The sequence below is a fragment of the Mytilus galloprovincialis genome, chromosome 14 (assembly GCF_965363235.1).
Source record: "Mytilus galloprovincialis chromosome 14, xbMytGall1.hap1.1, whole genome shotgun sequence".
In the NCBI taxonomy this organism is placed as follows: Eukaryota; Metazoa; Mollusca; class Bivalvia; order Mytilida; family Mytilidae; genus Mytilus; species Mytilus galloprovincialis.
This window is the reverse complement of record NC_134851.1, coordinates 29,310,784-29,454,962: the sequence shown is the minus strand read 5'-3', so window position 1 is coordinate 29,454,962 and position 144,179 is coordinate 29,310,784. Positions and strand designations below refer to the sequence as shown.

Sequence of the window (144,179 nt, the reverse complement as noted above, 5' to 3'; positions counted from 1 at the left end):
TCTAATATATGTTATGATGGTATGATACTAAACCCCTAACGGGAAGGATCGTGCCTGATGTACATATGATGAAATCATAATCTTTCAGTCAGTTTAATTGAAGTCTGGAGCTGGCATGTCAGTTAACTGATAGTAGTCTGTTGTTATTTATGTATTATTGTCATTTTGTTTATTTTCTTTGGTTACATCTTCTGACATCAGACTCGGACTTCTCTTGAACTGAATTTTAATGTATGTATTGCAATTCGTTTACTTATCTACATTGGCTAGAGGTATAGGGGGAGGGTTGCGATCTCACAAACATGTTTAACCCCGCCGCATTTTTGCGCCTGTCCCAAGTCAGGAGCCTCTGGCCTTTGTTAGTCTTGTATTATTTTAATTTTAGTTTCTTGTGTACAATTTGGAAATTAGTATGGCGTTCATTATCACTGAACTAGTATATATTTGTTTAGGGGCCAGCTCAAGGACGCCTCCTGGTGCGGGAATTTCTCGCTACATTGAAGACCTGTTGGTGACCTTCTGCTGTTGTTTTTTCTATGGTCGGGTTGTTGTCTCTTTGACACATTCCCCATTTCCATTCTCAATTTTACATAAGTTGGCGCTTTAAACATATTTGAAGGCACCAATCCTCTCCCTACGTGAAACATTCGAACATTGGACGTAAACAGAATAGAAATTAAAATTATTAATGAAAACAATAACAATCACATATAGTAAACAAAAACACTGCACAATGAACATGATAAAAGTAAGGCGCAAAAGAGTAGCATGGTTTGTTTAAAGCAGAAGACGCTTATCAAATCGACGCATACGCTCTCTCTTCTTTTGACTTTGTAAGTTAAAACCGTATAAGTTAAATGATATTAGTACATATATAACAGCAAAATAAAACGGGAAGGCTTAAGTACTCGTCAATTTTATTTTACAACCCAATCTACCAAGTCGCATATCAAAAGGTTTCCATTTTTTTTTTAATTATTTGAGTAGACTGAATTATCGAATGAAGCCATTGAACGCAAACAAAAGTACATACCCCAATCATAGCTGAACAGGAAGGTTTCGGATAAACAAGTTCGAATGTTACTTTCAAGGATACATCATTTCTAGTTATGACTGGTTTAACAGGTAGTTGTTCTTTTGGACGAACTGTTATGTCATAATAAAAATAAATATACAAGAAATGAAAATCGGTTTAAAAAAAATTGCAAAATCAATAACCTATATATGTAGATTTGAAAAGAACATGCACAATTAAAGAAAACGCAAAAACACGGATAATTCATAGCAGGAAAGGTTGAATTGTCAGCGCATCAAGATTTGCTTCTTTTGGGCATTGTGTTTACTCTGGTTTTATTCGTTATAATGATTTGTGTACTTAATTGAGTTGTGAGATTTGCATGTTTTAGTTTCGGAGAAAATACGTACTTTATCCAGTTCATTATTTTTATATTAAATATCATGATAACTGGGGAATATACCATTGCCAAGACAAAATATGGATATATTTCCGAGATGTTATCAAATTTAGGCTTTAATTATAATTGTATCGTTTTCAAGATGTTAGACGAAATACTGATCTAACATATATGGAAAAGATACATACTTATATTAGTCTTAACTAACAAATTGAGAGACATACACGACTACATGTTTTGATAACTGCAATTTCGAATAAGCGTAGAGAAAATTCAAATCAAACCTGTCAAGTACACATGTTCCTAAAAGTGAAAAGAAATAACATTTTTTTTCAGTACCAGACATGTATTCATTATACCAGTTGGTATACCTTATATACCAATACTTAAGAAATAATTTAAAGACGGTTGACGGATGTTTTGAAGACACATGGAAACCAATATTCATTGTTGCTCTATTTCATGTATATCAATTGCTACTGACATTGACCTGGCGACCTCTATATCAACACCAAATTGACTTTGCATCATAGGACATTATCAATCAAAATTATCTAAAAAAAGATATGTTTTAAACACATTGTCCGGTAACCGACATTTAGATAGTGTTAATACTAAAGTACTGTGTAGTGTCGCAGATACATATAAAATGTTCTCTGGATAAAACACTTGAACCAGACATACCGTGACACTTACATTCATATTCATCATCATTCATCATCAATGTTGCTCCGTATTTCATAAATCCATAAACACATTCATACGGTTTATTAACGTCATCAATACTAAGCGACTTAATTGTTAAAATGGACGTGCGACTAGTTTCGTCTAGTTCCTCAGTGTACTTTGTTTCATTCACTGATTTATCGTTCATTACTGTCAAAGTATTTTTCAAACCTACATTCCATTTTCTATTATACTCCCGACAACAAGATATGCCGTGCGGTACTGAACACACTAACTGAACGTCTTTTCCAAATATTGCTTGTGTTTCCTTTAGTTTCCACACAACTGCACCTTAAAAGAAACATAGCAATAATGTATTAACGTTCTGTTTTGTCTATTTTTTTTTTAGAATAACATTACATCAATACATCATTGTATAACACTATCTTAATGATTATTTTGTAACAAATGTAACTCAACGTTCCCTTTCAGTCTTGTAAACACATATTCTAGACACAAAGGTTTGTACAGTGTTGTTTCGATTATGTTTACCCTTGTAATCATATTTATTTATTTTTTACAAGAAAATTCATTTTATATACTGTACGCCATGTCGAGGAACGACAAACACTTTGTGTTGACGTGTCGATGTCGAATTTACTATCTACTGCACCTTGATTGTTGGCCTCTTTGTTAGATTATTTTGTATGTATGTCTGTATCTGTAAGTCTTTTATATTGTATATTTGTGTGATGTATGTTCAAACAGTTTCGGCGGCTCGGTCCAAATTACTGTCACACTCATCTCTTATATCCGTTTTTGGTTGCTTAACCAATATTGAATATGTAACGGAACTTTACAAAAATGTCAAATGAGAAATGTGCCTAGCTTTAATAAAGGCAACAGTAGTTTACCACTGTTCAAATGTCATAAATCGATAAAACCGGGTATATCCTATAATTTTCAACAGAAAATTCCTGTGGCAATTCAGGATTATGACAGTTGTAATTCACATTTTCCGTCGATTGCTAATGTTTGAATAAGTCGGGTTTTTTTTGGACTTCACCTTTTTTAATTTGCCCTAGAGTATATAAACCATCTTTAAATGCTTATTGATTAGTTATTTACTATTGTTTTAAAATAAACAATATATCAAAAAAATCATATAATGATGACTGTTAAATTACAAAAAAAGGTAGATTGTGAAGCAGGTTAAACCATTGTACATGTTCGGCTTCTTATCCACTATACTACCAATTAGGCTTGTCCTTACCACTGCCCAAGAAGAACGCAGTATTTCGGGAATAAATGAACCTTTACATGTATTACAAATGTTTCAATAAATCTTTACTTTTCCTCAAAGCTAAGCATTGATCGATCAGATTCTTACCCGGAAAAGCAAGTTGATCAACACCAACAGATAGTGTCAGATTATGCTATATACCAAATAGACACAATTTTAGATGTTTAAAGGATGGCAATATTATCCCAGTTTTAGCTATGTTATCCTTGTTTTTAATAACATTAAAGCTAAGGAACCTGCTATAGAACTCCGTATATATCGACTATTCTGAAAAATATGTTCTAAATTTGAGAATTGTATTTACCGATCTTATAACTTATAGCTATGTAGTTGATCTGCTACGTCAGTTTTTAAAGCACCATGAACAAATCCGGTTCATTTTGCAACAGTCGAACGTTATCTTGAAATACATGTATAACCAGGAGATAAACTTCTATGAATTAAAGTGTCACCTTTGTCTTTGTCTGATTTCATTTAATAAAACCTTTAATAAGTTATAAAAACTTCAACTTACCAGTTGCAATTTCACCAATGAGGACAAAGAGCACAATCAATTTAACCATCACACACACTCATGAGTTTTTATTCTCTAAAAAAAATTAACAAATATTCCTGTAACTGAATAAACAAATATTCCTGTAACTGAATAAACACACATTCCTGTACCTGAAGGAATATGGTTGCTGGCGACGTCGTCAGGGTAACGTCGATTAGCGACCTTATTATCTAGTCCTGTACGTCATAATACAGTACGTCTGAGTCAGTGACAACTCTACAACAGATGTATCAATCGGATCACCAGCAATGATGATGATACATGACTGTGTACATTATGTATATACAACTCGTCTAAACATCAACCCAACAATGTTAGATCTGTAAATTTGCTTTCGACATAAAATTTGCGAATTGTTGGGTTAATGTCTAGACGAGTTGTATATGATATATATATCATGCCTTATATATCATGTACTGTAGTACGCCGCTAGATTAAAACTGACGTGGAAAGGTAACACATGGCCAGCGAAAGCTCTTTTTTTGAGAGCCCAGGTGGTCGTGTGGTCTATCGGGACGGCTGCAGTGCAGGCGATTTGGTTTCACGATATCACAATAGCATGGGTTCGAATCCCGACGAGGGAAGAACCAAAAATTTGCGAAAGCAAATTTACAGATCTAACATTGTTGGGTTGATGTTTAGACGAGTTGTATATATATATATATATATATATATATATATATATATATATATATATATATATCAATTATTGGCGTAAAAGTCAGCATTTCGTGCGTAAAAATGACCACCAAAGTAGGCACGGGGTTTAACTATGCATTTCCCTGCATACTTAAACTGTAGCGATATATTTCTCTATGAAAAACTTATTTGTTCATTGAATTATGGTATTATTTTTAAAGGCTTTTACATTATCTTCCACATGCACCAAAAATTAGCTCAATTGCGTTTATTTTCGTGAAATGCCGACACTTCGAAATTTCAAGACGTATATATGATGACCTATGCGCTTGCTTCAAACATATAACTTAAGAGTGCACGGTCTTTAATCATATATTTCTCATTTAAACTGATATATATATTGCTTTTTATTTATGAAATAGATAAAGTGTAAAATACCTTAATTTTTGGTTAAATTATATAAAGCCAACTTTCTTAGTTAAAAAGATATATTTAATAAACCGATATATACGCCTCGTTAAAAGGGTTTTCTTTTCTAGCAATGAATCTCACGTGATTAAATACGTCACATGTTATGTGAAGGACATTTGATATCATGTACAGTCTGTAGAAAATGGAAGTTATATATTTTGAGATTTACACTATATTACGAGTTTATCAAGGTATGGAAATTCCAAATAGGATTTTATTTGTATTATTTGTTTATTGTCAGTATAATAGATATAATAGATAGGTATTAAATGCATTTAGTTGTTATTTTTGGCTAGATGAGCTCTTGACCTACTTAACGTAATAAATAACAATAGCTTATTTACATTTAAATTTATCACAGACCCTGGTGGATCTAGAAATTTTCATAAAGTAGGGGCCCTCTCTAGTCAACTTTCAATGATTCCACAGTGGCGGATTCAAAAGCGGTAAGATTTTGTGTTCCCTATATAATCCCCCCTTTTTTGTCCTGGGTTGGGAACCCCTTTTAAAAATGGTTTGATCCGCCTGTGTTCTCTTAATATTTAACCACTTTTCAGAAATAGAACCCTGCGCCCCCTTAAATCTACCTCTGGGCTCTGGGTTATATCTCCAATTGAGGTCATATTAGAGAGATCAGGTGTACAAACACCAAAGTAGGCACGGGGTTTAAGTATGCATTTCCCTCTATACATAAACTGTAACGACATATTTTTATATATGTATTGCTTTTTATTTATGAAATAGATAAAGTGTAAGACACCTTAATGTTTTGTTTAAATTAAGTAAAACCAACTTTCTTAGTTTAAAAAGATATATTTAATAAACCGATATACGCCTCGTTAAAAGGTTTTTTTTATAGCAATGAATCTCACGTGATTAAATACGTTATTACAATGATTTTTATAGTTACAATAATGAAACAATAATGACACAACTCATAAACATGAATTTAACTATTTCTTAGATGTTAATCTACAACCAGATCAGAGCCATATACATAAAAAGGCAAAACAATATATTTATTAGCTAGATGAGCTGTTGACCTACTTAACGTAATAAATAACAATAGCTTATTTAGATTTAAATTTATCACAGACCCTGGCGGATCTAGAAATTTTCATAAAGTAGGGGCCCTCTCTAGTCATTATTCAGTGATTCCACAGTGGCGGATTCAAAAGCGGTAAGATTGTGTGTTCCCTATATAATCCCCCCTTTTTTGTCCTGGGTTAGGAACCCCTTTTTAAAATGGCTTGATCCGCCTGTGTTCTCTTTATATTCAACCAATTTTTCAGAAATAGTTCCCTGCACCCCCTTAAATCTACCTCTGGGCTCTGGGTTATATCTCCAATTGAGGTCATATTAGAGAAATCAGGTGTACAAACACCAAAGTAGGCACGGGGTTTAAGTATGCATTTCCCCTCTATACATAAACTGTAACGATATATTTTTATATATGTATTGCTTTTTATTTATGAAATAGATAAAGTGTAAGATACCTTAATGTTTTGTTTAAATTAAGTAAAACCAACTTTCTTAGTTTAAAAAGATATATTTAATAAACCGATATACGCCTCGTTAAAAGGTTTTTTTATACGCCCGTCAAAATTTTGACGGGACGTATTATGGTATACAAATGTCTGGTGTCCGTCCGTCTGTTCGTCCGTCTGTCCGTCTGTCCGGCGTAAACATGTCGCACCGTAACTTGAGAACGACTTATCCAAATTTCATGAAACTTCATATAGTTGTTTCTTATGATGGTCAAATGATCTGTATACTTTTTGGTAAAAATAAGATTTAAACTTTTTGAGTTACGGCACTTTGTAACTAAAACAGGGGTGTGCTTTTTTTCACATGTCGCACCGTATCTCAAAAACGTTTCTTGATTATTGCTTAAAACTTTACACACTTCTTAGTTATATTAATCTTAATATCTGTATATTTTTTGGTGATGATTCAAAATTTCCTTTTTGAGTTTTTGAGTATTTTGTTAAAAGGGGGAGGGTTTTTTTACATGTCGCGCCGTATCTCAAAAACGATTTATGATTATTGCTTAAAACTTTACACACTTCTTTTTTATATTAATCTAAAGATCTGTATACTTTTTGGTGATGACTCAAAATTTTATTTTTGAGTTATTGAGTATTTTGTTAAAAAGGGGAGGGTTTTTTTTACATGTCGCGCCGTAGCTCAAAAACAATTTATGATTATTGCTTGAAACTGTACACACTTCTTTGTTATACTAATTTAAAGATCTGTATACTTTTTGGTTTGATTCAAAATTTTATTTTAGTGATATTTGTAAAATAAAACAGGGTGGGAAGGGGGGGTTCACATGTCCCGCCGTGTCTCAAAAACAATAAATGGTTATTGCTTAAAACTTCCTCAGAAACTATTTATGATTATTGCATAAAACTTCCACACAAGACGTCGGGCGTAAGCTGTTTTTTTTTATAGCAATGAATCTCACGTGCTTAAATACGTTATTACAATGATTTTTATAATTGTTACAATAATGAAACAATAATGACACAAATCATAAACATGAATTTAACTATTTCTTAGATGTTAATCTACAACGAGCCATATACATAAAAGGCACAACAATATATTTATTAGCTAGATGAGCTGTTGACCTACTTAATGTAATAAATAACAATAGCTTATTTAGATTTAAATTTATCACAGACCCGGTTGGATCTAGAAATTTTCATAAAGTAGGGGCCCTCTCTAGTCATTCTTCAGTGATTCCACAGTGGCGGATTCAAAAGCGGTAAGATTTTGTGTTCCCTATATAATCCCCCCTTTTTGTCCCGGGTTAGGAACCCCTTTTTAAAATGGGTTGATCCGTCTGTGTTCCCTTTATTTTCCACCAATTATTCAGAAATAACACCCTGCTCCCCTTAAATCCACCTCTGGGCTCTGGGTTATATCTCAAATTGAGGTCATATTAATGCAGTTTTCATCACTTATTTTTCAAGATTCATCATAACACAAGTTCTTTATCTAATAATGTATATGGCTGAATCCATCTGTAGAAATTATCTTTCTGAAACACAAAATGCATTTAACTTTTACACATTTAGTGTATGACAGATCTTAAAACTTTTCCAACTGAAGCCAAAAGCCAGAAAACTTTTTATTCTCATAGTGGTGTGAACATGATTGTTGTTCCCATAATACTTGTTCCCCCTGGAACAAGTCTTTGAATGGTAATAAGTTCTTTGGAACAAACATAACATAATTTTATTTCCACCTTCTTAAGATATATTCCTGGAACTAAAATGTTATATGGTTTCATAATATCTGTTCTTTTAGAGAGAGTGACATTTGATTTTTTATACTTGATCACACCTTAGTTGATATTCACCTCACATTTCATTTACCTGGACATGAAGTACATACAAAGAACATGAAGAGTGGGCAAGAAAAGGGGAACGTGAACCCTGGAACACATTTTTTTTTTTAAATCTCCGGACTGACTTTAAATTTAGTCCCTGTTTATTTTTTAATAGACTGTGAGAGAAATCAGGTGTACAAACAAGAAACACGAGGCCGGGATAAGGTATCGGTACTTCATGTATCTCTAACAAATGTAAAATTCAAAAAAAATATTATAACACTAAAAAAAATTTATAAAAAGAGATACTGAAATGTTTTATTTAGTGTATAAAGTGTTTTTTCAAAACTAATATATTTTCTCGTTTCAGCTGAAAGTACCTCTCTAATAACTGTTTATGTGCTGCTTAAAAATATATTGCAGCACTTCACAGTTGCTTGAAAGGTTGAAAATGTCATCATGCAGAAATTAGAGCAGATTCCTCAGATTAAAATCATTGAAAATGGATAGATGCACTGGTCCTGGTGGTATACATCGATACAATTAATCTTAATTACATTTGGAATGAAAATTGTCTTCTTTTTTTGGTTTTTTGCACGATAAAACCAATATTTAAAGTGAGTCACTCGTTAAAAGTAATGTTTATCCCATTCTTAAACCAATGCATGTATATCATCAACTTAGTCTTCTGTGCATTTCTAATGCAAAATAAGGCAAAATGTTTGGTCCGATTTGATTCTGTTATTACAAACTTTTTAAACAAATTACTTCCCTTTGTTAATCTGAGACTGGTTCCATACCGGACAATTTGGCTTTTGTTAATGCAAAGTATGATGGATTGAAAATGATGTATCGGCGGTTAAACTAATTTTGTATGAAAAATAATTTCTGATGTCGTAAGTATTTATCTAAACAACAAGAGGGACGAAAGATACCAAAGGGACAGTCAAACTCATAAATCTAAAACAAACTGACAACGCCATGGCTAAAAATGAAAAAGACAAACAGAAAAACAATAGTACACATGACACAACATAGAAAACTAAAGAATAAACAACACGAACCCCACCAAAAACTAGGGGTGATCTCAGGTGCTCCGGAAGGGTAAGCAGATCCTGCTCCACATGTGGCACCCGTTGTGTTGCTTATGTGATTACAAATCCGGTAAATAGTCTAATTCGGTAGGTCACATTCATGAAAGGGTTATTCCATAACGGTCAACCAACTCGTGATGGCGTCCGTAAAATTTACGAAGGGGTGATTTCAACTTCACCATTTGGAACTCTTGGTTTAATAGCTTCCTTGTGAGCAGTAACCCTCTATCAAGAAAATCATGATAGGAAATGCAAGCACGGGAATATCGTTTCAATTGGGAGATATATACCCCGTATGCAGGTGCTGCTGGAATGTTGCTACTTAGAAATGGAAAGTTCACAATTGGAAAGCTGAAATCATCTCTTTTGTCGTAAAGTTTTGTTTTCAACCGACCCTCATTGTCAATTTCTAGATGTAAGTCAAGATATGAAGCCGACTTAACTGTATCTGTAGTATCCTTTATCTCCAATTTGATGGGATAGATGCGTTCCACATAGTCACCAAATTTTGAATTGTTTAGTGAAAGAACGTCATCTATATAGCGGAAAGTAGAGTTAAAGGATATTGCTAACTTCTTATCTTTCTTCCTAAGAAGTTCCTGCATGAAGTCAGCTTCATAATAATAAAGAAACAAGTCGGCAAGTAGAGGGACACAGTTTGTTCCCATTGGGATGCCGACAGTCTGTTGAAAAACACGTCCTCCAAACGTTACAAATATGTTGTCAATCAAGAAATCAAGCATCTTGATAATATCGGTTTCAGAGAATTTTTTGTCTGAATCAGAGTGATTCTTTACAAAGTATGATTTATCCCTCCCTAAGACAAGATACTTGTATCTACGTTGGCCATTCTTTTTTATGAAGCAAAGTAATACCAACTCTTTCGTCTTTTAGTTTGGAATGTGGAATACTTGTGTAAAGAGTAGAAAAGTCAAATGTTTTAACACTGTTACAATATGAAAGAGAGTTAGATTGTATGTACTCTAAAAGATCTTTGGAATTTTTAAGTATCCACATCTGATTCACGCCACCTCTAGAATAGGCAGTTTCACAATAACTTTGAAGCCCATCTTTGATTGCTGATAAAGTAGATGTTAATAATTTAGAAAGAGGTTTCGTTGAGCACTTGGAAGTTTTTAACAATAATTTCTGATGTCGTAAGTATGTATCTAAACAACAAATTAATGTAATTAAAAGATTTCAAAATCTAAGATTACGCACAGGTAAATTTGCTGTTCCTGCTAGCTCTCCATTGTAATAAAAAAAAAATGAATGTCCCTCATAATGGAGACAACTAAAAAAAAAGGTATCTAATTACAGGGTCGGGAATTGGCAAATAGACTATAATAATGCTTTTTTCTGCTTATCATGTTTGTGGCTTTGATCTTGTTGTACGTGCTTTAACATGATGATGATGGAAGTGTTTAACGACATTGACTGGATATACATCCCGCGGGCAATTGGTGAGCTTTAGATATTTTCTACAGACTTACTATACAAATCCTTGGTAATCAGCAACAGGTTGAAGGCCGCTATTTTGGTGCGCGGCCATCTTGGTTATGCTGAGTTATTTTTGGTTTGTTTACTCTTTTGATGTTTCTTTTGTACTTCACAACGGCTACTTTCAGGCCCAGGTTGGTTAGCTTGATAGCCCGCTAACAACGATGATGGCGTACTAGTCTACGAGTTTCTGACGTAGTAATAACGATGACAGGTAGCATAATCAGTACCAAAGTCGTGAGACAGTTAAATGAATGTCCATTATTCAACACCTCGGTTACAGCTCTCGAGCGTTTGTCGTCATAACACTCCCCCATCAAAAATGAATTTTGGAGTGTATGCTGACGCGGGTTGGTTTCTGTCATCGAAAGAAGTTAGTCGTTAATACATCTAATAATAAAAATTCCTAATTTTGAAGCAAGAATAAAACTAAAATTTTCATCGCACGAAATTGAAATAAAATATAGTGTACGAAAATCCATACAAATAAAATATTAAATAACGATATGTTTTGTTTCTATTAAGTTAATGAAATTAAATGAATAGACAACTTTCGAGTTCGATGCATTTCCGTCAAAAACTCTAGTTTTAGTGAACGTCATTTGTGCGTTTAGGGGCGTCGTCACTTCCATTCCAATATTGAACGAGTGGTTGGAAAACTATACTTCTATATTTTACGAATTATTCGGCAAATTGAATTCTCAAAATTGACAATCAGCACTACTGTCATTCGGAATTGTCATTAAGTACCTATATAACAAGCATTATTTCTAGTTTATCCTGCATAATGACGATCACTAAGACGCTTGATGAACGTTAATAGTGCAGGGATACAGGCGATCCCCTCTATCTGGTAAATGACGTCATAAAGGCGCGTATAATTGACGAGTTTTTTTCCGGTGACGGATGAACTCGAAAGTGGTCTATTGAATTAAAATTTCCAAACTATATATGTAGATTTCTCATATTTCTCGACTGTCTTCAATTATTACAAACAAAAAGAAAAATGTTTATTTAGCGGGTTTTTTCTAAAACAATATATCTTCATTGTTTTCTGATATTTCAAAAGACATCTTATTTTGTTTGTTTGCCAAGCTTACTTGTATGCGGTTAGTACCATCACTAATAACTCCTAACTATTAAAGACCAAATGACCTAATAAACAACAACAAATGGAAGTTTTTAACGACCTTGACTGGCTAGGCAAAATAAACCTGATAATTGGTATTCAATATATATAATCCTAGGTCATGCCTGACATATTTCACAAAAACGGCCGATGAAAACTTCGATAACTCCTTAAATGTTAAAATGTTAAAATGATTTTATCAAAACAAAAATTATTAGATGAAGAGTTATATTATCTATCGAATGCATACCTTCACAACACACTAAAACATATATTTCATGTCCTGAGTGCAGTTTGTATGTCCTGCGTGCACTCATGACGTCCTGAGCGGTGTTTAGACGTACCGGTGTCTTTTGTTTAAGTGTTTCATTTTTTTACATTGTCATTTTGGTGTCTTTCTTAGCTGACTATGCGTTATGGGCTTTGCTAATTGTTGAAGGCCGTACGGTGACCTAAAGTTGTTAATTTCAGTGTCATTTTGGTTTCTTGTGGAGAGTTGTCTCATTGCATGGCAATCATACTACATTTTCTTTTTTATGTTTGTAAAAGTTAACGCACGACAAATGATGAGAATTATTCACCTAGCCCTGGGGTCAGGTGAGCTAAAACATTTGCATTCAAGTATGACTACATATTTTGGAATCAAAACCAGGACACTATTGACTATTGGGCGCGGTTTTTATATAATTATCCTTAAAAGTGTTTTGTGTATGTTCAGTGGAAAATATTACAGAGTAATGAAATGGAGTTTTGAAAACGATCTGTAAAATGTCGAAACATATACAAGAAAAACATACAATCTTCACGCTATACAATAATTTCTACGGAATTGGCTTGTACAATTTCTTTCGACAGGCTTGTAAAATTCTTCTTTACCAGTCAACAGAATTATAATATACAGTGTTAATTTCCATTGTTTAACGCAAGCGTACATTGTAGATAAATAAATTAAATTGTAGTGACCTGGGGTCGTGTCATCGAAGGTGTCTTAGGACTAAGACATGTCCCAAGACCATCGTAGGAGATTTTTTTGCTCTTAGCCATGTTATTGAAACGATCTTATTTTAAGAGATGTCCTAATGGTGGTCCCAACTTTAGGAGTACTACTAAGGTCTTAAGGACATTTTCACTTTAAGGATAACTTTATGAAGTCTTAGCATATAAAATTAAAGAACCTTGTTGAGCACGCTCACATACCCCACGTCCCCACATTGTCACTGGAGAAATTGAATAAGTGTAAGAAAAAAAAATTGTATAAGAAAAAATAATGACTAATAATTTCCTGTCAATATGCACATCTACATACAGTGAAACCTGGGTAAACTGAACCCTGATAAAACCGAATTTCAGTTTAAACCGAACAATTTTCAAAATCCCACACAATTTCCCTATTAATTAACGTTAATCTAACCTGAAAAAACCGAACCCTGTCAACACCGAATTCCGAACGCTTTTTGAAGGCTCGTTAGTAAATTTGTATCTAAAAATTACCTGTCAAAATCGATCAATACCAATCAAAACAATAAAATATAATTAATTATTTGCATGATTTAATTAAACAAACACAGGGTGGCAGAGTATCCCCGAAGGTATTTGAGGTTTAATGAACTTGTGAGTTGTTATTACAAACTAATTAGCATGTCTGTGTGCATGTATAAAGTGATTTTTTCGTAAAGAAACGTTAAACTGGTCAGTTACCCCCATCGCCGATAATGACAAGAAAGGAACTTTCCCTCAGATCAATTAAATGAACCTTACTCAAATAATTACGGCCACAAAATCGAAACTGCCATTCTGTAGCTAAACTGTTTAATTAAATAATAGTTTGAAAGCCTTTCACCGGATTAAGAAGTCGTGCAACACAACAAGGTCAATGGATTTCGATTGCTGGGTTCCCATTAGAGGCCCTATATATTTGATTCGAATGCTCCCGAAGACTTCCGTTAGTTATTTAGCAACGATAAAGTCCGAGAATAAACTGGACCCCTGCTGTTGTTTCACTGTTATCGTGTGCCGAAGTATCAATCAGCGGGTGACCAGTTTAGTCCGATAACTCGTGTGTACAATGACATTCCCGATTCAACTACGGAATCGTCATATGACAGTGACTGTGAATCTGAATTGGTCAGTGAATTAACGGATGAGAAAATAATTATAAAAAGCAAAATCGCTCCACGTCGGACATCTCCCAACGACGAGCGTGATTGACGGAGTGGCGTTTGTTTATCAACAAAAATGTAGCAATAGTTATCAAAGGTACCAGGATTATAATTTTGTACGCCAGACGCGCGTTTCGTCTACATAAGACTCATCAGTGACGCTCATATCAAAATATTATATAGCAAAACGTCTATCTTTTATCTTCTTTTATTTTCACATTTACATCTAAATCAACACAAAAATAAACTGTCGGCTGTTGTGTCACAATGTAGTATGTCCTTATTATCTACAAAATTTCATGAAATACTGTTGTGTGGTTTCAGAGGAGTTGAGATGACAAACTGTTGCAGAAGTACATTGAAGCAAATAAGTTCAAAGGGGCCTAACTCCTAGAAAAAAAATGAATCGTAATTTCCTGTCAATATGCACATCTACGTAGTATGTCCTTATTATCTACAAAGTTTCATGAAATTTTGTTGTGTGGTTTCAGAGGAGTTGAGATAACAAATTGTTGAAGTAGTAACTTAAAGCAAAAAAATTCAAAGAGGCCTAACTCCTATAAAAAAAATTGAATCACAATTTCCTGTCGATATGCACATCTACATAGTATGTACTTATTATCTAAAAAGGTTTCATGAAATTCTGTTGTGTAGTTTCAGAGGAATTGCGATGACAAACTGTTGCAGTAGTACATTTAAGTAAATAAGTTCAAAGGGGCGTAACTCCTAGAAAAAAAATTGAATCGTAATTTCCTGACGATATGCACATCTTATAGTATGTACTTATTATCTAAAAAGGTTTCATGAAATTCTGTTGTGTAGTTTCAGAGGAATTGCGATGACAAACTGTTGCAGTAGTACATTTAAGTAAATAAGTTCAAAGGGGCGTAACTCCTAGAAAAAAAATTGAATCGTAATTTCCTGACGATATGCACATCTAATAGTATGTCCTTATTATCTAAAAAGGTTTCATGAAATTCTGTAGTGTAGTTTTAAAGGAGTTGCGATGACAAACTGTTGCAGTAGTACATTGAAGCAAATAAGTTCAAAGGGGCGTAACTCCTAGAAAAAAGTTGAATCGTAATTTCCTGACGATATGCACAACTACATAATATGCCCTTTTCATCTAAAAAGGTTTCATGACATTCTGTTGTTTGGTTTGAGAGGAGTTGCGATGACAAGAAACAGGACTGACGGACGGACGGACGGGTCAAAAACATTATACCATCCGCAACTTCGTTGCGTGGGGTATAAAAATGAATCCTGCAATTAGCCAACTATTGTATAAATAACAGGTACATACAAATAAATGTTTGCTTTTTTGTACTTGTCCTGTTACCCCAATTCCACGTTGTGCAAGCAGTAATATGAACATTTCTGTTTCCAAACCAGTTCATTTTGGGGTCCTCTTCGCGGTCCGTTTTTCAACGATGTCGATTTTGTGAAATTAGAGACAATGATTTTGATTTTATAACTAAAGTTTTAAGTGTTGGGAGTAATTTCAGGATTCCTCTTATATGCGTTGCGGACTATATCGACTGTATACCTTTTGTTCCTCTGTTAAAAAGCTTTCGAATGAGATATAGGGTATATCTATAATTTGAGCTAAAAGGTCGCAGCAGTTCATTCCATTTTTCAAATTATTCATTTCATTATTCAAAATTTCTTAATTTTCACGCGTATTTTGGCATTTAGGTCCTCCTTAACCCCTCTAATAGTCAATGCTGCACATATCGTTTATACTCAGTTTATTCCATTACCAATAAGCTCTCATTTGGTGTATCAATTTTGTCTTGATTAGGGGCAAACGGCTTGCAACAATCCATTCCGTTATTCAAAATAAGCTATTTCTTAATGTTCAAACGTATTTCGATGTTTTGTTCCTTCTGTACTCCTCTAATATGCGTTGCAGAACATATCGTTTATCCTCAGTTTATTCCTCTATCAATAAGCTTTAATTTGTATACAGTTTGCCTTGATTAAAGGCCTAGGCCTTGCATCAGTCCATGTCATTATTTAAAATAAGCTATTTCTTAATGTTCGAGCGTATTTCGATGTTTAGATCCTTCATTATTCCTCTAATATGTGTTGCTGAACATATCGACTATTTATCTTGTTTTCCTCTCTTAATAAGCTTTCAAATGAGGTATAAGGTATATCAATAATTAGGGGCTAAATGGTGGCAGCAGTCCATTCCATAAATCAAGTGTATTTCGATGTTTAGGTCCTTCGTTACTCTTCTAAAATGCGTTGCGGAACTTATCAACTATATATATTTTGTTTCTCTCTTAATAAGCTTTCGAATGAGGTTGAAGGTATATCTATAATTAGGGGCTAAAGTCTCGCAACAGTCCATTCCATTATTCAAAATATTCATTTTATTATTCAAAATTGGCTATTTCTAAATTTTCACGCGTATTTTGGCATTTAGGTACTCCGTAACCCCTTAATGTCAATACGGCACATATCGTTTCAACTAAAATTATTCATCTATCAATAAGCTTTAATTTAGTGTATTAGTTTTGCCTACATTAGGGACTAACGGCTTGCAGCAGTTCATTCCGTTATTCAAAATAAGCTATTTCTTAATGTTCAAGCGTATTTCGATGTTTAATTCCTTCGTTACTCCTCTAATATGCGTTACTGAACATATCGACTATATATTTTTTTTCATCTCTTCATAAGCTTTTGAATGAAGTATAATGTATATCTATAATAAGGGACTAAAGGGTTGCACCAGTCCATTCCATTATTCAAAATATCCATTTCGTTAATCAAGATTGGCTATATCTTAATTTTCACGCGTATTTTTGAAATTAGGTCCTCCGTAACCTTTCTAATGGTCATTACAGCACATATTGTTTAAACTAAATTTATTCCTCTATCAATAAGCTTTAATTTGGTGTATTAACTTTGCCTTGATAAGGGGCTAACGGCTTGCAGCAGTGCATTCCATTATTCAAAATAAGCTATTTCTTAATGTTCAAACGTATTTTGCCGTTTTAAGGTTCTTCGTTATTCCTCTTATATACGTTGCAGAACATATCCACTATATATTTTTTTTCCTCTCTTAATAAGCTTTCGAATCAGAAATAAGGTATATCTATCATAAGGTACTAAATGGTCGCAGCAGTGTATTTCATTATTTAAAATATCCATTCATTATACAAAATTCGCTAATTCTTAGTTTTCAAGCATATTTTGGCATTTAGGTCCTCCATAACCCCTGTAATGGTCATTGCTGCACATATCATTTAACCTCAGTTTATTCAATTATCAATTATCTTTAATTTGGGGTATTTTTTTTTTTTTTGCCTTGACTAGGCTCTGACTGCTTATAGCAATCTATTCCGTTATTCTAAATAAGCTATTTCTCAATGTTCAAGCGTATTTCGAGGTAAAGTTCCTTCTTTATTCCTCGAATATGCGATACGGAATATATCGACTGTATACCTTTTGTTCCTCTGCTAAAAAGCTTTCGAATGAGATATAATGTATATCTATAATTAGAGCTAAAAGATCGCACCAGTCCGTTCCATTATTGCAATCATTCATTTTGTTATTTAAAATTTCTTATTTGTCTTAATTTTCAGGCGTATTTTAGCATTTAGGTCCCCCACAACCCCTTTAATAGTCAATGCTGCACATATAGTTTATACTCAGTTTATTTCATTACCAATAAGTTCTCATTTGGTGTATTTGTTTTGCCTTGATTATAGGCTAACGGCTTGCAACAGTCCATTCCGTTATTCAAAAAAAGCTAATTTTTTTTATGTTCAAGCGTATTTCGATGTTTAGGTCCTTCGTTACTCTTCTAATATGCGTTGCGGAACTCATCAACTGTATATATTTTGTTTCTCTCTTTATAAGCTTTCGAAAGTGGTTAAAGGTATTTCTATAATTAGGGACTAAAGTCTTGCAACAGTCCATTCCATAATTCAAGATATCCATTTCATTATTCAAATTGGCGATTTCTACATTTTCACGCGTATTTTGTCATTTAGGTACTCCGTAACCACTCTAATTGTCAGTACGGCACATACAGTTTAAACTAAATTAATTCCTCTATCAATAAGCTTTAATTCCGTGTATCAATTTTGCCGAAATTAGGGGCAAACGGCTTTCAGCAGTCCATTCCGTTATTCAAAATGAGCTATTTTTTAATGTTCAAGCGTATTTCGCTGTTTAATTCCTTCGTTACTCCTCTAATATGCGTTGCTGAAAATATCGACTATATACCTTTTGTTCATCTCTTAATAGGTTTTCGAATGGAGTATAATGTATATCTATGATTAGGGACCAAAGTCTCGCAACAGTCCATTCCATTATTCAAAATATCCATTTCATAATTCAAGATTGCCTATTTCTTAATTTTCACGCGTATTTTGGACATTAGGTCCTCCGTAACCCCTCTAATGGTCATTACGGCACATATCATTGATACTCATGTTATTCCTCTATCAAAAAGCTTTAATTTGTTGCATTAATTTTTCCTTGATAAGGGGCTAACGGCTTGCAGCAGTCCATTCCGTTATTCAAAATAAGCTATTTCTTCATGTTCAAGCGTATTCCGATGTTTAGTTCCTTCGTTACTCCTCTAATATGCGTTGCAGAACATATCGTTTATAATCAGTTAATTGTTTTATCAATAAGCTTTAATTTGGTGTATACTTGCTGCATTGATAACAGTCTGAGGGCTTGCAGCAATCCATTTCATTATTCAAAATAATCTATTTCTTAATGTTCAAGCGTATTTCGATGTTGAGATCCTTCGTTACACCTCTAATATGTGTTGCAGAACATATCGACTATATATCTTTCTTTCCTCTCTTAATAAGCTTTCGAATGAGGTATAAGGTATATCTATACTTCAGGCTAATTGGTGGCAGCAGTCCATCCCATAAAGCAATATCCATTTCATATTCAAGATTGGCTATTTCTTGATTTTCTTATGGCCATTGTCGCACATATCGTTTATACTCCGCTTATTCTTCTACCAATAAGCTTAAATTTGGTGTATAAATTTTGCCTTGATTAAGGGCTAATGACTTGCAGCAGTCCTTTCCATTATATCAAAATAAACTAATTTTTTTATGTTCAAGCGTACTTCGATGTTTAGGTCCTTCGTTACTCTTCTAATATGCGTTGCGGAACTTATCAACTATATATATTTTGTTTCTCTCTTAATAAGCTTTCGATTGTGGTTGAAGGTATTTCTATAATTAGGGGCTAAAGTCTCGCAACAGTCCATTCTATTATTCAAAATATCCATTTCATTATTCAAAATTGGCGGTTTCTACATTTTCACGACTATTTTGGCATTTAGGTACTCCGTAACCACTCTGCTGGTCAGTACGGCACATATTATTTAAACTAAATTTATTCCTCTATCAATAGGCTTCAATTCCGTGTATTAATTTTGCCAAAATAAGGGGCTAACGGCTTACAGCAGTCCATTCCGTTATTCAAAATAAGCTATTTCTTAATGTTCAAACGTATTTTGATGTTTAATTCCTTCGTTACTCCTCTAATATGCGTTGCTGAACATATCGACTATATACCTTTTGTTCATCTCTAAATAAGCTTTCGAATATATTATAATGTATATTTATGATTAGGGACAAAAGTCTCGCAAAGTCCGTTCCATTATTCAAAATATCCATTTCATAATTCAAGATTGGCAATTTCCTAATTTGCACGCGTATTTTTGACATTAGGTCCTCCGTAACTCCTCTAATGGTCATTACGGCACATATCATTAATACTCATTTTATTCCTCTATCAATAAGCTTTAATTTGTTGTATTAATTATTCCTTGATAAGGGGCTAACGGCTTGCAACATTCCATTCCGTTATTCAAAATAAGCTATTTCTTAATGTTCAAGCGTATTCCGATGTTTAGTTCCTTCGTTACTCCTCTAATATGCGTTGCTGAAAACATCGACTATATACCTTTTGTTCATCTCTTAATAAGCTTTCGAATGAAGTATAATGTATATCTATAAGTAGGGACTAAACGGTCGCACCAGTCCATTCCATTATTCAAAATATCCATTTCCTTATTCAAGATTAGCTATTTCTTAATTTTCACGCGTATTTTGGACATTAGGTCCTCCGTTACCCCTCTCATGGTCATTACGACACATATCATTAATGCCTGATATTCATATGATGAAAACATAATTTTTTTATCAGTTTAATTGAGATCCGGAGCTGGCATGTCAGTTAACTGCTAGTCGTCTGCTGTTATTTATGTATTATTGTCATTTTATTTATTTTCTTTTGTTTCATCTTCTGACATCGGACTCGGACTTCTCTTGAACTGAATTTTAATGTGCGTATTTTTATGCGTTTACTTTTCTACATTGGCTAGAGGTATAGGGGGAGGGTTGAGATCTCATAAACATGTTTAACCCCGCCGCAATTTTGCGCCTGTCTCAAGTCAGGAGCCTCTTGCCTTTGTTAGTCTTGTATGATTTTTTATTTTAGTTTCTTGTGTATAATTCGGAGTTTAGTATGACGCCCATTATCACTGTCCCAGTATACATATGTTTTAAGGGGCCAGCTGAAGGACGCCTACGGGTACGGGAGTTTCTCGCTCCAATGAAGACCCATTGGTGGATTTCGGCTGTTGTCTGCTCTATGGTCGGGTTGTTGTCGCTTTGACACATTCCCCATTTCCTTTCTTAATTTTATCAATTGATTCCTCTATCAATAAGCTTTAATTTCGTGTATTAATTTTGCCTTGATAAGGGGCTAAAGGCTTGCAGCAGTCAATTCCTTTATCTAAAATAAGCTATTTCTTAATGTTCAAACGTATTTCGATGTTTAGTTCCTTCGTTACTACTCTAATATGCGTTGCAGAACATACCGTTTATACTCAGTTAATTATTCTATCAATAAGCTTTAATTTGGTGTATACTTGTTGCATTGATTACAGACTGAGGGCTTGCAGCTATCCATTTCATTATTCAAAATAAGCTATTTCTTAATGTTCAAGCGTATTTCGATGTTGAGATCCTTCGTTACTCCTCTAATATGTGTTGCAAAACATATCGACTATATATTTTTCTTTCCTCTCTTAATAAGCTTTCGAATGAGGTATAAGGTATATCTATAATTAAGGGCTAAAGGGTGGCAGCAGTCCATTGCATAAATCAATATCCATTTCGTATTCAAAATTGGCTATTTCTTGATTTTTTTATGGCCATTGTCGCACATATCGTTTATACTCCGTTTATTCCTCTACCAATAAGCTTTAATTTGGTGTATAAATTTTGACTTGATTAAGGGCTAATGGCTTGCAGCAGTCCTTTCCATTTTTCAAAATAAACTATTTTTTCATGTTCAAGCGTATTTCGATGTTTAGGTCCTTCGTTACTCTTCTAATATGTGTTGCGGAACTTATCAACTATATATATTTTGTTTCTCTCTTAATACGCTTTCGATTGTGGTTGAAGGTATTTCTATAATTAGGGGCTAAAGTCTCGCAACAGTCCATTTCATTATTCAAAAAATCCATTTCATTTTTCAAAATTGGCGATTTCTACATTTTCACGCGTATTTTGGCATTTAGGTACTCCGAAACCACTCTAATTGTCAGTACGGAACATATATTTTAAACTAAATTAATTCCACTATCAATAAGTTTTAATTCCGTGTATTAATTTTGCCAAGATTAGGGGCTAACGGTTTTCAGCAGTCTATACCGTTATTCAAAATAAGCTATTTCTTCATGTTCAAGCGTATTCCGATGTTTAGTCCCTTCGTTACTCCTCTAATATGCGTTGCTGAAAATATCGACTATATACCTTTTGTTCATCTCTTAATAAGCTTTCGAATGAAGTATAATGTATATCTATAAGTAGGGACTAAATGGTCGCACCAGTCCATTCCATTATTCAAAATATCCATTTCATTATTCAAGATTGGCTATTTCTTAATTTTCACGCGTATTTTGGACATTAGGTCCTCCGTAACCCCTCTAATGGTCATTACGACACATATCATTAATGCCTGATATTTATATGATGAAAGTATAATCTTTTTATCAGTTTAATTGAGGTGCGGAGCTGGCATGTCAGTTAACTGCTAGTAGTCTGCTGTTATTTATGTATTATTGTCATTTTATTTATTTTCTTTTGTTTCATCTTCTGACATCGGACTCGGACTTCTCTTGAACTGAATTTTAATGTGCGTATTTTTATGAGTTAACTTTTCTACATTGGCTAGAGGTATAGGGGAAGGGTTGAGATCTCATAAACATGTTTAACCCCGCCGCAATTTTGCGCCTGTCTCAAGTCATGAGCCTCTGGCCTTTGTTAGTCTTGTATGATTTTTTATTTTAGTTTCTTGTGTATAATTCGGAGTTTTGTATGACGTCCATTATCACTGTACTAGTATACATATGTTTAAAAGGGCCAGCTGGAGGATGCCTACGGGTACGGGAATTTCTCGCTCCAATGAAGACCCATTGGTGGATTCCGGCTGTTGTCTGCTCTATGGTCGGGTTGTTGTCGCTTTGACACATTTCCCGTTTCCCTTCTAAATTTTATCAATTGATTCCTCTGTCAATAAGCTTTAATTTCGTGTATTAATTTTGCCTTGATCAAGGGCTAATGACTTGCAGCAGTCCTTTCCATTATTCAAAATAAACTATTTTTTTATGTTCAAGCGTATTTCGATGTTTAGGTCCTTCGTTACTCTTCTAATATGCGTTGCGGAACTTATCAACTATATATATTTTGTTTCTCTCTTAATAAGCTTTCGATTGTGGTTGAAGGTATTTCTATAATTAGGGGCTAAAGTCTTGCAACAGTCCATTCATTCCATTATTCAAAATATCCATTTCATTATTCAAAATTGGCGATTTCTACATTTTCACGCGTATTTTGGCATTTAGGTACTCCGTAACCACTCTAATGGTCAGTACGGCACATATCGTTTAAACTAAATTAATTCCTCTATCAATAAGTTTTAATTCCGTGTATTAATTTTGCCAAGATTAGGGGCTAACGGTTTTCAGCAGTCCATACCGTTATTCAAAATAAGCTATTTCTTAATGTTCAAGCGTATTTCGATGTTTAGTTCCTTCGTTACTCCTCTAATATGCGTTGCTTAAAATATCGACTATATACCTTTTGTTCATCTCTTAATAAGCTTTCGAATGAAGTATAATGTATATCTATAAGAAGGGACTAAATGGTCGCACCAGTCCATTCCATTATTCAAAATATCCATTTCATTATTCAAGATTGGCTATTTCTTAATTTTCACGCGTATTTTGGACATTAGGTCCTCCGTAACCCCTCTAATGGTCATTACGACACATATCATTATTGCCTAATATTTATATGATGAAAACATAATCTTTTTATCAGTTTAATTGAGGTGCGGAGCTGGCATGTCAGTTAACTGCTAGTAGTCTGCTGTTATTTATGTATTATTGTCATTTTATTTATTTTCTTTTGTTTCATCTTCTGACATCGGACTCGGACTTCTCTTGAACTGAATTTTAATGTGCGTATTTTTATGCGTTAACTTTTCTACATTGGCTAGAGGTATAGGGGGAGGGTTGAGATCTCATAAACATGTTTAACCCCGCCGCAATTTTGCTCCTGTCTCAAGTCAGGAGCCTCTGGCCTTTGTTAGTCTTGTATGATTTTTGTTTTAGTTTCTTGTGTATAATTCGGAGTTTTGTATGACGTCCATTATCACTGTACTAGTATACATATGTTTAAAGGGACTAGCTGGAGGACGCCTACGGGTAAGGGAGTTTCTCGCTCCAATGAAGACCCATTGGTGGATTTTGGCTGTTGTCTGCTCTATGGTCGGGTTGTTGTCGCTTTGACACATTTCCCATTTCCCTTCTAAATTTTATCAATTGATTCCTCTATCAATAAGCTTTAATTTCGTGTATTAATTTTGCCTTGATTAAGGGCTAATGACTTGCAGCAGTCCTTTCCATTATTCAAAATAAACTATTTTTTTTATGTTCAAGCGTATTTCGATGTTTAGGTCCTTCGTTACTCTTCTAATATGCGTTGCGGAACTTATCAACTATATATATTTTGTTTCTCTCTTAATAAGCTTTCGATTGTGGTTGAAGGTATTTCTATCATAAAGGGCTAAAGTCTCGCAACAGTCCATTCCATTATTCAAAATATCCATTTCATTATTCAAAATTGGCGATTTCTACATTTTCACGCGTATTTTGGCATTTAGGTACTCCGTAACCACTCTAATGGTCAGTACGGCACATATCGTTATATATATACAAGTCTATATATATATTCTTTTATATGTTATCTCATCCGAAATTTTGAATTTTATGCATTTTTAATGCATTTTTTCTTTTTATGTATACTATTTTTTTAACTTCTCTGTAACCTTTGTACTTGCATGGTTTTATGAGAATAAACTATCTATCTATCTATCTTTAAACTAAATTAATTCCTCTATCAATAAGCTTTAATTCCGTGTATTAATTTTGCCAAGATTAGGGGCTAACGGCTTTCAGCAGTCCATACCGTTATTCAAAATAAGCTATTTCTTAATGTTCAAGCGTATTCCGATGTTTAGTTCCTTCGTTACTCCTCTAATATGCGTTGCTGAAAATATCGACTATATACCTTTTGTTCATCTCTTAATAAGCTTTCGAATGAAGTATAATGTATATCTATAAGAAGGGACTAAATGGTCGCACCAGTCCATTCCATTATTCAAAATATCCATTTCATTATTCAAGATTGGCTATTTCTTAATTTTCACGAGTATTTTGGACATTAGGTCCTCCGTAACCCCTCTAATGGTCATTACGACACATATCATTAATGCCTGATATTTATATGATGAAAACATAATCTTTTTATCAGTTTAATTGAGGTGCGGAGCTGGCATGTCAGTTAACTGCTAGTAGTCTGCTGTTATTTATGTATTATTGTCATTTTATTTATTTTCTTTTGTTTCATCTTCTGACATCGGACTCGGACTTCTCTTGAACTGAATTTTAATGTGCGTATTTTTATGCGTTGACTTTTCTACATTGGCTAGAGGTATAGGGGGAGGGTTGAGATCTCATAAACATGTTTAACCCCGCCGCAAATTTGCGCCCGTCTCAAGTCAGGAGCCTCTGGCCTTTGTTAGTCTTGTATGATTTTTTATTTTAGTTTCTTGTGTATAATTCGGAGTTTTGTATGACGTCCATTATCACTGTACTAGTATACATATGTTTAAAGGGGCCAGCTGGAGGACGCCTACGGGTAAGGGAGTTTCTCACTCCAATGAAGACCCATTGGTGGATTTCGGCTGTTGTCTGCTCTATGGTCGGGTTGTTGTCGCTTTGACACATTTCCCATTTCCCTTCTAAATTTTATCAATTTATTCCTCTATCAATAAGCTTTAATTTCGTGTATTAATTTTGCCTTGATTAAGGGCTAATGACTTGCAGCAGTCCTTTCCATTATTCAAAATAAACTATTTTTTTATGTTCAAGCGTACTTCGATGTTTAGGTACTTCGTTACTCTTCTAATATGCGTTGCGGAACTTATCAACTATATATATTTTGTTTCTCTCTTAATAAGCTTTCAATTGTGGTTGAAGGTATTTCTATAATTAGGGGCTAAAGTCTCGCAACAGTCCATTCCATTATTCAAACTATCCATTTCATTATTCAAAATTGGCGATTTCTACATTTTCACGCGTATTTTGGCATTTAGGTACTCCGTACCACTCTAATGGTCAGTACGGCACATATCGTTTAAACTAAATTTATTCCTCTATCTATAGGCTTCAATTCCGTGTATTAATTTTGCCAAAATAAGGTGCTAACGGCTTACAGCAGTCCATTCCGTTATTCAAAATAAGCTAAATGTATTTCTTAATGTTCAAGCGTATTTTGATGTTTAATTCCTTCGTTACTCCTCTTATATGCGTTGCTGAACATATCGACTAGATACCTTTTGTTCATCTCTAAATAAGCTTTTGAATGTAGTATAATAATGTATATTTATGATTAAGGACTAAAGTCTCGTAAAGTCCATTCCATTATTCAAAATATCCATTTCATAATTCAAGATTGGCTATTTCCTAATTTGCACGCGTATTTTGGACATTAGGTCCTCCGTAACTCCTCTAATGGTCATTACGGCACATATCATTAATACTCATTTTATTCCTCTATCAATAAGCTTTAATTTGTTGTATTAATTTTTCCTTGAAAAGGGGCTAACGGCTTGCAGCAGTCCATTCCGTTATTCAAAATAAGCTATTTCTTAATGTTCAAGCGTATTCCGATGTTTAGTTCCTTCGTTACTCCTCTAATATGCGTTGCTGAAAATATCGACTATATACCTTTTGTTCATCTCTTCATTAGCTTTTGAATGAAGTATAATGTATATCTATAATTAAGGATTAAAGGGTCGCACCAGTCCATTCCATTTTTCAAAATATCCATTTCATTATTCAAGATTGGCTATTTCTTAATTTTCACGCGTATTTTGGACATTAGGTCCTCCGTAACCCCTCTAATGGTCATTACGGCACATATCATTAATGCCTGATATTCATATGATGAAAACATAATCTTTTAATCAGTTTGATTGAGGTCCGGAGCTGGCATGTCAGTTAACTGCTAGTAATCTGCTGTTATTTATGTATCATAATTGTCATTTTATCTATTTTCTTTTGTTTCATGTTCTGACATTGGACTCGGACTTCTCTTGAACTGAATTTTAATGTGCGTATTGTTATGCGTTAACTTTTTTACATTGGCTAGAGGTATAGGGGGAGGGTTGAGATCTCACAAACATGTTTAATCCCGCATCAATTTTGCGCCTGTCTCAAGTCAGGAGTATCTGGCCTTTATTTGTCTTGTATATGCTTTTTAATTTTAGTTTCTTGTGTATAATTCGGAGTTTAGTTTGACGTCCATTATCACTGTACTAGTATACATATTTTTAAGGGGCCAGCTGAAGGACGCCTACGGGTACGGGAGTTTCTCGCTACATTGAAAATTCATTGGTGGACTTCGGCTGTTGTCTGCTCTATGGTCGGGTTGTTGTCGCTTTGACACATTCCCCATTTCCTTTCTAAATTTTATGAATTTATTCCTCTATCAATAAGCTTTAACGTCGTGTATTAATTTTGCCTTGATTAGGGACTAAAGGCTTGCAGCAGTCCATTCCTTTATTCAAAATAACTATTTCTTAATGTTCAAGCGTATTTCGATGTTTAGTTCCTATGTCATCCCTTAATATGCGTTGCGGATCAAATTGACTTGATAACTTTAGTTCCTCTCTTAATAAGCTTTCGAATGAGGTATAAGGTATATTAATAATTAGAGACTAAAGGGTCACAGCAGTCCATTTTATTATTCAAAATATCCATTTCATTATTCAAAATTGGCTATTTCTTAATTTTCACGGATTTTTCAGGCCCGGGCCCCCACTCTTATCGAGATATATATATATAGTGAAGCGCCGTAAACACACACAGAGTTGAGTTTTTCAAATGCAAATAATGAAGTTTAAAGATCTTATATATGTGGTATTTTACTTTATTTCTTTAAAGACTGCCAGGTATATTACTGTAAATTCTTAAATTATTGCGAGGTTTTTAATTATTGCGAAAATTGCGACAGAGTTGTAAACGCAATAATAAGATTCGTAAAAGTTAAAAATCGCATTTAAGTCTAAAATGACAAAATCGCAATTATAATAAATGCACGCAATGATTTCTGAATCTACAGTAAGTAGTTATATAAAATCCATAGTCCAAGTTTAAACCATTTTCACTCATCACACCATTTGTTAATAAACAAATAGTTAAAACCCAAAAGTTTTGTGTTGTTAGATTGCTGTCTCGTCGATGTATACTCAAACCACCTATTATTCAGATCTCTAAAAGATATAAATATGCTAAAAGGTCATGTGTGTTAGAAGTCACCTTAAAACAAATGTCTAAATATTAAAAGAAATAAGAAATGCATGCATCTATTTGTTTTAATTATATTATAATTGTGCAGATCAGAAGATCTTTCTATATAATGATATTTCAAAGTCTTTTATTAAAACCATATATTTAACACCAAAACGAAATTGTTCTCCAAATTAATACTCAGATACATGTACAAACACTTTGGTTTGTTTTGAGACTAAGAAGGAGCGGGAAATGTAACTGTAAGCTATACATTATAAATCAGCATGTGTTAACCCAACTAACATGTTTATTTAGATAGTGTCCAAAATTGTTAAATGATGATAGGGCGAATGAAGCGGGAAATATAACTGTAAGCTATTATACATAACATGCTGATTACGCATTTCTCACGGATATTTGATACAGGGAAGGTCGTTGTTTTATCATCTCTACCACAAGTACACATTCCATCCTCTAGTTTCCGCTGCAATTTATAATTAATCTGACAGTGCTCGACATCATTCTAAAGTATTTTGCTTCACCGATAAAGGATTAGATATAAAAAAGAATCAAAAAATTATTAATATGATACTTTAAATTGCAACAGTCTTTTTTTTTTTTAACTATTTTTAAACATCGACCATCTTTTCATTTATAAAAGGAACCATGTATATTGAAAAAAGGGAATATGTTAGTTTGTTCCAGGGCGTTTTATCCTTCGATTTGGAAAACAAATGTTTGTTCCGAGCAAATATAACTATACCCCCTTGAAAAAATGAATGTTGGGGCTAAACAAATATTTGGTTTTCATTTGGAAAAAAAAATAATTATGAAGTTCATTTCATGATTCAAAATAAGCTATTTTATAATTTTTACCCGTATTTCGATTTTTAGGTACTTCATTACTCCTCTAATATGCGTTGCGGAACATATTTATTGATCATCTTTTAATAGGCTTTCGAATGAGGTAAAAGGTATATTTGTATTTGGGGGCTGAAGTGTTGCAGCAATCTAATCCATTATTCAAAATATCCATTCCATTGTTCAAAATTGGCTATTTCTTAATTTTTACGCGTATTTTGGTATTTTGGTCCTATGTAACCGTCTTGAACGTAATTGTGGGTTTTCTATCAATAGCTTTCACATGGTGTATTTAAAGTTTTTCTTATTTAGGGACTGAGTTACTGCCTCTAAATAAAGTTTTATTACTGACGAGTCACAGCAATTCATTCTTTTCTTAAAAAGAACTATGTCTTAATTTTTATATAAAAAAGAAGATGTGGTATGATTTCTAATGAGACAACGGTCCATAAGAGTTTTAAATGACACATAATATGCATTATGTATTTTTCGACATGTTAGATCCTCCGTTTCTCCTCTAATATGCGTTGCGGAACATACTAACTACATATATTTTGTTCTTCTATTGATAGGCTTTCGAATGAGGTATCTTGTAAATATGTAAGTATGGGTTGAAGGGTCGCAGCAATCCCTTGCATCATTCAAAATTGGCTATTTCTTAATCTTCACGGTTATTTTGGCATTTATGTCCTCCGTAATCTCGAGCTCTCTAATGGTCATTGCGGCACATATTATTTATAACCTAAACCATTTTGTTTCTCGATCAATGAACTTTCAAATGGTTATAACGTTTTCCTTAATTAGGGGCCGACAGTCTCAGCAGTCCATTTCATTATTTAAAAAAAGCTACATTTGTACTTCTTAATGTTCACATGTATTTCAATTTTTAGGTACTTCGTTACTCATCCGCGTTGCGGAACATATTAGCAATATACATATTATATACCTTTTGTTCCTCTATGATTAAGCTTTCGAATGAGCTTGAAGTTATTTCTGTAATTATAGGGCTGAAGGGTCACAGTAGTTCATGTCATTATTTCAAAATATTCATTCAATTATTCAAAATTGGCAATTTCTTTCTTTTCACGCATTTAAGTCCTCCGTTACCTCTTTTATGGTCATTGAGGGACGTATTATTGATAAATTTTGTTTCTCTATCAATGAGCTTTCACGTGGTGTATAAAGTTGTCCTTCATAAGGGGCTGACAGGTCGCATCAGTCCATTCCATTATTCAAAGTAAGCTTTTCCATAATGTCCACCCCCATTTCGATTTTTAAGTCCTTCGTTACTCCTCAGATTTGCATTGCAGAACATATTGACTATATATCTTTTGTTCCTCTATTAATAGGCTTTCGAATGAGATATAAGGTTCATATGTAATTAGGGGCTGAAGGTTCACAGCAGGCCATTGCATTATACAAAATATCCATTCCAATTTTCAAAATTGTCTATTTCTTAATTTTCACGCGTATTTTGGTATTTAGGTCCTCCGTAACCCTTCTAATTGTCATTGGGGCACATATTATCAATAAAAATTTTGTTCCTTTTTCATAACCTTGCAAATGGTGTATAAAGTTTTCCTTAATTATAGGGCTTATGGGTTGCAGAAGTTCATTTCATGATTCAAAATAAGCTATTTTATAATGTTCACCCGTATTTCGATTTTTTGGTACTTCATTTCTCCTCCAATATGCGTTGTGGAACATATTAACTATATACATTTTGTTCCTCTTTTAATAGGCTTTCGAATGAGGTAATTTGTTTATTTGTAATTAGGATCTGAATTATCGAAGCAATCAATTCCATTATCTAAAATTGGCTATTTTTATTTTATTTTCACGCGTATTTTGGCATTTTGGTCAACTGTAACCCTATTAAACGTCATTGTGGTTTCTCTATCAATAAGCTTTCACTTTGTCTATAAAGTTTTCGCTAATTAGGGCCTGAGTTACTGCCTCTAAATAACGATATTGTTACTGACGAGTCGCAGCAGTCCATTATATTATTAAAAAAGCTATATTTCATAATGTTTATGCATATTTTGACATTAAGATCCTTCGTTACTCCTATAATATGCGTTGCGGAACATATTAACTACATACATTTTGTTCTGCTATTTATAGGCTTTCTAATGAGGTATTATGTATATCTGTAATTAGGGGTTGAAGGGTCACAGCAATCCATACCATCATTCAAAATTGGCTATTTTTAAATCTTCACTGTTATCTTGGCATTTATGTCCTCAACCTCTTTAATGGTCGTTGCTGCACATATTATTTATAATCTAAACCATTTTTGTTTCTCTATCAATGAACTTTCAAATGGTTACAACGTTTTCCTTAATTATGGGCTGATGGGGCGCATTCATCCATTTCATTATTTAAAATAAGCTACAATTGTATTTCTTAATGCTCACATGTATTTCGATTTTTTGTCTTTCGTTACTCCCCGCATTACATTTTAGCTATATACTTTTAGTTCCTCTATAAATAAGCTTTCGAATGAGGTTAAAGGTATTTCTGAAATTAGGGGATGAAGGGTCACAACAGATCATGTCATTATTCAAAATATCCATGCTATCATTCAAAATTCTTTCTTTTCACGCGTATTTTTGTCATTTAGATCCTCCGTAATCCTTCTAATGGTCATTGCGACAGCAATGAACTCTCAAATGGTACATAAAGTTTTCCTGAATTAAGGGATGAAATGTCGCAGCAGTTCATTTCATCATTTAAAATAAGCTATTTCTTAATGTTCACGCGTATTTCGATATGTAGGTATTGTTACTCCTCTAATATGCGTTGCGGAACACATTAACTATGTACCTTTTGTTCCTCAATAAATAAACTTTCGAATAAGGTATAAAGTATATCTGTAATTAGTGACTGAAGGGTCGTTGTAGTCCATTCCATTACTTAAAATATCCATTCCATTACTTGAAATATCCATTCCATTACTTAAAATATCCATTCCATTATAATCAAAATTGGGCATTTCTTCCTTGTCTTGCGTGTTTTTGGTATTTAAGTCCTCCGTAACCAATGTAGTAATCATTGTGGCTCAATCGACATGTTTTATAATCAGGGGATAAATAACAGCAAATACATAAATAAAAATAACCTTAATTATATGGGCACAGGACGTTTGCGCTTTTTCACCTGTAAAACGATACGACATTTGCGCTTCAAATACTATGGACATTTGCGCTTTAAATTTTGATTCACCAGTATTAAATTGACCGGACATTTGCGCTTTTGCATCTATTGTCGTCTATCTGTAATTTTAAAGAGAAGTAATTATTGCGTAAATAAATTTAACTTATATTTGGCATTAGTACGACAAATGGTCCAGAATAATTCCCTGTACATTATAATGAACAGTTCTACTCGACTCATCCTGATATTTTTTATCTTTTTAAAGAGCATCATTGAACAACAGTATGTCAATCACATTAGATTCGTTATATTGATGAACAGGCACCCCTGTCAAGAATTGGGAAAGAGAATATTGAATATATATTTGAAATGTATGCGAAATGCCAGTCTGGACAGATAAACAGAGCTAAATTTGTCCAATCCTTGGTCTTCATATATCAAGCGAAAACTGACCTGTGATGACTGTACGTGTTTTTAGGTCTTTAGAATGTTTACCTTTAGCTCAGTGTATATAGACTTTTAAACACATATCAATGTGCTATGAAATGAATGTGCTATGAAATGTGCTATTAAATGATTTTTTTAAACCTTTAACCATAAAGAAAAAATATTATTCTGCCAGTATTAAAGAGGAAGATATGATAGTCATAAAAATCAAATATTGCAAAAGGGCAAATGTCCTATGTTAACAGCGCAAATGTCCTTTTTTAAAAAGCGCAAATGTCCTATGATTTGAAGCGCAAGTGTCCAAAAAAATAAGCGCAAATGTCCTATGAAAAAGCGCAAACGTCCCGCGCCGAATCATATATATGTCTTGGTTTTCAGGTTGTCCATACATTGAACCTTCACTTTTTATCTTGAAAACAGAAATACAAACTATATATCATTATTCAATATACATCACTTAACATTGAATTTTGACTACTGAAAAATTAATAATGGACATACAATATTTGTTTTTATGACTTCCTTCCTCTTTTATACTGGCTTGGGACCGACAAGTCATATTTTTTTAAATGTTTAAAAGTTTATATAGAGCTAAAAGTTAACATTTTAAAACACATAAAACACGAACAGTCATCACAGTTCATGTTTCGCTTAATATCTGAAGCCTAAAGAGTCAAAATAAGTAGCTCTTGTTATCTATTCTGACTGGTATTTTGTCCACATTTCAAATACAAAAATCAAGTTTTTCTTTCACAGTTCTTGACTGGAATGCCTGATCATCAATATAATGAATCTAAATGTAATTCACTGAGTGTTGTTCAATGATACTCTTCAACAAGATAAACATAGCAGGATGAGTCAAGTAAATCGTGATTCAATTGTCACATAATTTTTGCAGATAGTCTGCAAATTTGGAACATCCAAGTTCACTTATACAAAGGTAAAAAGCGCAAATGTCCAATCAATTTAATACAGGTGAATCAAAACATAAAGCGCAAATGTCCATAGTATTTGAAGCGCAAATGTCCTATCGTTTTACAGATAAAAAAAGCGCAAACGTCCCGTGCCCATACCATAAGGTCAATATTAATCATCGATGTAATTTGCTCTATTGGATGTTTGAAATTTCAACGGAGGCAATTTCTTGGCATGACAAGCCAGCCTCTTAGCGATAAAAGAATATTTTTGAAAGAACTTAGCATTTTGCTACCTTTTTATTCTTCAGTTCGTTTTTAAAACCTCTTTGTTTCTCCAATTTGAAAAATTCAAATAAAACGAAAACTGAATTTTCTTTCATTAGTGAATTCGAAAAATACTGCTTCATTACTTATTTCAGAGTTTGAACACTTGGTGCTTAGTTTCACTTCATTCGTAGTTGACAAGGATGGACAGATTCCATGTCGAAGGTCAGTGTCTCTCTCCAGGCTTCCCAGTTTTTCTCTACATGCCATGAAATAGCGAATAATGATAAAAGTGGCGTTAAAGACCAACAATGAACACACCAATCATTATATATCCTTCACGTTTCACAAACAGATCATAGTTTTGTTAAACATAAATATTATTATTTGAAATTGAATTTGACAATAGAAATTTCGCCGAATCGTTTAATAGTGAATCCGGATTACACTGTAATATGTGCCGCTGGATATGAAAAAGCTCAAACTCTAATAATTTTGAACAACTAGTGGAATAGATAATTTTAAAGCAAAACTATCTTAATATTGTGTCAGCTACCTTAAGGGAAAACAATAAGTAATGAGAAGATATATAACATTTCCAAGGATAAGGTTACATTCCTTACTTAAAGTCGACACCTAATAATGTAGAATATCTATTTCCAATAGAAAAGAGTAATTCTGAGAATAAAGAGAGCAGTCGCTATTCAAAAGGAGCATGTTTGGAGGGTTGAGATCTCTAAAAACATGTTTAACCCCGCCGCAATTTGCCCCTGTCCCAAGTCAGGGACCTCTGGCCTCTGTTAGTCTTTTATGATTTTTAGTATTAGTTTATTGTGTATAATTCGGATTTTAGTATGACGTCCATTATCACTGAACTAGTATACATCTTGTTAAGGGACCGGCTAAATGACACCTCCGTGTGTGGAAGTTTCTCGCTACATTGAAGACCCATTGGTGGCCTTCGACTGTTGTCCGCTCTATGGTCGGGTTGTTGTCGCTTTGACACATTCTCCATTTCCATTCTCAATTTTATGTCTTTGACAAGCAATGCTTTAAACCACTGACAGTCTCTTTAACGATCCCATGCACAAAAATGACAAAACTAAATAACAAAGTATATTGTCCCAGCTAACCTGAATAGTGTAGGTTTCAGCTCGAGAGTTCCCACTAAAGGCATTTCGTTTTTTTTTAGATAAAAAGATTTGAGATACCCAGTCTACAAAATTAAACAAAAGTTCAAAATCTGACTCTCGTCTGTACTAATTGTTTCATTGGCAATTTTACTACATTTTCTCATTATTATGTTGCTTCATAAATGTCTTTAAAGATGAAACTTCTGTTGGTGGTTACGGTTCGGAGATGGGCTGTTCTGTCCTTGTCAGATTTCTCATACATGTTTTTCTATATTAATACTCTAGTTAGAAGAAAATAGCTTGCAGTTATCCGCTATCTCAAGAAGTTTAGACATTTGCTTTAAATAACATGCGATGAAATAAACACTTGAAATGAGTGAAATTCTAAAGATGTCGTAGACATATTGATTTATTAATTGATTAGGATAAGATATCTTGGTTTTCAGTTGATTGCATCCGTTTCGTTCTCTCACAAGTACAAATGAAGATCTCGATCATTGATTATACTGTTCTGTTAATTTCTGTGTCATTTTGTCTCTTGTGGAGAGTTGTCTCATCGGTAATCGTACCACATCTTCGTTTTACAAGTACAGAAAATTTTGGAAAGCTCATTTTTAATTATTATTTTTTTTTTAATCGAATATTCCAATCGTTACACCATTTTCCAAGGTCATGAATGCTTGGCGCCTTTAACATGATTTAACCCTGTCACATTATGTATATAAATATAAATATATATGCCTGTTCCTACTTAGGAGCCTGTAAACCAGAGGTTGTCATTTGTTGCTGTATATCATATTTGTTTTCCGTTCATTGTTTTAGTACATATTTCATTTTTTTCATTTGTCATTTTGAAGCCTTTTATGGTTGACTATACGGTATGGGTTTTACTCATTCTTGAAGCCCGTGCGCACGTGGCGACCTAATGTATATCTGTAAATTTCTGTGTCATTTGGTCTCTTGTAGAGAGTTGTCTCATTGGCAATCATACCATGTATTCATTTTTATATTGATACCAGTTTATAGGTATTCAATTGCACCAAAAAAAACTTAATATGGGAAACCTTTAACCTATTTTCAATACAATTCAGAAAGGGAGCTTCCCGTTTTGATAAGATCTGTATTAGATATTTTTTTAATTATTTGTTATTGACTTTGAACTAACTGTTAGTAACTGCGAGTAACGTTATGTGTCTGTTGTTGTTGTGGGGTTGAATAAATCCCTGGCACGTCCAGGATGTGTTCTGTTAGTTGTTTTGTGCTTTCGATCAATCTGATGAGTTAAGCCCTTTTCAATGATTTTTTTTTATAGTTTGTTCTTATGTTCTATGTACTAGTTCACCATGCACTGTCCCAGGTTATCAGGGAGTTCTTGAGGCAGCAAACTAGTTTAAATCCGCGTCATTCTAAATGTGCATGTAGCAAGTTAGTAGCCTGTATAAATCTGTATGCTTGCATTTATTGCTATATATCATAATATTTTTCCGCTGTTGTTGTACATAAGTCAGGCCGTTAGTTGTTTTATATTTGTCATTTGAGGCCTTTCATAGCTTGCTATATGTGGTTTGGGTTTTGCTCATTTTTGAAGACCGTACGTTAACTAATAGTTGTATAATTCTTGTGCATTTGTTCTCTGACCATGTGGAGATTTGTCTCATTGGCAATCATACCAAATCTTCCTATATTTATATATATAAATATACTAGTTAAGCATTTTTTGTAAGGGAAACCCCGAAAGATTACACGATTAAATAACTGGTGAAAAACTTCATTGATTGTAGAGTAAAATTATCTCAGTGAATTGAGATATGTCGATGTTAATCCAATTGCGTACCATATATCATTAATATAAGGGACCTATAATCATGATAATCATAAATTAAATCGTGCCAGTACCATAGAAGAAAAGTTCCAGTCGGTGAACAGTCCATTATGCGGACTGTGGCGACTTGGCAGGCGCGGATCCAGAGGGGGGTTCCGGGGGTTGGAACCCCCCTTTTTTTGGACGATCAATGCATTTGAATGGGGACATGTAATTGGAACCCCCCCCCTTTTGTCCTGGGTTAGGAACCCCCCCTTTTTAAAATGGTTGGATCCGCCCCTGCTGGGCCATGTACTATGCGGCAAAGAAATGAGATGTTCTAATATTATTACACCTGCATACCAAATATTAAGACTGAGCAGCTTTATATGGGTCCATCTTTGATTGACAGACATTCCATCACAAACTTCAACATAGAAAGTATATATAATATATAAGCAAAAGTTTCAAAGTCGACCATGCATTCATATAATATTCATAATATAGCTCATGCCAGTGGAGTGCATGCATATAGTGTTTATGCCTGTTTTATTTTGCTTTTATTTTTTGTGTAACTATATGATTTGTGCAATCTTATTATTAACTTGTGCTATGTTTTAAGTGTACTATATGCTTTTAACTTATATATGTCATTTATGGTATCTTACTATGCATTATATGTTTAAAATTGTGTTGTTTTTCATGACTTTTGTATGTGTGTATTGTATTGTGTATGTGTGTATTGTATTTTGTTATTAAGTCTAGAGCTTGTGTTATGTAGTTTATTGAATATCGACTCTAAATAAAACTTTGAATCTTGAATCTTGAATCACGGATATGAGTTTTGCTAATGCTAATACAACTGAGTGTTTTTGTTAATTAGTATCGTCCTGAATATCATGAAATATTGTCCATTGGACGTGAAGCAAACAACTTATATCCATACATTGTTTTTGATGTTTGGTCTATTATATCATAACGCAGGAAAACGAAACCATCCAAATTCATGTTTTCGGTATAAATCTTAACGTCATTCTTGTGTTGGTTACAGTTTGACATTATTACATTGAAAAAAACAAAACAACAAAAATTAATTAAGTTAATTAATTAATTAAGTCTCATTATAGGTTATTAGAAAAAAATGAGTATGGCTAGATTATTAAATGCATGTAACCCTAATATTATATGTAAAACTGAAGTTTCTTTTCAATTTCCTTCATTCTTTTTAATGCATTAAATGTATGTTTATAGATAATCTGTCAAAGTTGTCCCATTTTTAGAACATGTACTATATTTTTCTATCTTTGAGTGGTTATTAGAAAATCCCAAAACCTTAGAACTTGTTGTTTTAGCATGTTATTATCTGCATGCCATAACAGATTAATAGCTTTATTTTGCCTTTTTATAACTGAGAAAAAAATCTCCACGGCTTAGATCATGCAGGACTGTATCCTACTGATGTAAAGTTTAAAAAAAATACAAATCATAATACTAAATTACATCTTTTCGCGCCTTTTGATAAAACTGTTGCATATAAATGTTTCACTCAATTGATGTATTTACTTTGGCGTTGCTAATGATATAAGTGCGAGAACTATTAGACGGTGCATCATTGAACTGAATTGACCTGCGTAGGCGTAGGTGCAATAAAGTTGTCATTTCACTTATCAAGCTTTTAACCACATAACGGTAACCAACTCATCATGCATGCTGATTTTGAGCACGCGTCTAATCGTTTCAGTCCCTTTAACAAATACCGCTGTTATGAAAGACCTTTAATAGATACTTTCAGCTTCCTTTTTTTAATCATTAATTAAAATATTAATTCTTCCGACTTGGGTATCTTGTTATTTAAAAAGATGCCTTTGGTCTTTGTTTTAGATTGCATTTCTGTAATAAATAGGATTTTACCGAAAAGCACTAAACTTAAATATTTTGATATACGTAATTCCAGAAACATCTCTTATTATCATATATATGGGATGTGATATGACTGTTGTTTCTCTACTATCTGATACTATCTAATATTTGAGACCATTCAGGTAAATGGTATTTTTTTCAATCAGATTATTAATCGGTTTTGTCTAAAACTACTACATATAAATTCAACATATAAAAATACAAATCATAATACTAAATTGCATCCTCAAGATTGCATCTTTTCGCACCGTTTGATAAAACTGTTGCATATAAATGTTTCACTCAATTGATGTATTTACTTTGGCGTTGCTAATGATATAAGTGCGAGAACTATTAGACGGTGCATCATTGAACTGAATTGACCTGCGTAGGCGTAGGTGCAATAAAGTTGTCATTTCACTTATCAAGCTTTTAACCACATAACGGTAACCAACTCATCATGCATGCTGATTTTGAGCACGCGTCTAATCGTTTCAGTCCCTTTAACAAATACCGCTGTTATGAAAGACCTTAAATAGATACTTTCAGCTTCCTTTTTTTAATCATTAATTAAAATATTAATTCTTCCGACTTGGGTATCTTGTTATTTAAATAGATGCCTTTGGTTTTTGTTTTAGATTGCATTTCTGTAATAAATAGGATTTTACCGAAAAGCACTAAACTTAAATATTTTGATATACGTAATTCCAGAAACATCTCTTATTATCATATATATGGGATGTGATATGACTGTTGTTTCTCTACTATCTGATACTATCTAATATTTGAGACCATTCAGGTAAATGATATCAATTTACACTAGTACAAAAACTGTCTTTAATAATAATAAAAAAAAAAAAAAAAAAAAAAAAAAAAACAACCTCTATATCTAAATAATCGAGGTCCCGAATTTAAAGAAATTTAATTCCCGACATCCCGAAATTAGAAAAAAATAAATCTTGGATCCCGAAAGGGTCAATCCCGAAATCAGGCCCGAGCTTAAAAACACCCGATCCCGACGTCCCGAAAAAGTCCTGCCCCTCCCTCTGCCATGTAGTTATCAAAATTTTCGTGCTTATGCTGCATACATCAGATTTTTTTTTCTTTCTCGATACTCAATCAAACAACTCAGACTAAATGATCTTATTAAACATATTGCGGATAGCCATTTAATAAAAAAAAGTATAGAAACAAACTAACTAATTTTATTCAGTATAAAACCCAGCACAAAAGGATCATCGCTGAAAAACATGAGCACATATCATACAAAAAATTATCAGTTTCCCTTTATGAGGGGGGATAGGAGGGGTCTTGATCCCGAAATCCCGGACTTGAAAAAAATCCCGAGGTCCCGAATTTAAATAAAGCAAATCCCGACATCCCGAAATCCGAAAAAAAGGATTCCCGGATCCCGAAAGGGTCAATCCCGAAATCCCGAGTTTAAAAACACCCGATCCCGGAGTCCCGATAAAGGTCCTATTCCCCCTCCTTTATGATCCTGTATGTATCCATACCAAAATTGTAAAAAAACAAAACACAATTCTTTGATTTGCAAAGAACGACAATAAATTCTAGGTTATCATTATTTGAACTGAAGAAGGTTATAAAAAAAAACCAAAAAAAAAAACAAAACACTGTAAGTCAGAAAAATAGTCGTGAAACATTTTCTGATTAGCTGAAGGGTGGTTTGCATTCGACAATCCTCGGTAGAATCCGATACTCTAGCTCCTTCCTAGATGAGGGTACGGAATCGGCCGAGTTGAGACGAAGACAAGTTTTTAAGTTTTAGATCTAAGTAAATAAAAACATGACAATTGGCTTTACATATACAGTGCGTGCCTAGATCGTAAACGTCACACAAAGTGCTAATATATAGATACGATGAAATCTTAAAAACCTTTTAATTAGATGTTATGATGTAAAACGACAAATTCTATGCGTGGATTAAGTATGTAGACACTATGAACGTTTTATTCGATTTTAGTTAATGAAAACAGAGTCTCTGATGAAAAGAAGACAAAGTGTTTTAGCTTTTAGATCCTTAGTCTATATTGTGAAAAGCGAACTATTTTTAGATTTAAATGCTGCAAGCTTGTTATTCTTTTTACCCGTGTGAATGTGAGTGAAGTAATTTATTTTACAACATTTATCTTTTACTATTTTACTACGTAAACATATATAACCCATAGGCGGATCCAGGGGGGCCTGGGGGCCCGCCCGCCTTTTGTGTGGGAAAAATTGGTTGCTTATATAAGGAATCACTGACGCATGACTGGAGCCCCCCTTAGGTCAGTCAACGGGCCCCCTTATGAAAAGTTCTGGATCCGCCACTGTAATCCCCCCTGTATATATGTCCGGTAACTAGCCTAACAATTTTTAACGCAACTAAGAATCACGGCATACTACAAGCTATGTGACCTACCGAATTAGACTATTTACTGGATTTGTTATCTCATACGCAACACGACGGGTGCCAAATGTGGAGCAGAATCTGCTTACCCTTCCGGAGCACCTGAGATCACCCCTAGTTTTTGGTGGGGTTCGTGTTGTTTTTTCTTTAGTTTTCTATGTTGTGTCATGTATACTTTTGTTTGTCTGTTAGTATTTTTCATTTTTAGCCATGGCGTTGTCAGTTTGTTTTAGATTTATGAGTTAGACTGTCCCTTTGGTATCTTTCGTCCCTCTTCTATACGTCCTCAATCCTCAATCTTATGGCCTGTTGGCACGAATTGTCCCAATGTGCAGTTTTCCTCTCTGGTGCGTTTTCCTCGACGTATTTTCTCAAGTTCTCTGTGCTTTAAATTTGGTATGCGCTGGTTAAGATTGGGATTGAGGAACAGCAGTATTAAATCTGCCCGTTCTGTGCAACTAGAAAGTGATCCTGTATATATTAGTGGAGGATATCATTATTCAATATATAGTGTACATATTATATTCCTACATTCATGGTGGTGGGTTTTGTTCTACACGCCGTAACGGTGTGGTTGTCCTACAAAGGATGTGAAAATTTGGAAGAAGAAGACGGTCCTACTAAAAAGCGCCCGGGAGCGCCCGGGAAAAGAAAAAGCGCCCGGGGAAAAGAAAAAGCGCCCGGAGAAGGAAAATTAGCGCCCGGAGAAGAAAATTAGCGCCCGGGAGAAGAGAATAATAATATTTTATAACAATTTTTTTTTCCCCTTAAAAAATAACTAATCATTGCTTGTTTTGTCCTTAATATAAATGGGGATATATGTACGATGCTACATCTAAAGTGTTGTTGCATTTTTACATTTTAGATTTCAAAATTGTATATAAGTAAGTAAATAAATATAAATAAGAGTATATAGAAGAATCATGAAAGACATGGTCCTCGATCAAAATGTATATTTTGTTATTTAAAAATAATCGGTGCCTGAGGTCTAATATTTTCGCAACTGCATGGTGAACACTCTTTTATACAGATGCTGAGATAGATTTATTATATCATTTTATAAAACTAAAACTGCTTCAACATGTTCAATGGCTATGCTTATCAGGGTTTTAATGCTTAGACTTAAATTTTATAAATCTTCTGCATAAACTGTGATCCATTGTTATCAATCTTTCGAAAAGTATTCATATATTATTGTTAAAATTGAAATATTCATACTTGTTTTTGTGCTTTATTACAAATGTCTATTATCTGAATTTGCAAATTAATTGTCTAAAAAAAAAAATCAATTTTCATATCTTAACAAATTTGTCTCATGCCAATAAAATATCTATATATTTTCCCCGGGCGCTTTTTCTGTTCCCCGGGCGCTATATTTTCTTCTCCGGGCGCTTTTTCTTTTCCCCGGGCGCTTTTTCTTCACCCGGGCGCTCCCGGGCGCATTTTAGTAGGACCCGAAGAAGAAGAAGTTTACCTTATCTCCCTTTAGAACTATTTATAGATGGCGCTGTATACAACATGGATGCTGTCTGTAACATTATCAATTTATGTTTTATGTTTACATCTTCATGGCACACATTTAGTAGAGTTGTTTGATTGCCAGGGGGATGTTACATCACATTTCAAAAGGTTAGGACTGAAATGTGGACAGAGACGAGATTTTACAGCCGAAATTCTGTCGGAAGGCAATTTATAATGGGTACAACTTCAAGTCAAATCGGCACCTGTTCAAATCGGCACCTTGTTAAATCGGAACTAGTCAAATCAGCACCTATTTAAAGTCAATTCGGCATCCTATAATATTTGATAAAATAAATATAAATAATTCTAAAAATGTATAAATTCATGATCTATTATGGGGGTTGGATTTCTTCTTCTCTTCTTTTGTTACAGAAAACCATCAACGTACAGACTACAGATGTTTACTTTCCGGCGCATGCCTGGTAAATGTTTTTTAATAAATTTATGTTGATAATTTTTGTCAAAATATAAATTAACAAAATATTTCTTATTCAAAGTTGTTTTTGGTCATATATTTTCATATTTTCAATTTTTACAATTTTTCTTTGTTTTTAATTTATACAATAGACCACTTGCACATTAAATGGCGTTTCGCTTTCAAATCTTCAAAATATATCGACCGGAAATAGGTGGGGCAAAAGACGTCACAGTTTTTGCTTGTTTACCATAGCGATTGCCCAACACAACTTGTTTCATTCTGCTATAATACTACTATAACGATGTTATCATTTAAATCTTTGACAATTCCAAAGATTCAGTTGTATTTGAGAGATAGAGGTATAGTGGCAAATGGTTACAAACAGAAAGATTTGGCCAGTTTAGCTGAGGCGGTGGAAAAATTGAACATTCCGTATGACCCCAATTTTCTAGCAGACGACGTAGACTCTACCATACAAGATCGCCTGAGAAGAGCCGGTTGTAGTTTTTCTGACTCGTTTACCATATGAGGGTAATTTAGATAATTTTTCATTCATTTCTATGACTTTTACGCCCCTCTGCATACTTCTTTAAACCGGCTTTTTCACCTTTTCTTACTAGGGGGTCCCAACGAGGGGCTATCAACGTAGAATATGTATGTCCTTAATACACTTGTCCTAAAATTAACCAAAATTCGTACCTTTACCTGACTAAGATTTTTTATTATATCCTTTATCGTTTGAATGAGTTATACTGACAAAATAAGTCAGAAAATAATATTTTCGGCTTTCTTTTAATTGAAGAGCCCCCAACCTATATAAAAATGTACCCAACTAACCCATATTCCTACCTTGACAGTATCCCTAAATATTAAACCTTACTTTAAACTAGAAAATCATATACAGTCGATTCCACTTAATTGCATACCGCTTAATAGCATAATTCGGTTAATTGCATACTTTTCTCCTGCACAAAACCATTTCCCATTCATCTAATGTTAAATTGTACGGTTATATGCATAGCCCCACAAGTGGCATTTCGGTTAATTGCATAGAAAATAATTGCCAGCTAGATATGCTTAGTTAAAACTGACGAGATTTTTGACCGGAAACAGCAATTTGTAAGTATATTTTTCTTGAATGCATCATAATTTTTGATATTATTTCACATTTACTTATGTGTTATTTGAATAAAGTTTTAAAACAGTTTCTTTCGTGTTTATATGATTATAAAAAAGCCTCGATGTGTACACAGGTAAAGTTTCCCATATTCTATTTTAAGCCTCGAGGTCATAAAAATGTCAATCAGCTGATTGTTGTAAAAACACAATCATTCTATGATCTTCTATCTCAAAAGGTGTTAATTATTGATTGCATTTCAAACATTGTTCATAGATTACATTTTGGGTGTATTTTAAAAACATTAACGCCTGCTAATTATCGATCATTATCCAATGTGCAATCTCGTAATTTGTCTAGGGGTGATCTACATTTATGTTAAATATTACAGGGCATTTATATATGGTTGAAGAATTTCATACATCAATCTTTCACTTTTAATATTTTTTGAAAAGAACATTAACTAAAAATTATTATATTTTCTCACTTTCAACACTCGTGTACAGCAAATAACCCGTGTAGGGCCCCATTACCTGCTGCTTTGCATATATACGAAACTAACGAGGTTAAAGTAACAGTGTTACATCACTGTGCAATCAGTAAATACTGCATATTAAAGGCAGTTCATTACACATTTATTGTATCAAATGATTATAAACTGTGTAACATTGTTCAACAGTTTGTTTTAATCAAAGCGTAACAATATAATTTGTACATCCGGGTCATAGAAACAAATCTATTTTTAGAACAATTTTATTTTCGTATCTCAGGTAAAGGAAAAGTCGGTACATAAATAAACTAAAACTAAATGTGTTCATAAACTTTATTGAAAGAATAAACAATGAAATAAAATGCATGACACTAGACAAATAACTTTTATTAGAATAAATAATCATTCATGTTGTAAGTGGATTATGGACGTTCATCTTTCTTCAGGATTTCCTTTACTGATCTGCACTATCGATGTTATTTAAAGTGTCTCCGTATTTTGGCATTTCGGATATAAGCATACTCCGCTTTATTGCATAATTTCATCTGACAAATAGGCTATGCAAATAACCGGAATGTACTGTAATATGCTAACAATACAAACCATAAATGAACCCTAAACCTTACTGTATTTTTTAAATTTGCCTAACCCATAAAGGCATGACCTGAAGTAAACACTATTCCCTAGAATCTAACCATTTGAACTTAGATCCAATCCTTCTCACAATTTAAAAGTACCTGAAAATATGTTAACTTACACAATACTTTCATATGTAGGGTCATACCCTAGTCCAAATAATAATGACATCTGGCAAAGCTATTTTAATTTTTTTTTTGGCAGTCCAAATTATTATGATGTCTGGTAAGGCTGTTCTAATTTTTTTTTGGACTGTCCAAGAAAACCATTTAAAAAGCGTTGCCAGAAGTCACAATTATTTGGACTAGGCCATACCCCAACCATATACAGCATAGTGCTCACCAGTCTTCTACTCCAATCTTAAAACCCTCACTCTTACATTAATAGTACCCAACTGTACATATTGCATGTTAGTCCATTAACTTGAAAACCTACAGTTATATCCCTAACCATAATCAAACCATAACCCTCAAGTAATGGGATTCCTAAAGTAAAAGGAGTCAAAATGAGGGTCATGCTTCTTTTTCTTTGTGTCTGAAGCAAATTACTAAAATATATTTTTCTATCTAGCAGTAAGGCAGCAACCATTTGATTTTCGGGGGGGGGGGGGGCTATGGATTTTTTTGGAAAAAAAGTTTGTTTCCAGTCTATGGAGAAAAAAAAATTGTTTTTGACCCTGAGAAAAAAAATTGTGTGTTTCACCCTCAACTGCCACTTAATGTAATGCTAAAATTGAAAGAAAAAAATTGTTTTCGCCTTGTTGCCAAAAAAATAAATTGTCTTTGGCCGAAGATGAAAAAAAAAACCATAGCCCCCCCCCTCCCGAAAATGAAATGGTTGCTGCCTATTAATGAAATTATTTCTAAAACTCATATTATGGCACCTTTTTAAAAATATGATTATTCCTGTCAATCTGAAACAATACTATAAAGGGAGATCCCATTTGACAAGACAATGGTGAAATTTAAAAAAAGGCATTCAAGACAGTATGGATAAAAATGATTTATAAATAAAAGAAAAGGGGGGGGGGGTTGAGACACTTTGCCAAAAAACTCAACTCATGGAACAAAAATGTACGGATAAACAAATTTCACGGTCCACTGAACAAAGAAAATGAAAGTGGGAGTTTCAGGTTAAACTTAGTACACATGTTCCCTATGGTATGATTTTCTAATTTAAATGGCAAATTTAGATTTTTTACCCCATTTCATGGTCCATTGAACATGGAAAATGATAGTGCGAGTGGGGCATCCGTGTACTTAGGACATATTCTTGTTTTACTAGAAAAATCCATTAATTTCTTACCAGCAATGCATTATGTAGTGTTGATTTGTTAAACTTTTATTTTTTTCAGATATGATGAAGATTTTTCTGGTATACCTGACTTTTCCTTGTACGACATCTTCAATTATTTGTTGTTGCAACGTTCAGATTATGATAAGAGGAAATTGAAAGCTTATAAGAGTGCAGAGGACTACCGCTTGTTTTATGATGGACATGTCCAGGAACTGAAAGTCAACTATCTTAAGGTTAACAGCTCAGTTTGTGTTTTTATTGGAAAGGTGAGACCAACACTGAGGGCAAAGACTTTGACTGGGAAGATGACCTACCAGTGCTGGTTTGTTGTAGACAAGACTCTAGGTGATGTTAAAGCAGCTTACTGTGAATGTCCAGGAGGGTAAATATAAAATTATTATATTTGTCAAATTCTTGACCCACTGTATTTTCTATTGTTATATGAAAATAAGAAGATGTGGTATGATTGCCATTGATAAAACTCTCCACAAGTGACAAATTGACAGCAAAATCATCATCTTACTATAGATACAATCTTCAACATCTAGAAAAAAACTAAGGGAAGTCAGCTATAAATTTTTTGATATGACAAATGTAAAACAATCCATAGAATACAGCTCATGGTCTGATTTATTTTAAAAAAAATGAAGGAAAACCAAATATGAAATATTTCAACAAACAATGACCATTTTATTAAATATTCCTGACTTGGGACATGCACAGAAACCAAGTGGTGGGGTTAAACTATTTTGTAAGAACATTTGTATAACAGCCTTAAGTATAGGTGGATTTAAAGTCAAAACTCAAGGTTGGTTTTCAAGCTTCTGTGTCTTGTATTAGGCAGTTGGAATTTAAAAATTCTGCTGATGTAATTTGATGACTTTCAATAAAAAATGCCAATGTTTAGTTAACCTTAAAAAATCTATAATGATTATAATATATGTATGCATGTGCTAACTTTCTTTAATACAATTTAATTGCAGTGCTGATGGAGCTTGTCGTCATGTTGCAGCATGCTTATATGAGTTGGAGGCATTTGAGAAGAAGTCTGTTACTGATGGTCCTTGCCAGTGGAAGAAACGAAAGAGGGAACACGATGAGCCAGTAGAAGTGGAACGAATGAAAATTATCAAACCAAGGTTTTTAACTTAATCATGTTCATCTTTAGCACTGGTAAAATTCAAACATTAATAAAAAAATATTCTAGATTTCACTCATATATTACAGTATTAGTATATGTATATACATGTATTTATAGAATAACTAACCAAAGAATTCAAATGGAGAAAAATATTCAACAAGTGACCGAACAACACATTAATTCATGAATGCGCACAACGAGTTGAATATTTTTTTATATTTGATGTCTTTAATTAGTTATTCTTTTCATTACATTGGCAAATGGCATTTTTTTACAGAAATTAATGCAAAACATGTTAAGAACTATATTTTTTTCTACGCATTCACAATTTGTGTTCATCGCCTATTGTTGTATGACGTCAGAGAGTGAAATAATAACAACTGTTATTTCACATGTGAAATTTTTCGGTTTTTATTTAACTGAGAAATCAATGTAATTCATTGCAACCAATGTAATAAATATATATGTTACACAAGGATCCAGACTGGCCTCTAATCTAAAAATAACCATTTTAATTCATTTTTTTTATTATATTTATTAGGAATAAGTTATTTTAATAACAATAATAATTAAGAACTTTGTTTTCATTTTTCTTCTCTGAAAATAGACTCCTCATTAAATATTCATCTTGTCGCTTCTGGAAGTTTCTTGTTGCTACTGAAAAACTTGGAAATCCTAAATACCGGGCACATACAATGCCAATATTTAATGCCTGTCCAATAAATACATTTAAATGTTTAATATTCCAAATTAGGAGGATGGAAGCATGTGTATCATCAGCAGACCATGTGGTTTCCAGTTTTGATCCTAGACAGATGGTTGACAGAGCTGCAGAAGACGAGAAGATAAAACAGTTTGCAAGTAAATTAGCACAGGTATAACAACAATTCTTATGCATTGAAATTTAATTATGAACTTGTTTTGCCTTAGAGTAGCGATAACTGTATTGTAATTGAAGCTTTGCGGCATCCATAGGTACTTTTACTGTCTCAAATACCCATTTACCTGTCTCTGCTATGCATCGCCAGGTAAACTAAATTTGCTACAGTAAAACTACCGATGGACGTCCTGAAAGCTTCAAATACAAAACAGTTATTTCTTAAATAATTTAACAACACGCCCACCGGTTTTATTGGTGGATACACTATACTTCAAGTACAGCGCCCTCTAGCGACTCCTCTTGAGGTTTGAAATCATATTGTACAGATATCTTTTTCCTATGTAATTTTAAAACCTCAAAATGAAGTCTTGAGCAGAACTCGTGTCCATTGAAAATAGGTATCAAGGTGCTTACACTTGGTGCATAGTTATAACATACATCAACCATTCTTGAAAAGTTTAAGGATTGATAAAATTGGACAGTAACAATTACATTTTCAAAAATATAAAAAGCAAAAAAAATATCAAAATAATTACTTTTGTGCAAGACCTTTTTTAAAGTCATAAGAAACGAGTGACTGGTGAAAAATAATGTTTATCCAATTCTTGAACCAATGCATGTATATATCATAAACTTAGTCCTCTGTGCACGATTTTATCATTTTTTACGCAAATATATCGTATAATCGTCAATTTTTTTTTCCTCTGTCTGTTATGATTTAACAAATATGGCTACTCATTAAATGCCGTGTTTTGAAGCCGAAGTTTACCGATTGTCACCTTATAGTAAATAATCAACAAAAAGCATGGGTTTTAGCACGTGTTTAACATATACAATCAGGTAATTGTTTATTTTAATGACAGATTCATGCGTATTGCTACCACCGGATTTTTACGAGGAGGGTCACGCTTAGGTCACTATGCATACGGAAAATATGTCGGCGAATTGCTTCCTGGCAGCAAGCAATTAAAAATAAGTAAACTTCTTCTAAATGTGGGCAAATTAAAGAATTTTCCTCAGAAAAAAGTATATGTACATAAGTTGTATAATGAAAACTATCCATTTAGTTTTAAAAAACATATGCATATTTTTTTTTAATTTGAGGTTTCATATGACTTTAAACAATAAACCATACTTTAATACTTAAATATTACTCCTATTATAATTTTTTTTTTGTTAACAATGAAAGCTTAAATTTATTTATTATGGCATTAGTGTTCTTTCTTAAATGTTCAATGCAATATCAATTATTATTTTAAATTTTTGCACTTCAGTCTGCAGCATATATATTATATATATGCACCAAGTGTCACCTTTTTAATTTATGAATTTAAACAACATTAATTCTTATTTAAAAAAAAAATACTACAGAAAATGGTGACAATTTACCTTGTGAAATTTATGCTTTGAATTTTGTTCAAGTATATAATCATTAATAGGATTTTGCAATCATTTCATTAATTTCAAAACTAATATAAATGTTTTTTAAGAAAGTTACTGAGTTCATATATAAAAAAAATAAGTTCTGCTCCTGGCTTTAACAAAACACCACAAAGCCAGTAAAGGTAAAAGTAAAAATTGTAAACAAAAACAAAAATATATCAACAAATACCAACCCTGAAAAAAACCCTTATTAAAACCTTGTGTAATTTTTTCATACTTAATTTTCTTTTTCAAATTTTCACAATTTACTTTTAAGAAAATGCATCATATAGTGAACACAAATATTGAAGTCATTAAAATGCCAAATTCACATAATTAAAAAAATATACTTAATATCTTTTTCCATTGTCCATATATATACAGTTAATATTTTTCTTCAAATTCTTAAATTCAAAATTGATATTTTTTCTTGAAAAACATATAATTAATACTTTTGTTTATAATTCAACTTGGTTTTTGAATAGATAAATCCAGAGGCTAGAGCACTAGAATTTCTACCCCATGAACCAGTAGATGTGGCAAAGATGGACTATTCAGAGGCAATACAGGACTTAACAATTCCTACTAAGGCTAAGTATTTTAAAGATAAGTATGTATGTTTAATTGATAATGAAGAGGACATAATTGATAAATTTATGGCTAGCCTATCATTCAGTTCAGATGATGTTAAGCTGATATCAAGAGCAACTCAGGGCCAGAGTAGCAACAACTTATGGTTCACTATGAGGAAAGGTTTAATTACTGCTTCTAACTTTCAGGCTATAATGAATAATGAGGACCCAGATCATATTTGCAGCCGAATTATAGGTAGTGAATCACTTTCTGTAAAGAATAAATTCCAAGAATTGGCCTTAGACTGGGGTAGACGCAAGGAATCAAAAGCCAGGAACCTATACCAAACAGCTCATGGTTTGAAAAGGAATAAATGTATAACTGAAACTGGTTTGGTGGTAAATCCGAAGTATCCATGTATAGGTTGTAGTCCAGATGGAGTGATCACATGTAAATGCCATGAGAGTAAAGTTATTGAAATTAAGTGTCCGTTTTCACTAAGAAATAAATCTGCTAAATCTGTATTACACATGAAAACTAATTCTGATGGTTATATTGATTTTTCTTCACAGTATTATTGTCAAGTGCAAGGACAAATGGGAATTATGGAGATGAAAAAGTGTGATTTGGTATTCTACACCAAACATGGAATAGAACATGTAGAAGTCAATTTTGATGAAGAATTTTTTAACAGAATGCTGGTGAAACTGCAAAACTTCTTTACAGATTATATTGCACCATTTCTTCTAGAAATAGTGAGTAAAGAGAACTTATAAAAATAAGACCGTTAATTTCCCTTTTTGAATGGTTTTACACTAGTAATTTTGGGGCACTTTATAGCTTGTTGTTCGGTGTGAGCCAATGCTCTGTGTTGAAGACCGTACCTTGACCTATAATGGTTTACTTTTATAACTTGTTATTTGGATGGAGAGTTGTCTCATTGGCCCGCATACCAAATCTTCCTATATCTAATAAAAATAAATTTACTAAAAATTGGTCCATGGGTACTTTAAATATTTTACTAAATATTAATTTGATATCTATAAAATTTTTCAATCCAAAATACTATGCAACTCAAAATAATGGTTCTTGGTACTTAAACGATTAATTTAAAGCAAAAGATTAATTTTTCTTCTGGGTGGTGGGTTTACTTAGGTACATTGTAGATGCATGAATTTATGTATTATAATATTAATATATTTTTTAACAATTTTCAATAGATTTCTTCAAAATTATTAAAAGCACTGACCAGATCTCACACTATGTATAATTTCGACCTAGCCTACTTAAGAGTAATTCCTGCGTCAAGTACAGTCTAGTATGTTAACTTTTCAATGGTTATTGTTTCATGCATATTCCGGAGAAAGCATTTGCTTGTCCTGGCTTTGTCATCAACATCAACATTTTCAAACGATATAAAACAAACAAATAGAACTAGACAAATTTTCACTCACCAAAGGTTTTTTATTAAAACCTATTAAAGTTGATAATCTACAATATTTTTAAGACCTTGTAAAAGATTGTAATTTTTTATACACCCATGTCTACAGATGATACTGCATGTCTATATGAAGGACATATGATACAGTTACAGGGGAGGTAACTTAGTAACGTACAATGTTATTTATGGGACACTTAAAACTGTGACATATTGGGAAAAGATGCATTTCAACTGGTTTTTTTTATGATTGAGAGTTATTTAACTTGGAAATGAGTAGAAGGGCCCCCCCCCCTTTTTTTACAATGGCATATTAATTCAGTTTGATTAGGTTTGAAGAGTAAATTCTATTAATTTAAATGAAAAGTCCACATTCATTTTTTTAGAATTCATAAATATAGTGTAAAGTACACTGAATTATTTTTTCCAAAGAACTGTTTAACAAAAAGCCCATATTGTTTATCTGTTTTTTAAGAGATTTCCCCCCCCCCCCCCCCTTCTGCAGCACATTAAGGTATATTTTTATCTGACATATTTAAATTGCTTAGGTGAAAACTAGTTTGTATCCAAATTTTCATAAAACATTTATCATGGAATCATAACTGTATCATATGCCCTTAAAATAAGTTGTATTACTGTTGTTGTCGTTGTTGTTAGTTTGATGCCTCATTGAGGGTTAACATGTGTCCCTTTTCATTCATGCCTATTTAATTATGCTTGTTGTGCTGATGCCTAATTTAGGTTTACCCTGTTACATCCTTTAATTTACTGTCAATCTTGTTTGGCTGATGCCTTTATATAAATAGCCAAATATGTACCAAATTTACTTTTTGAATTAATTATAAATTTTGTAAATCCAAGTAGATAAGTAAATTATAATGATTCAGATATACCCATTTGACCCACTTAAATTAATATTGTTTAACCCTTTTGCTGACAAATGAAGGTTTAATAGTAGATATGAATTTTAAAAGTTTTTGAAAATTCAGCACAATTTTAATTATACCTATTATTCTATAAAACTGGATGTTTACTTTATTGTTTCCATTGGTTGCTTTCGCTCAAATTTGTGTTGTGTCGGGATCTGATAATTATCTTCCTAAATCTTGTTTCTGGTAAATCAATATAACTACACAGTGCCATACATGTATAGTTGGTTATATTTACTTCATTACAATTTGTATCCACAACTGACTCATTGACAAATATAACACATCTCATTAACTTAAGATGGAATACTTTGTAGTTATTTAAAAAAAATTGGTTCTCTATAGATGATTTAAGGTAGTTCAGGGGTAAACTGCCATCTTGAATTGTACATTCACAGTAAATAATCAATTATTTGGTATTTCTTTTTGCCCAAATCTGAAAAATTGGAGAAAGATTTGCAATTTATTCTTTACACTGTATTTTTTAATTTAAGGAAACTTAGTTACCGGTATTTAGTTTTTAAATATTACATTTTTATACGACCGCAAAATTTTTCAAATTTTTCATCGTATATTGCTATCACGTTGGCAAAGTCGTCGTCGTCGTCCGAATACTTTTAGTTTTCGCACTCTAACTTTAGTAATCTATGAAATTTTAACACAAGGTTTATGACCACAAAAGGAAGGTTGGGATTGATTTTGGGAGTTTTAGTCCCAACATTTTAGGAATTAGGGGCCAAAAAGGGCCCAAATAAGCATTTTCTTGGTTTTCGCACTATAACTTTAGTTTAAGTAAATAGAAATCAATGAAATTTAAACACAATGTTTATGACCACAAAAGGAAGGTTGGTATTGATTTTGGGAGTTTAGGTCCCAACAGTTTAGGAATTAGGGTCCAAAAAGGGACCCAAATAAGCATTTTTTTTGGTTTTCGCACCATAACTTTAGTATAAGTAAATAGAAATCTATGAAATTTAAACACAAGGTTTATGACCGTAAAAGGAAGGTTGGTATTGATTTTGGGAGTTTTGGTCCCAACAGTTTAGGAATAAAGGGCCCAAAGGGTCCAGATTTAAACTTTGTTTGATTTTATCAAAAATTGAATAATTGGGGTTCTTTGATATGCCGAATCTAACTGTGTATGTAGATTCTTAATTTTTGGTCCCGTTTTCAAATTGGTCTACATTAAGGTCCAAAGGGTCCAAAATTAAACTTAGTTTGATTTTAACAAAAATTGAATCCTTGGGGTTCTTTGATATGCTGAATCTAAAAATGTACTTAGATTTTTTATTATTGGCCCAGTTTTCAAGTTGGTCCTAATCGGGGTCCAAAATTAAACTTTGTTTGATTTCATCAAAAATTGAATAATTGGGGTTCTTTGATATGCCAAATCTAACTGTGTATGTAGATTCTTAATTTTTGGTCCGTTTTCAAATTGGTTTACATTAACGTCCAAAGGGTCCAAAATTAAACTAAGTTTGATTTTAATATAAATTAAATTCTTGGGCTTATTTGATATGCTTTATCTAAATATGTACTTTGATTTTTGATTATGGGCCCAGTTTTCAAGTTGGTCTAAATCAGGATTCCATATCAAGTATTGTGCAATAGCAAGAAAGGAGAAGGGGCTATAAGGGGCAAAATTGGCCCCACTTCAAAATCTATTGGTATTTCTTTCAATTGATCTCTATGATATGGAGCTTATAAAACACCAAAAAGTATATAGTTATCTCTTGCGGTTTTCTTGTTAGGACGTCGTAAAAATAGTAGGCCGACTTATCTTAAATATCAGATTTTTACGTATTTTATCCTTTTTTATGTATTGTGTACATTTTACAATAGATTACACCTTAAATAGTCAACGTGCATACATAATTACTAGTGAACCATTGTATTAATACAATGAAGAACAAAATTGATATAAAGTTTAGCTATTTAATATCGGTAAAATAGTTGCTATGGTAACAACAAGTTAACATTCGTTCTATGTACATGTATGACCAAATTATAGAAATTTTTCACCAGAGAAAATCTACAGTTATTGTTTGTATAAAAAAGAAGATGCGGTATGATTGACATTTAGATAACTGTCCACAAGGGACCAAAATAACACAGACATTAACAACTATAGGTCACCAAACAGCCTTCAACAATGAGCAAAGCCCATACTGCATAGTCAGCTGTAAAAGGCCCCGATATGCCAATGTAAAACAATTCCAACGAGAAAACTAACAGCCTTATTTATTTTTCTTTTAACTTGAATAACCAAAAATGAGTTTGTGTGTACTTTAATGTACTCGGCTGATAAAAACACATTAAGGTGGGACATATTACGCACTAGTATACATATATAATCAAAGACACAATTACCGGCTCAACCTTAATAAAACTGAAATATTGTTAGCACATTTTTTATTTTTTGTTGTTTTAAAACATGTCATTTTGTAAAAGGTGTCTTTACAATATCATGATAATGTGATTTAAAACGACAAATGTAAAAAATTACGAAACGATGAAAAAACAATTGGATTTGATGGGACTCGAACGTACACCATCATGCCCAATGCGCAGCGTGTAGGCGATTTGAACCACATTGACACAACTATTTGAAGTTAATAACTCATATTGATCATTTTGATTCATAAACGGAACTTAATATTACCGTAGGAACAAATTTTTTTTTCATTTCTTTACTTCTTATTCAACTAAATTGTTTATATCAATGATATGGCCATTTCATCTTTGTTGATTATGTCGTGGTGTAAATTATTTTTGTTTTACCAAACAGACGTTAATAGTGCAAAATGGAAACTGAGTTTTTTCGTCTGGGGCGTGTTTTATTGGTCTCTTCTGCACATCTCCAGAATGTCTTCTGGTGAAGAGTAAAATAAAAATTAATTTTGACGTCGAATTTAGCAGATTTTTGTTATGTTGGATGACATAAATCAAGTTTTCGATGACCTTTTTTTTTTTAGAATATTAAGATACGTCCCGTAGACATGCATGACTGTAAAAGTGTGCTCTGTTCGTTACAATTTTCTTTAAAGTGCTTTCCTATGTCTCAATTTTTCTAAACAAACCAGGCTTAATCTCCCACTATTTGATTTTTACGATTTATCTTAAAGTGCACGAAAAATCGTCAATGTTTGTCAATATGACTGATCAAAAAGTACATCTCAGTCTATACATTTTTTTAAAAAGAAACCGAACTGGATTTTTTTTGTATAAAGCTAAGATATCTGGAAGTTCTAAATATCGTTTTTCTATGGTGCTCCATGAAGAACATCTTCTGGTCCTAAATATTATTTTTAATGCACAATTTTGATGGTCAAAACCTTCGGATCTACCATTTTTCTACAACCTTCATTGTATATGGATCTATATGTAAGTATATAAGGTATACCAGACGTTTCTTAATAAATAAATCAGTTGGCCCGAGAACACAGTTATTTCGTAGTGCATTTCTTTTAGACAATAAATTCAAATTTAAAAAATCGCAGCTGCTCTTTCTCAAAAAGATTTTTACAGTGTAGTGTTCTACCAGTGGGACAAATAATATCAAAATTATAGAAACTTCTACCAGCTCTAACTCAAAATATTGACAATTCTGTGTTAAGGAGGTGTAAAATTCAGTTTGACAGCTTCAGGCGTGATAAAATTTGACCTTTTTGAACTGGACCAAATCACTACTAATAACATAAAGATTCAGCACCCAATTTTTTTTAACATGTAAATACACCCCCCCCCCCCTTCTTAATATTTCATGCATTTGATATCAAGAAATAAATTGGGAAAGTGTATCAAATAAAACATGTAAGTTATACACTGTTTACACTAGGGACTATAGACAACGAAAAAGGACCAGTTGGTTGTGTACTGATTGATACTTCATTCTGGGAGAACAAGATTTATCTCAGTACTTGTTGCAATTAGTTTTGAACACATTACCAGTAATTGCAAATACTCTTAGTTCAATACTCTATTGTCTTAATTCTAGTTTGCTGGTTTTATTTTGTGTTTGTCTGTACCGATATTTTGAGTTAATCTAATTGCAACTGATTTGTGCCGGTTGTTTTTATATTGTACTGCTACGCTACTGTTTCAGCTTCGGGGAGGGTTGAGCGCTCACAAACATGCTGTTGTGCTGTTAAACCACTGTACTAGGTTAGGGGATGGTTGGGATCCGCGGCTTACATGTTTATCCCCGCCAAATTATGTATGTAAAAAACTATATGCTTGTCCCAAGTCAGGAGCTTGTAAGTCAGTGGTTATTGTTTGTTGCTGTGTTACTTACTTGTTTTTCGTTCATTATTTTGTACATTAATTAGGCTGTTCGTTTTCTTCTAGTGATTTCGGGGCCTTTTATAGCTGAATATGTGAAACGTTGTCTCTTTGACACATTCCCCATGTCCTTTCTCAATTTTATTATGCTTATGTTGAAGAGCGTATGGTGATATATGGCTGTTAATTTCTGCGTCATTTAGTCTCTTGTGAGAAATTGTCTCATTGGCAATCATACCACATCTTCATTTTAATATCAACCCCTGCCATATTCTTTATGAACCTGTCCCAAGTCAGCAGCCTGCAGTTTAGTGGTTGTCGTTGGTTCATGTCTCAACTCATTTTAGATATTTTTTAAATTGATTTGTTATGTATAATTAAACCGTTAGTTTATTCGTTTAAATTGTTTCACACTTTTCATGGACTTCACGGCTTAACAGTATCGGATTTTGTCATTATTGAAGGCCTTACGGTTGCCTGTAATTGCTTACTTGAACTCCGGTGGATAGTTGCCATATTATCAATAATAACACATCTCTTAGTTTTTATATTATATATATCTGATGTTTAATCTCGTTTTTCCTGAATATGCAATTGCATGAAATATGTGTCACTGTGCGTTAAAAATTAGCATCAATTTAAAGTTGTGTTAAATAAGAGAAAACCATCTGATATTTAATAACTTCGGTTGGGGTGGGGACAGGAGTATTTCGTATATAAATATGGTTGCCTGCTAAGAGTTGAAAAAAGGCATGTTTAGCGACATATTAAAATGATCAATAATACCCTCTTTCCTTCTTCATTCCTCATCTAATGATTTCAACTAACCACTAGCCAAATCATGAGTGATGAAAGTAGAGTTTAACAACAATAAATTTAAAATTCCTTCCCTAGAATATTAAATAGTTGGCCCTTAACTGTTATTGTCCGTGTAGTTCTTATATTCATCTAGCTTATCATCCTACAGAGATGTCCTACTAAGGCTGTCGTACCATAAAAACATGTATAACACAGCTCACATTCTAATATATCTACATTCATAATAACATTGAGAAAGGAAATGGGGAATGTGTCAAAGCGATAACAACCCGACCATAGAGCAGACAACAGCCGAAGGCTCATAATCTAGTATAATATAAGAGCATAAACCTTAAGCACGGGGAGGCTCTCTATTTATTATTGTCATTTCGACAAAACAACGCCATTTTTGTTTTGTGCCTCTGCTGTCTAAACCACCTATTTCAAGGGAAGAGGTAGAAGAGAGCCAGAAGATCTTCCCAATGCAAAAAAAAAAAAAACAAAAAAAAAACCAACAGAAATGGACCTTTTCTGGCTCACAACCAAAGAACAAAAAAAAAACACTCCCCTGCTGTGTTGTGGAATTTTTTACGTGTTAAGTTTAAATATTGAAAGTTTTTTTAATTCTGTCTGTTTATATCAAGTATTTAACGAATGATACACTGATTTCTATTCCGCTATAAAAAGCTTCTTAACAACAGAAACAAGTAAAATTCTGTGTGTCAGTTCCATAATCACTTACAATAAATATAAGACGACAAGGGCTAGGCTGTACTTGAGAGGCTATGTTATGTACTTTAATATGAAGAAAAACACTTTATAATTTACTTTCTATAATGAAACTGTTTTATTATCAACCATTGACTAATAATATGTTAAACAAATACAACTGTTCCTGGTCAACCTTATTCCGATAACGGTATGTATGAAAAACGGACGAAAAATTTTGGAACTTTGATGCCGGTTTTGAGCAAGTTTTTAATTAAAATTCAGTATGAGCGCAGCTTTGCCCCACTGAAATATTTGAACATAAGATGCTTTATGTTGATATTATTGCTCTGATTAAATATTTCGTTGGGGCAAGAATGCGCTGGTACTTTTTTCGTAAAAAAAGTTAGTGAAAATGAGTAAAAAATTGTGAAAAGCCAACAAATATGCACGTGAAGTGTTGTCAAAACACGGCATTATGACGTCATAACTACAAAAAAACATTTTTTTCATAAAATGAATATGTGTAACGGAAAAAGAAAGCCATACACATACGAATAAGTAGAATTTGAAAAATTCTCGAAATTGAGGCCAATTTTGCCCCTTATAGCCCCTTCTCCTTTTCAATTGCACAGTATTGCACAATAGCAAGAAATATCTAATTGCACAATATTGTGCAATAGCAATTAATTTTCAATTGGAGTTATCTTTCTTTGTATAGAATAGTAGTTGATAATATATGTTGGAAATTTACCAGACTTGACTATGATGTCATTTTCTATTTTTATTTGCCAATAACTTTATGTAAATAACTTCATTGGAAATTTGCCAATATAAAATGTTGTTGATGAAGCTTTTTTTCCTTATCTTATCTAAAATGTTTTTTGATAATGTATGTTGGACATTTGCCAGACATGACTATGATGTCATTTTCTATTTTTATTTGCCAATAACTTTATGTAAATAACTTCATTGGAAATTTGCCAATATAAAATGTTGCTGATGAAGTTTTTTTTATTGTTTTATACAATAAACAATGTATATTCACTTTTACTACCAACCAATCTTTACCATTCAGTGATAACAAGCACTTTATTTTACATTTTAATATCTTATGATGTATTTAAAAGAGTAGTTATTGTTGCAAACTCCATTAGAAATTTGAATTGATATCAGTTTTGGAAAAAGGGAAACGGGGATGTGAAAAAAAGGGGGGGGGGGTTTAAATTTTTCTCATTTCAGATTTCATAAATAAAAAGAAAATTTCTTCAAACATTTTTTTGAGAGGATTAATATTCAACAGCATAGTGAATTGCTCAAAGGCAAAAAAAACCTTTTAAGTTCATTAGACCACATTCATTCTGTGTCAGAAACCTATGCTGTGTCAACTATTTAATTGATTTGTAAAATCTTGACATTTGTTTTGTGTAAAAAAAAACCATATAATGTCAAAAATTTGATCACAATCCAAATTCAGAGCTGTATCACGCTTGAATGTTTTGTCCATACTTGCCCCAACTGTTCAGGGTTCGACCTCTGCGGTCGTATAAAGCTGCGCCCTGTGGAGCACCTGGTTTGACATAAAATGTCGTTTTATGTACAAAACACTTGGGATGGACATTGTTCAGTGTGAGGAATTTGTACAGCCTCATAAAATTTTTCAAAAGTTTGCCGTTTTGGGTTAAAAAATTACGATTTGGGGTCAAATAGCAGAATTTTGAGAATTTCACCTAGATATAATGCCGAAAATTTGAAAATTTGAATATTTTATGAGGAAAAAATGATCAAAACATGAATAAAACTGTGAACACGGTGTTAGTGAATGAAATAAATACACAAATAACTACAAACAAGTTTTTATTGACATTAATTATGAAGATCTCCCACTTGAGCAATAGTAGCCAGGGAAGCCATCGTCTCAGAGTAGCTTCTGTCTGGGCAGCAATCGGTGAAAGGGTTAAAAGAAATATTAGATTTATTAAGAAGAAATCAATAAGAATTTATAACCCATGATATTATGTCCTCATTTTTCAGTATGTTGCAAAAATAGAGAAATATGTATTATGGTGTGCATATTGGTTAGGTCTTGGTGTACTATCATCTGTAGGTCTGGGGACAGGATTACATACATTTCTATTATATCTGGTGAGTATATCTTGGTGTACTATCATCTGTAGGTCTGGGGACAGGATTACATACATTTCTATTATATCTGGTGAGTATATCTTGGTGTACTATCATCTGTAAGTCTGGGGACAGGATTACATACATTTCTATTATATCTGGTGAGTATATCTTGGTGTACTATCATCTGTAGGTCTGGGGACAGGATTACATACATTTCTATTATATCTGGTGAGTATATCTTGGTGTACTATCATCTGTAGGTCTGGGGACAGGATTACATACATTTCTATTATATCTGGTGAGTATATCTTGGTGTACTATCATCTGTAGGTCTGGGGACAGGATTACATACATTTCTATTATATCTGGTGAGCACTTTATCTAGGTGTATTAACATTAGTCTGTCATGAAACACATGATTACAAACATTTTTTGAGTATCTTGTGATTGACCAGGATTACATGCAGTTCTGTTGTGTTTTGTAAACTTGTATATTTTGTCTTATCTCTAAGTCTGTTAAAAAGATTACTTTGTGTTTTTCAGAAATTCTAGATTCAGAGTTTATTTTTACAGGAATTTAGATGCCATCCTCTACAACTCCATATACACAATATCCCATGTTAAATGTTATTATACCCCACGCAAAGAAGTTGCGGAGGGTATAATGTTTTTGACCCGTCCTTCCGTCAGTCCGTCCGTCAGTCCGTCCGTCAGTCCTGTTTCTTGTCATCGCAACTCCTCTCAAACCACACAACAGAATTTCACGAAACCTTTTCAGATAATAAGGACATACTATGTAGTTGTGCATATCGACGGGAAATTGCGATTTAATTTTTTTTCTAGGAATTACGCCCCTTTGAACTTATTTACTTTAATGTACTACTACAACAGTTTGTCATCGCAACTCCTCTCAAACCACACAACAGAATTTCACGAAACCTTTTCAGATAATAAGGACATACTATGTAGTTGTGCATATCGACGGGAAATTGCGATTCAATTTTTTTTCTAGGAGTTACGCCCCTTTGAACTTATTTACTTTAATGTACTACTGCAACAGTTTGTCATTGCAACTCCTCTGAAACTACACAACAGAATTTCATGAAACCTTTTCAGATAATAAGGACATACTATGTAGTTGTGCATATCGACGGGAAATTACGATTCAATTTTATTTCTAGGAGTTACGCCCCTTTGAACTTATTTGCTTCAATGTACTTCTGCAACAGTTTGTCATATCAACTCCTCTGAAAAGACACAACAGAATTTCATGGAATTTTGTAGATAATAAGGACATACTATGTAGATGTGTATATTGACAGGAAATTATTATTCAATATTTTTTCTTATACCATTTTTTTTTTCTTGTACTTATTTAATTTCTCCAATGACAATGTGGGGACTTGGGGTATGTGAGCGTGCTCACTAAGGTTCTTTAATTTGTATTATTTCAGGGACCACATATTGCAGCAGTAACGTTAGCAGCTTATGAATGTAAATCTACAAACTTTCCAGAACCACCATATCCAACAGAGTATGTATAAAGTTTATTATATTCCACGCAACGAAGTTGCGGAGGGTATAATGTTTTTGACCCGTCCGTCCGTCCGTCCGTCAGTCAGTCCTGTTTCTTGTCATCGCAACTCCTCTCAAACCACACAACAGAATTTCACGAAACCTTTTCAGATAATAAGGACATACTATGTAGTTGTGCATATTGACGGGAAATTGCGATTCAATTTTTATTCTAGGAGTTACGCCCCTTTGAACTTATTTACTTTAATGTACTACTGCAACAGTTTGTCATCGCAACTCCTCTCAAACCACACAACAGAATTTCACGAAACCTTTTCAGATAATAAGGACATACTATGTAGTTGTGCATATTGACGGGAAATTGCGATTCAATTTTTATTCTAGGAGTTACGCCCCTTTGAACTTATTTACTTTAATGTACTACTGCAACAGTTTGTCATCGCAACTCCTCTGAAACCGCACAACAAAATTTCATGAAACTTTGTAGATAATAAGGACATACTACGTAGATGTGCATATCGACAGTAAATTACGATTCAATTTTTTTTCTAGGAGTTACGCCCCTTTGAAATTATTTGATCAATATACTACTGCAAGCTTTTGTCATCGCAACTCCTCTCAAACCACACAACAGAATTTCATGAAACCTTTTCAGATAATAAGGACATACTATGTAGTTGTGCATATCGACGGGAAATTGCGATTCAATTTTTTATGCAGTTAATCTGCATTATGCGAGCACCCTAGATTTGTGGTCTACCCAATAAATGCTGAAATACTTCCCATTGTTATTATCTAGCTGGCTACTATGTTATATATAACTAATTGAACACTTTTTTAATACTTTTAATCCTGAATTACAAAAAATATGACTAGAAAAACCTTAAATGATCGTCGAATCACCCAAAACTTTTGAAGTTGCACATAGGAAGTAGTGCTCATTAGGAATTTTTATGTAGTTTATTATCGCCTGTGCTTTTGGCTAAGATGTCAAAAAACAATTGTACGAAATATTTAATCGCCGAAAATCTTTTAAGACAAGTAGTTTAAATTTCCCAAATGGCAAAAGTCGTAGGAATATTGTTTGTCGTCAATATGTAGTACAACTACGTCAGTAGTCTATTATATAATAAGTTCAACTGTTCATGCTGTTGGCGGCAATTTCAAATTAGAAGACGAAATTCCTATCTTTTCAATTTGGAGGCAGGGGTTCAAATTAGGGGTGGTCTGAGGTCCACGACCTTCCACTTTCGACTTGGTTACTAGCCACGCCCGACGGGCCTTCCATTCTGAGACAACTATATCACAGTTATAGTAGTCTTAGTTTGACTTAAAAGAAGAAAATAAAAAATAGCTTTGCAAACCTTTTCACCAAAGTCTCCAAATAAACGATCTCAAAACTTATTTTAATCATTATTATTCATGACAGCGATGTCAATTTAGTTCAATCGCTAGCTATATACAGAAAATTGCCAACAAAAAATGTGTTAATACGAGTAAAATCGTATCTGACTGACAAAAACAACATTGGAACACAATGACAATGGCGGCCGTGAAAAGACAATTTCAATTTCGGATCCTATTCCGGAAGCTGATAAGGGTAATTGGCGAATCCAGGCAGGTGACAAAATACATCTATGCATGGTAAACAGAGGCGTCTTTAGAGGGGGGACCAGGCCCCCCCCCCCTTTTTGGGAAAAAATTTGGTTGCTTATATAGGGAATCATTGAAGCGTGACTGGAGCGGGCCCCCTCTTAGGTCAGTCAGTGGGCCCCCACTTATGAAAATTTCTGGATCCGCCACTGGTAAATGAATATAAACACTAGAATTGAAAACCAAAAGATATATGTAAAAGAAAGAAAAAGCAGAAAATATTTTAAACAGAAACTCAAAATTACTTTTGACAAATTTTTATGTCAAAATCCAATACAATGTGACAGCTGGGAACAGTATATCTAACAATATATATGTTCCTGGTCACAGTATAAATTTTCTTTCTCAGTGATAAATGTTGATAATGCATGTAAGATGCTTTTAAAGTGTAAACATATTACTGCAATTTTGAAGGGGTATTTTTTTTTCTCAATTTTGAAGGGTCAGTTAAAGTAGCTGGAAGATTCTTACTTTATTTTCACAAATAACTACCTGAATGTAGGCAAATCATATGATATATAGATGGCGTCCTTTGGGCCACTCTACCCCCTCCTGTTTGATAACTTTGAAACGGATGAGATCCCCACCTCTCAACCATATACATTCATGTATGGGACTATATATATAACTAATCAAATGAAATATAAGGGGAGTCCATGGGGTGACCCACCCCCTCCTGTTTGGGAACTTACGAAACGGTCGAGATCCCCACCCCCTAAACAATATATATTCATGTATGGGTCAATATAACTAATTAAATGAAATATAGGAGGAGTCCCCCTACCCCCTCCTGTTTGAGAACTTACGAAACGGTCGAGATCCCCACCCCTAAACCATATATATTCATGTATGGGACAATATAACAAATCAAATGAAATATAGGGGAAGTCCCTGGGGTCATCCTATCCCTTCCTGTTTGAGAACTTGAAAACCCTCGAGATCCCCACCCCTAAACCATACATGTATATATTCATGTATGGAACAATATAACAAATCAAATGAAATATAGGGGAAGTCCCTTGGGTCACCCTACCCCTTCCTGTTTGAGAACTTGAAAACCCTCGAGATCCCCACCCCTAAACCATATATATTCATGTATGGGACAATATATATAACAATTCATTTACATTTACTATGGGCAGGTCAGTCAGACCTCACCATATCCTTGTAGTAGTGAACATTTGTCTGATTTGTGTCGCATAACTATTGTACTATAAAACACATACTCAGTTTTCTTTCCAGGGAAACCAGTCCATTCACAATATTATATGTTCGTACTAAGTCAACACGTACTACTAACAGTCAACTAAAACCAACGTTAACTACCAACTAGAACAACTACAATCATTGCGAACTTGTACCACTGCAGACTCACCATAAACAATATACATTTATATATTCATTGCTATTGAAACCTTGATAACATATAAATTATTTGCCTTAATAATTAATTCATTAGATAAACATAAATGTACAATATATGAATGTTTAATGCCACATCAAAGCGGATTTAGAGGGTTTTTCAGTGCCCCCCCCCCCCCTCCATTTTTGAAAAAAAAATAGGTTGATTATATAGGGAATCACTGAAGCATGACTGGAGCAGGACCCCTGTTAGGCAGGCAGTGGGCCCACACTTATGAAAATTTCTGGATCCGCCACTGCACATAATTACGTTTGCCTGGTTTTTGGTTAACTGCCTTCAGCGCTTACAGCGCTTTGATTTTCTAGGAGTTATGCCCCTTTGAACTTATTTACTTTAATGTACCACTGCAACAGTTTGTCATCGCAACTCCTCTCAAACCACACAACAGAATTTCACGAAACCTTTTTAGATAATAAGGACATACTATATAGTTGTGCATATCGACAGGAAATTACGATTCATTTTTTCCAGGAGTTACGCCCCTTTGAACTTATTTACTTTAATGTACTACTGCAACAGTTTGTCATCTCAACTCCTCTGAAACCACACAACAAAATTTCATGAAACTTTGTAGATAATAAGGACATACTACGTAGATGTGCATATCGACAGTAAATTACGATTCAATTTTTTTTCTAGGAGTTACGCCCCTTTGAAATTATTTGATCAATATACTACTGCAAGCTTTTGTCATCGCAACTCCTCTCAAACCACACAACAGAATTTCATGAAACCTTTTCAGATAATAAGGACATACTATGTAGTTGTGCATATCGACGGGAAATTGCGATTCAATTTTTTTTCTAGGAGTTATGCCCCTTTGAACTTATTTACTTTAATGTACCACTGCAACAGTTTGTCATCGCAACTCCTCTCAAACCACACAACAGAATTTCACGAAACCTTTTTAGATAATAAGGACATACTATGTAGTTGTGCATATCGACAGGAAATTACGATTCATTTTTTTCCAGGAGTTACGCCCCTTTGAACTTATTTACTTTAATGTACTACTGCAACAGTTTGTCATCTCAACTCCTCTGAAACCACACAACAAAATTTCATGAAACTTTGTAGATAATAAGGACATACTACATAGATGTGCATATCGACAGGAAATTACGATTCAATTTTTTTTCCAGGAGTTACGCCCCTTTGAAATTATTTGATCAATATACTACTGCAAGCTTTTGTCATCGCAACTCCTCTCAAACCACACAACAGAATTTCATGAAACCTTTTCAGATAATAAGGACATACTACGTAGATGTGCATATCGACAGGAAATTACGATTCATTTTTTTCCAGGAGTTACGCCCCTTTGAACTTATTTACTTTAATGTACTACTGCAACAGTTTGTCATCTCAACTCCTCTGAAACCACACAACAGAATTTCATGAAACCTTTTTAGATAATAAGGACATACTATATAGTTGTGCATATCGACAGGAAATTACGATTCATTTTTTCCAGGAGTTACGCCCCTTTGAACTTATTTACTTTAATGTACTACTGCAACAGTTTGTCATCTCAACTCCTCTGAAACCACACAACAAAATTTCATGAAACTTTGTAGATAATAAGGACATACTACGTAGATGTGCATATCGACAGTAAATTACGATTCAATTTTTTTTCTAGGAGTTACGCCCCTTTGAAATTATTTGATCAATATACTACTGCAAGCTTTTGTCATCGCAACTCCTCTCAAACCACACAACAGAATTTCATGAAACCTTTTCAGATAATAAGGACATACTATGTAGTTGTGCATATCGACGGGAAATTGCGATTCAATTTTTTTTCTAGGAGTTATGCCCCTTTGAACTTATTTACTTTAATGTACCACTGCAACAGTTTGTCATCGCAACTCCTCTCAAACCACACAACAGAATTTCACGAAACCTTTTTAGATAATAAGGACATACTATGTAGTTGTGCATATCGACAGGAAATTACGATTCATTTTTTTCCAGGAGTTACGCCCCTTTGAACTTATTTACTTTAATGTACTACTGCAACAGTTTGTCATCTCAACTCCTCTGAAACCACACAACAAAATTTCATGAAACTTTGTAGATAATAAGGACATACTACATAGATGTGCATATCGACAGGAAATTACGATTCAATTTTTTTTCCAGGAGTTACGCCCCTTTGAAATTATTTGATCAATATACTACTGCAAGCTTTTGTCATCGCAACTCCTCTCAAACCACACAACAGAATTTCATGAAACCTTTTCAGATAATAAGGACATACTACGTAGATGTGCATATCGACAGGAAATTACGATTCATTTTTTTCCAGGAGTTACGCCCCTTTGAACTTATTTACTTTAATGTACTACTGCAACAGTTTTTCATCTCAACTCTTCTGAAACCGCACAACAGAATTTCATGAAACCTTTTCAGATAATAAGGACATACTACTTAGATGTGCATATCAACAGGAAATTACGATTCAATTTTTTTCCCAGGAGTTATGCCCCTTTGAACTTATTTGCCCAATATACTACTGCAACCTTTTGTCATCGCAACTCCTCTCAAACCACACAACAGAATTTCATGAAACCTTTTCAGATAATAAGGACATACTATGTAGATGTGTATATCGACAGGAAATTATGATTCAATTTTCTTTTTTATACAATTTTTTTTCTCATACTTATTTTATTTCTCCAATGACAATGTGGGGACGTGGGGTATGTGAGCGCGCTCACTAAGGTTCTTTAATTTAAAAATGTTGTGTTTAAAATTTTTATACCCCACCTAGGGGCAGTACCTTTTTAGGTCTGTGCGTCGTTTATTTGTCTGTCTATCCTGCTTCAGGTTAAAGTTTATGTTCAAGGTAGTTTTTGATGAAGTTGAAGTCCAATCAACTTGAAACTTATAGCATGTTCCCTATGATATGATCTTTTTTTATGTTAATGCCAAATTAGAGTTCTGTCCCCAATTTCACAGTCCACTGAACATAGAAAATGATAGTGTTAATAGGGTTTCCGTGTACTATTGACACATTCTTGTTTGCTAATACTTCCCATATTTCTTAATTTAGTAAGATACATGTATCAATGGATTCAGTGAATGCTTTATAAAATTTTGATTTAAAGTTTCTGAAAGACTTGCTTACTCTTAAATTTCACGGAATAGTATGATTGTGTTAATCTTCCTAAATTTTTAACCTTCCAATATAAACAGTATCTTTAAGTAGTTGGAAAGTTATTTTTCATTTGATACTTTTCTACTTCATCAAAAACAAAGTTTTGTGTTCAGTAATATTTTGAAGATTAATTTTCCTGTTTGAATTGTTTTATTTTGTGAATGATAGGAATCAATTCTGAATTTTATAATTTTCTGGATTTTTTTTAATAAATTTCTTATGTTGAAATAGCATTTTTCTTTAATTTGCTTGTGTTTCTTTCCCTATTAGTTGTATGACATATAGTTTCTTAAATATTTATTATAAAAAAGAAGATGTGGTATGATTGACAATAAGACTACTCTCCTCAAGAAACCAAAATGATACAGAAATTAACAACTATAGGTCACCGTACGGCCTTCAACAATGAGCAATGCCCATACTGCAAAGGCCCGAAATGACAATGTAAAACAATTCAAACGAGGAAAACTAACGGCCTATTTTATGTAATTTATAAAATATATTGATGAACAGATTTAATTTTTAAACTGTGTTAACAAATAATGTCATATATGAATAAATGTATATAGATCCCTTATTTCATACACTAGATTAAATTTAAGTAATCTTGTATTTTTAGAATTGTTTGTCCGGAAGGTGTTACAGATGGCAGCACAGTATCATTATGGACTATAATGAATAAAGTCAGACTTGAAGCTATTATGTGGGTATGTCATATATTCAACCTTTATGAAAATGATATTGTCTCCTAAACTATCATAGCAAATAAATAAACTCATCATATATATTTAGATAAAATTGAGAATGGATATAGGGAATGTGTTAAAGAGACAACAACCCAACCTGAGAGCAATATTCACCAAAGACCACCAATGGGTCATCAACACAAAGAGAAAAATCCCGCACCCATGGCATGCTTTAGCTGGCCTCTAAACAAAAATGTGTACTAGCTCAGTGATAATGGATGTTAAACCCGAAATATATAAATGAACTAAAATTAAAAATCATACAAGACTAACACAGGCCAGAGGCTCCTGACTTGGGACAGGCACAAAAATGCAAGAATATTTTTTATACCACACCATACAAGAAGTACTAATTATTGGATAATTTATATTATAGAGTGAGAGATTAAAAAAATATATCTTTATGTTTCAGGGTGCTGGGACAGCACTTGGAGAATTGCCGCCCTATTTTATGGCAAGGGCAGCCAGGCTGTCAGGGGCAGATCTTGATGACGATGAGTTTGAAGAAATAGAAGAACTCATTCATGAGAAAAAAGAGCATCCTGAAGAATTAGTAAGTCTCACAGGTTATGGTCCGAGTGAGAGTGTGTACTGTTATTTTTGGCCTTTCATGTTTTTGTGGGTGCCTTCTAGTAATCACTCTGTTTTTTATGCCCCACCTACGAAAGTAGAGGGGCATTATGTTTTCTGGTCTGTGGCTCCGTTCGTCTGTCCGTTCGTCTGTGCATCCATTCAGGTTAAAGTTTTTGGTCAAGGTAGTTTTTGATGAAGCTGAAGTCCAATCAACTTGAAACTTAGTACACTTGTTGCTTATGATATAATCTTTCTAATTTTAATGCCAAATTAGATTATTACCCAATTTCACAGTCCATCGAACATGGAAAAGGATAGTGCGAGTGGGGCATCTGTGTACTTTGGACACATTCTTGTTCTGTCTATTTTATAATTTTTACTTTTGTCCTTTGTGCATTTTGTGTCAACTTTTGTGAAACCATTGACACGATTTAAAATGTAAGTGGCATTCTATCTTTTTTAAACTCCCCTTCCAACAACCTAAGCTTTTGAGGTTTAAATCTAGGAATCAGACTACCTATCTGTCTGTTGGTCACTTTACACAGTTGTAGAACTCTACCTGACAATGTACATGAAGGAATATAATCTTGGTCGTATTATGATAGGGGAGATAATTGAACCTACTTCAATATTACAATATGTGGCACCGTACTCGGGCTTGCAAAATCAATAGTCTTACTGCAAATCTCAAATTGCTGGGCAGCAGTGCAAATTTTGAAGTACTTAAGGCAAGAATTTTGTGATGTTTGCTTACTTTGCGAAATGTTCTGAAAGAGTAGAGGGCACCTTTATTTCTTTTCAAATTCTTTAATGATTATCTGTTCCATACTAATATTCAATTAAAAATATTTACTAATAAATATCAAAATGTAATATAATTCATTAGACATTTCTTATTTCTATTCATAGCATTGCATAATGATGTATAAACTACATTTTTACGTAAGAAGTTATTTATTGGATTTGGTGTTTCAGACAGCTGCTGGCAGATAATTTGGCTACGGTCATCACACGTTCAAGCCATGAATAAATTTAACAGTAATTTACTAAAAGCTAACACCTAATATCAAGTTGTATTTTTTCCCCAATATTTATTATGGATCGGATTTCTACATGTTTTACATACTTACAATGAAATTGTTTACAATTTACACAAAAACTTTCCAATATTTTTTATTTTTTTATTTTGTGTTTATTTAGCATCTGTACAGTCATAACAGTGTTCTAGAATCCTTTTCAACATTTTGAACTATAAACATTTTAAATGACCATGATCTTGAAAGTTGAAGAATTTCACTGAGTGACAAAAAGGTTTTTCTGAATTCCTGTTGCAAAAAGGGAATGGGGACTTATCATACTGAGCTTTTTATGGTAATTGTCTCTTGTAAGTGTAACTCCTCTTTAACATCTATGCACAGACATTGATGATACTTTCTCTAATTTTTGTGCTATTTTCACATTTCCTGACCGGTGTGAGAAAAATATTTCTCCTCACTAGTGAAAAATCTGTTCTCGGCAAATGATTAGTCGAAATTTGATTATGACATCTAAATGTTTTTTTTTTCTTCTGAATTGTCCTATTGTGACGCCATGAAAAAAGGCGGCAATGCCTGATGACGTCGCATATAAAGAACACAAGTTTCTGAAAATCTTTGAAAAAGAAGGATAAAAATCATTAGAGAAACAGATTCCGACACTATAACTCGTGTATTACGATATTTCTCCACTTGAGACAGTTAAATTTTAAGCCTCGTGCTTTAAATAATAAAATTTAACTGTCTCGAGTGGAGAAATATCGTAATACACTTGATGCAGTGTAGGAATCTATATAGATACAGTTGTTGAACACTACTTGACGGTGTAAACAAAGAAACGTTATCTTGTTCTTACTGTCCGAGTGAAGATAATATTATTTATGGTTTTGGGGATATCCATTTTAAAATTCACTAACAGTGTAGGTATTATACCTCCCTTTTTAAGGGAGCTGTATATAGTAATTGTATGTTTAACTTGTTGGTCTGTTTGTCTGTTCATTCTCATGTCTCATATTTGGACTACTATATCTTCAGAAGTTTTTAGGCATCTTGTTTCTGAACCAGCATTGAAATGGATTTCATTTAAAAAAATTAAAGAATTTTTCTTGCATAATGATATTGAGCGCATAAATAACCATATGCTACGTCTTAACAAAACTCACGACTTTGCTTCTTTGTTATGTTGGCTTGATTTGTCAAACTTTTTACAGTGCTTAGAGGGTATGACTTTGTTAGCTTTGTTCACTGTGTTTGTTAGTTATTACTGTAATTAATAACATTAAAGGTACCAATTTTTCTGCACCAGATGTGCATTTTGACAAGAAATGACTCTTCAGCAATGCTTTAGGTGGAAATATTTGAAAATCCAAAACTTATAAAAAAAAAAAAATAAGAGCATATGACCTAAAACGAGGAAAATATAGCTAGAAGCAAATTAGCAACAAAAAATTTATCCATTATTTTAAATCAGTTCATATTTCAAGTAGATCTAGAGTTAACAATGGTTAAAAAGTAGAATTAAATGTGTCCAAATGCATTTAAATAGTAAACAAACAAGAAGGATTTGAAATTTCTGTTATCTCAAGCATGATAATTGGAAAAGAATTTTTAATATATTCTTGTCTATTGTTTTATTTTTTATTTTCAGGGATTTATGGAAAAATCTAAATTAGCTGTACATAACCTTGTACAGAAAGTTGGATTCTTTGGTATCTTAGCCTGTGCATCGGTAAGTACTGACCCCCAAGGGTGACTGGGGAATAGAAATATGGTCACTTGGTCTTCTCTCGACTGGCAGTAAAACGCTTGCTGAAGTGGGGTGTCCGTTTGGCTGTGCGGGATATATCAAGTTCACAGTCACGTCCGGTCAGAATGGGGACGTTAAATCCGATGTCTCGTGTAGAGAGAGTGCCACGCTCTTTGCACGTAAAGAACCCTTGCAACAACTCTTTGAGGGGTCCGTAGGTGGCCTGTTGCAAGGCAAAATTTCTTTCCCTATCCAATAAACCCTCATTTTCCAGTGGCAGTCCAAATTTCCCCGACCATCATCCCAGATGGCCTCTATTGTGACAAGACCTACCTATTGTATTTATTGTGAACTTGTTCTCGTCCTGAATATGCATGAAATATTTGCCACTGGACGTTAAGCAACCAACAATCAATCAATCAATCAATCGGTAAGTACTAAGCTAGATAAACATTACTGGGGTTTCTATGTAAGGTTTAATCTTAATAAATGGTACTTTTAATTTGTGTCTGAAATTCTGAATACTGTAAACCAACTTAATTTCGCGACCGATTAATTTTCGCGACTCTTGGGGGAAGAAAAATAACGCGAAATTAAATCGTCGCGAATATGTATAACTTGGATCTTTCCTTATTAAACTATATCAAGTTAACTAAAAAATCGCGAAATTAAATCGCCGTGAAGTAGACTAGCTGGAGATAAACGCAAAATAAAGTATCCGCGAAAATAAGTTGGTTTACAGTATGCAGTATATTAATCTTAAAAACATCACTTCTGGAAAAACTTTTCCAAACGACAAAACATTTTTTCTATAAACATGGTCAATTTGTCCATTATCAGACAAAAAAACATGCTTTATTTTAATCTGTGCCTCTTTGTTCTTTAATTCTATTTTTAAATCTGTATAAGAAGTCTGTCAGTTAAATATATGAGTTGCAGATGCTCAGATGTTGGTTCATATCTATTGATAAAATATTAAATATAGGCTAATTTTAGAAATTGGTATTGTAATCTTTTAAACATTGAAAAAGCATAGATTTTATTTAAGCTTACTTCATTGTGAAACTGGATTGCCTCTGAATTTGTATAAATTCAATTTTGATTGTTTTGATTATAAATTTTACTTTTTTTTACAGATACCAAACCCTCTGTTTGATTTGGCAGGAATAACATGTGGTCATTTTCTCATTCCATTTTGGACATTTTTTGGTGCAACATTAATAGGAAAAGCTGTTATTAAAATGCATATACAGGTAAGTTCTATGTTATGTTGTTGGGTAGCTATATCATAATGAATACTCATTTATTGTAATTCATACACATTTGCAGTGTACTATAGAACTAGAGGCTCTAAAGAGCCTGTGTCGCTCACCTTGGTCTATGTGAATATTAAACAATGGACACAGATGGATTCATGACAAAATTGTGTTTTGGTGATGGTGATGTGTTTGTAGATCTTACTTTACTAAACATTCTTGCTGCTTACAATTATCTCTATCTATAACAGTACTTTCTGTGGAAAATGTTATTGAAAATCTTCAAATTTTAAGAAAATTGTTAAAAATTGACTATGAAGGGCAATAACTCCTTAGGGGATCGTCGTCGTCGTCCGAATACTTTTAGTTTTCGCACTCTAACTTTAGTAAAAGTGAATGGAAATCTATGAAATTTTAACACAAGGTTTATGACCACAAAAGGAAGGTTGGTATTGATTTTGGGAGTTTTGGTCCCAACATTTTAGGAATTAGGGGCCAAAAAGGGCCCAAATAAGCATTTTCTTGGTTTTCGCACTATAACTTTAGTTTAAGTTAATAGAAATCTATGAAATTTTGACACAAGGTTTATGACCACAAAAGAACGGTTGGGATTGATTTTGGGAGTTTTGGTTTCAACAGTTTAGGAATTAGGGGCCAAAAAAGGGCCCAAATAAGCATTATTCTTGGTTTTCACACAATAACTTTAGTTTAAGTAAATAGAAATCAATGAAATTTAAACACAATGTTAATGACTACAAAAGGAAGGTTGGTATTGATTTTGGGAGTTTAGGTCCCAACAGTTTAGGAATTAGGGGCCAAAAAGGGACCCAAATAAGCATTTTTTCTTGGTTTTCGCACCATAACGTTAGTATAAGTAAATAGAAATCTATGAAATTTAAACACAAGGTTTATGACCATAAAAGGAAGGTTGGTATTGATTTTGGGAGTTTTGGTCCCAACAGAATAAGGGGCCCAAAGGGTCCAAAATTAAACTTTGTTTGATTTCATCCAAATTGAATAATTGGGGTTCTTTGATATGCCGAATCTAACTGTCATGACTGTGTATGTAGATTCTTAACTTTTGGTCCCGTTTTCAAATTGGTCTACATTAAGGTCCAAAGGGTCCAAAATTAAACTTAGTTTGATTTTGACAAAAAATGAATCAGTTAGGTTCTTTGATATGCTGAATCTAAAAATGTACTTAGATTCTTGATTATTGGCCCAGTTTTCAAGTTGGTCCAAATCGGGGTCCAAAATTAAACTTTGTTTGATTTCATCAAAAATTGAATAAATGGGGTTCTTTGATATACCAAATCTAACTGTGTATGTAGATTCTTCATTTTTGGTCCTGTTTTCAAATTGGTCTACACTAAAGTCCAAAGGGTCCAAAATTAAACTTAGTCTGATTTTAACAAAAATTGAAATCTTGGGGTTCTTTGATATGCTGAATCCAAAAATGTACTTAGATTTTTATTATGGGCCCAGTTTTCAAGTTGGTCCAAATCAGGATCTAAAATTATTATATTAAGTATTGTGCAATAGCAAGTCTTTTCAATTGCACAGTATTGGGCAATGGCAAGAAATATCTAATTGCACAATATTGTGAAATAGCAAATTTTTTTTTAATTAGAGTTATCTTTCTTTGTCCAGAATAGTAAGCAAGAAATATCTAATTGCAAAATATTGTGCAATAGCAAGATTTTTTTTTAATTGGAGTTATCTTTCTTTGTCCAGAATCAACTTAAATCTTTGTTATATACAATATACAATGTATATTCACTTTTTACTACCAACTGATAAATTAAAATAATCTTTACCATTCAGTGATAACAAGCAGTTTTTTTACATCTTAATATTTTATGATGTATTTAAATGAGTAGTTATTGTTGCAAACTCCATTAGAAATTTTAATTGAGATTAGTTTTGGAATAAGGGAAAGGGGGATGTGATTAAAAAAATTGGGTTCAATTTTTCTCATTTGAAATTTCATAAATAAAAAAGAAAATTTCTTCAAACATTTTTTTGAGAGGTTTAATATTCAACAGCATAGTGAATTGCTCTAAGAGAAAACAAAAATTTTAAGTTCATTAGAACACATTCATTCTGTGTCAGAAACCTATGATGTGTCAACTATTTAATCACAATCCAAATTTAGAGCTGAATCCAGCTTGAATGTTGTGTCCATACTTGCCCCAACCGTTCAGGGTTCAACCTCTGCGGTCGTATAAAGCTACGCCCTGCGGAGCATCTGGTTTTTCTGATGAACACATGAAGAAGGAGCTCACTTCTTTCAATGCATACATACACATTCTCAGTCAAATTCAGTGTTTACAGTCAAATATGCCAGATTACGTACATGTATATAATTTATTTGTTAAGCATGAAGGATTATGATACAAAATGTGAATTGTATGCAATTATTCATATTTGCTAGACAAATAAATAGCTTATACTGCAAAAGTATCTGTTTTCACCACATAAATGTCATTATGGTGTCATTTGTTTACATCACAACACCATTTGTATTTATATACTATACATGTAGATAGTGTAAAAAAAATAAAACTCTGGAACGATGAACAGAAAATGGAACATTAACAATGATTAAAAAAACAATGGTATTTTTACCTAATAGTGATATGATAGTGGGATTTTGTATTGACAGTTTTTATGGACATTTACTTTTAGATATACCTTGGAGTATGGAACATATACCTTTGTTATACATGTATCTTTCTTTTTTGTTACAGTATCGAGAAAAACAGAGTGATTGGTTTGGTCAGCATGGTAAGAACTGACATGTGACAGTTTGCATCATGGGGGATCCTAATGGAAAATTGTGTGTAAGTAAAATAAAATCTCTTATGTCTGAGATTTTTATTTCATGTACATTAATTATAACCCATGGATCAAAGTTCTGTAGGGTATAATGTTTTTGACTTTGTCCATCAGTCCTGTTCTAGTCATCCCAACTCCTCTGAAACCACTCAACAGAATTTTATAAAACTCTGTAGATAACAAGAACAAAATATGTAGATGTGTTTATCGACAGAAAATTACGATACACTGTTTTTTCTTTCATTACAATACATTGCAATATTAAAAAAAAAAATGTCAGATTTTTATAAATAAGCAAGTTATAATATAACTTCTGAATGAATTAAAATAAATCTTACACAATCGTCTTTGGATGCGTTATACAGTCTGCATGGTTAGGCACTAGTCCGATGCCCCAGACTAGTCAAATTTGGTTCGGACTATAAGTGTTTTTGCAAAACTTCGTTTGGCCCAATAAGAAAAATGTCAGAATATCGGTCTTCGGACTAGTAGTTTTAAAAGTTTTTGGTGCAGACTGGTTATATGTGGGCACACTGTGACCATGTGATTGTTTCAAATCATCAATCATTTGATTCAAATGTCATGAATGTGGGAGATTAATAAATGATGTAAAAAAATCTGTAAACACATAAACATGATAAAGACAAGAAGAAGAATTTAAAATTTGCAAATCCAAAAACAAACAAAATTTGCAGAGTTTTCTCCAGCTGGGATGCGTTGGTTTTTATTAAGTCCTAAGTTAAATTATGACCATATTTGTTGACCATTGTAACAACTAGATATGGCTTTTTATTCCCTCTATGTCATGTGTGCGTTTTTGAAATTTGCATGTGAATATTAACAGAACTTCTCATTATTACCATGTAAATATTTTTTGTAAAAAATGCAAAATAACTTCAAAATGTATGTACACATTATACTTATGATACTTTTTTTTCTTGTAGCACAGAACCTTTACTCATTTGTTTAAATCCGAGAAATAAGATTGGTTTACTGTGGCATCAATTCTAGAAAACACCTTTTCCACTGTTAAGCTACAAGTTCCAAATATAAGAGATACTTTTGTCATCCTACTTACACCTGAAATATACTTTTATTAATTGTTGCAATGCCAATGGCGTCTTTGCAGGGTTACTCACACTAACAAAGAAATTCACTTATGTTAAATCAGGGTACTCACCATTTGACCATGACCTTAGGATAAAGACAACAGCCAAAGCACCCTTCCTTTGCTTTTAATTTTTTTCCCCAATAATACATGTACATGTATGATTTTGTATACATTATTGTTCTTCTAAAACTTCATGCAATGAAAATAGCATGAAATATATGCTTTCAAAATGTTGCTAAACATTTCTTTGTTCATATCTCGCAAAAGTGTAATTATCTTCTTTTCATACTGGAACCATTCACATGTGCTTCGATACAATGACCATATTTCTGGCGACTACATGATGTTTGGCTAATTAAAATGATTAAAATCTGTTTGTAAGTGCTGTTATACATAACAAAAAAAGTAGAATAACAGAAATACTGAAATCCAAGAAAAATCCTACAACAACCATGACAACTGACAAAATCTAATCACCAAATTCATCAAGCAACATAATCCAACGTTAACAGTTCTGAATATAAGTTACACAATACTTTACAATTGTTAAGCACTGGTTATGTTTCATGCTATTTAAAATCCTAATAATTATAAACAACCTTGGCTTATGTAGTTAGGATTAATTTCTGCAAGCACTTAGTATAATAAACATACTGCCCTCAATTGATGCAATTCTGGGCTGGCAAACAACTGCATTCAGAAATATTAATTCAACACTTGCAACTTCGTCTTAACATGCTTAATGTTAATTTATTTTTCTTTATTGGATATTGTACCTCAACACTTAAGACAGTATATATATTTACTACATATTTATTTTTGTATTTTTTTTCTTTTCTAGATCAGATAACACAGGATGTTACCACTGTGGTATGGCTATCAATTCATGGCATTAGTGAGCCGAAAGGTTTGTAAATATTGTAGCTTTGCCTTTTATTTTTCAACCTTTTATTTTTAATTTTGTGTTAAATGAGGTCTTAATTTCCATTTAAGTTAAATATTTCTTTACAATTATGGAAACAATGCTGAATTTTCTGTTTCCATTCTCTAACTGAAGTTTGCATCAACCAAATAATATAAAAAATGTATACACAATGCTTATTCACACAAATTTTTAATGAAGCATGAATTTGGGTACATTCACTTTTAACGTTATGGGTTTATATGTCCGTTTGATACAACCGCAAAAATAATTAAAAAAAATTTAGTTGATATTTGTTATACGTTGTTGTCATCTGCCTTGTTGAGGGTCATCCAAGACCAATGATTTCGGGATAATAACTTTAGTATGTATAAGTAAATAGAAATCTATGACCACAAAAGGAAGATTGGGATTGATTTTTAGAGTTTTGGTTCCAACAGTTTAGGAATGAGGGGCCAAAAGGGTCCAAAATTAAACTTTGTTTGATTTCATCAAAAATTGAATTATTGGGGTTCTTTGATATGCCGATTCTAATCGTTTATTTAGATTTGTGATGCCTGGGCCCCTTTATCAAATTGGTCCACATTGAGTTCTAGAGGTTCCAAAATTGAACTTTCTTTGATTTCATAAAAAATTGAATTGTTGGGGTTCTTTTTAAAATATGCTGAATCAAATCATGTATTTAGATTTTGTATATTGGACCATAGCAGGTAAATGTCCAATTTAATTTTTTTAAGTTCTAACACAACATTCATTGTGTGTCAACTAGCTATGTAGGCCAAAAATTAATTATTGTTTGTTTCCCTTTCCACGACTAACCCTGTAAAATCACTGCAACACGAAAATTTTTATTGGCCATTCTTGTCCAAATTTTTTTTTTCTATGTTGGTTTTTAGTGATATCTTTCCGATGCGTTGGTTTTTTTAGCTCACCTGGCCCAAAGGGCCAAGTGAGCTTTTCTCATCACTTGGCGTCCGGCGTCCGTCGTCGTCGTCGTCCGTCGTCGTCCTGCGTCCGGCGTTAACTTTTACAAAAATCTTCTCCTCTGAAACTACTAGGCCAAATTAAACCAAACTTGGCCACAATCATCATTGGGGTATCTAGTTTAAAAATTGTGTCCGGTTACCCCGCCAACTAACCAAGATGGCCGCCATGGCTATAAATAGAACATAGTGGTAAAATGCAGTTTTTGGCTTATAACTCAAAAACCAAAGCATTAAGGGCAAATCTGACATGGGGTAATATTGTTAATCAGGTTAAGATCTATCTGCCCTGAAATTTTCAGATGAATCTGACATTCCGTTGTTAGGTTGCTGTCCCTGAATTGGTAATTTTAAGGAAATTTTGTTGTTTTTGGTTATTATCTTGAATATTATTTTAGATAGAGATAAACTGTAAAAAGCAATAATGTTCAGCAAAGTAAGATCTACAAATAAGTCAACATGACCAAAATGATCAGTTGACCACTTTAGGAGTTATTGCCCTTTATAGTCAATTTTTAACCATTTTTCGTAAATCTTAGTAATCTTTTAGAAAAATCTTCTCCTCTGAAACTGCTGGGCCAAATTATTTGAAACTTGGCCACAATCATCATTGGGGTATCTAGTTTAAAAATTGTGTCCGGTGACCCCGCCAACTAACCAAGATGACCGCCATGGCTATAAATAGAACATAGGGGTAAAATGCAGTTTTTGGCTTATAACTCAAAATCAAAGCATTTAGAGCAAATCTGACGTGGGTAAAATTGTTAATCAGGTGAAGATCTATCTGCCCTGAAATTTTCAGATGAATTGGACAACCTGTTTTTGGGTTGCGGCCCCTGAATTGGTAATTTTAAGGAAATTTTGCTGTTTTTGGTTATTATATTGAATATTATTATAGATATAGGTAAACTGTAAACAGCAATAATGTTCAGCAAGGTCAGATTTACAAATAAGTCAACATGACCAAAATGGTCAGTTGACCTCTTTAGGAGTTATTGCCCTTTAAAGTCAATTTTTAACCATTTTTCGTAAATTTTATATATCTTTTACTAAAATCTTCTTCTCTGAAACTGCTGTGCCAAATTGATCCAAACTTGGCCACAATCATCTTTGGGGTTTCTTGTTTAAAAAATGTGTCTGGTGACCTGGCCATCAAACCAAGATGGCCGCCACGGCTAAAAATAGAACATAGGGGTAAAATGCAGTTTTTGGCTTATAACTCAAAAACCAAATAATTTAGAGAAAATCTGACATGAAGTAAAATTGTTAATCAGGTCAAGATCTATCTGCCCTGAAATTTTCAGATGAATTGGACAACCTGTTTTTGGGTTGCGGCCCCTGAATTGGTAATTTTAAGGAAATTTTGCTGTTTTTGGTTATTATATTGAATATTATTATAGATATAGGTAAACTGTAAACAGCAATAATGTTCAGCAAAGTAAGATCTACAAATAAGTCAACATGAACGAAATGGTCAATTGACCCCTGTAGGAGTAATTGACCTTTGTAGTCAATTTTCAATCTGCTTCCTTTGTTTAATATTCACATAGACCAAGGTGAGCGACACAGGCTCTTTAGAGCCTCTAGTTTTATACCTTTCTGATGCTGCAGTCATCAAACGTTTTAAATCAAAGCTTTTTTGCTTTGAAGCTTCTATATGATTTGGAATCAAGGAAAACAAACATAATGCCTTGCCACATGATTTGTGTTGTGTGCAAGGGTGATCTTAAATCTGAAGCATCTTTCAACCCACTGAGTGCACCTTGATTGGATTTGTCTTTAACCTCTGTTCCTGTTTAAAGGATAAAATCTTTTAAGTAAAAATAGTCTGAGACGTCTGAACAGGTTGAGCACAAGTCAGGAAATATATTTCCTGCTTTCAGAGAACGTCCCTGATTTCTGGTGTAAAAAAAAAGTTTAAATGTGATTTCATTTTTATGCCCCACCTACGATAGTAGAGAGGCATTATGTTTTCTGGTCTGTGCCTCCGTTCGTTCGTTCGTTAGTTCGTCCATCTGTGTGTCCGTTCGCTTCAGGTTTAAGTTTTTGGTTAAGGTAGTTTTTGAAGAATTTGAAGTCCATTCAGCTTAGTACACATGTTCCCCATGATATGATCTTTCTAATTTTAATGCCAAATTATAGTTTTGACCCAAGTTTCATGGTCCACTGAACATAGAAAATGATAGAGCAAAGTTCAGGTTAAAGTTTTTGATCAAGGTAGTTTTTTAACTTTAACTTTCTTAAACTATCCTAGGTTTGTACCAAACTTGGACAGAAGCTTGTTTATGATCATAAGATAGTATCTAGAACTTAATTTTGTAAAAAATTAAATTCATTTTTTCGGTATTTTTCGGGCGTCAATCAAATGTTGTCCGTGCATTAACTCATGAACCGTTCAACCAAAGCTTTTAAAATTTTAATATGTTGTTACTGACAACTAAATGAAGGTCAAGTTCAATAATGGCGATTTTGACTTTTACCGTTCAGGAGTTATGGTTCTTGAAAGATTGAAAAATGGTTTTTCCAGTCGTGTCCGTGCATTTACGTATGAACTGTTCTACCAAAGCTTCCCAAATTTTAATATGTTGTTACTGATGACAAAATGGAGGTCAAGTTCAATAATGACGATTTTGACTTTTACCGTTCAGGAGCTATGGTTCTTGAAAGACTGAAAAATGCAGTTTCCAGTCGTGTCCGTGTATTTACACATGAACTGTTCTACCAAAGCTTCCCAAATTTTAATATGTTGTTACTGATGACAAAATGGAGGTCAAGTTCAAAATGACGATTTTGACTTTTACCGTTCAGGAGTTATGGTTCTTGAAAGATTGAAAAATGGTGTTTCCAGTCATGTCTGTGCATTTTCTCATGAACCATTCAACCAAAGCTTTTGAAATTTTTATATGTTGTTACTGATGACAAAATAGAGATCAAGTTCAACATGTTCAATAATGACGATTTTGACTTTTACCGTTCAGGAGTTATGGTTCTTGAAAGATCGTAAAATGGCGTTTCCATTCACTTTATTGCATTTACTCATGAACCATTCAATCTAAGCTTTTCTAATTTTAATATGTTGTTACTGACAACTAAATGGAGGTCAAGTTTAATAATGGCGATTTTGACTTTTACCGTTCAGGAGTTATGGTTCTTGAAAGATTGAAAAATGGTTTTTCCAGTCGTGTCTGTGCATTTACACATGAACTGTTCTACCAAAGCTTCCCAAATTTTAATATGTTGTTACTGATGACAAAATAGAGGTCAAGTTCAATAATGACGATTTTGACTTTTACCGTTCAGGAGTTATGGTTCTTGAAAGACTGAAAAATGGAGTTTCCAGTCGTGTCCGTGTATTTACACATGAACTGTTCTACCAAAGCTTCCCAAATTTTAATATGTTGTTACTGATGACAAAATGGAGGTCAAGTTCAAAATGACGATTTTGACTTTTACCGTTCAGGAGTTATGGTTCTTGAAAGATTGAAAAATGGTGTTTCCAGTCATGTCCGTGCATTTTCTCATGAACCATTCAACCAAAGCTTTTGAAATTTTTATATGTTGTTACTGATGACAAAATAGAGGTCAAGTTCAACATGTTCAATAATGACGATTTTGACTTTTACCGTTCAGGAGTTATGGTTCTTGAAAGATCGTAAAATGGCGTTTCCATTCACTTTATTGCATTTACTCATGAACCATTCAATCTAAACTTTTCTAATTTTAATATGTTGATACTGATGACAAAATGGAGGTCAAATTTGATATTGACGATTTTCCCTTTCACCATTCATCAGTAATGGTTCTTGTGATATTGCTAGGACACAAATAAATGTTAATAAATCCGGTTTGCTGTCGTTGTGACAGCCTCTTGTTTTCCTTTTTTTTGTTCAGCCTGCGATTTACAGCAAAAGTAGGTGAGACACTGGGTTCCGCGGAACCCTTACGAATTTTTTCATTACAAATTTTATTCATCACACTATTAGTTATTGCTTTATGATATGGTACAAAAATCAACTAAAAAAATCAATTTTGTTTGCCCCCAGGTGACTTTTAATATGTTTATAGCATTGAAAAAGCTCCAAATTATCTCCCTTTGATGCAAAAATACATTTTTTTGGCATTAAAGTTGAAATATCTTTTTTAAATCATCGATGACCTATATTTTTTATTATTGTTTTCAAAAAGCTGTACATAAACTAAATACTTGTAAAATTTAAGCGATTTCTGTAATTTAGTTCTTTTTTTATTTCGATATTACCTCTTTTTCTCCTATTAGTTCAACAGTAAATAAGGACATTAACAAAAAATTATGCTTCTTTCAGAGGCAGATTGTTAGCGTAAATGAACGGTGACCCAATTTTTTTATTTCATTTTTAGCTCACCTGGCCTAAAAGGCCATGTGAGCTTTTCTAATCACTTGGCGTCCGTCGTCGTCGTCTGTCGTCGTTAACAATTTTTCAAACATCTTCTCCTCTGAAACTACTGAATGGATTTGGATGAAACTTAGCATGATAGTTCCTTAGATTATCCTGCACAAAGTGTGTGCTTCGATTTTTGATCCGTCAAAAAACATGGCCGCCCTTACTTTAAATAGAACATAGGGGTCAAATGCAGTTTTTGGCTTATATCTCAAAGACGAAAGCATTTAGAGCAAATCTGACGTGGGGTAAAAATGTTCATTAGGTCAAGATCTATCAGCCCTGAAATTTTTCAGACGAATCAAACAAACCATTGTTGGGTTGCTGCCACTTAATTGGTAATTTTAAGGAAATTTTGCAGTTTTTGGTCATTATCTTAAATATCATTATAGATAAAGATAAACTGTAAACAGCAAAAATGATAAGCAAAGTAAGATCTACAAATAAGTTAAATATGACCAAAATTGTCAATTGACCCCTTAAGGGGTTATTGTCCTTTAATGACAATTTTTTCACAATTTGTTCATCATATTTGCTAACTTTAAAAAATCTTCTCCTCTAAAACTACTCAACCAAATTCAACCAAACTTCAACTGAATGATCAGTAGGGTGTATAAAATAAAGTTTGTGTTTTATTTTCTATTTTGTCTAAAAACATGGCCGTCATGGCTAAAAATAGAACACAGGGTAAAATGCAGTTTTTGGCTTATATCTAAAAAACTCCAGCATTTAGAGCAAATAAGACTAGAAGTTAAAATATTTATTAGGTCAAGGTCTATCTGTCCTGAAATTTTCAATTTGCAATTTGCCAAAAAAATAATTTGTTGTGCTACTTCCAAAAAATAGAAAATATTCTGACCAGAAAAAAAACCATGTCCCCCTACAAGTTAAATGGTCCATGCCTAACTGTTATTAATGAAATCATTTAACTGTTTTGCTGTTATTGGAGCCCCTTGCCCCTTCTCAGCAGTGGAATAAATCCAAATCATGAATGAAGAAATTCGAAAGAATAACAATTTAATAATGTAACAATAACAATTTTATTGTTAAAATTCTTTTATTGTAACTATAATGTAATAAAAATAACGTCCTGCCGCTCTTCTTGTATGCATATTATATTAGAAGGAAACGTGTAAACATGGTAGAACTTGTATTTCTAATATTGAAGAATTGTTAGCTGTACATGTTTGCCTGGCATGGTTCAATATGTTCAATAAGGCATTGTTTACCAGGTGAGCGATTCAGGCTCTTGAGAGCCTCTTGTTCTATTAAGTATATGATAAAGTTCATTTATCATGTTTATAGAAAAATATAAAGAAATCATATATTAGAAAGAAAAAAAAGATTTATACTGGAGAGCCCCCTTAATATAAACATATTTTATTTGTAATCATCAAAGGGAATGAGACACAAGCTAAGACTTATGATGTCTTCTTTGGTATCTTTTCTTGTCTACATGAAATTTTATTTTGCTGTTATCACAGTCCAGGCAATTACTGAAAACTGTAATATTACTTTTTTATATAATATTACAAGTAAAAGTAATATTACAAAAAATAGTAATATAATTCTTATATTACTAAAACCTGTAATATTGTTATATTACTGAAATGTGTAATATAGTCTCCATATTACATAAAACAGTAATATTACTAGAAAATGCCTATATTACATAGAACTGTAACATAAGGCTAAAAATCACTAGGTTTTCATACTTTAATTAGGGGCCCGCCAAAGGCGGTCCCCTATAGTGATCAGTCTGTCCGTCAGTCCGTCCGTCTGTCCGTCCGTCCGTCCGTAACACTTTGTGTCCGCTCCATATCTAGAGAACCATTATGATTTCATACTTTATACTTTACATGTTTATTAACCACCACCAGAGGGCGTGTCATGATGTATGTACAACTTCCTAGGTCAAAGGTCAAGGTAAAAAAACTTTGGTTTCAGTTGACAACCCTGTGTCCTGTGGTGAAGATCGTGTCCACTCTATATCTTGAGAACCGTTATGATTTCAAAGTTTATACTTGACATGTATATGAACCAACACCAGAGGGCGTGTCATAATTTATGAACGACTGCCTAGGGCATAGTTCAAGGTCAAAAACTTTGGTTTCAGTTGACAACCCCATGTCCTATGGTAAAGATTGTGTCCGCTCTATATCTTGAGAACCGTTATCATTTCAAAGTTTATACTTGACATGTATATAAACCAACACCAAAGGGTGTGTCAAAATTTATGTGCAACTTCCTAGGTCAAAGGTCAAGGTCAAAAACTTTGGTTTCAGTGGACAACCCCATGTCCTATGGTAAAGATCGTGTCCGCTCTATATCTTGAGAACCTTTATCATTTCAAAGTTTATACTTGACATGTTTATAAACCAACACCAAAGGGTGTGTCATAATTTATTTACAACTTCATAGGTCAAAGGTCAAGGTCAAAAACTTTGATTTCAGTTGACAAACCCATGTCCTATGGTAAAGATACAATTTTTTAATGCACATTATTCACAGCGGGGCCCACAGAGATGGCTCCCATCTCAATGATATCTAGTTACTATAATAATTTAGACGTATGATGATAATAAATCAATTATTAAACAATTGATTATTCCAAATAATAATAATAATCCAATTAAAGTACATAGTATCAATTCAAAATAAAAAATCCAAAGTAAAACTATTTTCTCCTTACAATGTAAAATATAAAATAAATGCCAAATTTACTAAATCATAAAATGAACTTAATCTCAAAATCAAAATATAAAAGTCTTAAAAGTATTTTCTAAAATTAAATTATGATTCAGAGATAAATTTTGTCTCAACACTGCACAGTCAACTAGTAGACTGGTAAAACAATCTTTTAGGTCTAGTATAATGACATGAGCATGACGAGTAGTGTGAGGTTACGCTTCCAGAACACTGACTGCTATCTTAAATTATTCTCAAAAATAAAAGGGGAGTCAAAAAATACATTTTTGTCCAAACACTACAAAGTCAACTGGAAGACTGATCGTCAGTCCTACAGGTCCAGTATAATAGACTTTAGCAGTGCAAGTTTGGGTTTCCGAAGGGTGACTGCTCTTCCAAAATTTTGCAACGATATTTATACTAAAACACAAAATAACTCAATTTATCCCCACATGTTAATATTACTCTCATTAGCAAAAATAGACTTTAATTAACAACTCCTAATCATATAATGTTTTGATAAAATCTGTGGATGCTAATTGTCGAGCCTGCAACTTTTGTTGCAGAAAGCTCGACATAGGGATAGTGATCCGGCGGCGGCGGCGGTGTTAGCTAACTTCTTAAAAGCTTTATATTTTAGAAGGTGGAAGACCTGGATGCTTCATACTTTGTATATAGATGCCTCATGTTACGAAGTTTCTGTCAGTCACATGTCCAATGTCCTTGACCTCATTTTCATGGTTCAGTGACCACTTGAAAAAAAGTTCAGATTTTTTGTAATGTTGAATTCTCTCTTATTATAAGTAATAGGATAACTATATTTGATATGTACGTACCTTGAAAGGTCCTCATGTCTGTCAGACAGTTTTCACTTGACCTCGACCTCATTTCATGGATCAGTGAACAAGGTTAAGTTTTGGTGGTCAAGTCCATATCTCAGATACTACAAGCAATATGGCTAGTATATTCGGTGTATGGAAGGACTGTAAGGTGTACATGTCCAACTGGCAGGTGTCATCTGAACTTGACCTCATTTTCATGGTTCAGTGGTAAGTTATATTAATCTGAAGATCTGTTTACTTTATTGTGATGATTCTTTATCTTATTTTAGAGTGATCATGTTTATTAAAAATACATGTTGTGCCGTATCTCAGAAACTATTTATGATTATTCCATAAATCTTCACACACTTTTTGGTTATATTAAAACCACAAAAGGAAGATTCAGATTTTTTTTTGGTGGTGATGGTCCAAACTGTTTAGGAATTACGGGCCAAGACCAGTATTTTTCTATCTATATCTATATAGTCAATCTAGACTTCAAAAAAAGAGTGACGAAAGATACCAGAGGAACAGTCAAACTTATAAATCAACTAAAATAAATTGACAACATGCACCTGGCTAAAAATAAAAAAGACAAACAATAGAACACATGACACAACATAGGAAAATGAAGAATAAGCAACACGAATCCCATCAAAAATTGGGGGTCATCTCAGGTGCTCCGGAATGGTAAGCAGATTCTGCTCCACATGTGGCACCCGTCATGTTGCTTATGTAATAACAAGTCCGGTAAATAGTCTAATTTGGTAGGTCACATTCATGAAAGGGAATGGGATTGTAGTAACAACATAAGGAACATATCCGATATCATTTGTGAAACAGTTATTTCATAACTTCAACTTATTAATACCTCAAGTAGAAGGTTGCATTGGGATTTTCACACCAAAATGTATGTCGCTTGAAAAATGTCTCACTGAGTCATGAAATGTTTACAGATATGGTGTGTCTGAATGATCTTGATGTGAATGTTTCTTTAAATTTAATTTCTTATTGTATGTTGATAAGTTTATCTTGCTGTTAAAAAGTGTTATACAATAGTATATATACATGTGTATATTTAAAAAACTGACTGCATGACAAATCTCAAGTGACTTAAGAAAATAATGTGATTCTAATTGTCTAGTTTATTGAAATATTTTCTTCTTTTTTCACTTTTTTTATAATTTATTGTCTTAGTTCACTTTTTTGAAAATTTTGCTTTTCAATGTTTTATATACTCATCCTCTAATGCTGTTTTATTTGATTTTTTAGCAATCCATGGTGAATTTAAGTCACCCAGAAATACTGACAATAAAGAATGTAACAAAAGATAATGCTGGATGGTATGGTTGCTTGATTTCTAATCCACTTGGTAGATATTACCAGACTGCCTGGCTAACAGTTTTAGGTAAAGGCTTAGATAAGAATGAGAAATGTTTGTTTTTCACCAAGAAATAATACGTCTTAGAGCAAAATATTCACATAAAAATGATTTAATCGTTTGGAGAATTTAATAATCAATTTTCGATTACATCATTATCAATAAATTTTTTATAGACTGTCATAAAAATAGAAGGTTTGGCATCATGAAAATTGGAAATGTACAGTTTTTTCTAAAAAAATTAATTCTTTTAATGCCGCCACAACTGAACGTCATATTATTTTACCCCTGTCAGTGTCTCTCTGTATGTCCTTCCCATTATGGGTGTACAGTTATTCCACTTAACTCCTCCTACAGTTTGAATTCTAGGAAGTTTTCACTCTGATGTCTGTTTGTAGTCTTTGTACATGTATTGAAGGTGTGCATGTGGTCAGGGTTTTGATTTTGTTTAATATTTGCTCTTAATCATTTTTTGTAGTAGTTACTTGCATAAGGGGAGCTCGCATACAGATAATTGTCCTACAGTTTTATGCTAGGAAGTGTTCACTTAGTTTGTGGTTTTTCCATTTTTTGTGCATGGGGTCAGGATTTTGATTCTTATTTATATTTGCTCTTTTGGGTGATAATATAATTTACCTTTGTCATATTTAAGGTAAAGTGTTAGACAGTTATTTTTAAATAAGACTTTGCATCTGCAGGGGCATCATTTGTGTCTGTCAAAGAAATCCAACATTGACTTTGCTATAAAACAGTTTCAGAGTGAAGTGTGGCCAGGGATTTCACTTAGTCTAGTTTGTATTGTGTAATAATTAAATTTTGTATGTCATACATGTGATTCTTCCGATGGGAGTCGAAATCTCTTGTTTTTCAGACCCTCTTCCATCCCTCCCATTAAAATTTGAAATCTACAACTTTTGAAAATGTCAACATCGAAAAAGTTTCAGTAAACATTTTTGTTTATAGAATTAAAACTGACAGGGTAAAACTCTTGAGAAACTCGAAATTGATATCGGAAAAGTCTGTAAAAACAGAAGGTCACCATTTCTTTTTCTTGTTTTTGTGTCGTAAGGTAAATAGCTTCGAGTAATCAATGAAGGTGTTTATTATTAGACTATATATACAGCAATAACAAATTATTGGCAATTACCTGGTCATCAACTAGCTAGTTTAAGACACACGTCTGGATGATTAAAAGTGAAATACTGACAATGGATTAAGATGTAAAAAAAAAGACTTTAATTTGATGCTGTTGAAAACATTGAACAGTTATAGTACTGAGCCTCAAAGACAAATGTCTTAATGAAATCAAATACGATATTTATGGCTTGTTTTCTATCTAAACCAATGGAATACCTAAGTATAAGTATGTTTGTCTTTGAAAATTCTAAATTTTTATAATTTGATGAAATGCAAACTATGTTATCCCATAGACATATAATGTATTATACATGTATGTCTCTGTTATTACCAAATACCCTAGCAGCAAATTAAAAACAACCAATTATCTAGCCATATTTTCTCTGCCTGGAGATCTGATTTTAAATTGTACAAGTCCAGTGCCATTGGGTCAAGATCATGCTTACTACACTTCTTGCCAAGCTGACTATGGTGACCCTAATGACTTTATTAAACATATTGAGACAGCTACCTACCAGAAAGCCACTGCTCAATAGTGTTACCAAAGTTGACATTATGTAGCTTAAGCAGAGATACTTTTTACCAACTATATATGATGGTTGATCACTTTATCTTAACTTTATATATGTAATAAATAAATATTTGAAACCCCCTTATCTTATATTTCTATCAAGTAAAAATGGCTATGCAGGTGCTTAAAGTATAGAACACTTACAAAAAAGGAGAATAAGCAGTTTTAACACCAAAAATAATCATGGCGTTCATCGTTAAAAATGTTGAATTTGATACACACTTTAGAGTAACTTATGTAGTGGGTTATTCAGTGTGCACCACATTTTTTTTAATGATATTATTCCTTCATAGACAGAAAAAAATATTACAATCATTCCTAAAATAAAGACTTTGAACAATTAAAAGTTTGATGAGGAGGAAAAAAGGATTGAATTGGTTATAAATATTGTAGATAAGCCAACTATTGAGCTGACACATATTTACCATTTCCTTTCAAACATATTATTTCATCTTTTGAAAACTTTTTAATTACAAATACTTTAATTGCAGATGAACAAGCAGAAGCAGTAGACATTAGGTCAGGAGGAACAAACGATAAAGAGCAAATAGTAATCTACATTATCGGTGGTGTCGCATCAGTAGTTGTTCTCTTCCTGTTACTCCTGATATTTATATGTTATAGACGTTACAAGAGGGTTCAGTCCAGCAAATATAGAAATGTCAAGAGAGTAATTGTCATGACACAGGCTAGTTTCAATATTCAAACATATTTTATTACTGATAAGTTCAAATACAAGTGCACAAAAAAGAATATGTTTGACTTATTCGGTTATAATTAGGAAATGAAGTTTTATGAGGAAGTTGTCTTTATATGGTGTAAAAGTTACAAAGTAAGTCTTAAGAAAGGAAGATTATTGAGATTCATTAAATGTTCATCAGTAATGTTTAGATTATGAAAATAGAGATATTCAATCTAGACAGAATCTAATTTAGTTTTAAGGAAGTTTTTGTCAATTTTAGATTTGAATATTTATAACAGCTTTGCATATGGACTTGCTTCATTTATTATTAGCGATAGTCTGTGTGCTCTTCAAACTTTTATGATGTTTATTTCTATTACAAAATCATGATAATTAAAAAAATGACATGGATCTGCACACAAATTTGAAACAGGTATACATTTTAATTTCATATCAGAATGTTTTGCATCAATTCCAGAATGAGAATTACCATCCATACAAATCTTATGATGGTACACAACCATTTGTTTTACCAACAATCAGAATTGAACCTGGTCCAAGAAGACGCTTGTCATCTGATTTGACCATGATGTCAGAGTATGATCTCCCTCTGGACAAACACTGGGAATTTAGACGGGAACAGTAAGTTAAAGCATAACATTGACCATTCCATGAAAGTTATCATACTGTAAAGACATATATATTGACTCATGACAACATTTAAACTTATATCTGTCGACCCACAAATAGCATTGCTCACTGTTTCTGACATCCAGATTGTTTCTTTGGTTAAAAGCTGTATAATGACCTGATATTTGATTGGTTGTATCAATTTTCAGATGAATTCAATAGATATTGTAACCACTGTAGTATGAAATATAACAAGAAGTTTTTCCAAAAACTCTTTTTTTCCAAGGTTTAACATTTTCTCATATATATACTGGAATCATTAGGGCTCAACAATAACACTTGTCTGATTGTCTTGTACTAGAGGATAAAAAGGTCAGACAAGTAAAAGCTATATCAATATTAATTTAATTTAACAGGTTTATATGCTCTTATAATATACTAGATTATGGAGTGTGTGTCCGAGCGAGAATATTTAGTCAGACGTCAGTCGCTACCCTGATATACCCTATCTTTTTTGGGTAATTAATACAGATAGCTTTTGACATCTTTAGCTGAACAGATTTATCATTTTTTCATAACTTAATTCATTGTATGCTGGTTCATATTCTGGACACCAGTCTTTGCTCCTTTCTAATATAATTCACAAACAAAAAACAAATAGGAAGCTTAGAAATGGAAAAATATTAAATACTTAACTCGTTCAAAGGGTAATTACACGTCTCAATCTTCAAAATCGCCTATCTAAAAATACTACCATCGCTAACATTTTTAAAAATAAAAATCGTGGTTACCCTTCTATCGATAAGTGTCATGCCAAAAAATGAGTAACATGTCCCTGTCTTTCCACCAACAATACGGTAAGGTCCACACTTAATGGTCGCTCATTTTCTTTAAAATTTGAAACTGATATAACTTGAAAAACAAACAGTCTTATTTATTTACTCACATGAAACAAACCAGGATGCGGTATTCAGTACGTAGGTTAAACTGGTCGATATTTATCTAAACGCACTCAAGAAAATAACCCAATAAATTCAAAAGTATCATTTATTAACACCTTAAGAAGCACAGTCATCCTATCAAATATTTAGCAGTTCAACCTTTGGAAGAAGTAAATAAGCAGCCTGGTGAATCTCATTCAAAGTTTGTACAATCACGGAAAATAATTGAATTAAATTAGATTAAAAAATATCAAGAACCGATACTGTTAACATTTTGGATATTGTTTCTAAAACTGTTCGAAAAAAAACATTCTCATGGTCGTAGAAAAAATCACAATCAAAGAAAATTTCGGACCAATCACACCAATATTTCGGACCTAATTTCTATTTAAAAAAACAACGGCAGACATTATCTGTTAACAAAGCTCTGTTCATTACCGATTAATAAGTTAAATAAAATTTTAGAGGATTGCAACACAATTTCATATAGCAGTCCTAAGTACGAAATTGTTCAAATTATAATGGCATATTGTTATTCTAAACTGTTTCCTAAAATTGATCGTCCTGAAGATCATAAAAAACATTTTATTAAAATAAAGTATGTCAATAAAGGTTTTGATTTTGTAAATATTGCTGGTATTTTTAACAACCATTCTGTTAAAGAACAAATTCCTGGATATTTTGATAATACTGAGCTCCCTCTTATTTGTTATATTTACAAGAAATCTACCTGGAAATTTGTGTTAAATTATAGCCAATTGTGTAAAGATTTTAATATCAGTGAAAATACACCTACTTCATGTAATTGCAGTAATTCCAAATACATTTATGGACCAATTTCCCATGTTATAACAGGAGATCTTAACATATTTCAAGACGGAGAGTTAAAATCATTCCTCAGTAAAGGACCTAATTATCTTCCCCAGTCAATTATAAATTGGAATGAGTGTCGTAATATCATCCATGACTCACTCTGTACTTACTGTATGAAATGGATAAAACTGGAAAAAGCTGACAAAAAATTCGACTTTAAAATAAAAACAAGATACAAATCCAATGAATTTACATTGACATGCCTATCAGACGGTGCCTCATATGCAAGTCTGATTTGACTTGGCATTGTTAAAAAGTAGATCCTAAGTTCTGTGACATGACTAGTTTCAGTTTTTCTTGACTCATAATTTTTGAAAAATATTTCAAAAGATATAAAACTAACTTCTGTTCTATTGTTTTAAATTTCTTTTGTTCCTTGAATCAACTTATAATGCAAAGTCCTCCTGGACAAGTTGAAAAAAATGTTATTGTAGAGGCCTGATCATGCAATACAATGTGAGAAACTTGATTTTCTGGTAATTTTTTAAAAGAGCAAATATAACATTCTCACATTACCTAGATAAAAAAAAAACATGTGTCTCGGTACAAAATTGTTCAAAAACACTGAAAATTGTAAATCATTAGTAATAAATGGTTTAACCCATTAAAACATTTAATCCATCACTGCAAATGTTTGCACCTGTCCTAAGTCAGGAATCTGATGTACAGTAGTTGTAGTTTGTTTATATAATTTATATGTGTTTCTCGTTTCTTGTTTTTAGCTCACCTGGCCCGAAGGTCCAAGTGAGCTTTTCTCATCACTTGGCGTCCGTCAACCATCGTCGTTAACTTTTATAAAAATCTTCTCCTCTGAAACTACTGGGCCAAATTTAACCAAATATGACCAAAACATTATTAGGGTATCTAGTTTAAAAATTGTGTCCAGTGACCCGGCCAACCAACCAAGATGGCCGCCAGGGCTAAATATAGAACATAGGGGTAAAATGCAGCTTTTGGCTTATAACTCAAAAACCAAAGCATTTAGAACAAATCTGACATAGAGTGAAATTGTTTATCAGGTCAAGATCTATCTGCCCTAAAAATTTTAGATGAATCGGACAACCTTTTGTTGGGTTGCTACCCCTGAATTTTGCTGTTTTTGGTTATTATCTTGAATATTATCATGATTATAATAGATAGAGATAAACTAAACAGCAATAATGTTCAGCAAAGTAAGTTTTACAAATAAGTCAACATAACCGAAATGGTCAGTTGACCCCTTTAGGAGTTATTGCCCTTTATAGTCAATATTTAACCATTTTTCATAAATCTTAGTTATCATCAAAACACAATTTTGTCATGTCCTTGAATATTCACATAGACAAAAGTGAGCGACACAGGCTCTTTAGAGTCTCTGGTTTTATATAGATTAGAACGTTGGTTTTCCCGTTTGAATGGTTTTACTCTAGTAATTTTGGGGCCCTTTATAGCTTGTTGTTCAGTGTGAGCCAAGGCTCTGTGTTAAGGCCGTACATTGACATATAATGGTTTACTTTTATAAATTGTCATTTGGATGGAGAGTTGTCTCATTGGCACTCATACCATATCTTCTTATATCTAAGAAAATGTGTACAACTATTAGAATTTTATTTAGTTATATATATATATGGTTACATCAATCAGTATCTCAATATCTAAATGAATATGAGATGAAATAATTTATTTATTGTTATAGGTTATCACTTGGTGAACCTCTTGGGGAAGGAGCATTTGGTAAAGTTTTTAAAGCAGAAACTGTTGGTTTAAATAAAGCTCCAACAACTGCCATAGCAGTCAAGATGTTGAAGGGTAAAATTTACTTATATATTTTAGATCAAAAATCAAATAGTATTAATGAAAACTGGATTTATGCTTAGGTTTTCTTTTTTTATTAGACAAGCATAAAATTTTGGGAAATAAGAATTGAATTTTTTCCATCTTTTTTATCTTTATTGAAAAATTTGCATTGTTATGGCCCTGCAACGAATATGGCCTGCAACAAAGATGTCGGTGCCATATAGTTTTACCCATGTCCGTAATTCGGTCATTCCGTAATTCTGTCATTCCGTCATTCCATCATTCTGTCATTCCCTAATTCCACAACTAGGAATTGTTAAGTTTCAGTTTTGTTCCGCTTGGCTCATTTTTGCTATAATTATGGGCTTTGAACTTTGATAATTTTTTGAAAATCACAGTTAAAAGGATGAATTGTTTGAGTATAAAGGACAAGATTATAAATATCCAATTAATGTTCTGATTCAAACAATAAAATAATTACAAATCAATTAATGTCATTAGTGCTGTAATGAATTGTTAAAATCTCAATACTTTTATTTTTTGTTTGATGATTCTAGCTGTTAATCTGGATTATCCCACCTCAATCAACAGGCCTTGAAGTAATAAATATTTGAGTCAGTTTTTTGTACTTAAACAAATAAAAACCAATCAAAATGCTGGATTTTATGTTTTAAGAAAGATTTTTGTGCTCCGAGCACTGAGCAAAGTTTTATGACTTCAACCCCAGGTCTAATGAATGTCAAAACAAATCAGTGACAGGTTGACCTTGTTCCTAATTAAATTTGTTCAGGTTACAATTATGTGATAATCATGTTTTCAATCATAATTTCTTGAAAGGTTTTAAACAGTTGTTTAAAAGTTGAAAAGTTACAAAGTAAAAACGTACTTATAAAAATAAACTTCTCATAGAATAAATCATCACTTTACAATATTATGTCACATGACTGACCAACATGACTTGTGATCACCTGATATATTATATGGTTTATCTTTTCAAAATGAGTGTTGTTTATTCAATTTTCTTACACTTTTCTTCAACTCTTTATGATGAACACATACAAAACAATAAGTTATGACAACAAGGAACACAACTCTAGGCTGATTTAACCAATAACAAAAGCTTTATTGTGTCTTCAATATTAAGACAATTGGCAAATTTCCGGATTGCAAAACATATTGACAAATTTACACGAAAAACGTAACAATAAAGATATAAAATGTATTTTATTTGAATAAAACATGACAAATCAAGAATATTAATATTATAACACATAAAAAACAATCAAGGTTTGAGCAAAAAAAATCCTTACTTTTCACTTCAATTGGAAATTTTTTGATCCAATTTTGGACCTGAAAAAAAACTAAGAAAATATTTGTAGTCATGTATAACACACAGGGTATAAATGTAAATGTGTTCGTTATACATACCAAAAGACAGTACTCCTTATTACATAAACATGGATAGTTTGTAGGATCGATTAAAACCCATTTTGATGTCCCATTTATTATGCCCCATTTTGGTGCATTATGTTTTCTGTTCTTTGCATCCATTCATTCGTTCTTTTGTCTGTCCATTTGTTCATCTGTCCATCCATTGGTTCGTTCTTCCGTCCGTTTGTCCTTCCGTCTGTCTGTCCCGCTTCAGGTTAAAGGATTGGTTAAAGTTTTTGGTAGAGGTAGTTTTTGATGAAGTTGAAGTCCAATCAACTTGAAACTTAGGGCTCATGTTTTCTATTTTATAATCTTTGTAATTTTTATGCCAAACTAGAAATTTTCCCCCATTTTCAAGGTCCACTGAACATAGAAAATGATAGTGTGGATGGGCTATTCATGTACTGGGGACACATTCTTGTTAGCTATAACCATTTGAGCTTATGTTATAACTAATGACTTGGCGTCCATCATCATCTGTTGTTAACTATTTCAAAAAACCTTCTCTGAAACTACTGGGCCAAAGATTTCAAACTTTAACAAAAAAAAATTTCCTTAATTATCTGGTATCTTGCTTATAAATTGTATCCGAAGTTTTGATCCATCGACAAACATGGCTGCCATTGTTGGGTTCCTGCCACTAAATTGGTTATCTTAAGGATTTTTTTTAGTTTTTGTATGAAATTAATTAAAGATAAAGATAAACTGTAAACAGCAAAAAATGTTCAGCAAAGTAACATCTTCAAAAATGTTTTTTATGACAAAAATTGTCAATTGACCCGTTACGGAGTTATTGACCTTTAAGGAAAATTACACAAGTTGTTTTATTTTTTTTTTAACTTTATAAAACTTCGCAAATGAATTTAGTATAAATTTGTATTTTATTTCCTTGTACTTCAAGAAACAAAGACACTATGGTTAAAATGGAACAAATGGGTAAAATGCATTTATTTGCTTTTAATGAAAATATGACAGATACAATGAACATTGTATTGGCATTTGTAAGCCTCTTATTATTAAATATAAATTGAAAAGCAAAAACAGTCATTGATGAAAGATTTAAGCAAAAAAACAAACTTGTGAGCAATTCAAGCTCTGCTTGTTCTATTGGGGATCCAAGGCAGTGGCGTAGCCAGGGTTGAAATGATGTGGATGTTTTGCCGAGTCGAGCGAGCCGAAAAATGTTTTGGACCTTTTTGTGCAGAAAATATTTTTTATTTAAGCACATGTACTCCCCCAGAATCCGACACTAGTTAGATTTTTGTTTAAATTCAAAATACCCACCAATTCATATATTTATATTTTTAACCAAATTTTATTGTTTTCTTGAAACTACCATCATTCAATTCATAAATATTTGATGTAAAGTTTCCCCCCCAATCTTCTATTTGACATATCAAAAACCGTTTAAACGGACTCCATTACAGCGGCACTTCTGTATAATTTAGGAACTTCTGAGTATAGGAACTGAAGTGACTTCTCTTTCCAGGAATTTGAGTCTACAACCTTGGATTTTTGATTACTGAGCTAAACGCATGCAGGAGACATAAAAATACCTGGCGTCCGATCGTCCGGTATTGTTAGCACTCTCATGTGTACAATTCATGTCAGATTAAGTGAAACTCATATCATAAGCAATGTCTTTGACAATTTTGAAAATAATTCGTAATCAAATATTTTTAACTAGTAATGTCCCTTTGAAATATAAATTGTAATGGAAATCCCATTTCATTTGCTGTGAAGCTTTTATTTCTTTTTAGATATTAAAAATAAAAAAGAAAAAGAAATAAAAGTTTTTTTTAGTTATTCCCTTGTTCCTTGGCCTTTGATAGATAAAATATGACATGTAATGTGCATGGCGGGGAATATTGGATCTTTGTTCTTTACTGAATAAAAATAAAATTAGTATTTGAACCTAAATAGAAATGGGAATTCATAAGCCTAGGACTTATCACGATCTATTACAAATTGATTTGTTTTATCACGTCGTTTACAATGTCGCAAGAAACGATATCAGGATATGGTGTTTTAGTTGTTAGTTACTATAGTCAAATGAGAAGCCATCCCTCCACTAGGTTCAATTTCAGATGAAACATGTCCACGGGTCTGCGTATCAGTCCTCTCCGCTTGCCTTAGCTGATGACATAGACTATTTATACGAAGAAAAGTTAACTTGAAACACTATTCTGCGATTCATGTATCAAACTAAATTATCCTAAATGAAAGACCAGGCATACTGCTTCGAAAATGACTGGATGTTATCCTCATATCCTCAGCCTTGTTACATTTTGATACTTCCGAGTTAAACTGCTGTTTTTTTTATTTTTGTTTTGTCAAAATGATTTGGATGCTTGAGCATCTGAGCATACATGCAAGCTATGCCACTGCAAGGGGAGGGTTCCTGATCAATGTTTTTGAATGGGGACATATAGTCCTGGGTTGGGACAAATTACTTTTGATTCATTAACATTAGTTTGATACCAATTTTCGTGGGTACAGGTGAACATTGAATTCAAATGTTCATTGAATAACATATTTTGAATAGGCTTTGAATACAGAGATTGGAAAAATTACAAAATCAAATATCCACGATTATGCAAGTTTTAAGCAATCCATGAAAATGAATGAATCCACAGTATTCTTTGAATGTGACCAATGGTTTTATCCATTAATAATTGTCAATATTATTTAAATATTTTAGAGGATGCAACCGATAGAGAATTGACAGATTTAATGCAAGAAATGGAAGTGATGAAATTAATAGGATGCCATGAAAACATTATTAATTTCCTGGGATGTTGTACACAAAATGGTAAGTGGTGTACTTTAAGGGTTAAAAACGATCTTGGTCCAATGGGCAGCACTTGTTGTCTGTCGTCCATATTAAATGTCCGTTAACTTTTAAAAAATCTTCTCCTCGAAATTACACAGGACCCATGCTCTGAGAAAACCATCAACTGCCCCCTGTCTGATTTGCTCCAAATGGTTTAGTTTCAGAGATATATACAAAAATCTGCATTTTACCCCTATGTTCCATTTTTATCCATGTGGGCCATGAGGGTTGGAAGGTGGGGTCATCTGATACATTTTTTTAAAGAAAAAACATATTAATTATTATGGTCAAGTATGGTTAAATGTGTCTCAGTAGTTTCATAGAAAGAAGATTACCAACACGTGTCAGATTTGCTCTAGGTGTAATACCACCATTGATTTTTCCCTATTAAAATTGAAAAAGGAAATGGGGAATGTGTCAAAGCGACAACAACTCGACCATAGTCTTTGTTAAATTTGCACTTTTAGAAAAAATGTGCAGAATTTATCTTTGTTACAAATAAAGATATACTTGGCATGAGTAAAGTTTTATCCTGTCCAGTACTATAGAAAAAATTTAACATAACATTTGATTGCATACAAGAAAATAACCATCACTGGAACTTAACCAATCAAAGGAGTAGGAGCAATAAGGCCCTTATTCGGCCCAAAAATTACTGTAAATTAAAAAGTTATCATACATATAGTAGATAAGATGCACACAGATATACAGATTATGTGACGTCATTTAAATATATTGGTAGATAAGGTGTACATCGTAGTTACAAAGCGAGTTAAAGTGGCTGTGAATCGAAATATATATATATATTATTGTGGAAATTCCAATACGTCACAAAGCAATATGGCGATTGTTTACATCAATGTTGACAATGAGTTGACAATGAGATGATGTGTTGAAACACGAAAAGGAAAATATCTCTCGAATGTGAATAAAATGCATGCAAACGTAAGTGAATCTATATATCAGATATTTTATTTAGTATAAAAGAATGCAGTATGATTCGATTTTGTTTTATAAAGAATATCAATTGTGGTAAATATAAATAATGTGTGTTGCATGAATTTAATATTTGAAATTTCAATATTTTCACAACCATAAAAGAAATTGTGTTTAATTAAATATTATGGAATCTAACATCTGAACAAGAATTTGTGTATTAATATTCATGTCACGTGATAAGATAGGCACGATAGTAGATAAGGTGCACACAGATATACAGATTATGTGACGTCATTTAAATATATTGGCAGATAAGGTGTACATCGTAGTTACAAAGCGAGTTAAAGTGGCTGTGAATCGAAATATATATATATATTATTGTGGAAATTCCAATACGTCACAAAGCAATATGGCGATTGTTTACATCAATGTTGACAATGAGTTGACAATGAGATGATGTGTTGAAACACGAAAAGGAAAATATCTCTCGAATGTGAATAAACTGCATGCAAACGTAAGTGAATCTATATATCAGATATTTTATTTAGTATAAAAGAATGCAGTATTATTCGATTTTGTTTTGTAAAGAATATCAATTGTGGTAAATATAAATGTGTGTTGCATGAGTTTAATATTTGAAACTTCAATATTTTCACAACCATAAAAGAAATTGTGTTTATTTAAATACTATGGAATTATACATTTGAACAAGAATTTGTGTATTAATATTCATGTCACGTGATCAGATAGGTACATGGTAGATTAGGTCCACACAGATATACAGATTATGTGACGTTATTTATATATATAAGTAGATAAGGTGTACATCGTAGTTACAAAGCGAGTTAAAGTGGCTGTTATTCGAAAATATATATATTGTTGTGGAAATTCCAATACGTCACAAAGCAATATGGCGATTGTTTACATAATAATAATAAAATTCTTTATTTAACGAAGGTAACACATTTAACAATTACATGTTAATCTTCAAAAACTATCAATACAAATAAAAAACGTACAAAAATACATACAATATAAAATACATAATACAGTTAAATAAGCACATATGCATTCAGTAGAAGAAGAAAAAGAAATACATTAGTTTCATGCATCTTTATTCTGTTCAGTTAGAAAATAGTTTGAACAGTTGGTCATAAATGTATCTAAGTTATCTATTTCTTTAATATTATTTGGTAAATTATTCCAGGTAATAAGACCAGAATATTTAAATGTTCTTTTCAAAAAATCAGAATTAGGTCTTGGTAAATGAAGAAGTGGCATGTTCACGTCCTTAATATATGCATATTTATTTGCCACTTGACTTTAAGAAGCCATCCTTTAACATATTTGGTCGGGTTCTTGTCTCTTTGACATATTCCCCATTTCCATTTTCAATTTTATCATCAACTAAAAAGTAAAACAAGACAAAGAAAATTTGCCTGTCTGTAATTGTAGGAACTTAATTTCACACAGTGGCAATTTTCACAAATAAATTTATATTCTCGCTCTATCATTTACCGAAATTGACGAAATACCTATTTGCTGTGAAGATGTTTGATATTATACAAACTAAAGGCATGTAGAACAAAATCAGAAAACTTTTCCAAAGCCCAAAGTTTTTTTATTGTTTTTATTTTTCTTCTTCAAAAGTTTGACAATTGAATTTGATACACAAATCTGAACATTTGAGTTTAATAAAGCATATTACACATAGAGTTTGTTCTAGAACGGGAGCCTGTCGTGAATTTAAAAGTGATGCAAAAGACGTCACACTTCTTCTGATGTCAATCGAAGTAAAACCGTTAAATATTTTAAACTAAACACTGGTGTTGTCACCATAACTAATTATGGTTTATTTCATACAACACAAATGATTTAAAATGGGCCGTGGCATTTTTGAGAAATAACTTTAAGGCCAAAATATTGGCCATGTGGCACAGATTTTCTGAATACCATTAAAGTCAATGAGGCTATCAGTTTTTACAAATACTAATAAATTGCAATTAACACCAATTAAAAGACTGATCAAATATAAAAAAAAAACACAAATACAGTAAAAACATTCGACACTTGAGAGTGATAAATGAACGAAGCAGACATACTGTGGTGTCATCACACGAGCAATCATATACAGGTACCATGCAGAATAGCGTGACGTTATCAATTGTTGTCAGGGTTGCCATGGCGCTGTTTGATAAAGTTCGAAACCAGGCCGATTCTTAGCAGTCAAAGGTAAAACGTTTTTCAATGCCATGGCAGTCAAAGGGTCAATACTCTATGATAAAACCACAAAAACGTAAAACGCTTCAAATTCTACAAACTGGCATGTAGACTCCTGCTGTCCTTTTGTAGCTAAGTACAAAAAATGTACAAGGAGAAGACATCATATCTAAGTTTTATTTATCCGGTTGGGAACAAACCCTCTATATGGTGTTTATACCTGTATAGAGGGATAAAATTATTGCTGGTGCTGGAAAAATATAAAATATGTTATTTTTGTGAAGTCATGAAAGGCTATTTTATTTCTTGCCTTGATCCCTTTCTGCGACAGGAAAGTGTCACAGCAAGAATAAGCTTTTGGGTCGATCTGGCCCCACGTAGATCCGGTCCAAGTCGATCCGGCCCAATGTCGATCCATCCCATATGTAAAATCGATCCGGCCCCAATAAAAAATATATTTATCATGTATATAAGAAATAAAAATAAAGATATATATTAATTGTAATTCATAAATTTTTATGATTTTTGTCGAGCCTGCAACTTTTGTTGCAGAAAGCTCGACATAGGGATAGTGATCTGGCGGCGGCTACGGCGGCGGCGTTAGCTAACTTCTTAAAAGGTTTATATTTTAGAAGGTGAAAGACCTGGAGCCTTCATACTTTGTATATAGATGCCTCATGTTATGAAGTTTCCGTCAGTCACATGTCCAATGTCCTTGACCTCATTTTCATGGTTCAGTGACCACTTGAAAAAAAAGTTCAGAATTTTTGTAATGTTGAATTCTCTCTTATTATAAGTAATAGGATAACTATATTTGGTATGTGCGTACCTTGCAAGGTCCTCATGCCCGTCAGACAGTTTTCACTTGACCTCGACCTCATTTCATGGATCAATGAACAAGGTTAAGTTTTGGTGGTCAAGTCCATATCTCAGATTCTATAAGCAATAGGGCTAGTATATTTGTTGCATGGAAGGACTGGAAGGTGTACATGTCCAACTGGCAGGTGTCATCTGACCTTGACCTCATTTTCATGGTTCAGTGGTTATAGTTAAGTTTTTGTGTTTTGGTCTGTTTTTCTCATACTTTATGCAATAGGTCTACTATATTTGTTGTATGGAATGATTGTAAGGTGTATATGCCTAGCGGGCAGATGTCATCTGACCTTGACCTCATTTTCATGGTTCAGTGGTCAAAGTTAAGTTTGTAAGTTTTGGTCTTTTTATCTAGTATTATATGCCAAAGGTCAGCTATATTTGGTGTATGGAAATATATTATGATCTATATGTCAGTCCCGCAGGTTTATTTGACCATGAACTCAATTGCACGGTTCATTGCACAATGTAGTTTTTGTGTTTTGGTCTATTTTTCTTAAACTATAAGTAATAGGTCAACTATATTTGTTGTATGGAAGCTTTGTTACCTGTACATGTCTGCCTGTCATGGTTCATCTGACCTTGACCTCATTTTCATGGTTCATTGGTCTTTGTTTAGCTATCTTGGTTAATGTTAAGTTTATGTGACAGCTGTAATAAAGCTTTATACTTAGGACTATCAACATAATATCAATGATTAGTAAAGAAGGCGAGACATTTCAGTGTGTGCACTCTTGTTATTATAATGTCAATAAATGTAAAAGGTGTACGGTAAAAAAATAAAAAAGACCTTTGAAAAATATCTATTTTAGATGAGTATAAAACAACTAGGTTGATTATGTTTTTATTGCAAGTTTTCTAGATTATTGGGTATATTCATATTATAACGTATATAAAAGAACTCAAACATCAACATTAATCAGCAGTAAGGCCCTGGGTTCGTTCTCCTTACTTTTATCAAGGACGCATAATACTAAAATATTAATATTATGGGTATTTAAGTTAAATAAACCTTTTCAGATATTTAAATGGTATAAATTCTCGAAATTCACGAAAACACATGAAAATAATTAAAAGTTAATGGCTTGTTTTGGAGCATTAATAGGTCATAATAATAATTCTCACTGATTGTTGTTATAATTGCCTTTGATACATTAATAATTGGAATAATCCGAATGAAACAACTGGATTATTCGGGTTAATCTTAATCAAATTGGTTACGCTTCTGCGCATGTGCACCATTAGGAAATTTAATTGTGCATCCGAAAGTTTCAATATAATGATATCATTTATTCATACAATCCATCTCGTGTTAAATTCAAGTATGTACGAGGAGAGTATGACTTCAAATCAATTATGCTTGAACAAAAATATATGGATTTAGTCATGTTAGTTGTTCTGTCTGTGTTCAGATCTTTAACGCAATCAAATCATATTCCAGTTTTGGACATGTGTTTTTTAAAACGAAGGTTAAAATATTTTATGTCAAAGAGAAGATGTGGTATGATTGCCAATGAGACTACTCTCCACAAGAGATCAAATGACACAGAAGTTAACAACTATAGGGCACAGTATGGCCATCAACAATTAGCAAAGCCCATACTGTATAGTCAGCTATAAAAGGCCCCGAAATGACATTGTAAAACAATTCAAACGAGAGATCTAACAGTCCAATCTATCAAAAACAAATATGTAACACATAAACAAAGGGACAGGAACATACATACAGAATGTTGCGGGGTGAGACATAAGAGGTGTGTTCATATTTTTTTTTTATTTAAGCGTTCATCCTGAGATTGCGGTACCTTTTTGGTCACTATTTATGTGTTGCGTCTAAATATGAATTGTAACACTTTATAGTGACTGAACAGGTTGATTTAACTTCCTCAAGAAACAGAAAAAGAAGACGAATTCAATGGAACAGCTCTAGACTATTTAACATGCAAGCTGATTATAGATAGATTTATAAGGATAGTAACGTAAGTTATCAATAGATTGAATAATAATGGGGATAACCAACATTTTTATGCCGCAGCCTTAGCTATTGATGTTATAGTTTGACTCGACCAAATGTTTGAAACTTATACACAATGCTTATTACGCAAAACACGGATCAAGTTTGAATTTTAGTGGCATAACTTTAACCTTTCTAGAGAAAATGTATAGTACTATCAAACACTTATCAAAGCTGGTATATAGACCAGTTACATCCCTGAATAAGTAAACATTAAATAACTAAAGAGCATTACAAATAGTATCAACAGGTCAAATAAACAAGAAAGTACGATTTGAGAGTACTCTTAGTTACTGAAAAGCCAAAAACAATTAATTAAAAAAAAAATCATGCATCAGAGACTAAAATCAACTAAAACAGATCCCAGAGATTTAGTATTTCAACGTCATGAACAGTCAAATCAGACATGACTTGTGCAATGCCAAAAATAAATGTATGCTTGTTAACATATTGAAAAATTGCTGAAATTTTCGTCGTTTTCTTTCTCAAACTTAAGTTTCCCTCAACCTAACGTTATAAAACTTATACACAATTCTTATTGCAACAAAATACAGATGAAATTCAAATTTTGATGGTGTTACTATTACTTTTCTAGAGTTATGCCCCTTTACAAATGAAAAAATTACTGAATTTGTTAGTTGGTCTATCTTTTGAAACATGCTTGGTATAATTGGTTTTTATTGTGTAGAAAGATAGTACTATTATGTTAGATGGTCTATCTTTTGAAACATGCTTGGTATAATTGGTTTTTATTGTGTAAAAAGATAGTACTATGATGTTAGATGGTCTATCTAATGAAACATGCTTGGTATAATTGGTTTTTATTGTGTAGAAAGATAGTGCTATGATGTTAGATGGTCTATCTAATGAAACATGCTTGGTATAATTGGTTTTTATTGTGTAGAAAGATAGTACTATGATATTAGTTGGTCTATCTTTTGAAACATGCTTGGTATAATTGGTTTTTATTGTGTAGAAAGATAGTACTATTATGTTAGATGGTCTATCTAATGAAACATGCTTGGTATAATTGGTTTTTATTGTGTAAAAAGATAGTACTATAATGTTAGATGGTCTATTTAATGAAACATGCTTGGTATAATTGGTTTTTATTTTGTAGAAAGATAGTACTATGATGTTAGATGGTGTATCTAATGAAACATGCTTGGTATAATTGGTTATTATTGTGTAGAAAGATAGTACTATGATGTTAGATGGTCTATCTAATGAAACATGCTTGGTATAATTGGTTTTTAGTTTGTAGAAAGATAGTACTATGATGTTAGATGGTCTATTTAATGAAACATGCTTGGTATAAATGGTTTTTATTGCGACATAAGATAGTACTATGATGTTAGATGGTCTATCTAATGAAACATGCTTGGTATAATTGGATTTTATTGTGTAGAAAGATAGTACTATGATGTTAGATGGTTTATCTAATGAAACATGCTTGGTATAATTGGTTTTTATTGTGTAGAAAGATAGTACTATGATGTTAGATGGTCTATCTAATGAAACATGCTTGGTATAATTGGTTTTTATTGTGTAGAAAGATAGTACTATGATGTTAGATGGTCTATTTAATGAAACATGCTTGGTTTAATTGGTTTTTATTGTGTAAAAAGATAGTACTATGATGTTAGATGGTCTATCTAATGAAACATGCTTGGTATAATTGGTTTTTATTGTGTAGAAAGATAGTACTATGATGTTAGATGGTCTCACTAATGAAACATGCTTGGTATAATTGGTTTTTATTGTGTAGAAAGATAGTAATATGATGTTAGATGGTCTATCTAATGAAACATGCTTGGTATAATTGGTTTTTATTTTGTAGAAAGATAGTACTATGATGTTAGATGGTCTATCTAATGAAACATGCTTGGTATAATTGGTTTTTATTGGGACATAAGATACTACTATGATGTTAGATGGTCTATCTAATGAAACATGCTTGGTATAATTGATTTTTATTTTGTAAAAAGATAGTACTATGATGTTAGATGGTCTATCTAATGAAACATGCTTGGTATAATTGGGTTTTATTGTGTAGAAAGATAGTACTATGATGTTAGATGGTCTATCTAATGAAATATGCTTGGTATAATGGGTTTTTATTGTGTAGAAAGATAGTACTATGATGTTAGATGGTCTATCTTATGAAACATGCTTGGTATAATTGGTTTTTATTGTGGTCTATCTAATGAAACATGCTTGGTATAATTGGTTTTTAGAAAGATAGTACTATGATGTTAGATGGTCTATCTAATGAAATATGCTTGGTATAATGGGTTTTTATTGTGTAGAAAGATAGTACTATGATGTTAGATGGTCTATCTTATGAAACATGCTTGGTATAATTGGTTTTTATTGTGTAGAAAGATAGTACTATGATGTTACATGGTCTATCTAATCAAACATGCTTGGTATAATTGTTTTTTATTGTGTAGAAAGATAGTACTATGATGTTAGATGGTCTATCGTTTGAAACATGCTTGGTATAATTGGTTTTTATTGTGTAGAAAGATAGTACTATGATGTTAGATGGTCTATCTAATTAAACATGCTTTGTATAATTTGTTTTTATTGTGTAAAAAGATAGTACTATGATGTTAGATGGTCTATCTAATGAAACATACTTGGTATAATTGGTTTTTATTGTGTAGAAAGATAATACTATGATGTTAGATGGTCTATTTTTTTTAAAATGCTTGGTATAATTGTTTTTTATTGTGTAGAAAGATAGTACAATGATGTTTTTATTGTGTAAAAAGATAGTACTATGATGTTAGATGGTCTATCTAATGAAACATGCTTGGTATAATTGGTTTTTATTTTGTAGAAAGATAGTACTATGATGTTAGATGGTCTATCTAATGAAACATGCTTGGTATAATTGGTTTTTATTGTGTAGAAAGATAGTACTATGATGTTAGATGGTCTATCTATTGAAACATCCTTTGTATAATTGGTTTTTATTGTGTAGAAAGATAGTACTATGATGTTAGATGGTCTATTTAATGAAACATGCTTGGTATAATTTGTTTTTATTGTGTAGAAAGATAGTACTATGATGTTAGATGGTCTATCTATTGAAACATCCTTTGTATAATTGGTTTTTATTGTGTAGAAAGATAGTACTATGATGTTAGATGGTCTATCTAATGAAACTTGATTGGTATAATTGGTTTTTATTGTGTAGAAATATAGTACTATGATGTTAGATGGTCTATCTAATGAAACATGCTTGGTATAATTGGTTTGTATTGTGTAAAAAGATAGTACTATGATGTTATATGGTCTATCTAATGAAACATGCTTGGTATAATTGGTTTTTATTGCGACATAAGATAGTACTATGATGTAAGATGGTCTATCTAATGAAACATGCTTGGTATAATTGGTTTTTATTGTGTAGCAAGATAGTACTATGATGTAAGATGGTTTGTATTGTGTAAAAAGATAGTACTATGATGTTATATGGTCTATCTAATGAAACATGCTTGGTATAATTGGTTTTTATTGCGACATAAGATAGTACTATGGTGTAAGATGGTCTATCTAATGAAACATGCTTGGTATAATTGGTTTTTATTGTGTAGCAAGATAGTACTATAATGTTAGATGGTCTATCTAATGAAACATGCTTGGTATAATTGGTTTTTATTGTGTAGAAAGATAGTACTATGATGTTAGATGGTCTATCTAATGAAACATGCTTGGTATAATTGGTTTTTATTGTGTAGAAAGATAGTACTATGATGTTAGATGGTCTATCTAATGAAACATGCTTGGTATAATTGGTTTTTATTTTGTAGAAAGATAGTACTATGATGTTAGATGGTCTATCTAATGAAACATGCTTGGTATAATTGGTTTTTATTGCGACATAAGATAGTACTATGATGTTAGATTTTCTATCTAATGAAACATGCTTGATATAATTGGTTTTTATTGTGTAGAAAGATAGTACTATGATGGTAGATGGTCTATTTAATGAAACATGCTTGGTATAATTGGTTTTTATTGTGAAGAAAGATAGTACTATGATGTTAGATGGTCTATCTAAAGAAACATGCTTGGTATAATTGGTTTTTATTGTGTAGAAAGATATTACTATGATGTTAGATGGTCTCACTAATGAAACATGCTTGGTATAATTGTTTTTTATTATGTAGAAAGATAGTAATATGATGTTAGATGGTCTATCTAATGAAACATGCTTGGTATAATTGGTTTTTATTTTGTAGAAAGATAGTACTATGATGTTAGATGGTCTATCTAATGAAACATGCTTGGTATAATTGGTTTTTATTGCGACATAAGATACTACTATGATGTTAGATGGTCTATCTAATGAAACATGCTTGGTATAATTGGTTTTTATTTTGTAAAAAGATAGTACTATGATGTTAGATGGTCTATCTAATGAAACATGCTTGGTATAATTGGTTTTTATTGTGTAGAAAGATAGTACTATGATGTTAGATGGTCTATCTAATGAAACATGCTTGGTATAATTGGTTTTTATTTTGTACAAAGATAGTACTATGATGTTAGATGGTCTATCTAATGAAACATGCTTGGTATAATTGGTTTTTATTGTGTAGTAAGATAGTACTATGATGTTAGATGGTCTATCTAATGAAACATGCTTGGTATAATTGGTTTTTATTGCGACATAAAATAGTACTATGATGTTAGATAGTCTATCTAATGAAACATGCTTGGTATAATTGGTTTTTATTGTGTAGAAAGATAGTACTATGATGTTAGATGGTCTATCTAATGAAACATGCTTGGTATAATTGGTTATTATTGTGTAGAAAGATAGTACTATGATGTTAGATGGTCTATCTAATGAAACATGCTTGGTATAATTGGTTTTTAGTTTGTAGAAAGATAGTACTATGATGTTAGATGGCATATTTAATGAAATATGCTTGGTATAATTGGTTTTTATTGCGACATAAGATAATACTATGATGTTAGATGGTCTATCTAATGAAACATGCTTGGTATAATTGGTTATTATTGTGTAGAAAGATAGTACTATGATGTTAGATGGTCTATCTAATGAAACATGCTTGGTATAATTGGTTTTTAGTTTGTAGAAAGATAGTACTATGATGTTAGATGGCATATTTAATGAAACATGCTTGGTATAATTGGTTTTTATTGCGACATAAGATAGTACTATGATGTTAGATGGTCTATCTAATGAAACATGCTTAGTATAATAGGTTTTTATTGTGTAGAAAGATAGTACTATGATGTTAGATGGTCTATCTAATGAAATATGCTTGGTATAATTGGTTTTTATTGTGTAGAAAGATAGTACTATGATGTTAGATGGTCTATCTTATGAAACATGCTTGGTATAATTGGTTTTTATTGTGTAGAAAGATAGTACTATGATGTTAGATGGTCTATCTAATGAAACATGCTTGGTATAATTGGTTTTTATTGTGTAGAAAGATAGTACTATGATGTTAGATGGTGTATCTAATGAAACATGCTTGGTATAATTGGTTTTTATTGTGTAGTAAGATAGTACTATGATGTTAGATGGTCTATCTAATGAAACATGCTTGGTATAATTGGTTTTTATTGCGACATAAGATAGTACTATGATGTTAGATAGTCTATCTAATGAAACATGCTTGGTATAATTGGTTTTTATTGTGTAGAAAGATAGTACTATGATGTTAGATGGTCTATCTAATGAAACATGCTTGGTATAATTGGTTATTATTGTGTAGAAAGATAGTACTATGATGTTAGATGGTCTATCTAATGAAACATGCTTGGTATAATTGGTTTTTAGTTTGTAGAAAGATAGTACTATGATGTTAGATGGCATCTTTAATGAAACATGCTTGGTATAATTGGTTTTTATTGCGACATAAGATAGTACTATGATGTTAGATGGTCTATCTAATGAAACATGCTTGGTATAATTGGTTTTTATTGTGTAGAAAGATAGTACTATGATGTTAGATGGTCTATCTAATGAAATATGCTTGGTATAATTGGTTTTTATTGTGTAGAAAGATAGTACTATGATGTTAGATGGTCTATCTTATGAAACATGCTTGGTATAATTGGTTTTTATTGTGTAGAAAGATAGTACTATGATGTTAGATGGTCTATCTAATGAAACATGCTTGGTATAATTGGTTTTTATTGCGACATAAGATAGTACTATGATGTTAGATTGTCTATCTAATGAAACATGCTTGATATAATTGGTTTTTATTGTGTAGAAAGATAGTACTATGATGGTAGATGGTCTATTTAATGAAACATGCTTGGTATAATTGGTTTTTATTGTGAAGAAAGATAGTACTATGATGTTAGATGGTCTATCTAATGAAACATGCTTTGTATAATTGGTTTTTATTGTGTAGAAAGATATTACTATGATGTTAGATGGTCTATCTAATGAAACATGCTTGGTATAATTGGTTTTTATTGTGTAGAAAGATAGTAATATGATGTTAGATGGTCTATCTAATGAAACATGCTTGGTATAATTGGTTTTTATTGTGTAGAAAGATAGTACTATGATGTTAGATGGTCTATCTAATGAAACATGCTTGGTATAATTGGTTTTTATTGCGACATAAGATACTACTATGATGTTAGATGGTCTATCTAATGAAACATGCTTGGTATAATTGGTTTTTATTTTGTAAAAAGATAGTACTATGATGTTAGATGGTCTATCTAATGAAACATGCTTGGTATAATTGGTTTTTACTGCGACATAAAATAGTACTATGATGTTAGATGGTCTATCTAATGAAATATGCTTGGTATAATTGGTTTTTATTGTGTAGAAAGATAGTACTATGATGTTAGATGGTCTATCTTATGAAACATGCTTGGTATAATTGGTTTTTATTGTGTAGAAAGATAGTACTATGATGTTAGATGGTCTATCTAATCAAACATGCTTGGTATAATTTGTTTTTATTGTGTAGAAAGATAGTACTATGATGTTAGATGGTCTATCTTTTGAAACATGCTTGGTATAATTGGTTTTTATTGTGTAGAAAGATAGTACTATGATGTTAGATGGTCTATCTAATTAAACATGCTTTGTATTATTTGTTTTTATTGTGTAAAAAGATAGTACTATGATGTTAGATGGTCTATCTAATGAAACATACTTGGTATAATTGGTTTTTATTGTGTAGAAAGAAAATACTATGATGTTAGATGGTCTATTTTTTTTTAAAATGCTTGGTATAATTGGTTTTTATTGTGTAGAAAGATAGTACTATGATGTTAGATGGTCTATCTAATGAAACATGCTTGGTATAATTTGTTTTTATTGTGTAGAAAGATAGTACTATGATGTTAGATGGTCTATCTATTGAAACATCTTTTGTATAATTGTTTTTTATTGTGTAGAAAGATAGTACTATGATGTTAGATGGTCTATCTAATGAAACTTGATTGGTATAATTGCTTTTTATTGTGTAGAAAGATAGTACTATGATGTTAATTTATCTAATGAAACATGCTTGGTATAATTGGTTTTTATTGTGTAGAAAGATAGTACTATGATGTTAGATGGTCTATCTAATGAAACATGCTTGGTATAATTGGTTTTTATTGTGTAGAAAGATAGTACTATGATGTTAGATGGTGTATCTAATGAAACATGCTTGGTATAATTGGTTTTTATTGTGTAGTAAGATAGTACTATGATGTTAGATGGTCTATCTAATGAAACATGCTTGGTATAATTGGTTTTTATTGCGACATAAGATAGTACTATGATGTTAGATAGTCTATCTAATGAAACATGCTTGGTATAATTGGTTTTTATTGTGTAGAAAGATAGTACTATGATGTTAGATGGTCTATCTAATGAAACATGCTTGGTATAATTGGTTATTATTGTGTAGAAAGATAGTACTATGATGTTAGATGGTCTATCTAATGAAACATGCTTGGTATAATTGGTTTTTAGTTTGTAGAAAGATAGTACTATGATGTTAGATGGCATATTTAATGAAACATGCTTGGTATAATTGGTTTTTATTGCGACATAAGATAGTACTATGATGTTAGATGGTCTATCTAATGAAACATGCTTGGTATAATTGGTTTTTATTGTGTAGAAAGATAGTACTATGATGTTAGATGGTCTATCTAATGAAATATGCTTGGTATAATTGGTTTTTATTGTGTAGAAAGATAGTACTATGATGTTAGATGGTCTATCTTATGAAACATGCTTGGTATAATTGGTTTTTATTGTGTAGAAAGATAGTACTATGATGTTAGATGGTCTATCTAATGAAACATGCTTGGTATAATTGGTTTTTATTGCGACATAAGATAGTACTATGATGTTAGATAGTCTATCTAATGAAACATGCTTGGTATAATTGGTTTTTATTGTGTAGAAAGATAGTACTATGATGTTAGATGGTCTATCTAATGAAACATGCTTGGTATAATTGGTTTTTATTGCGACATAAGATAGTACTATGATGTTAGATTGTCTATCTAATGAAACATGCTTGATATAATTGGTTTTTATTGTGTAGAAAGATAGTACTATGATGGTAGATGGTCTATTTAATGAAACATGCTTGGTATAATTGGTTTTTATTGTGAAGAAAGATAGTACTATGATGTTAGATGGTCTATCTAATGAAACATGCTTGGTATAATTGGTTTTTATTGTGTAGAAATATATTACTATGATGTTAGATGGTCTCACTAATGAAACATGCTTGGTATAATTGGTTTTTATTGTGTAGAAAGATAGTAATATGATGTTAGATGGTCTATCTAATGAAACATGCTTGGTATAATTGGTTTTTATTTTGAAGAAAGATAGTACTATGATGTTAGATGGTCTATCTAATGAAACATGCTTGGTATAATTGGTTTTTATTGCGACATAAGATACTACTATGATGTTAGATGGTCTATCTAATGAAACATGCTTGGTATAATTGGTTTTTATTTTGTAAAAAGATAGTACTATGATGTTAGATGGTCTATCTAGTGAAACATGCTTGGTATAATTGGTTTTTACTGCGACATAAAATAGTACTATGATGTTAGATGGTCTATCTAATGAAATATGCTTGGTATAATTGGTTTTTATTGTGTAGAAAGATAGTACTATGATGTTAGATGGTCTATCTTATGAAACATGCTTGGTATAATTGGTTTTTATTGTGTAGAAAGATAGTACTATGATGTTAGATGGTCTATCTAATCAAACATGCTTGGTATAATTTGTTTTTATTGTGTAGAAAGATAGTACTATGATGTTAGATGGTCTATCTTTTGAAACATGCTTGGTATAATTGGTTTTTATTGTGTAGAAAGATAGTACTATGATGTTAGATGGTCTATCTAATTAAACATGCTTTGTATTATTTGTTTTTATTGTGTAAAAAGATAGTACTATGATGTTAGATGGTCTATCTAATGAAACATACTTGGTATAATTGGTTTTTATTGTGTAGAAAGAAAAAAATATGATGTTAGATGGTCTATTTTTTCTAAAAATGCTTGGTATAATTGGTTTTTATTGTGTAGAAAGATAGTACTATGATGTTAGATGGTCTATTTAATGAAACATGCTTGGTTTAATTGGTTTTTATTGTGTAAAAAGATAGTACTATGATGTTAGATGGTCTATCTAATGAAACATGCTTGGTATAATTGGTTTTTATTGTGTAGAAAGATAGTACTATGATGTTAGATGGTCTATCTAATGAAACATGATTGGTATAATTGGTATTTATTGTGTAGAAAAATAGTACTATGATGTTAGATGGTCTCACTAATGAAACATGCTTGGTATAATTGGTTTTTATTGTGTAGAAAGATAGTAATATGATGTTAGATGGTCTATCTTTTGAAACATGCTTGGTATAATTGGTTTTTATTGTGTATAAAGATATTACTATGATGTTAGATGGTCTATCTAATGAAACATGCTTGGTATAGTTGGTTTTTATTGTGTAGAAAGATAGTACTATGATGTAAGATGGTCTATCTAATGAATCATGCTTGGTTTAGTTGGTTTTTATTGTGTAGAAAGATAGTACTATGATGTTAGATGGTCTATCTAATGGAACATGCTTGGTATAATTGGTTTTTAATGTGTAGAAAGATAGTACTATGATGTAAGATGGTCTATCTAATGAAACATGCTTGGTATAATTGGTTTTTATTGTGTAAAAAGATAGTACTATGATGTTAGATGGTCTATCTAATGAAACATGCTTGGTATAATTGGTTTTTGTTGTGTAGAAAGATAGTACTATGATGTTAGATGGCCTATCTAATGAAATATGCTTGGTATAATTGGTTTTTATTGTGTAGAAAGATAGTACTATGATGTTAGATGGTCTATCTAATGAAACATGCTTGGTATAATTTGTTTTTATTGTGTAGAAAGATAGTACTATGATGTTAGATGGTCTATCGTTTGAAACATAATTGGTATATTTGGTTTTTATTGTGTAGAAAGATAGTACTATGATGTTAGATGGTCTATGTAATTAAACATGCTTTGTATAATTTGTTTTTATTGTGTAAAGAGATAGTACTATGATGTTAGATGGTCTATCTAATGAAACATACTTGGTATAATTGGTTTTTATTGTGTAGAAAGAAAATACTATGATGTTAGATGGTTGTTTTTTTTTAAAAATGCTTGGTATAATTGGTTTTTATTGTGTAGAAAGATAGTACTATGATGTTAGATGGTCTATCTAATGAAACATGCTTGGTATAATTGGTTTTTATTGTGTAGAAAGATAGTTCTATGATCTTAGATGGTCTAACTATTGAAACATCCTTTGTATAATTGGTTTTTATTGTGTAGAAAGATAGTACTATGATGTTAGATGGTCTATCTAATGAAACTTGATTGGTATAATTGGTTTTTATTGTGTAGAAAGATAGTACTATGATGTTAGATGGTCTATCTAATGAAACATGCTTGGTATAATTGGTTTTTATTGTGTAGAAAGATAGTACTATGATGTTAGATGGTCTATCTTATGAAACATGCTTGGTATAATTGGTTTTTATTGTGTAGAAAGATAGTACTATGATGTTAGATGGTCTATCTAATGAAACATGCTTGGTATAATTGGTTTTTATTGTGTAGAAAGATAGTACTATGATGTTAGATGGTCTATCTAATGAAACATGCTTGGTATAATTGGTTTTTATTGTGTAGAAAGATAGTACTATGATGTTAGATGGTCTATCTAATGAAACATGCAGATAGTACTATGATGTTAGATGGTCTATCTAATGAAACATGCTTGGTATAATTGGTTTTTATTGTGTAGAAAGATAGTACTATGATGTTAGATGGTCTATCTAATGAAACATGATTTGTATAATTGGTATTTATTGTGTAGAAAGATAGTACTATGATGTTAGATGGTCTCACTAATGAAACATGCTTGGTATAATTGGTTTTTATTGTGTAGAAAGATAGTAATATGATGTTAGATGGTCTATCTTTTGAAACATGCTTGGTATAATTGGTTTTTATTGTGTATAAAGATATTACTATGATGTTAGATGGTCTATCTAATGAAACATGCTTGGTATAGTTGGTTTTTATTGTGTAGAAAGATAGTACTATGATGTAAGATGGTCTATCTAATGAAACATGCTTGGTTTAGTTGGTTTTTATTGTGTAGAAAGATAGTACTATGATGTTAGATGGTCTATCTAATGGAACATGCTTGGTATAAATGGTTTTTAATGTGTAGAAAGATAGTACTATGATGTAAGATGGTCTTTCTAATGAAACATGCTTTGTATAATTGGTTTTTATTGTGTAAAAAGATAGTACTATGATGTTAGATGGTCTATCTAATGAAACATGCTTGGTATAATTGGTTTTTATTGTGTAGAAAGATAGTACTATGATGTTAGATGGCCTATCTAATGAAATATGCTTGGTATAATTGGTTTTTATTGTGTAGAAAGATAGTACTATGATGTTAGATGGTCTATCTAATCAAACATGCTTGGTATAATTTGTTTTTATTGTGTCGAAAGATAGTACTATGATGTTAGATGGTCTATCTTTTGAAACATAATTGGTATAATTGGTTTTTATTGTGTAGAAAGATAGTACTATGATGTTAGATGGTCTATCTAATTAAACATGCTTTGTATAATTTGTTTTTATTGTGTAAAGAGATAGTACTATGATGTTAGATGGTCTATCTAATGAAACATACTTGGTATAATTGGTTTTTATTGTGTAGAAAGAAAATACTATGATGTTAGATGGTCTATTTTTTTAAAAATGCTTGGTATAATTGGTTTTTATTGTGTAGAAAGATAGTACTATGATCTTAGATGGTCTAACTATTGAAACATCCTTTGTATAATTGGTTTTTATTGTGTAGAAAGATAGTACTATGATGTTAGATGGTCTATCTAATGAAACATGCTTGGTATAATTGGTTTTTATGGTGTAGAAAGATAGTTCTATGATCTTAGATGGTCTAACTATTGAAACATCCTTTGTATAATTGGTTTTTATTGTGTAGAAAGATAGTACTATGATGTTAGATGGTCTATCTAATGAAACTTGATTGGTATAATTGGTTTTTATTGTGTAGAAAGATAGTACTATGATGTTAGATGGTCCATCTAATGAAACATGCTTGGTATAATTGGTTTTTATTGTGTAGAAAGATAGTACTATGATGTTAGATGGTCTATCTAATGAAACATGCTTGTTATAATTGGTTTTTATTGTGTAGAAAGATAGTACTATGATGTTAGATTGTCTATCTAATGAAACATGCTTGGTATAATTGGTTTTTATTGTGTAGAAAGATAGTACTATGATGTTAGATGGTCTATCTAATGAAACATGCTTGGTATAATTGGTTTTTATTGTGTAGAAAGATAGTACTATGATGTTAGATGGTCTATCTAATGAAACATGCAGATAGTACTATGATGTTAGATGGTCTATCTAATGAAACATGCTTGGTATAATTGGTTTTTATTGTGTAGAAAGATAGTACTATGATGTTAGATGGCCTATCTAATGAAACATGATTGGTATAATTGGTATTTATTGTGTAGAAAGATAGTACTATGATGTTAGATGGTCTCACTAATGAAACATGCTTGGTATAATTGGTTTTTATTGTGTAGAAAGATAGTAATATGATGTTAGATGGTCTATCTTTTGAAACATGCTTGGTATAATTGGTTTTTATTGTGTATAAAGATATTACTATGATGTTAGATGGTCTATCTAATGAAACATGCTTGGTATAGTTGGTTTTTATTGTGTAGAAAGATAGTACTATGATGTGAGATGGTCTATCTAATGAAACATGCTTGGTTTAGTTGGTTTTTATTGTGTAGAAAGATAGTACTATGATGTTAGATGGTCTATCTAATGGAACATGCTTGGTATAATTGGTTTTTAATTTGTAGAAAGATAGTACTATGATGTAAGATGGTCTTTCTAATGAAACATGCTTGGTATAATTGGTTTTTATTGTGTAAAAAGATAGTACTATGATGTTAGATGGTCTATCTAATGAAACATGCTTGGTATAATTGGTTTTTATTGTGTAGAAAGATAGTACTATGATGTTAGATGGCCTATCTAATGAAATATGCTTGGTATAATTGGTTTTTATTGTGTAGAAAGATAGTACTATGATGTTAGATGGTCTATCTAATGAAACATGCTTGGTATAATTGGTTTTTATTGTGTAGAAAGATAGTACTATGATGTTAGATGGCCTATCTAATGAAATATGCTTGGTATAATTGGTTTTTATTGTGTAGAAAGATAGTACTATGATGTTAGATGGTCTATCTAATCAAACATGCTTGGTATAATTTGTTTTTATTGTGTCGAAAGATAGTACTATGATGTTAGATGGTCTATCTTTTGAAACATAATTGGTATAATTGGTTTTTATTGTGTAGAAAGATAGTACTATGATGTTAGATGGTCTATCTAATTAAACATGCTTTGTATAATTTGTTTTTATTGTGTAAAGAGATAGTACTATGATGTTAGATGGTCTATCTAATGAAACATACTTGGTATAATTGGTTTTTATTGTGTAGAAAGAAAATACTATGATGTTAGATGGTCTATTTTTTTAAAAATGCTTGGTATAATTGGTTTTTATTGTGTAGAAAGATAGTACTATGATCTTAGATGGTCTAACTATTGAAACATCCTTTGTATAATTGGTTTTTATTGTGTAGAAAGATAGTACTATGATGTTAGATGGTCTATCTAATGAAACATGCTTGGTATAATTGGTTTTTATGGTGTAGAAAGATAGTTCTATGATCTTAGATGGTCTAACTATTGAAACATCCTTTGTATAATTGGTTTTTATTGTGTAGAAAGATAGTACTATGATGTTAGATGGTCTATCTAATGAAACTTGATTGGTATAATTGGTTTTTATTGTGTAGAAAGATAGTACTATGATGTTAGATGGTCCATCTAATGAAACATGCTTGGTATAATTGGTTTTTATTGTGTAGAAAGATAGTACTATGATGTTAGATGGTCTATCTAATGAAACATGCTTGGTATAATTGGTTTTTATTGTGTAGAAAGATAGTACTATGATGTTAGATTGTCTATCTAATGAAACATGCTTGGTATAATTGGTTTTTATTGTGTAGAAAGATAGTACTATGATGTTAGATGGTCTATCTAATGAAACATGCTTGGTATAATTGGTTTTTATTGTGTAGAAAGATAGTACTATGATGTTAGATGGTCTATCTAATGAAACATGCAGATAGTACTATGATGTTAGATGGTCTATCTAATGAAACATGCTTGGTATAATTGGTTTTTATTGTGTAGAAAGATAGTACTATGATGTTAGATGGCCTATCTAATGAAACATGATTGGTATAATTGGTATTTATTGTGTAGAAAGATAGTACTATGATGTTAGATGGTCTCACTAATGAAACATGCTTGGTATAATTGGTTTTTATTGTGTAGAAAGATAGTAATATGATGTTAGATGGTCTATCTTTTGAAACATGCTTGGTATAATTGGTTTTTATTGTGTATAAAGATATTACTATGATGTTAGATGGTCTATCTAATGAAACATGCTTGGTATAGTTGGTTTTTATTGTGTAGAAAGATAGTACTATGATGTGAGATGGTCTATCTAATGAAACATGCTTGGTTTAGTTGGTTTTTATTGTGTAGAAAGATAGTACTATGATGTTAGATGGTCTATCTAATGGAACATGCTTGGTATAATTGGTTTTTAATTTGTAGAAAGATAGTACTATGATGTAAGATGGTCTTTCTAATGAAACATGCTTGGTATAATTGGTTTTTATTGTGTAAAAAGATAGTACTATGATGTTAGATGGTCTATCTAATGAAACATGCTTGGTATAATTGGTTTTTATTGTGTAGAAAGATAGTACTATGATGTTAGATGGCCTATCTAATGAAATATGCTTGGTATAATTGGTTTTTATTGTGTAGAAAGATAGTACTATGATGTTAGATGGTCTATCTAATCAAACATGCTTGGTATAATTTGTTTTTATTGTGTAGAAAGATAGTACTATGATGTTAGATGGTCTATCTTTTGAAACATAATTGGTATAATTGGTTTTTATTGTGTAGAAAGATAGTACTATGATGTTAGATGGTCTATCTAATTAAACATGCTTTGTATAATTTGTTTTTATTGTGTAAAGAGATAGTACTATGATGTTAGATGGTCTATCTAATGAAACATACTTGGTATAATTGGTTTTTATTGTGTAGAAAGAAAATACTATGATGTTAGATGGTCTATTTTTTTAAAAATGCTTGGTATAATTGGTTTTTATTGTGTAGAAAGATAGTACTATGATGTTAGATGGTCTATCTAATGAAACATGCTTGGTATAATTGGTTTTTATTGTGTAGAAAGATAGTACTATGATGTTAGATTGTCTATCTAATGAAACATGCTGGGTATAATTGGTTTTTATTGTGTAGAAAGATAGTACTATGATGTTAGATGGTCTATCTAATGAAACATGCTTGGTATAATTGGTTTTTTATGCGTAGAAAGATAGTACGATGATGTTAGATGGTCTATCTAATGAAACATGCTTGGTATTATTTGTTTTTATTGCGTAGAAAGATAGTACTATGATGTTAGATGGTCTATCTAATGAAACATGCTTGGTATAATTGGTTTTTATTGTGTAGAAAGATAGTACTATGATGTTAGATGGTCTATCTAATGGAACATGCTTGGTATAATTGGTTTTTAATGTGTAGAAAGATAGTACTATGATGTAAGATGGTCTATCTAATGAAACATGCTTGGTATAATTGGTTTTTGATTGTGTAGAAAGATAGTACTATGATGTTAGAGGGTCTATATAATGAAAGATGCTTGGTATAATTGGTTTTTATTGTGTAGAAAGATAGTACTATGATGTTAGATGGTCTATCTAATGAAACATGCTTGGTATAATTGGTTTTTATTGCGTAGAAAGATAGTACTATGATGTTAGATGGTCTATCTAATGAAACATGCTTGGTATAATTGGTTTTTATTGCGAAGAAAGATAGTACTATGATGTTAGATGGTCTATCTAATGAAACATGCTTGGTTTAGTTGGTTTTTATTGTGTAGAAAGATAGTACTATGATGTTAGATGGTCTATCTTTTGAAACATGCTTGGTATAATTGGTTTTTATTGCGTAGAAAGATAGAACTATGATGTTAGATGGTCTATCTAATGAAACATGATTGGTATAATTGGTTTTTATTGTGTAGAAAGATAGTACTATGATGTTAGATGGTCTATCTAATGAAACATGCTTGGTTTAGTTGGTTTTTATTGTGTAGAAAGATAGTACTATGATGTTAAATGGTCTATCTTTTGAAACATGCTTGGTATAATTGGTTTTTATTGCGTAGAAAGATAGAACTATGATGTTAGATGGTCTATCTAATGAAACATGCTTGGTATAATTGGTTTTTATTGTGTAGAAAGATAGTACTATGATGGTTGATGGTCTATCTGATGAAACATGCTTGGTATAATTGTTTTTTATTGTGTAGAAAGATAGTACTATGATGTTAGATGGTGTATCTAATGAAACATGCTTGGTATAATTGGTTTTTAGTGTGTAGAAAGATAGTACTATGATGTTGGATGGTCTATCTAATGAAACATGCTTGGTATAATTGGTTTTTATTGTGTAGAAAGATAGTACTATGATGTTAGATGGTCTATCTTTTGAAACATGCTTGGTATTATTGGTTTTTATTGTGTAGAAAGATAGTACTATGATGTTAGATGGTCTATTTAATGAAACATGCTTTGTATAATTGGTTTTTATTGTGTAGAAAGATAGTACTATGATATTAGATGGTCTATCTAATGAAACATGCTTGGTATAATTGGTTTTTATTGTGTAGAAAGATAGTACTATGATGTTAGATGGTCTATCTAATGAAACATGCTTGGTTTAGTTGGTTTTTATTGTGTAGAAAAATAGTAATATGTTGTTAGATGGTCTATCTTTTGAAACATGCTTGGTATAATTGGTTTTTATTGCGTAGAAAGATAGAACTATGATGTTAGATGGTCTATCTAATGAAACATGCTTGGTATAATTGGTTTTTATTGTGTAGAAAGATAGTACTATGATGTTAGATGGTCTATCTAATGAAACATGCTTGGTATAATTGGTTTTTATTGTGTAGAAAGATAGTACTATGATGTTAGATGGTCTAACTAATGGAACATGCTTGGTATAATTGGTTTTTAATGTGTAGAAAGATAGTACTATGATGTAAGATGGTCTATCTAATGAAACATGCTTGGTATAATTGGTTTTTATTGTGTAGAAAGATAGTACTATGATGTTAGAGGGTCTATATAATGAAACATGCTTGGTATAATTGGTTTTTATTGTGTAGAAAGATAGTACTATGATGTTAGATGGTCTATCTAATGAAACATGCTTGGTATAATTTGTTTTTATTGCGTAGAAAGATAGTACTATGATGTTAGATGGTCTATCTAATGAAACATGCTTGGTATAATTGGTTTTTATTGCGAAGAAAGATAGTACTATGATGTTAGATGGTCTATCTAATGAAACATGCTTGGTTTAGTTGGTTTTTATTGTGTAGAAAGATAGTAATATGATGTTAGATGGTCTATCTTTTGAAACATGCTTGGTATAATTGGTTTTTATTGTGTATAAAGATATTACTATGATGTTAGATGGTCTATCTAATGAAACATGCTTGGTATAGTTGGTTTCTATTGTGTAGAAAGATAGTACTATGATGTAAGATGGTCTATCTAATGAAACATGCTTGGTTTAGTTGGTTTTTATTGTGTAGAAAGATAGTACTATGATGTTAGATGGTCTATCTAATGGAACATGCTTGGTATAAATGGTTTTTAATGTGTAGAAAGATAGTACTATGATGTAAGATGGTCTTTCTAATGAAACATGCTTGGTATAATTGGTTTTTATTGTGTAAAAAGATAGTACTATGATGTTAGATGGTCTATCTAATGAAACATGCTTGGTATAATTGGTTTTTATTGTGTAGAAAGATAGTACTATGATGTTAGATGGCCTATCTAATGAAATATGCTTGGTATAATTGGTTTTTATTGTGTAGAAAGATAGTACTATGATGTTAGATGGTCTATCTAATCAAACATGCTTGGTATAATTTGTTTTTATTGTGTAGAAAGATAGTACTATGATGTTAGATGGTCTATCTTTTGAAACATAATTGGTATAATTGGTTTTTATTGTGTAGAAAGATAGTACTATGATGTTAGATGGTCTATCTAATTAAACATGCTTTGTATAATTTGTTTTTATTGTGTAAAGAGATAGTACTATGATGTTAGATGGTCTATCTAATGAAACATACTTGGTATAATTGGTTTTTATTGTGTAGAAAGAAAATACTATGATGTTAGATGGTCTATTTTTTTAAAAATGCTTGGTATAATTGGTTTTTATTGTGTAGAAAGATAGTACTATGATCTTAGATGGTCTAACTATTGAAACATCCTTTGTATAATTGGTTTTTATTGTGTAGAAAGATAGTACTATGATGTTAGATGGTCTATCTAATGAAACATGCTTGGTATAATTGGTTTTTATGGTGTAGAAAGATAGTTCTATGATCTTAGATGGTCTAACTATTGAAACATCCTTTGTATAATTGGTTTTTATTGTGTAGAAAGATAGTACTATGATGTTAGATGGTCTATCTAATGAAACTTGATTGGTATAATTGGTTTTTATTGTGTAGAAAGATAGTACTATGATGTTAGATGGTCCATCTAATGAAACATGCTTGGTATAATTGGTTTTTATTGTGTAGAAAGATAGTACTATGATGTTAGATGGTCTATCTAATGAAACATGCTTGGTATAATTGGTTTTTATTGTGTAGAAAGATAGTACTATGATGTTAGATTGTCTATCTAATGAAACATGCTTGGTATAATTGGTTTTTATTGTGTAGAAAGATAGTACTATGATGTTAGACGGTCTATCTAATGAAACATGCTTGGTATAATTGGTTTTTATTGTGTAGAAAGATAGTACTATGATGTTAGATGGTCTATCTAATGAAACATGCAGATAGTACTATGATGTTAGATGGTCTATCTAATGAAACATGCTTGGTATAATTGGTTTTTATTGTGTAGAAAGATAGTACTATGATGTTAGATGGTCTATCTAATGAAACATGATTGGTATAATTGGTATTTATTGTGTAGAAAGATAGTACTATGATGTTAGATGGTCTCACTAATGAAACATGCTTGGTATAATTGGTTTTTATTGTGTAGAAAGATAGTAATATGATGTTAGATGGTCTATCTTTTGAAACATGCTTGGTATAATTGGTTTTTATTGTGTATAAAGATATTACTATGATGTTAGATGGTCTATCTAATGAAACATGCTTGGTATAGTTGGTTTTTATTGTGTAGAAAGATAATACTATGATGTGAGATGGTCTATCTAATGAAACATGCTTTGTTAAGTTGGTTTTTATTGTGTAGAAAGATAGTACTATGATGTTAGATGGTCTATCTAATGGAACATGCTTGGTATAATTGGTTTTTAATTTGTAGAAAGATAGTACTATGATGTAAGATGGTCTTTCTAATGAAACATGCTTGGTATAATTGGTTTTTATTGTGTAAAAAGATAGTACTATGATGTTAGATGGTCTATCTAATGAAACATGCTTGGTATAATTGGTTTTTATTGTGTAGAAAGATAGTACTATGATGTTAGATGGCCTATCTAATGAAATATGCTTGGTATAATTGGTTTTTATTGTGTAGAAAGATAGTACTATGATGTTAGATGGTCTATCTAATCAAACATGCTTGGTATAATTTGTTTTTATTGTGTAGAAAGATAGTACTATGATGTTAGATGGTCTATCTTTTGAAACATAATTGGTATAATTGGTTTTTATTGTGTAGAAAGATAGTACTATGATGTTAGATGGTCTATCTAATTAAACATGCTTTGTATAATTTGTTTTTATTGTGTAAAGAGATAGTACTATGATGTTAGATGGTCTATCTAATGAAACATACTTGGTATAATTGGTTTTTATTGTGGAGAAAGAAAATACTATGATGTTAGATGGTCTATTTTTTTAAAAATGCTTGGTATAATTGGTTTTTATTGTGTAGAAAGATAGTACTATGATGTTAGATGGTCTATCTAATGAAACATGCTTGGTATAATTGGTTTTTATTGTGTAGAAAGATAGTACTATGATGTTAGATGGTCTATCTAATGAAACATGCTTGGTATAATTGGTTTTTTATGCGTAGAAAGATAGTACGATGATGTTAGATGGTCTATCTAATGAAACATGCTTGGTATTATTTGTTTTTATTGCGTAGAAAGATAGTACTATGATGTTAGATGGTCTATCTAATGAAACATGCTTGGTATAATTGGTTTTTATTGTGTAGAAAGATAGTACTATGATGTTAGATGGTCTATCTAATGGAACATGCTTGGTATAATTGGTTTTTAATGTGTAGAAAGATAGTACTATGATGTAAGATGGTCTATCTAATGAAACATGCTTGGTATAATTGGTTTTTGATTGTGTAGAAAGATAGTACTATGATGTTAGAGGGTCTATATAATGAAAGATGCTTGGTATAATTGGTTTTTATTGTGTAGAAAGATAGTACTATGATGTTAGATGGTCTATCTAATGAAACATGCTTGGTATAATTGGTTTTTATTGCGTAGAAAGATAGTACTATGATGTTCGATGGTCTATCTAATGAAACATGCTTGGTATAATTGGTTTTTATTGCGAAGAAAGATAGTACTATGATGTTAGATGGTCTATCTAATGAAACATGCTTGGTTTAGTTGGTTTTTATTGTGTAGAAAGATAGTACTATGATGTTAGATGGTCTATCTTTTGAAACATGCTTGGTATAATTGGTTTTTATTGCGTAGAAAGATAGAACTATGATGTTAGATGGTCTATCTAATGAAACATGATTGGTATAATTGGTTTTTATTGTGTAGAAAGATAGTACTATGATGTTAGATGGTCTATCTAATGAAACATGCTTGGTTTAGGTGGTTTTTATTGTGTAGAAAGATAGTACTATGATGTTAAATGGTCTATCTTTTGAAACATGCTTGGTATAATTGCTTTTTATTGCGTAGAAAGATAGAACTATGATGTTAGATGGTCTATCTAATGAAACATGCTTGGTATAATTGGTTTTTATTGTGTAGAAAGATAGTACTATGATGGTTGATGGTCTATCTGATGAAACATGCTTGGTATAATTGTTTTTTATTGTGTAGAAAGATAGTACTATGATGTTAGATGGTGTATCTAATGAAACATGCTTGGTATAATTGGTTTTTAGTGTGTAGAAAGATAGTACTATGATGTTGGATGGTCTATTTAATGAAACATGCTTTGTATAATTGGTTTTTATTGTGTAGAAAGATAGTACTATGATATTAGATGGTCTATCTAATGAAACATGCTTGGTATAATTGGTTTTTATTGTGTAGAAAGATAGTACTATGATGTTAGATGGTCTATCTAATGAAACATGCTTGGTTTAGTTGGTTTTTATTGTGTAGAAAAATAGTAATATGTTGTTAGATGGTCTATCTTTTGAAACATGCTTGGTATAATTGGTTTTTATTGCGTAGAAAGATAGAACTATGATGTTAGATGGTCTATCTAATGAAACATGCTTGGTATAATTGGTTTTTATTGTGTAGAAAGATAGTACTATGATGTTAGATGGTCTATCTAATCAAACATGCTTGGTATAATTGGTTTTTATTGTGTAGAAAGATAGTACTATGATGTTAGATGGTCTAACTAATGGAACATGCTTGGTATAATTGGTTTGTAATGTGTAGAAAGATAGTACTATGATGTAAGATGGTCTATCTAATGAAACATGCTTGGTATAATTGGTTTTTATTGTGTAGAAAGATAGTACTATGATGTTAGAGGGTCTATATAATGAAACATGCTTGGTATAATTGGTTTTTATTGTGTAGAAAGATAGTACTATGATGTTAGATGGTCTATCTAATGAAACATGCTTGGTATAATTTGTTTTTATTGCGTAGAAAGATAGTACTATGATGTTAGATGGTCTATCTAATGAAACATGCTTGGTATAATTGGTTTTTATTGCGAAGAAAGATAGTACTATGATGTTAGATGGTCTATCTAATGAAATATGCTTGGTTTAGTTGGTTTTTATTGTGTAGAAAGATAGTACTATGATGTTAGATGGTCTATCTTTTGAAACATGCTTGGTATAATTGGTTTTTATTGCGTAGAAAGATAGAACTATGATGTTAGATGGTCTAACTAATGAAACATGCTTGGTATAATTGGTTTTTATTGTGTAGAAAGATAGTACTATGATGTTAGATGGTCTATCTAATGAAACATGATTGGTATAATTGGTTTTTATTGTGTAGAAAGATAGTACTATGATGTTAGATGGTCTATCTAATGAAACATGCTTGGTTTAGTTGGTTTTTATTGTGTAGAAAGATAGTACTATGATGTTAGATGGTTTATCTTTTGAAACATGCTTGGTATAATTGGTTTTTATTGCGTAGAAAGATAGAACTATGATGTTAGATGGTCTATCTAATGAAACATGCTTGGTATAATTGGTTTTTATTGCGAAGAAAGATAGTACTATGATGTTAGATGGTCTATCTAATGAAACATGCTTGGTTTAGTTGGTTTTTATTGTGTAGAAAGATAGTACTATGATGTTAGATGGTCTATCTTTTGAAACATGCTTGGTATAATTGGTTTTTATTGCGTAGAAAGATAGAACTATGATGTTAGATGGTCTAACTAATGAAACATGCTTGGTATAATTGGTTTTTATTGTGTAGAAAGATAGTACTATGATGTTAGATGGTCTATCTAATGAAACATGATTGGTATAATTGGTTTTTATTGTGTAGAAAGATAGTACTATGATGTTAGATGGTCTATCTAATGAAACATGCTTGGTTTAGTTGGTTTTTATTGTGTAGAAAGATAGTACTATGATGTTAGATGGTCTATCTTTTGAAACATGCTTGGTATAATTGGTTTTTATTGCGTAGAAAGATAGAACTATGATGTTAGATGGTCTATCTAATGAAACATGCTTGGTATAATTGGTTTTTGTTGTGTAGAAAGATAGTACTATGATGGTTGATGGTCTATCTAATGAAACATGCTTGGTATAATTGGTTTTTATTGTGTAGAAAGATAGTGCTATGATGTTAGATGGTGTATCTAATGAAACATGCTTGGTATAATTGATTTTTATTGTGTAGAAAGATAGTACTATGATGTTAGATGGTCTATCTAATGAAACATGCTTGGTATAATTGGTTTTTATTGTGTAGAAAGATAGTACTATGATGTTAGATGGTTTATCTTTTGAAACATGCTTGGTATTATTGGTTTTTATTGTGTAGAAAGATAGTACTATGATGTTAGATGGTCTATTTAATGAAACATGCTTGGTTTAGTTGGGTTTTATTGTGTAGAAAGATAGTACTATGATGTTAGATGGTCTATCTAATAAAACATGCTTGGTATAATTGGTTTTTATTGTGTAGAAAGATAGTACTATGATGTTAAATGGTCTATCAAATGAAACATGCTTGGTTTAGTTGGTTTTTATTGTGTAGAAAAATAGTAATATGTTGTTAGATGGTCTATCTTTTGAAACATGCTTGGTATAATTGGTTTTTATTGTGTAGACAGATAGTACTATGATGTTAGATGGTCTATCCAATGAAACATGCTTGGTATAATTGGTTTTTATTGCGTAGAAAGATAGTACTATGATGTTAGATGGTGTATCTAATGAAACATGCTTGGTATAATTGGTTTTTATATTGTAGAAAGATAGTACTATGATGTTAGATGGTCTATCTTTTGAAACATGCTTGGTATAATTGGTTTTTATTGTGTAGAAAGATAGTACTATGATGTTAGATGGTCTATCTAATGAACCATGCTTGGTATAATTGGTTTTTATTGTGTAGAAAGATAGTACTTTGATGTTAGATGGTCTATCTAATGAAACATGGTTGGTTTAGTTGGTTTTTATTGTGTAGAAAGATAGTAATATGTTGTTAGATGGTCTATCTTTTGAAACATGCTTGGTATAATTGGTTTTTATTCTGTAGAAAGATAGTACTATGATGTTAGATGGTCTATCCAATGATACATGCTTGGTATAATTGGTTTTTATTGTGTAGAAAGATAGTACTATGATGTTAGATGGTCTATCTAATGAAACATGCTTGGTATAATTGGTTTTTATTGTGTAGAAAGATAGTACTATGATGTTAGATGGTGTATCTAATGAAACATGCTTGGTATAATTGGTTTTTATAGTGTAGAAAGATAGTACTATGATGTTAGATGGTCTATCTAATGAAACATGCTTGGTATAATTGGTTTTTATTCTGTCGAAAGATAGTACTATGATATTAGATGGTCTATCTAATGAAACATGCTTGGTATAATTGGTTTTTATTGTGTAGAAAGATAGTACTATGATGTTAGATGGTGTATCTAATGAAACATGCTTTGTATAATAGGTTTTTATTGTGTAGAAAGATAGTACTATGATGTTAGATGGTGTATCCAATGAAACATGCTTGGTATAATTGGTTTTTATTGTGTAGTAAGATAGTACTATGATGTTAGATGGTCTATCTAATGAAACATGCTTGGTATAATTGGTTTTTATTGCGACGTAAGATAGTACTATGATGTTAGATTGTCTATCTATTGAAACATGCTTGGTATAATTGGTTTTTATTGTGTAGAAAGATAGTACTATGATGTTAGATGGTCTATCTAATGAATCATGCTTGGTATAATTGGTTTTTATTGTGTAGAAAGATAGTTCTATGATGTTAGATGGTCTATCTAATGAAACATGCTTGGTATAATTGGTTTTTATTTCGACATAAGATAGTACTAGGACGTTAGATGATCTTTCTAATGAAACATGCTTGGTATAATTGGTTTTAATTTTGTAGAAAGATAGTACTATAATGTTAGATGGTCTATCTAATGAAACATGCTTGGTATAATTGTTTTTATTGTGTAGAAAGATAGTACTATGATGTTAGATGGTCTATCTGATGAAACAAGCTGGGTATAATTGGTTTTTATTGTGTAGAAAGATAGTACTATGATGTTAGATGGTCTATCTAATGAAACATGCTAGGGAATAATTGGTTTTTATTGTGTAGAAAGATAATATTATGATGTTAGATGGTCTATCTAATGAAACATGCTTTGTAAAATTGGTTTTTATTGCGACATAAGATAATACTATGATGTAAGATGGTCTATCTAATGAAACATGCTTGGTATAATTGGTTTTTATTGTGTAGAAAGATAGTACTATGATGTTAGATGGTATATCTAATGAAACATGCTTGGTATAATTGGTTTTTATTGTGTAGAAAGATAGTACTATGATGTTAGATGGTCTATCTAATAAAACATGCTTGGTATAATTGGTTTTTATTGTGTAGAAAGATAGTACTATGATGTTAGATGGTCTATCTAATCAAACATGCTTGGTATAATTTGTTTTTATTGTGTAGAAAGATAGTACTATGATGTTAGATGGTCTATCTTTTGAAACATAATTGGTATAATTGGTTTTTATTGTGTAGAAAGATAGTACTATGATGTTAGATGGTCTATCTAATTAAACATGCTTTGTATAATTTGTTTTTATTGTGTAAAGAGATAGTACTATGATGTTAGATGGTCTATCTAATGAAACATACTTGGTATAATTGGTTTTTATTGTGTAGAAAGAAAATACTATGATGTTAGATGGTCTATTTTTTTAAAAATGCTTGGTATAATTGGTTTTTATTGTGTAGAAAGATAGTACTATGATGTTAGATGGTCTATCTAATGAAACATGCTTGGTATAATTGGTTTTTATTGTGTAGAAAGATAGTACTATGATGTTAGATGGTTTATCTTTTGAAACATGCTTGGTATTATTGGTTTTTATTGTGTAGAAAGATAGTACTATGATGTTAGATGGTCTATTTAATGAAACATGCTTGGTTTAGTTGGGTTTTATTGTGTAGAAAGATAGTACTATGATGTTAGATGGTCTATCTAATAAAACATGCTTGGTATAATTGGTTTTTATTGTGTAGAAAGATAGTACTATGATGTTAAATGGTCTATCAAATGAAACATGCTTGGTTTAGTTGGTTTTTATTGTGTAGAAAAATAGTAATATGTTGTTAGATGGTCTATCTTTTGAAACATGCTTGGTATAATTGGTTTTTATTGTGTAGACAGATAGTACTATGATGTTAGATGGTCTATCCAATGAAACATGCTTGGTATAATTGGTTTTTATTGCGTAGAAAGATAGTACTATGATGTTAGATGGTGTATCTAATGAAACATGCTTGGTATAATTGGTTTTTATATTGTAGAAAGATAGTACTATGATGTTAGATGGTCTATCTTTTGAAACATGCTTGGTATAATTGGTTTTTATTGTGTAGAAAGATAGTACTATGATGTTAGATGGTCTATCTAATGAACCATGCTTGGTATAATTGGTTTTTATTGTGTAGAAAGATAGTACTTTGATGTTAGATGGTCTATCTAATGAAACATGGTTGGTTTAGTTGGTTTTTATTGTGTAGAAAGATAGTAATATGTTGTTAGATGGTCTATCTTTTGAAACATGCTTGGTATAATTGGTTTTTATTCTGTAGAAAGATAGTACTATGATGTTAGATGGTCTATCCAATGATACATGCTTGGTATAATTGGTTTTTATTGTGTAGAAAGATAGTACTATGATGTTAGATGGTCTATCTAATGAAACATGCTTGGTATAATTGGTTTTTATTGTGTAGAAAGATAGTACTATGATGTTAGATGGTGTATCTAATGAAACATGCTTGGTATAATTGGTTTTTATAGTGTAGAAAGATAGTACTATGATGTTAGATGGTCTATCTAATGAAACATGCTTGGTATAATTGGTTTTTATTCTGTCGAAAGATAGTACTATGATATTAGATGGTCTATCTAATGAAACATGCTTGGTATAATTGGTTTTTATTGTGTAGAAAGATAGTACTATGATGTTAGATGGTGTATCTAATGAAACATGCTTTGTATAATAGGTTTTTATTGTGTAGAAAGATAGTACTATGATGTTAGATGGTGTATCCAATGAAACATGCTTGGTATAATTGGTTTTTATTGTGTAGTAAGATAGTACTATGATGTTAGATGGTCTATCTAATGAAACATGCTTGGTATAATTGGTTTTTATTGCGACGTAAGATAGTACTATGATGTTAGATTGTCTATCTATTGAAACATGCTTGGTATAATTGGTTTTTATTGTGTAGAAAGATAGTACTATGATGTTAGATGGTCTATCTAATGAATCATGCTTGGTATAATTGGTTTTTATTGTGTAGAAAGATAGTTCTATGATGTTAGATGGTCTATCTAATGAAACATGCTTGGTATAATTGGTTTTTATTTCGACATAAGATAGTACTAGGACGTTAGATGATCTTTCTAATGAAACATGCTTGGTATAATTGGTTTTAATTTTGTAGAAAGATAGTACTATAATGTTAGATGGTCTATCTAATGAAACATGCTTGGTATAATTGTTTTTATTGTGTAGAAAGATAGTACTATGATGTTAGATGGTCTATCTGATGAAACAAGCTGGGTATAATTGGTTTTTATTGTGTAGAAAGATAGTACTATGATGTTAGATGGTCTATCTAATGAAACATGCTAGGGAATAATTGGTTTTTATTGTGTAGAAAGATAATATTATGATGTTAGATGGTCTATCTAATGAAACATGCTTTGTAAAATTGGTTTTTATTGCGACATAAGATAATACTATGATGTAAGATGGTCTATCTAATGAAACATGCTTGGTATAATTGGTTTTTATTGTGTAGAAAGATAGTACTATGATGTTAGATGGTATATCTAATGAAACATGCTTGGTATAATTGGTTTTTATTGTGTAGAAAGATAGTACTATGATGTTAGATGGTCTATCTAATAAAACATGCTTGGTATAATTGGTTTTTATTGTGTAGAAAGATAGTACTATGATGTTAGATGGTCTATCTAATCAAACATGCTTGGTATAATTTGTTTTTATTGTGTAGAAAGATAGTACTATGATGTTAGATGGTCTATCTTTTGAAACATAATTGGTATAATTGGTTTTTATTGTGTAGAAAGATAGTACTATGATGTTAGATGGTCTATCTAATTAAACATGCTTTGTATAATTTGTTTTTATTGTGTAAAGAGATAGTACTATGATGTTAGATGGTCTATCTAATGAAACATACTTGGTATAATTGGTTTTTATTGTGTAGAAAGAAAATACTATGATGTTAGATGGTCTATTTTTTTAAAAATGCTTGGTATAATTGGTTTTTATTGTGTAGAAAGATAGTACTATGATGTTAGATGGTCTATCTAATGAAACATGCTTGGTATAATTGGTTTTTATTGTGTAGAAAGATAGTACTATGATGTTAGATGGTCTATCTTTTGAAAGATGCTTGGTATAATTATTTTTTAATGTGTAGAAAGATAGTACTATGATGTTAGATGGTCTATCTTTTTAAACATGCTTGGTATTATTGGTTTTTATTGTGTAGAAAGATAGTACTATGATATTGGATGGTCTATCTAATGAAACATGCTTGGTATAATTGGTTTTTATTGTGTAGAAAGATAGTACTATGATGTTAGATGGTCTATCTAATGAAACATGCTTGGTTTAGTTGGTTTTTATTGTGTAGAAAAATAGTAATATGTTGTTAGATGGTCTATCTTTTGAAACATGCTTGGTATAATTGGTTTTTATTGTGTAGAAAGATAGTACTATTATGTTAGATGGTCTATCCAATGAAACATGCTTGGTATATTAATTGGTTTTTATTGCGTAGAAAAATAGTACTATGATGTTAGATGGTGTATATAATGAAACATGCTTGGTATAATTTGTTTTTATTGTGTAGAAAGATAGTACTATGATGTTAGATGGTCTATCTAATGAAACATGCTTGGTTTAGTTGGTTTTTATTGTGTAGAAAGATAGTAATATGTTGTTAGATGGTCTATCTTTTGAAACATGCTTGGTATAATTGGTTTTTATTCTGTAGAAAGATAGTACTATGATGTTAGATGGTCTATCTTATGAAACATGCTTGGTATAATTGTTTTTTGTTGTGTAGAAAGATAGTACTATGATGTTAGATGGTGTATCCAATGAAACATGCTTGGTATAATTGGTTTTTATTGTGTAGTAAGATAGTACTATGATGTTAGATGGTCTATCTAATGAAACATGCTTGGTATAATTGGTTTTTATTGCGACGTAAGATAGTACTATGATGTTAGATTGTCTATCTATTGAAACATGCTTGGTATAATTGGTTTTTATTGTGTAGAAAGATAGTACTATGATGTAAGATGGTCTATCTAATGAAACATGCTTGGTATAATTGGTTTTTATTGTGTAGAAAGATAGTTCTATGATGTTAGATGGTCTATCTAATGAAACATGCTTGGTATAATTGGTTTTTATTTCGACATAAGATAGTACTAGGACGTTAGATGATCTTTCTAATGAAACATGCTTGGTATAATTGGTTTTAATTGTGTAGAAAGATAGTACTATAATGTTAGATGGTCTATCTAATGAAACATGCTTGGCATAATTGGTTTTTATTGTGTAGAAAGATAGTACTATGATGTTAGATGGTCTATCTGATGAAACATGCTGGGTATAATTGGTTTTTATTGTGTAGAAAGATAGTACTATGATGTTAGATGGTCTATCTAATGAAACATGCTAGGGAATAATTGGTTTTTATTGTGTAGAAAGATAATATTATTATGTTAGATGGTCTATCTAATGAAACATGCTTTGTAAAATTGGTTTTTATTGCGACATAAGATAATACTATGATGTAAGATGGTCTATCTAATGAAACATGCTTGGTATAATTGGTTTTTATTGTGTAGAAAGATAGTACTATGATGTTAGATGGTATATATAATGAAACATGCTTGGTATAATTGGTTTTTATTGTGTAGAAAGATAGTACTATGATGTTAGATGGTCTATCTAATAAAACATGTTTGGTATAATTGGTTTTTATTGTGTAGAAAGATAGTACTATGATGTTAGATGGTCTATCTAATGAAACATGCTTGGTATAATTGGTTTTTATTGTGTAGAAAGATAGTACTATGATGTTAGATGGTCTATCTTTTGAAACATGCTTGGTATAATTGGTTTTTATTGTGTAGAAAGATAGTACTATGATGTTAGATGGTCTATCTTTTGAAACATGCTTGGTATTATTGGTTTTTATTGTGTAGAAAGATAGTACTATGATATTGGATGGTCTATCTAATGAAACATGCTTGGTATAATTGGTTTTTATTGTGTAGAAAGATAGTACTATGACGTTAGATGGTCTATCTAATGAAACATGCTTGGTTTAGTTGGTTTTTATTCTGTAGAAAAATAGTAATATGTTGTTAGATGGTCTATCTTTTGAAACATGCTTGGTATAATTGGTTTTTATTGTGTAGAAAGATAGTACTATTATGTTAGAAGGTCTATCCAATGAAACATGCTTGGTATATTAATTGGTTTTTATTGCGTAGAAAGATAGTACTATGATGTTAGATGGTGTATCTAATGAAACATGCTTGGTATAATTGGTTTTTATTGTGTAGAAAGATAGTACTATGATGTTAGATGGTCTATCTAATGAAACATGCTTGGTTTAGTTGGTTTTTATTGTGTAGAAAGATAGTAATATGTTGTTAGATGGTCTATCTTTTGCAACATGCTTGGTATAATTGGTTTTTATTCTGTAGAAAGATAGTACTATGATGTTAGATGGTCTATCTTATGAAACATGCTTGGTATAATTGGTTTTTATTGCGTAGAAAGATAGTACTATGATGTTAGATGGTGTATCTAATGAAACATGCTTGGTATAATTGGTTTTTATTGTGTAGAAAGATAGTACTATGATGTTAGATGGTGTATCTAATGAAACATGCTTGGTATAATTGGTTTTTATTGTGTAGAAAGATAAAACTATGATGTTAGATGGTCTATCTTTTGAAACATGCTTGGTATAATTGGTTTTTATTGTGTAGAAAGATAGTACTATGATGTTAGATGGTCTATCTAATGAAACATGCTTGGTATAATTGGTTTTTATTCTGTCGAAAGATAGTACTATGATGTTAGATGGTCTATCTAATGAAACATGCTTGGTATTATTGGTTTTTATTGTGTAGAAAGATAGTACTATGATGTTAGATGGTGTATCTAATGAAACATGCTTGGTATAATTGGTTTTTATTGTGTAGAAAGATAGTACTAAGATGTTAGAAGGTGTATCCAATGAAACATGCTTGATATAATTGGTTTTTATTGTGTAGTAAGATAGTACTATGATGTTAGATGGTGTATCTAATGAAACATGCTTGGTATAATTGGTTTTTATTGCGACGTAAGATAGTACTATGATGTTAGATTGTCTATCTAATGGAACATGCTTGGTATAATTGGTTTTTATTGTGTAGAAAGATAGTACTATGATGTTAGATGGTCTATCTAATGAAACATGCTTGGTATAATTGGTTTTTATTGTGTAGAAAGATAGTTCTATGATGTTAGATGGTCTATCTAATGAAACATGCTTGGTATAATTGGTTTTTATTGTGTAGAAAGATAGTACTATGATGTTAGATGGTGTATCTAATAAAACATGATTGGTATAATTGGTTTTTATTGTGTAGAGAGATAGTACTATGATGTTAGATGGTCTATCTTTTGACACATGCTTGGTATTATTGGTTTTTATTGTGTAGAAAGATAGTACTATGATGTTAGATGGTCTATCTAATGAAACATGCTTGGTATAATTGGTTTTTATTGTGTAGAAAGATAGTACTATGATGTTAGATGGTCTATCTAATGAAACATGCTTGGTTTAGTTGGTTTTTATTGTGTAGAAAAATAGTAATATGTTGTTAGATGGTCTATCTTTTGAAACATGTATGGTATAATTGGTTTTTATTGTGTATAAAGATATTACTATGATGTTAGATGGTCTATCTAATGAAACATGCTTGGTATAATTGGTTTTTATTGCGACGTAAGATAGTACTATGATGTTAGATGGTCTATCTTTTGAAACATGCTTGGTATAATTGGTTTTTATTGTGTAGAAAGATAGTACTATGATGTTAGATGGTCTATCTTTTGAAACATGCTTGGTATTATTGGTTTTTATTGTGTAGAAAGATAGTACTATGATATTGGATGGTCTATCTAATGAAACATGCTTGGTATAATTGGTTTTTATTGTGTAGAAAGATAGTACTATGACGTTAGATGGTCTATCTAATGAAACATGCTTGGTTTAGTTGGTTTTTATTGTGTAGAAAAATAGTAATATGTTGTTAGATGGTCTATCTTTTGAAACATGCTTGGTATAATTGGTTTTTATTGTGTAGAAAGATAGTACTATTATGTTAGATGGTCTATCCAATGAAACATGCTTAGTATATTAATTGGTTTTTATTGCGTAGAAAGATAGTACTATGATGTTGGATGGTGTATCTAATGAAACATGCTTGGTATAATTGGTTTTTATTGTGTAGAAAGATAGTACTATGATGTTAGATGGTCTATCTAATGAAACATGCTTGGTTTAGTTGGTTTTTATTGTGTAGAAAGATAGTAATATGTTGTTAGATGGTCTATCTTTTGAAACATGCTTGATATAATTGGTTTTTATTCTGTAGAAAGATAGTACTATGATGTTAGATGGTCTATCTTATGAAACATGCTTGGTATAATTGGTTTTTATTGCGTAGAAAGATAGTACTATGATGTTAGATGGTGTATCTAATGAAACATGCTTGGTATAATTGGTTTTTATTGTGTAGAAAGATAGTACTATGATGTTAGATGGTGTATCTAATGAAACATGCTTAGTATAATTGGTTTTTATTGTGTAGAAAGATAGTACTATGATGTTAGATGGTCTATCTTTTGAAACATGCTTGGTATAATTGGTTTTTATTGTGTAGAAAGATAGTACTATGATGTTAGATGGTCTATCTAATGAAACATGCTTGGTATAATTGGTTTTTATTCTGTCGAAAGATAGTACTATGATGTTAGATGGTCTATCTAATGAAACATGCTTGGTATAATTGGTTTTTATTGTGTAGAAAGATAGTACTATGATGTTAGATGGTGTATCTAATGAAACATGCTTGGTATAATTGGTTTTTATTGTGTAGAAAGATAGTACTAAGATGTTAGAAGGTGTATCCAATGAAACATGCTTGGTATAATTGGTTTTTATTGTGTAGTAAGATAGTACTATGATGTTAGATGGTGTTTCTAATGAAACATGCTTGGTATAATTGGTTTTTATTGCGACGTAAGATAGTACTATGATGTTAGATTGTCTATCTAATGGAACATGCTTGGTATAATTGGTTTTTATTGTGTAGAAAGATAGTACTATGATGTTAGATGGTCTATCTAATGAAACATGCTTGGTATAATTGGTTTTTATTGTGTAGAAAGATAGTACTATGATGTTAGATGGTGTATCTAATAAAACATGCTTGGTATAATTGGTTTTTATTGTGTAGAGAGATAGTACTATGATGTTAGATGGTCTATCTTTTGAAACATGCTTGGTATTATTGGTTTTTATTGTGTAGAAAGATAGTACTATGATGTTAGATGGTCTATCTAATGAAACATGCTTGGTATAATTGGTTTTTATTGTGTAGAAAGATAGTACTATGATGTTAGATGGTCTATCTAATGAAACATGCTTGGTTTAGTTGGTTTTTATTGTGTAGAAAAATAGTAATATGTTGTTAGATGGTCTATCTTTTGAAACATGCTTGGTATAATTGGTTTTTATTGTGTATAAAGATATTACTATGATGTTAGATGGTCTATCTAATGAAACATGCTTGGTATAGTTGGTTTTTATTGTGTAGAAAGATAGTACTATGATGTAAGATGGTCTATCTAATGAAACATGCTTGGTTTAGTTGGTTTTTATTGTGTAGAAAGATAGTAATATGTTGTTAGATGGTCTATCTTTTGAAACATGCTTGGTATAATTGGTTTTTATTGTGTAGAAAGATAGTATTTTGATGTTAGATGGTCTATCCAATGAAACATGCTTGGTATAATTGGTTTTTATTGCGTAGAAAGATAGTACTATGATGTTAGATGGTCTATCTAATGAAACATGCTTGGTATAATTGGTTTTTATTGTGTAGAAAGATAGTACAATGATGTTTGATGGTGTATCTAATGAAACATGCTTGGTATAATTGGTTTTTATTGCGTAGAAAGATAGTACTATGATGTTTGATGGTGTATCTAATGAAACATGCTTGGTATAATTGGTTTTTATTGTGTAGAAAGATAGTACTAGGATGTTAGATGGTCTATCTAATGAAACATGCTTGGTTTAGTTGGTTTTTATTGTGTAGAAAGATAGTAATATGTTGTTAGATGGTCTATCTTTTGAAACATGCTTGGTATAATTGGTTTTTATTGCATAGTAAAATAGTACTATGATATTAGATGGTCTATCTTATGAAACATGCTTGGTATAATTAGTTTTTATTGCGTAGAAAGATAGTACTATGATGTTAGATGGTCTATCTAATGAAACATGCTTGGTATAATTGGTTTTAATTGTGTAGAAATATAGTACTATAATGTTAGATGGTCTATCTAATGAAACATGCTTGGTATAATTGGTTTTCATTGTGTAGTAATATAGTACTATGATATTAGATGGTCTATCTAATGAAACATGCTTGGTATAATTGGTTTTTATTGTGTAGTAAGATAGTACTATGATGTTAGATGGTCTATCTAATGAAACAGTATCATTATTATTACGGGATAAATCATCTGACTGTGATAGATTGACTCTGACACCATTTCTATTGGTCAAGGTATCATTATTGTTACAGGATAAATAATCGGACTGTGATAGATTGATTCTGACACTATGTCTATAGGTCACAGTATCATTAGTGTTATATGATAAATCATCTGACTGTGATAGATTGTCTCTGACATCATTTGTGTAGGTGACAGCATCATTATTGTTACAGGATATATCATCTGACTGTGATAGATTGACTCTGACACTATGTATGTTGGCCACAGTACCACTAGTAGTACAGGATAAATCATCTGACTGTGATAGATTTACTCTGACGCCATTTCTATTGGTCAAGGTATCATTATTGTTACAGGATAAATCATCTGACTGTGATAGATTGACTCTGATACCATGCCTATAGGTAACAGTATCATTATTGTTACGGGATAAATAATCTCACTGTGATAGATTGACTCTGACACTATGTCTATATGCCACAGTATCCTTATTGTTACAGGAAAAATCATCTGTCTGTGATAGATTGACTCTGACACTATGTCTTTAGGTCAAAGTATCATTATTATTACGGGATAAATCATCTGACTGTGATAGATTGACTATGACACCATTTCTATTGGTCAAGGTATCATTATTGTTACAGGATAAATCATCTGACTGTGATAGATTGAATCTAACACCATGTCTATAGGCCACAGTACCATTATTGCTACAGGATAAATCACCTGACTGTGATAGATTGACTCTGACACCACGTCTATAGGCCACAGTGCCATTTTTGTTACAGGATAAATCATCTGACTGCGATAGATTGACTCTGACACTATGTCTATAGGTCAAAGTATCATTATTGTTACAGGATAAATCATCTGACTGTGATAAATTGATTCTGACAACTATGTCTATGGGTCACATTATCATCATTGTTACAGGATACATCGTCTGACTGTGATAGATGGACTCTGACATCATGTCTATAGGTGACAGTATCATTACCGTTACAGGATAAATCATCTGACTGTGATTGATTGACTCTGACACTATGTCTATTGGCCACAGTACCACTAGTGGTACAGGATAAATCATCTGACTGTGACAGATTTACTCTGACGCCATTTCTATTGGTCAAGGTATCATTACTGTTATAGGATAAATCATCTGACTGTGATAGATTGACTCTGACACCATGTATATAGGTCACAGTATCATTATTGGTACAAGATAAATAATCTGACTGTGATGGATTGAGTCTGACACCATGTCTATAGGTCACAGTATCATTATTATTACGGGATAAATCATCTGACTGTGATAGATTGACTCTGACACCATTTCTATTGGTCAAGGTATCATTATTGTTACAGGATAAATCATCGGACTGTGATAGATTGATTCTAACACTATGTCTATAGGTCACAGTATCATTAGTGTTATATGATAAATCATCTGACTGTGATAGATTGTCTCTGACATCATGTGTGTAGGTGACAGTATCATTATTGTTACAGGATAAATCATCTGACTGTGATAGAATAACTCTGACACCATGTTTATAGGTCACAGTATCATTATTGTTACAGGATATATCATCTGACTGTGATAGATTGACTCTGACACTATGTCTGTTGGCCACAGTACCACTAGTAGTACAGGATAAATCATCTGACTGTGATAGATTTACTCTGACGCCATTTCTATTGATCAAGGTATCATTATTGTTACAGGATAAATCATCTGACTGTGATAGATTGACTCTGATACCATGCCTATAGGTAACAGTATCATTATTGTTACGGGATAAATAATCTCACTGTGATAGATTGACTCTGACACTATGTCTATAGGCCACAGTATCCTTATTGTTACAGGAAAAATCATCTGACTGTGATAGATTGACTCTGACACCAAGTCTATAGGCCACAGTACCATTTTTGTTACAGGATATATCATCTGACTGTGATAGATTGACTCTGACACTATGTCTGTTGGCCACAGTACCACTAGTAGTACGGGATAAATCATCTGACTGTGATAGATTTACTCTGACGCCATTTCTATTGATCAAGGTATCATTATTGTTACAGGATAAATCATCTGACTGTGATAGATTGACTCTGATACCATGCCTATAGGTAACAGTATCATTATTGTTTACGGGATAAATAATCTCACTGTGATAGATTGACTCTGACACTATGTCTTTAGGTCAAAGTATCATTATTATTACGGGGTAAATCATCTGACTGTGATAGATTGACTCTGACACCACGTCTATTGGCCACAGTACCATTTTTGTTACAGGATAAATCATCTGACTGTGATAGATTGACTCTGACACTATGTCTATAGGTCACAGTATCCTTATTGTTACAGGATAAATCATCTGACTGTTATAGATAGACTCTGACACTATGTCTATAGGCCACAGTATCCTTATTG

At 32.0% G+C, this 144,179-nt stretch overlaps 2 protein-coding genes and 1 long non-coding RNA gene across 4 annotated transcripts; all 3 read left to right on the top strand.

The window, feature by feature from the left end:
- Positions 1-4,771: 4,771 nt before the first annotated feature.
- Positions 4,772-8,958, top strand: LOC143059622 (uncharacterized). Its single transcript, XR_012973540.1, has 2 exons — positions 4,772-5,241; positions 8,758-8,958. It is a non-coding gene; the product is annotated as an uncharacterized LOC143059622 (long non-coding RNA).
- Positions 8,959-46,853: 37,895 nt separating this feature from the next.
- On the top strand, positions 46,854-92,068 carry LOC143059585 (uncharacterized). 2 transcript variants are annotated; one of them, XM_076233102.1, is made up of 15 exons: positions 46,854-46,935; positions 47,537-47,692; positions 48,449-48,569; positions 50,482-51,324; positions 60,758-60,868; positions 62,305-62,384; positions 69,245-69,332; positions 69,784-69,924; positions 72,627-72,707; positions 73,862-73,978; positions 76,732-76,768; positions 78,772-78,837; positions 89,035-89,170; positions 91,343-91,539; positions 92,012-92,068. In XM_076233102.1, the coding sequence occupies exons 1-13, from the start codon at positions 46,859-46,861 to the stop codon at positions 89,094-89,096; spliced, it is 1,980 nt and encodes a 659-aa protein (XP_076089217.1). In that variant the 5' UTR covers positions 46,854-46,858; the 3' UTR covers positions 89,097-89,170; positions 91,343-91,539; positions 92,012-92,068. The 2 variants fall into 2 exon arrangements, with proteins under 2 accessions (XP_076089217.1, XP_076089218.1); XM_076233103.1 differs by lacking the exons at positions 91,343-91,539; positions 92,012-92,068 and having other exon boundaries at positions 76,732-76,824; positions 89,035-89,106.
- Positions 92,066-100,997, top strand: LOC143059586 (fibroblast growth factor receptor 2-like). Its single transcript, XM_076233104.1, has 3 exons — positions 92,066-92,175; positions 95,653-95,765; positions 99,886-100,997. The coding sequence occupies exons 1-3, from the start codon at positions 92,120-92,122 to the stop codon at positions 100,080-100,082; spliced, it is 366 nt and encodes a 121-aa protein (XP_076089219.1). The 5' UTR covers positions 92,066-92,119; the 3' UTR covers positions 100,083-100,997.
- The last annotated feature ends 43,182 nt before the right edge of the window (positions 100,998-144,179 follow it).

Bases quoted from the DNA above. Each gene is read 5' to 3' on its own strand.
- LOC143059585 (XM_076233102.1), top strand. From the start codon at position 46,859: ATGACCTACCAGTGCTGGTTTGTTGTAGACAAGACTCTAGGTGATGTT. The intron at 47,693-48,448 runs GTTTTTAACTTA...ATTCCAAATTAG, and splicing joins ATGAAAATTATCAAACCAAG to GAGGATGGAAGCATGTGTAT. The intron at 73,979-76,731 runs GTAAGTTCTATG...TTTTTGTTACAG, and splicing joins TTATTAAAATGCATATACAG to TATCGAGAAAAACAGAGTGA.
- LOC143059586 (XM_076233104.1), top strand. From the start codon at position 92,120: ATGATGTCAGAGTATGATCTCCCTCTGGACAAACACTGGGAATTTAGA. The intron at 92,176-95,652 runs GTAAGTTAAAGC...TTATTGTTATAG, and splicing joins TGGGAATTTAGACGGGAACA to GTTATCACTTGGTGAACCTC. The intron at 95,766-99,885 runs GTAAAATTTACT...TAAATATTTTAG, and splicing joins AGCAGTCAAGATGTTGAAGG to AGGATGCAACCGATAGAGAA.